Source organism: Rattus norvegicus, chromosome 5 (assembly GCF_021556685.1).
Source record: "Rattus norvegicus strain SHRSP/BbbUtx chromosome 5, alternate assembly SHRSP_T2T, whole genome shotgun sequence".
Taxonomy (NCBI): Eukaryota; Metazoa; Chordata; class Mammalia; order Rodentia; family Muridae; genus Rattus; species Rattus norvegicus.
In genome coordinates this window covers 50,648,540-50,792,718 of record NC_141538.1, presented here as the reverse complement: position 1 = coordinate 50,792,718, position 144,179 = coordinate 50,648,540, and the positions used below count along the sequence as shown (strand labels likewise).

Here is a 144,179-nt window from a genome sequence, read left to right as displayed (position 1 = left end):
TATTCAGCACTCTAATTGAAAGTAATGAATGTGTCTACTCAAAATATAAAAATGTTGTTGCATATGGCTATCTTGATTTGAGTGGGTATTGTTGAAATGAGATGAATTCATCTATAGGCATTATACTTTAAAATGTAGTTGATTCTCACTCAGTCTTGGACATTTATGGTCACAATTGTATAGTTCCACATTTCCACTGTACACGTTTTCTTATATGTTCAAGTCTGCTTATATATAGTTTTTTGCGCATAGAGCCATAAAGAAAAATGCAACAAATTGAAAACTTTTGAGTTCTCTTTAAATCTTGTGTGTGTGTGTGCGTGCATGTGTGTGTGTGTGCGTGTGTTTCTGTGTCTGTGTATTGTGTATATTATGTGCAAGTGTGGGTATACATGCATGTGGAATTAGCCCTTCCTTTGATCTCTCTTTACACAGGGTCTTCTTTTGCTAAAATGTACACTAGGATATCTGTACCCTGACAACTTCCAAGGATTTACCAGATCTCCTCATCTCTCCATAGGCATGCTGGGATTACAGACAACTGCTACTGCATCACATTACACAGGTTCCAGGGATGCAAGAACAGTTCTTTGTGTGTTTCTATTGCAAGTGCATTACCAACTGAGCCTTCTCCCCAGGTCAAAGCCACTTACATTTACATCCTCGTCAGATTTTGTCATTTAATATCTCAATGAAAATGAATATCACTAATAAGACATTTCAGTGTTATACAGTCAAATGGCAAATTGTAAAATTAAATATCAATATTAATTATTGCTAAGTGCTTCTTCATTAGTTGTATTCTTTTAGGCTTGGATCTGGTGGTAAAAGTAAGACTCATAGACCAATATGAAGACTAGAATTTCCTTCCCGTTTTAGTCAATATGAGAGGAAATTAATATTAGATCCTATTGTAAACATGAATCTTATTGCATATATTAATTTTCACTCAAAATCAATGTTTTTCATAGTGTGATGTATTATACAAATATTCTATATGCTAATAAAAATAAGAAGATATAAATAAAATAAAGAAATGAATTAAAGGTGACAATATATGACTTGTGGTCTTTATTTAACTTACAATCTAATTTATAATGAGACTTACATAAGTCATAAATTTAACTGGATTCCTACAGATTTTCAGAAAAGGTAATCAAAAGTTTTGAGCCCTGAAAAACTTCAATATCTACTAAATGTACTTTCTATCTTATTTATCTTGAGTGGATGATTCTCTGTCCTCCAGCCATGTATGCTCTTGTATGTATTACAAATGCAAGTATTAGGTCTAGGGTGACCTAATTTAAAAGGCCATTTTGATTCTCAACTCTTGCTCATTTTTGTGTCAATTAGGGTCACCGAAAGTGGCAGAGTTTGGATACACACCCTATAGTGTCTCATTGAAGGTCTCTATCAGCCTCCATAAGCTTTCTAGGCTCTCATTGGTATGGTGACTTCTTTAAACATGGAAAACACTTACACTGTCCTTGGATGAAAGCCTGATGCAGGGGACTTGCTGTTTGTCCAGTTAAGGTTTTACAAACTGGGGAATTTCACATTTACCTGTGGTAGTCTTATTTTTAAGGCCCTTAGCATTTTAGGTAGACTGAATGACAATGACTTTCATACTGAATCTATAATAATTGACCCAAACTAAATGCAAGCCCCTCTATTTCTTTCAGCTTCTCAGTTTCAGTGTGTTTCTATGTAAGTGATATTTCAAATGTGTATATGTGTGTGAGGCAGGCAGTCTTATTCAATTGGCCTCAGCCTTGGATTTGAACTCTAGCTCTTTCCACTACTAATTACTCAACCCCATATCTTAGCAATTCCCATTAGCAGTTCCCAAATTTTAAAAATGAGAATTTGAATTCTCATTTCTTGCTGAGCTCATCAACCAGGACAAGTGTTTACAAAGGCAATGTTCAATGCCAGTGACTTTTCTGTTGTTGCGGAACACAGAAGTAAGCAGAGAAGTAACAGATATACAGCTACAGCGGAGGTTGCAGTGATCCCCCACCCCCACCCATTGTGAATGCATTCAAATGGCCAGCAAGCCTGAGCCTTCACTGGTGGCTGTATGTGAGTCTGGTCTCCTCTGCAAGTCTGTCTCCTCTCTTTAGATGAATATTGCCTTCGAGGCAGGAGATTTTAATTTATTCCCCTCACCTGATATTTAATAATTAACTATTAATCTAAATGGATGAGATTTGTGTCTTAAATCTAGGTGGCAGTTTTATGTGGCAAGTTATCATCTTTACATTTATTTATTGTCAATTGTTTCACATACAAATGATATGTCCACGATGGATGTACTACAAGAATACTGGTGTGTCTTTGAGAATAATGGAGTTTCTCTTGGAAAGCTAGGGTCCTGGGAATCCAAGGGCTGTGTGGAAAATAATATTGGCAGCCATGATTTTGGTCGTGAATGAGCATAAGTAACAGATGAGAGAAACTACAGATGAAGAACAAAGCATCATGGGATTGATATTGGTACTACCTAACAAAGGTAAACTGAGCAAGACTTCATAAGACTTCATAAGTCTTCATATGGGATACTGATCAACAAAAAGTTTAATTAGAGGTTTCTTTGTGAAAGCTTTTTATTATTAGATATTTTTAGAGACAACTATATAACAAGGGATAAACACTAGTAATTTCTGTTGGAAATGGTTCTGTCACTGTTTTCCAGGACACAATACCTACTCTTGGGCTTCTTTGTTTTTTTTTTTTCTTGCTGGCACACTCAGGGTACCAGACTCAAGATTTTGGGAGACACATAGGAACAAACAGGATTAGGTCTTGTGAGGCCCAAATCACCCCAATTACCAGAGCCAGTATTTTTAGTGAATCAAAGAACACCCAAGAACTTACTAGTATATAATACATACACAAAAAGCATTTGTTCCTCTGTAAACCTGAAGATGATAGAAAAGGGTTACTCTTTTGAGGATCAGAGAAAAGAGAAGAGAGAGAATCTGTTGTACATTAAAGAACAGAGTTGCAGTTGAATCTAGGGATAAGATTTGGAACTAACGCACTCCCACCCTGCTTGTCATCTGCATAGATTTGGGCTGCGTAGTAGCCCCTACTAGGTTGTGCATTGGGAACAGACACTTCCAAGAGATAAATGTCATTTTTCCCTTTAGCATAAAATGATTTTGAAGAGTCATTCTCTGGACTCTAAATTTTAAGAGTTCATGGGCTAATGGCAGCTAGCACGCATGTTCAAGGAAGATCCAGCTGACAGAATGGTCTGCCACTACTAGGATCTAACAGATTTGGGTGGTCAACTGCTTGAAAACCCATAACCACAATCAGTATGTATCTGTAAGTAGATGCAGACACCTTGAAAACAGGATAATTATTATAATATATTATTATGCATAATAATATAATCATTATAATATAATGATTCATATTTTCCACTAAATGACATTTTTTTTAAACCTTTAGTCTAATGGTATAACAAACTTGAGTGAAAAAAACAATAGGCATGTTCCTTTTTAAGGTCTGGATCAACCTGGTATAGACAAGGGCTGCCATTTTACCCTTTTCTGAGCTCAACAGAGCATATGTTAGAGTATTTTCTATATCTCTGTTTTCCCTTCCCCTAACAGAATTCCATTATCTTCTTTCCTCCTCCTGTGACCATCATGAAGAAATAAGAACTCTGAGGTCTATTAGACTTTTCGTGCTTAGTGACAATGACCGAGTTCTCTATATCCACAACTTCATCTTATCTGTGAAGGAATGTAGCCTATCAGACCATTCCACTCTAATTTATGTGACATATACTCTAGGCCTTGATGAGTTTCTTGCATTTTTATTTGTTTAATTTTAATATGCTAATGTTGAACCAATATTTTCTCAAAATCATTTGGAACATATACTGAACCTTACATGTCATGGGATTCAGTCAGTAACCTAAAGATTGTGTAATTTGGCAGGGGCATGTCTTGACTGCCTTATGGCCTGAGACTTTAATATTGCCTTAAAATTTATGACCCTTTGTCGTAAATTCATAATCTGTTTCTCCATATTATGTTTCTTAGCCCAGAGAGCAGATGAGCATGATAGTACTCTGGGCAGATTGTGTTTTAAAGAGGGCCAACAGTCAGGCTGCCTGGATTAGAAGAGCCGTGTTGTGATTTACCATGTGCAACATGGATTTAAGTGCTCTTAATCTAGAGAACACAGTAGAGAAACTAGAGAATAGAATAACATCTAAAGAGCTACAGAAAAGTCAGCGTGAGGATACTCCTGTTCCTTACCCTGTCAATGTTACAGCAAAATAAAAGTAAGGACCCCAAGATACAATAGGACAGTCATCTCAAAGACAGAAAAAATATTCTATCTCATCGAAGTTACAGGGGGACAAGAACAAAGGGAGAAAGAAGAGGTGGATGGGTCATGGCTTCTTCCAATAGCTGAGAAAGGCAAGAAGGTAGAATATAAGGAGCTATTGAAGCAGACAAACTAGAATGTTCTATGTACTCATCCTCCTTCAGTTTCATGACCAAAGCACTAAAAATGATACAGGATTTTGGGGACAATCTAGGGTCCAGAAAACTTAACAGCTACCAAGGCTATACTATATCAGTGACTCTTTGAATCTCATCTTATAAATTTGTTTTTTTATTTTTCTTAGTTTTGAGATTATAATATAATCCAATGACTTTACTCTTCCTTTTCATCTACCAAACATTCCCAGATGCCCCTCCTTGAGCTCTTTCAAATTCATGATCTGTTTTTAAAAATTAATCATTGATATATTCATACATCTATATAAATCATATTTTTAAATATAACACAATCTGTCTATATAATGTTATTTGCATGTATGTTTACATGCATGTCCATTTGGTATTAGACAGCCAATTGATGTAATCTTCCATGAAGAAGACTATTTATGAGCTCTAAGCATTTCTTAGTTGTCTGTAGCTCTTTGTGTAGAGATCAAGTTTCAAGCTTATTGCTGTCATTTTTGTGGTACTCATGTTTGGGCAATCATGTTGGTGAGGCAGTATGAGTGTAGCTTCTGACATTGCTAGGAGACACAGTTTCACAACAAATTCGCTGCTTTTCTGATTTATAATCTTTCTATCCCTACTACTGCAATATTTCCTGAGCCTTAGTACAGGAGGTGTTTTGTAGGTGAGTTCATTTCAACCAGCTTCTGCACCTCTGCATTTTGATTGATCATGGGTTTCTGTAATGGTCTCTGATTACTGCAAAGAGAATTTTCTTGGATGACATGTGAGGACTACACTTACCTGTGGGTATAAGGACAACTATATAGAATGTGGTTTGGTATTATGTTGGTTTAGTAAAGTAGTGGTTGTAGGTTGCCTCCAACATTTATGTCTTCACTTCCTCTGTGGTTGACTAGGAGGACTTCAGTACTAAGCCAGTCTTCCCTCTTGTTAAATGGTATTGCATACAATAAAGAGCTGTTTCCACACAGTTGTGTGCACCACTGCTACACAATTGCACTCTTCTTGCAATGCTGACAGTTACTGTGGTTTACAGCTTACAAGGAATGTTGGTGGGTTTCTCTCCTGGAAGAAAGATATCTGAAATCATAATGACTAGTCCTCCAGCAGACAACATTGAGAAAAACGCCAAGGTAGAGGGACTCTGGGCTTTGTATATGAAGTGCACAGTGTCCTCTGCAATAGGGACTTACCTTCCACCTCCAGGGGCAACCAAGGACAGAAGAAATAGTGTCTAAGTAGTCTCATGAACAACAACTCAAAAGAAGGGTTCTTCTGCCTGGTGTTGGTGTTTTTGTGTGTTTGGTTTGACTCATAGTTGGACCATTGTCAGCTCAGAGGAGAAAATTTCATTTAAACTGTATGTATATTTATATAAAAAGTTATGTTTTGTAGAATATTTTCAGTAGATGATTTTAGTAGAATGATTGCTTATGGCCTTTTCAAATATTCTGATGGTATTATATGTTTCTCCCTTTGTCTGTATTTAACTTACCCTTCAATTAGAGGTCCACTTTTCCCCATTTCCCCTATCATATAACTTGCGCCTGGCTATACCTCTTTCTATTTTTCCCCATCCCTCACCCCAGCTATGGTTCTTTTTAATTTCCTGGCTCCTGCAGTTGGTCAAGGATATGTATTCACATCTGACTACTTGAAGCTAGGACCCTCTAATGAGCAAAAACATGGGGTAGTTGTCTTTCTGGGTCTGGTTATAACACTCAATATGATCTTTTCTCATTCTATCTATTTATTAGTAAGATGGCTGGAATAGGAATGGCTTCCATAGATTGGGTGTGTAAAGATTGTCATACAGGGAGTTGCCTAATTAGGAGGTTTTACCTTGTTGGAGGAAGTGTGTCGCAATGGACGCAGATTTTCACTTCTTATATGTGCAAGCTAAGCCTAGTCCTGCTGCCTATAGATGAAGATGTAAAACTCTCAGCTCCCTTTCCAGCACCATATTTACCTGCACACTACCATGTTTCCTGCCACTATGTTAATAGAATAAACCTCTAAATCTATAAGCCAGATCCCATACACACATTTTGATTTTTTCTTTTTGATTTTTGAATTTTTTATCTACTTTGAGTATGCAGCATTTTCAGATGTGTAGCTGGAAAAGACTCTATGTCATTCTCTTACATTCTATTGCTTCTCCTTGTTGGGTTAATTGTTCTTTGACTCTGCAGTGGCTTTTTTAGTTATATGCAATCCCACTTGCAATTTGGTTTTAATTCTTGGGCAAGGGGCACACTATTCAGAAAGATCTTTCCTAGGGTTGGGGTTAGGGTTAGGGTTAGGGTTGGGGTTGGGGTTCCGGTTGGGGTTAGGATTAGGTTTAAAGACAGGATTAAGGTTAAGATACTGTCTGTGTTTGGTTTTAGCAGTTTCTGATTTCATGTGTAGGTCTTTGATCCACTTGGAGTTAGTTTTTGTGCAAGGTGATAGTTGTGGTTTAATTTCATTCCTCTGCCTGTGGACCTCCAGTTTTCCCTGCACCACTTTTTGAAGATGCTTTCTACTTTTCAGCATACATTTTGACATCTTTAATAAATATTTAATGGGTGAAGTTTTATTACTCATATAATTTAATTTTGGGTCTTCAGTTTTGTTTCATTGGTCTAAATGCCTATATTTGTGTTTTTATTACAATAACTTTGTAATATATCTTAAGATCTCGCACAGAAATCCTTTCAGTCCTGTTAGGCTTGTTCACATTGACTGGCCCTTGTCCCACATGAATTTTAAGATACCTTTTTGTGAAGAAGGAGATGAGAATTTTGATCGGGATTGTGCTGCTTATTTAAATGGTTTTGGTAAAATGGCTATTTTCATAATATTATCCTACAATGTTTTGTGGGAAGAGGTGAGAAAGGGTTTATGTTAGTTCAAAATTCCAATTTACAGTCCATTGTCTCAGGAAATCAAGGCAGGAAGATCTTGAAGTAGCTAGGCACATTACATCACAGACCCGAGCAGAGAGCAGTGAATTAGTATATGCCTGTGCTCAGCCCACCGTCCCCATCCCCTAACTAGGAAATGGTGCTAGCAACAGTGGTTAGGGCTCATCATGCCTACTAATGTCCTACCAACTCTTTAGGATATCTTTACACTTTCTAGTGTCTTTCTCTGTATTATTTTTAAAGAGATTTTATATTTTTTCATTGTAGCGGTACTTCACTCCCTGGTTAGGTTTATTTCTAGGTATTTTATTTTGTTTTATTTTTTGAGGCAACTGCAACTGTGAATGTGTCGGTGATCATTTTCTACTGGTTTGTCCCTGGTGTTTGGAAATATCTTGATTTATGTAAGTTGATTCTATATCCTGCCATTTTTTAAATTAATCATTTCTAGAAGTTGTCTGGTAGAATTTTCGGGATCTCTAATATATAGGATCATGTCATATTCAAATTAATATAATTTGAATTCTTTTTTCCATGTTTATATCCTTTTAAATTTTCCCCCTTGCCTTGTTGCTCCAGATAATATTTTGTGCACAATATTGAAAAGGAGCGAGGATTATGGTTGCCCCCATCTCATTCCTGACTTCAGTAGAATTACTTCAAGCTTTTATCCATTTAGAATGACTTTTCTTGTAAATGTAAAGAATGAAATTCATGACTGCAAAGGATGAAATGTAGAAAATGGATTTTATTGTAGGAAACATAGAAGAAAGAAAAGGTAGAAATCTTCTGCAGCAGGCAGGTAGGCGTTGAGTGGTGGAATACCACTGAAGGTAGCTGTTCTGGAATTAATAAGATTTTACTAAGTGGGGAAATGGAATGGTGAGAATTTGAGCTTCTCAAACCAATGTTCATCCCAGGTATCCAGGTGCCTCCAGGTTTTAATCACCTCCTCAGTGTGAGTTACAGAAAAGGGGTACTTCTTTAGGGGAAAAGAGATAAGAAAAACTTAAGTCACCCTCTGGGATCCCTGGTTTCTAGCCATGTCAAAAACGGAAATATTTTGGCTTATGTACGTCTGTAAACTCTGGCCTCTGGCAAGAATCATGTTGCTGACAGTCTTAAGGGCATTCCACACTTGTAGACAAGAAGGAAACTGGTCACGTTGTGGGAGATCTTTTAACCCTAAAACTGCTACTCAACTACTATGTCCTGTTTTTCTTATTGCTTAGCTAATAACACATCAGGACTTGTATACTTTCATATAAGTCATAGGACAACATGACAAGTCTAGTCTAGACCTTACTTTAAAAGTCATTTGCTTGTTTACTGATCATTCGATTTGTTGAAGTTATATTCTTTGATTCAGATTTTTATTCTAAAATATGGAGACCAAAAGCCAATTTCCCTGATAGGAATACTCATTTTTTCTTGTAAAGTGTTTAGTGGTTGATCAAATGAGTTCAATGAAGCTCCTTCCACATAAGAAATTCTCCAGACATAGGTTCTTTCTCCCTGTCCCTCACTCCAGTCAGTTTGTCACTGCACCAATTCTCTTCCAGTTGAGAATAATCATTTTAGCATGTGATTCTTAAGACCTTTCCTTCTCTATCCCTGTTTGATCATGAACTAAGAATTAATGGTGAGTTTATCCTCAGATATGTTCAACTTCTTACTCTCTATGATAGGTAATTTTATAACTTGGCAAGAGGAAAGAAAATATTCCTTTTTCCCTTCTCTCATTATTATATCCTCTATTCAGATTCTTCACCAAGGCAATATTTAAAATAATGTTTAGATTTTCTAAAGCAATTATTACGAGTTCAACATGTCTCTTCAAAATTTATATTAGAATTTACAGTCACAGAATCAAGTGGAGGACTTCCAGGACACGTAAAACTATGAGAGCTCTCCATGATGAATGAGAGAGCACATTTATAAAAGAGCTTCCAGAGAAGTATTGTTCTTGCTTTCTGATCTATGATGCCATAGTGGCAAGGAAGTCTGGTCTCTCAAAAGCAGAGAAGACAGTAAAACAGAGCACCATTTCTATATTGGACTCACAGAATCTAGAATTGAGATAAATAAATGTTCATATTTTCAAATTACTAAGAACCCTGTGGCATTAGGTAATAGCAACTGTGATATACTAAGATAGTTTACTGTGTATTTGTGTTTCTTTGGTGCTTAAAATATGACTTTTTGTTGTTTCCAAGGCAGAAAAATATCAAATACTTTAGGAAAATTACAGACTTTATAATTTCAATCTATCGTTACATTTTTATTTCAAATCACTTTCTCCTGTTCATCTCTGCAAATCAAACCCTCAGGCTAACCACAGACTGTCATTTCTATCTTGTTCTTTAGTCTGTCTGGAAATCCTCTGCTCTAAGTCTCTAGTTTGTCACCTTTCACACTCCTGTAAAATCCCAGCTCAGTATGTTCTTAAGTTCTCCATCTGCCTGCAAGGCTCCCATCATTAACTCTCTCCTTTCCTACTTCCAATCCTCCTGGAATTAACATCTTTCCTAAGCATCTGTGCCAACTCAGCAACACTATATTCCTAATACATTCACACGTTTTTTTTCCACCGTTTTCCCACTATCCAGGCACAATGTCTCAATGTTGATTCTTTTCGTGGCATCCACACTGACTAATGCAGTACCAGACACATTTCTAATCATTTAGTTATATGAGAAATATATAGCAAGTTGCAGTGCTTACAAATTTACTATACTAAAAACAGAAAGACAGTTTTTTAAGATGATGCCAAGAAATTCTGGGAAATAGGAAATTGTTTTACACAGTCACAATATGATTAATTCGCAAGAAGCATTTGTTTTGGTCTAGCTGTGTCTATTACTTAATAATTTAATAACCAATAAGATAGACATGTCTAGCTCAACTTTGGATAAGATTTCATGCAAAACCGAGTAATCGTGTAAAATGCTATCTCCACAGCACTTGGGAGGATGTTAAACTTTTATTGATGTAGTCACCTGCTTACTAATTTTTTTAAACTAAGAGAAGATTTCAATAATCATTGGGAAAAGGCTTCTAGAAGAGCTAATGAGTAGAATGATTTAGTCAAAGAGAATGTATATACATCAGATGGATTGTTTCCAAAATTCAGAGCATTCAACTGATGACACTGTATAATATCTACATGCTCTATGCTTTGAGAAGGATGCACACCTTTGAGATATCTTGTTTCAGTGAAAATAGACAAGAATTTAGTTCTCTTGACTACCCCAAGGAGTTTATTATTAGCTCTGTGAGAGAATCCGACATTCTATGAGCTACTTATTCCATTGCGACAGGGTTCCTAGATAATCTCTTAAATATGAAATCCCTTCCGTTCCTAAAACAATTTCCCGACACTAACAGAAAGATACTGCTTGCCATTCTCAGAAACTCTCAGGAAAAAGAAATTCATGGAGCAAAAGCAATGAAGAATGACCCCCTTTAAATCATAGAGACGTCAAGTTCAGTGTATGAGCTTCTAAGCCTATTATACAATAAGGATAATTGATATACTAGAGCATAAGTTAAGTTGTAGATTTGTGGATCTTTAGAACTCTGTGTGTGATTGGTGAAAACAGACATTAGAATCTTAAGAACAAATCAGGTATTGGCCCCATTTTCTATTCTAGTAATATATTATCCATTGTATTTGATGTCTTCATGCTACGACAAAGTACCTGATTAAAAACAATTAGAAGAAGACAAAGCTTATTTGGGCTCTCATTTTGAAATATGTCCTATCATTTGGGGAAGTTGTAGTATCAGAAGCTTGAACCAGCATCACTGCATCCAAAAAGTAACTAACACATCTGTTGTGTTATGAGGACAAAAAGAAGCCTACATAGTTTTTCTTTCTTTTAATTGGTTATTTTATTTATCTGCATTTCAAATCTTATCCCCCTTCCTAGTTTCCCTTCCACAAACCCTCATTCCCTCCTCCCTCCCCACTGCCTCTGTGAGTTTGTTCCCCTACTGACCTACCCACTACATGTTAATTCTTTCTTTTCCTTGTTTGGATTTTTCTTTATTTACATTTCAAATGTTATTCCCTTTCCAGTTTTCCTGGAAACCCCCTATCGCATCCCCCCCCCATACTTCTATGAGGATGTTCTCCTACTCTTCCACTTTTTCCACCACCCCACCCTGGCATTCCCCTACACTGGGGCATCTAGACTGCATAGGACCAAGGCCTCTCTTCACCCTGGTGCCTGACAAGGTCATCTTCTGCTACATACCCAGCTGGAGCCATGGGTCGTTCCATGTGTACTCTTTGGTTGGTGGCTTAGTCCCTGGAAGCTCTGAGGGATCTGGTTGGTTGATATTGTTGTTTTTCCAATGGGGTTGCAAACCCCTTCAGTCCTTCAGTCCTTTCTCTAACTCCCCCATTGGGGACTCTTGGTTGTGAATATACACCTCTGTATTTGTCAGGCTCTGACAGAGCCTCTCAGCATTCATTATCAGGCTCCTGTCAGCAAGCACTTCTTGGCATCAGCAATAGTGTCTGGATTTGGTGACTGTATATGGGATGGATCCCCAGGTGGGGCAGTCTCTGGATGCCCTTTCCTTCAGTCTCTGCTCCACAGTTTTAGTCCCTACTTCCTCCTGTGTGTATTTCGTTCTCCCTTCTAAGAAGAACTGAAACACCCACGCTTTTGTCTTCTTTCTTGAACTTCATATGGTCTGTAAGTTATACTTTGGGTATTCCAAATTTGGGAACTAATATGAACTTATCAGTGTTACCATGTGTGTTTTTCTGTGACTGGGTTACCTCACTCAAGATATTTTCTAGTTCCATCCATTTGCTTAAGAATTTCATGAAGTCATTGTTTTAATAACTGAATAGTACACCATTGTGTAAATGAACATCTTAATTTTTTTTTCTTTTTTTCAGAGCTGGGGACCAAACCCAGGGCCTTGCGCTTGCTAGGCAAGTGCTCTACCACTGAGCTAAATCCCCAACCCCCTTAATTTTTACATAATGCATTCAACCCGACTTTTAAAATATTGAATTGCAACTTGAGTGATTCAGAGAGCCTATGATAGTTTAAAGGCATTTTTAAAAAAAGATAAACATCTCATTATTAAAGTATATACTTGGGTAAATGAAATTACTCTATAAAGCTTGTTCATTTATCTGATTATTTTTCTGTACATTTGTTTTAGTTTCTTTTAAATAACTGGCTTTTGCCTACTACATTTTACATATATGGTCAGGTCAAATCATATCACAAGGTCAACCTAGGCTTGCTCACGTATGACAAATGCATATATGACAAGCTCACACGTGATCATTAACAAAAAATATAGGCACACAATATTGTTACTATTCTTAGTAATGAAAATTTGCTTCGATGGCTGCTGCAGATTAGTAATGCATTGACACACACAAAAAAGAAGTATGCGTTGACAAAGAAATATTTGGTTGTTATTTTGTCATTGTAAGTGTTGAGTATGCTCATTTAGCAATCATTGTTAGATCGTGCAATGAGAACAGCCTTCTCTACAAGAACATGAATCTAAATCTCTTAAGGTTAACTGTGTTGACCTTTACATTAAGAACAAACGTTTAGGTGTGTGCGTACATGTAAGCACACTTACTCCCAATTCAAATTGTACTATAGGAACATTGTGTGTTTACATTAAAGTTGCAGGAAAAAATAAAACATTGAATTAATATTAAATTCAAGTATAGTACCCATGGGAATTCACATGGTCGTGGGGGTATAGCTACTAGAGTGACTGAAGTATCTTTGTTTGGATGGAAGGAGTATGGTTCTGAGGCAGGATGAACTTTCTAAAATGCCCTAAAGAGTTTCTAATTATGCATCCATAAATAATCGTAGTAACAACAAGATTTCTATTATTTTGTATAGAAATAGCAACATACTTATTCCAGTGACAGGGAGCTCTCTGGAAACTATAGTCATACCCTAGGGTTATTTTTGAACATTATTTAGATGCACCATAATTAACTGGGAAGATTGTTGAAATCTGTGGAGGACTTAGTTTAATGAAAAAAAATTTAATGGAAATCTGATCAGAAAGTGGCTTTAATGGTGTTGGGGTCCAGGAAGGTGGGGGAGAGTCATGTAGAGAATTTGTGTATCTTAGTTCTGCCATATGTGAGCAAACTTGTGTTGACTCTGTGATGTGATTTGAACTAACTATATTAAAAATAGTAGAACATTTAAATAAAACTGTTCTTTTCTTAAAAAAACTTATAATAAATTATGGGAAGTACCAATGTAGGGAATTGTAAGAGTTAATTTTGTGAAATGGTAACAACCAGTTCCAACTCAAACAGGCATCCTACAATTTCATCCCATTTGCATCAACCACTGGTAGTGGCACGAGACTCCAGATGTTGAAGTGTCCTGTTGCACAAGACTGTTCTCAGTTAAAACACTGGAGTCCTCACATTACCTGTCCTCATCTCTGACTTGGCTACAAAGCCAAGCTCCTCTTTTCTTCCCAGATTTGATAATTCTTAATCTGATGAAATATATTTTACATGTACTAGTTTATAATAAAGGGCATAAATAATCAGCTGGGGATGTATCTAGGCCAGGCAGGGGCCTGGGTACAAGAACCTCAGTCTTCTCTGACTTCTTAATACATGATATGTTAGCCTAGGTGTTCATTGGCCATGCGTGACTCATTCAGATCCTAGCCCCCAAGTTCCCCAGATGTTGTAGGTGAGGCCTGAAGGCTGCACATTTCTCACCAAGCAGTTCTTTCTGGAGAGCAACTGAATTTTTGAGCCATCTGAGAACTGCCTTGGAGCAAGAGCTTCTTCTGTTTCTTTTGTCCATGAAAATTCCCTGGAATTTAGGATCTCAGTAGCAGGAACTGAGGACAAAATTCAAATATTTCTCTGTGATGCCATGGTTCCACAATCTTAAGAAAAAAAAGTAGTCTACTAAATATCCATGCCTTATTTAATTTTAATATTCTGTATATTGAAAGATAATCTGCTTTGTGTCAACCTATGAATCAAAACAATTAGAGAAAAGTGAAAAAGAACTTCTAAATAAATTTTAGGGGAAAATTTAACAGACTTCAGTTTGAGGTATATAGAAGAAAAATCAGTTCAAGTCTAATGATTTTGGTGATCTTTCTTTTATTAAACATAAATAAAGACACTCAAAAATAGCAATATATCAGTAAAGATAAAATAATTTTATTAGTTAATGCCACTGTCATTTCTACATTACGTAGTAATTTCACTGAAGTCTATGATATGCTTTTTGTGAAAAATTATTATTTTTGGAGATAAGTTCCAATAGTAGTCACCAAAAGAAGCTCTGGTGTTGTTAGTTATGGTGTTGTATGCCTTACATACATAATTTTCACTATGCTTTTATGAAAATTAAATATTTAAAACATGAATAAACTTTCTTGGCCTTAGAAATTGCAGAGACTCCCAATAGATAGAGCCCCAAAAACATGGCACTGGGGCCCAGGATAGAATCCCCACATAGAACTCCCATGCTCAGTTCTCAAAAGCACCATCACTGCTCCTAAAAAAAGACCCTTCCCTCATTAGCTTGTTGAAAATGGTCCTAATAATGGTGAAATTAATGTAAAAGTAGTGAGAATTTGGAGATTAATTGGGAACATGAAAGGTTTATAAAATAAAAACAGGATTGAAGATTGGAATATAACCATTGCCTTACTCTTAACTGTTTCAATTCCTGGATTTGAATGTAACATCTGATGGAGTCGTAGCTATAATATACTCTCAGAGAGTTGTGCACGTTAGTATGTAATGTGCGTGCAAAACTATCACCACTCTAGATAGTAAAAAGTAGAAAGTAATTTTTAGGTATCACAACCTTAATATTGATTTCAAATGCTCCAAGCCATGTGCAAAAAAGATGAACTGCTATTTCTTTTTTTCCCAGTTAATATTAAAAGTATATAATTAAAAATATATGATAGAAGTTTGAAATTTCTTAGAAAAAAAATGGTGCACAGTTTACGAGTAACTTAGGGAAAGTTACTAGGGCTGTGTTTTTGCTCGGATGGTCCACAGAGAATGACTGACTACCTTTTATGGAGGAGGCCAGGTCTCAGAAGAAACCCAGCTGCGCAGAGACCTACATAAACACACTGGACATAAATCTCAACTGTCACGAGCCCACTCCCTTGCATTATTTCTGTTACTAATGATGACTCTCTACTAGAAATATTATGAGAAGAATGGGAATTCATTTTCCTTCTGGATCCTCGGTGAGCATGATGAGCCTTCATTTGTTTAGCAGCAGAGGAGGAATTTTCTATCATCAATGATTTTAATACCACTTCTGGCACCAGATTTCAGAAGATGTATGGCTACTTAAGAAAAGTGTCACCCTGAACCCAAGGTGTTTTATTATCTTGCTTGGGAGCACCTTCTATGAAATTTCACATTAAATAAAACAATTTCTAGACCATGTATTCAGTAGATATGGAGTGTCATCATAAGAACATTTTTGGTCCTGACAGCTACAGTTGTATTCTTCAGAAATATGAAAATGTTAGGTGCTTCTGTGATCATAAATACAAAGTTCCTTATTCCAATCATCTATAGTCTATATTTTGAGTAAGATTACACAAATAAAAAGCAAGAGCATCCTATATTCTGCCCCAAATGCTGACACATATTTTCCTTCTAATGATATGGGAAGAAAAAATGTAAAAACTCAAATATGCTAGACATCTTTTTAAAATTACCTGTAGTCCTATGACAAGACCAAAGCTCCAAAACCCTTTTGTCAAAACCTGTTGTCCTGGTTAGTTTTCACTAGAATCATCCAAGGTGAGTGCCTCCATGAAAAGCTATGTATATCAGCTTATCCAGTGGGCAGGCTTGTGGAAGATTGCCTTGATTGCTAATCGAAATAAGATGTGTTCACTTAGGGCAGCACCATTTCTTGACCTAGGGTGTGAACCTTATAATAAGGAGGAAAATGCTACAGCCTCAATCAAGGAGGGCTGGGTATATTCTTTTTCTATTCATGACTGTAAATAGTATATTTTTAGCTCTTCTTCTTTGAAATGATGGATTATGACATGAAATTATGAGCTAATACAAACCTTTCATCCCCTAAGTTGCTTTTTTGTTAGATTCTTTTCCATAGCAACAGCAAAGAGACTAGGACTTGTGGCTTTACAACTTATAGTATTATAATAGACTAATTAAGTACAAATAAATATGTATGACTACAGATAGTATATCTCAAATAAACTTCCACTTTATTCTTCCCACCCACTTCTTGAGGATAACATTCTGATACTCCAGGCAGGAAAAAGTGACTCAATGTCCTGCCTCTGTCTCCTGCTCCTTTACCTGAGGGTAGTTTCTACAGTTTTGGGGTTGTGTACCAAACATAACATACACTTTTAGAACACTAGATGTGTTTCAAAGATTAAAACGTGTGCCGTGATAAGCTGTAAACTATAGCATCTGTATTAATTTACAGGATCTCCTATTCTTCTGAGACATATTGACCTTAATGAAGGTTACTGCTCTATCAAGCTTTTAGGAATATATCCTGAGCAAGGGAGAATATATGCTTAGGAATGCCAAAGTTCAGTAAGGGGACACTTCTAGGTACTACTGAGATAATTTACAATGGCTGGCCTAAGGCTTTTATCAATTCATGTCATCTCCCCTCAAAGTCTTATGGTATTCTTTCTCCAGTTAGGTTTCAATCATACCCAGAACTTGGGTTGTAGAATTATAAAGCAGAAGAGATTGTATTTCATTAACTCTGGAATTGAAGCTCATTAGGATCGCTATTCAATTGTTCGTTAAAACCATGTGCTCATAGGCTTTCTCATGTGGAGGTAAGAGTGTGTGGTAGGCAGCATGGGTCTGCTAATGAACTCTAATACCAAGTAAAACGATTGCTCCTTCCCTGGCATCATTTTATTCTTTAGTAAAGACAATGAATATTGGTTCCTTTTAGGTTTGCTTACTTTGTTATTTTATGGATATGACCATTTTGCTTAACTGCATGTATTTATTCCTGATACCAACAGAGATCAGGAGAGAGCATAGGATTCCCTGAGACTGTTTCAGAGTTAGAGACGGTTATAACCCACCATTTGAGTTCTGGAAGCACAGTGAGAGCTTTTAACTTCTGAGCTGACTCTCTAGTCCCAAACTCTTGGTTTCTCTTAGATGTGAGCATTTTATCTAATTGCCAGAATGTTTCCTAGCGTTGATAAGTGTGCTGAAGAATGTTGTTTTCTGTGGCATCTGTGGATGTCTCCTCTTTTAATTCTGTGAGCCCACATAGGTGTCCCATGGCTCTGAATGCTGACAGCATTTTCTTCAGCCTCCCTCTGTAACATTGACTCTATAGTCAATTCACTGTTCACAGTGAGTTCTATCACTGTGTGACTTTAATTGTATTTTGCTAAATTAAAGAGGCATTATAAAGTTGTTACTCTTTGCTTTTTTCACTTTAATTTCATTTTTCTTTAATCCTTGGAACACACTACATTATCAATTAGCATAATAAAATAGTCAGGGTGGAATTTAGTAACTACATTGAATATCCTATAAAGGAGACTAATTTGCACAATGCTGGTGTGTACGAGAAGCAGTAAAACACCTTCATTTTCTTACTATACCTTACAAAGTATCCCACATGTGCTTTAAACTGATAGTATATTGGACCATTACAGAGGAAAACATTGTCAATGGTGAATGATATTAATGCCAACCACTTTAGCACTACATCTTATCCAAAGACTTTAATGTGCTCTGTGCACAACAATTAATCAAGTCTTGCCACATGACTCCAAGCAAGGTATTATTACATGCTATTATAATTTAGGCAAAGCGTTGTCACAGTTAAAGAAGATGAGAGATTCAGGGACTGTCAAAGATCACCTATTAGTTCAATACCAGAGCAATACCACTGAGATTTCTGACTGCTGCTGTTAGCATGAAGTCAGCCTCTGTATGTGTTACCAGTGAGCATTGCTCTGTTCTATGAAATTACATTTTATATGCTTGCTACTCAAGGTAGAAATTTAAGTGCACGTGAATGGAATGACTTCAGAGTCTATCTAAATTTGTAGCAAGGATATACATTCTTGTAACTTATTTGGAAATGCTACACATATAAATTAGCATCATTTTATTATGTAAAAACTACTACAATATTCTTAAAATAGTGTTGAGCTCTCCTTGTGCTCCTAGTCACTATGAATCTGAGAACAATGGCAAACAGAGACCGGTTCTTGCTTAGCACAGCACAGCTGTTACTAAAGGAAGATTCTAGAATGAAAACTTCTGACAAGACAAGCACTCAGGGTTTTGAGGTTGTCAGACTCTTTGCTCAGAAGAACATGCAATTCTCTTACGATCTTTCTCCATAGTTTGCAGCAACAGCAGTGGTTGAGACTCTCTTGCTCGCTTGCTTTTCTCCGTAGATCTACAAGAAACAGTACGAACAGTTTTATTCCATTTCCTTCTGAGTCTATCTCTTCATCCAGTGCTGCCTATCTGCCCCAATGTCCACTTAACGAGAATCATTGAGAATGATTTGTACAATTGATTGGTGACATCTCAAGTGGAATTGATGCTTCACTGTGCAGGGAGCCCTTCCTAGAGGAGACAGAATTGTCAAACAAAATGCAGAAAGTGTCTTATCTGGCTGAAATTGGGTATTACAATGGCTGGAATTCAGTTTCTGAAAATCCTGCTTATCCGCCCTGCTTCTGGACACTACACAGCACCTATCTCCCCTGAATCCCACAGTCTTTTGGATTTGTATTCATGGCGGCGGCGCAACAAAACTACTGCAGATAATTGAGGTAATTGGCAAACCACAGGGGCACTTAGACAGCTCACCTGCCTATTTTGGTTGGCTCATCATCACTCTAATTGGCAGTGGGTAGTTACTGGTCCATTTGCTGTGTATTATGACAAAAGATGCTAATGGGCCCCGGCAGTGGGTGTGTTGTACCTTTGCCCTGCTCCTGGCATGCAGAAAGCAATCCCACTGTTTTTGCATAACAAGTAGGATGGCTGGACATTTTTCCAACATCAAAAGGAGCTTTTCCTTTTGAAAAAAAATGACAACTTGTCCTGGCAAAGGCCTAATCTCAGAATTGACATGTATCCTCTCTCGCAGCCATCACACTGAACGTTGTCCCTAAAAACAAGGCTCCATCAGTCAAGGCGGTTTCCATCATTTTCACCACATTTTTATTATCAGAACTCCTCTGAAGCTTGAAATTGAAATCTGTTTCTTTCTTGACATTTTTCTCTATATTGGGCATGTAATTATGGGCCCAAACTAAGTTCAAGAGGAATGGATCAACAAAGCCCCCAGCTAAGTACACTAAACTTTGATCTTGGAGGAAAATACAAATTCCAAGGTAGGTTTAGACAGCTGTGCTGTGAATGCCACAGTGACCGAATGTGGATGAGAAGAAACACCCCATGGCTAACTGAGTATTTTAATATATGAATGTATGAAACATAAGCAGAAATTCAGCTATCCTAGCGTGGGCTGAGAGTTCTTAGTATGCTGAAGAGAATTTGTCTTAAAAATAATGAAATATGTGTTTGCTTGGTTAATAATAACTGATATTCTCCTTCCTTTTGACTTGGAGATATGAATTATTAGTATTGCTTCAATAAGTTTGAGAGAATATTTATTGTTTTAGTTACAATGGCAATATTATATATTTTTTAAAAGTCAGTGTCCGGGAGTTATATTTTGCAGCCATACGAAGTTTGGCAGATCTGAAGCAATAGTTTTGTCTAGTATGGTTAAAAATTCACTGATACAAGGCCTGTGAAGAAAATTCCCTCTCACTTTAGTGCCATGGTTAAATCAAAAGGATAACCACTAATAAAATCAGGCAAATAAAATGGTGTGATAATATCATTTACATTGTGAGGCATGTACTTGTGGTTGTGGGTATATTAATTCACTAAAAGTAATAAGTTCAACTCAGAACTAAAAATAAAAATACCTCATCAGAATTCTGTTGAAGTATCTTTCATTTCTACCTGTTTGTCAGTTTGAATTAAAGTGTAACCTGATTTGATTTGCTAAATTTGTAAATAATGGTTCAAGTCTTACCACTATGTAACTCATTCAAAGCAGAGAATGCACCATCGGTCACTGTCTGTATGCTGTGACATTGGCCATTAGGTCAGGATTTTCTACAACTTGCACAACAGATTTCGTGTGTGTGTGTGTGTGTGTGTGTGTGTGTGTGTGTGTGTGTGTGTGTGTGTAGGTGCGTCTGTGTGCTTGCACACTAAGGAGATATATAACTAAGTACAACTACTTTTTCTTAAGTCTTTGGAGCTGTAGTTCTTAATGGAGAGCATTGTCTCCCATCAATGGAGCGAGGATGGGTAGAAATACTTCTGCAACCTTTACTTTTCTGTCTCTGGAGAGGATGATTGTTGTTTTAAATAGAGACAAAGCTTTAGGAAGCTAAGGAATCTGTCACACGTATTGCTGAGGAAAAGCACTAGTTATTCCACATTGCAAGGCGTGTCTGCCATGTAGTTTCCATGTAGTCCAAGTGAATACCAATAGTATTAGGAATTGGTTCAAGGTTACTCCATCTCATTTCCACTGTAGAACCCCTGCCAGCCAATCACTTTCTCTTCATATCACAAAGTGTAGCTCAATGTCAGGAGTTCAACTCAAACTGTCTGGTGTAGGGACCAACACGATAATCTGTTGAACCAACTCACCTGCACGATTCATCACTATGTATGGCCACACCCTACACTTCTCAGTCCTAGCTTGTTCCCCTGATAATTAAGGTCAAAGCATACCATTGTCCGGATAGCCTTCTGGGCTTTGTGCAAAGTGGAGGACACCCTTTACTGCAGGGGTCCCTCATCTTTGACCTCAATCCTCATACACCTCTACCAGCCAAATGTCAAGTAACTGTGTTAAGATTTCAGTTTCAGCTTCCTTTCTTCCAGTAAGAACCTGTTTGGCTAACACCTGGGGTTCCTGAAATGCTTCCCCATGCTAATGAGGCATCTTAGTAACCTCAGCTCTCCGCCAATGACCTTTGTCCTTCCTGAACATTCCTATACTCTTAACTCAAAACTACACAAACCTTGAATCACTCCAAGTAAACTTGATCTGTCTCCTGGTCCTGATGTCCTCCTTGTCACAGGTACTCACAGGACTTCTCCCATCCATCTGTGTGTTCCTGCTTAATTCTGCCAGTATGATCCCTCAGGTAAGGGATCAAAGCAGGTCAGGAGATGTTTAGTGCCAATCTGCACAGCCACATAGAAGCAAATTTGCGTGCTCTATGGACTCAACATTGGCAGGTGATTGTAAATGTTACTACATTGATTTCTTTAGCTGAGTCTGGCATCAGTTGGTGCATAGGAGCAAACTTTAATTCTATTTTAGACTTCTGAGTAGGAGAAGGTGAAATGGCTTAGCTGAAAGAGAAAGACCACACTAACCCAAGTGTAAATGTTCTCTTTGAACCTCAGGAGGCAATTGAGATCTGAATAGATTCTGAACAGTTGTTAGTAGCATCACTTATGTTTACTCAGATTATCATCAGATACATACTTAATGGGTCTGCCCTGTGAATAAACCATAGCTGAGTGCCATTCACAATGTCTACTTCTACGTCTCTGCTGGTGCTTAGAACCAAACCATAGTCTTTCATCTGTGTACTTAGTGTCTGAGCTAGCTCTCCAGTCCCTCCATTTAATTCTTTTTTTTAATTTTGTTTTTCTTGGATCTTTTATGTGTTTACATTTCAAATGTTATTCCCTTTCCCCCTTCTCCCCCACCCCTCCCCCTTCCCCTGCTTCTGTTAGGATGCTCCCACTCCCAACCATGCACTCCAACCTCAACACCCTGGCATTACCCTACATAAAGGAAATGAGTCTTCACAGGATGAAGGGCTTTTCCTCCTATTGATGCTGTACAATGACGTCCTCTGCTATATATGTGGCTGAAGTCATAGGTACCTCCATGTGTAATCATTGGTTGGTAGTTTAGTCCCTGGGAGCTCTGGTGGGGTCTGGTTGGCTAATGTTGTTGTTCTTTCTGAGGGTTTGCAAACCCCTTCATCTACTTCAGTCTTTTCTCTAACTCCTCCATTGGGGTCTCCTTGTTCAGTCCAATGGTTATCTGCAAGCATTCTCATCTGTATCAGTAGGGCTCTGGCAGAGTCTCTCCAGAGACACCCATATCTAGCTTCTGTCAGCAAGTACTTCTTGGCATTAACAATAGACACTGAGTTTGGCAGCTGCATATGGGATGGATCCCCAGGTGAGGCAGTCTCTGGATGATCTTTACTTCAGTCCCTGCTAGACTCTTTTCCCTGTATTTTCTCCTGTGAGTATTTTGTTCTTCCTTCTAAGAAGGAATGAAGCATCCACATTTTGGTCTTTTTCTTCTTGAGCTTTATATGATATGTGAATTTTTTCTTACGTATTCCAAGCTATTGTGCTAATATCCACTTATCAGTGAGTGTATATACCATGCATGTTCTTTTGTGACTCTGTTACCTCATGTAGGATGATATTTTCTAGTTCCATCCATTTGCTTAAGAATTTCATGTCATCATTGTTTTTAATAGCTGAATATTACTCCAAATGTACCACATTTTCTATATCCATTCCTCTTCTGAAGAATATCTGGGTTCTTTCCAGCTTCTGGCTATTATAAAGTTGCTATGAACATGGTAGAGCATGTGTCCTTGTTATATGTTGGAGCATCTCTTACCTTCTTGTACAAACTCAAGTCCAAGTGAATCGAATCAAAGACCTCCACATAAAACCAGATACACTGAAACTAATAGAAGAGAAAGTGGGGAAGAACCTCGGATACATAGGCACTGGGGAAAATTTCCTGAACAGACCACCAGTGGCTTATGGTCTAAGATCAAGAATCAACAAATGGGATCTCATAAAACTGCAAAGCTTCTGTAAGGCAAAGGACACTGTGGTTAGGACAAAATGGCAACAAACAGATTGGGAAAATATCTTTACCAATTCTGCATCCGATAGAGGGCTAATATCCAAAACATACAAAGAACTCATGAAGTTAGACTCCAGAGAGCCAAATATTCCTATTAAAAATGGGGTACAGAGCTAAACAAAACATTCTTGGTTGAGGATTATCGAATGGCTGAGAAGCAAGTAAAGAAATGTTCGACATCCTTAGTCATCAGGGAAATGCAAATCAAAACAAACCTGAGATTCCACCTCACACCAGTCAGAATGGCTAAGATCAAAAACTCAGGTAACAGCAGATGCTGGCGAGGATGTGGAGAAAGAGGTACACTCCTCCATTTTTGGTCAGAGTGCAAGCTGGTACAACCACTGTTGAAATCAGTCTGGCAGTTCCTTAAAAAATTGGGCACAGTACTATCTGAGGACCCAGCTATACCACTCCATTTAATTCTTAACCCTATCTTAAAAGACTTTAGAGATAAAAGAGAAACAACATTTTTATTTCCTGATGAAAGAATAAGATTTTGTCTAGAGAAAGATTAGTAATTGGCCTTCTGTGGTGTGAATATCAGAAATGCATGTTCTCTGCTCATGGTATAATGAGACTCTTGGAAATATTGTGTATTCAAATATAATTAGTGTTTTTTATTTTAAATGACTAAGGAGAGTGCAAACTTCCTTTTAGGCTAATTGATGTACCTAGCTTAAAATTCACCTGTAATTTTCCCAGTCACTTGGAATTTATATAGTTTTGTCGATAAATAAACAGGAGTATATTTTATTAGCACCATTCTTTCACAATAAAAAAGGCTGAATGTTTTGAGTTTTATTATTGTTTGTAGCCTTCTCTGCATTGTTCTGACAGTACACAAGAGTAGAAACTCTCTCACCTCTGTTGTCTCTCCTTGCCTCTATCTAGAATGATTTCCTTTTCTTTAGACTCCTAAATATTTCCCACCTTGGGATATAAAACAACTGTATTATGGATGAGTATTTCATAAATGTTCCATAGATACAGTTGAAGTGGACATTTCTGGTTTCCTTGGAGACTTGGTTGTGTCATGTGATGCTTTTCTGGAAGCTAACTTATGAGAGGATGTTTTGCTGAGAACAGACGTGGTGGTTTTCTAGAAGTTGTCTTGTACAAGGTCACGTGGTGAAGTTTTGTTGGAGCAGATGCTTGAGCGGATACATGATGTTTAGAAAGAATATACCACAGAATAGCCCCACAGAGAGTAAGAGGACACTCTTGCATTGGCTCATGTTGCAATGCTTGGCTCGTCTTCACTGATTTTCACTTGCCATGACTTTGTAGAAAGAAAGGCAGCTCATGGTATTCAGGCTGCTTCTTGCCCCTTCTGCTGACTCCTGTACATTCAGGAAACTGGAGCTTTGCAGTTTCTTCTGGATTGAACCATTGTTACTGATTCATGTTTGGTGATTGCCAATTAGATTGGACTGCCACTGTTGATTTGTCTTTGGTGTTTTGGACTGGATTGCTGATATCTGGAAAATGAGGATTGGAATCACCTCCAAGAATTACTTCTAAACAGGGCCACAACCCCTATTTCCTTAAACTTTCTTTTCCTTTACTTCTGGTAAATGGGCTAGAAGGGATGTAAAAGTGCTTAAAAACCTTTATTGTGAAAAATTTAAGCCTACATGAAGTGTATCCTAGAATGGTTGCATTGATTTGCTGTGTGGACTTTTACGAAATTAGACCTAGTAGGGTGGCCTTATGTTCCTAAGGGAGCAACGTTTATGTGCTTCATATTTCCTCCCCTTTTATTCATTTCTTCCTCACCTCTCTTTTTATCTCCTGTTCCTAGCTTTTTACTTAAATATTTGTTCTGAGATTTTGTAGACAAGTCACTTCTTTAGAGACCAAGTCTAATATCGCCACTTCATAGACTTGAACCTTCACAACTACCAGCTAATGAATGGCCCATAACACACCTGAGTAAATGATGCTGGTATTTCATTTTACAGTAAAATGAACCTGCCAGAGCTGCCTAATATAAGAATGTACCACATATAACTGTCATGTTCTTTATATCACGGGGATTAGATAACATGTGTGTCTGGTACATACTAAAACTCAATTATTACAACTTAATTCAAAGAAAATTAGCATTTAATATAGCCATCTTGCACTTTGAATTTTAAAATTGCGTTGTGAGATTTAAAATAGTTCTGTTACAACATTATCAGCATATGAAGCCAGGTTTTTAATTAACTTGATTTAATCATCCCAAACCTAGGACATACAGCAAAACATCACATTCACCCCAGAAATAAAATGTAATTTAATTATAACTTGTCACTTAAAATAAATTTGGGGAGTAAAAGAAATTGACATTCTTTAGTAACACCCTGTTTCCTTATTAAGAAGTTATAGATTACCATGATTTTAGTTAACACTTTATTTTAAAATGATCTTTAAGAATTCTAGTGCTTTTGAAAGTGCTAGAAGTGAATCAGATCACATTTCTGATCTGTAGGAAATATATATATATATTTATATATATATATATGGAAGTCATTATTATAAGATACTTGACTTCCTAAAAAAGTATGGATCTACTTGTAATGACATCTACATATAATTCATTTCACTTATTCCAAGTTTGTTGTGGTACCAGGATTACTTTTTACTAACATAGGCAAAATCCAGGGAATGTGTGTATGTGTGTGTGTGTGTGTGTGTGTGTGTGTGTGTGTGTGTGTGTGTGCCTGTTCTTGCTTCTTGCATTAGAGGACAATCAGTAATTTGAAGAAATTGGGTTTCCTTTGCTTCTGTTGTCATATATACCACAATCCATAGCATAATTGGAAGCTGGCGTCAAATACATTCCTAGTCAGAAGTGTATCTCTTTCTCCTTGGCACATGTACACAAACACATGGGCACACACACACACACACACACACACACACACACACACACACACTCCTAAGGGACAGAAGAATAGCAGTTGAAAGGGTAGGGGAAAACAGCGGCTAAAACGATGGATGAGTGACATCATAGCTCACCAGTGTTCAACATATTCTAGTTATATTTCAACAACTTGAAAGGACCTGTGATTCGTTAAATTATTTTAGCTAATATAACTAGTGTTCAGATCGAGGGGGAACATTTTCAGGTGTTCTTGTATCAACAGTGGTTTTTGAAGCCATAACCTAGAAAAGGTCTGTGTGCTGCAAGACAGGAGGATGAAAAAAAGACACACTGGAATATCTTAGTCTGTCACATAACAATGTATGGCATGGCTTTGTTCTTCAGTTGCAGTGAGGCACCGTTTCCCCAAGAGACTCCAGGGAGCCCTTGAGAAAGTATCCTGAATGAGAGAACACCAAGGAGGCAGCACATGGTTTGGAATCAGATTGCAAAAGCCAAAGGGAAGGAGCGGTTAGAGCAGGGGTAGTAAAAGACTGAGTCGTGTGCATACTTAAGTGTTATAATCTCAATAAAAGTTAGTGCTTTTCACCAAAAAGTTCTTATTAAAAGGAGAGTGATTTAGAGAGTACATAAGACAAGTTTACTTTGTTACAGCTACCATAACAATGTATGACAGGCCAGGCAGTGTAAAAACTAGAAATTTATTTTTTCACAGTTATAAAGGCAAGATGTTCAAGATCACAGCCTGATTGGCCAAAGTCTGTCTTCTTGCAGGCAGCTGCCTTCTGGTAGTCCCTTTCTCCGTGTGAAGATATTTTTCATGTCTCTCCTACTTGTTATGTGTGCAATCATACTGAATTAGGATTCTACACTCGTGCCCCGGTTAATTCAACTTTTATTATCACTCTAAATTTCTGATTCAAAGGTGGTCACCCTGGAGATTGGAATTCAACATAGGAATTTTGGAGACAGAATATAATCTGTAACTTTCCAGTTTATTTTTGTATCTGGAGTTTATAATAAGCCAGAATTACCCAGCACTCAGAAGGTTATGGCAGGCCAATTGCTACAAATTCCAGGGCAATGTGGCCAGCAAAGTGAGTTCCAGAATATGTCAAAACAAAACCAACCAAGCCAAACATAACAGGATAAAAGTGAACCAAACATTGGATTCATTAAAAAAAATATTTCTAGATGTCATGTGATTGGCCTAGCTACATATTCTGTACCATACATGTTTATGATATATATACATATACATATAAATATATATACTATGTGTTATGTTATCTAATATGAATTATGTATGTGTAGATGCTGATGGGAATTATGAACTTAAAATCTACAAAACATAGCATTGCATTCTTAGAAATAATAACTTGTAAGGAATTGTATTATTATCAGTTTCCTTTGCTTAATCTTAGAAAATATTGTTTATAATCAGTACATGTTTGTTAATTGCTGATTAACGACACATCAAGGGTTAGACTCCTTTATTTATCTTAATGTGATTCTTATTGTTCTGGAATTAATCTTGTTTTTTAAATACCTTACTATTTTGTTCAAGCTGTACATGTTTTAAAATATGAAGATTTTGCAATAATAAATTTCAGTAGTAGATCTTATTAAAATATAATTTAACATCAGAAGATAACAATAATGCTCATCATATTCATTATATAACATCATTTCTTTAGCTGCTTTAATCAAAGACAGGATAGTGTGTGCTGAGATGAGAAACTGACGCTGAGCCATAATGAACAAGACAGACTCTTGGGTTTTCTTTCCCTGGGCTCTTGAAAGCTTAATTTTGCTTCTTAAATAGCATAATAATAATACTTATTTTCCTTTCCTTCATGGGTTCCTTTGAACCTAGTGGAGAAGTTGATGGAACAATGGGGGCAAAACAGAGACCTCCAAATTGATTATGAGTGTCTCTGATCTTTTAACCCTTGACTGCTGTGGCAGAAAATGATGTTAACGAGTAAGCCTGAAAGGTGCACAAAATAGAGACAATGCTGACTTGTCAGAGAACTTCGTGTATATGCTTAAATCGATGTAGCATGTCATTTCTTTAACTGTTAAGTTCAGAAACCAACTGTCGGAATGTTCAGCAACGGAGGAGTTAAGCATCCATATTATGATTAATCTAATTCAGATTTGTATTCCACATGACTCCATGGTGTTGAGCAGAGTGATGGGGACTCTTCTCACAGATATCATTTCATCTCTTCAGAGGAAGATACACTTTAATTCCTTTGGGAAAATCTGACAACAGTTGACATTTAAAAAAGTATGTTATGAGAAAGTTTTCATTTTAAGATTCTTATTACATGTATGTGTTTATTTATCGTTTACGCTATTTGTGTCAAATGTGTGCATGTGGCAGTCATAGAAGCCTGTTATACCATGCGGGGTCCCAGAGACTGAATTCATGGTGACAGCCTTGGTACCAAGTGCCTTTTACCCACTGAGGTGTTTTTATGGCCCATGGGACAACTTTCAAATCAATATCTTAATTAAATCAAATATCAATGAAAAAATTTAGATTAATATTTTAGTATATATTAGAAAATATTGATTCAATTGGTTGACTACCTTTTATTAACTGTTTCCTAATATTGTGGACCAATAATTACAGAAACAATTGGTACTAACTTGCATCTGCTAGCTATGCCATTGGAGATAAACTCTATGGAGGGCTCAGGTACCAGTCCATGAGGAAAGTACAATGGGTCTGTAATATTTAGTTTTGTTCACAATAATTAGTGGGAAATAACCCTAGAAACAGCAATATTAGGTTCACTTGGAGCAAAGGACATGGGTGCTTATAACAGCTTGCTATAAAATATCCAGGTTTCTCACCTATAATGAAATTGATATCTAGGTCCATTTGCTTTTACTTCTGTTTCTCTGTAGTCTGCAGATCAGAAGGATTATATTAGAAGTGCTGATGTTCTAGCCATGGCTACTGCTAAGCAAAGTAGTTGGTCCTCTGTAATGACTTGTGTCTCCTATCTTTTATTGCTCACATGTAGCGGTGGATGTTAATGTGGAAGAAAATTAAATTCTAGAATATTTATGGGTGTTTGTAGGAGGTATTATGTCCTTTGAAGAAATTACTCTCATTTACTTTTCTCAGTATTCACAGATTTTAGGGGTGCAGAAAATTCTTTGTTTCCATAATACAACTTGACTTTCCAGTCCCTCACTCTTGCTATATTCCAAGAAAGATCCATGTTCTAATTTCTAATTTATCTCAGTAATTACAGGAAAAGTACCCTCTCCTCATCATGTTCCTCCTACTGTTGCTCTTTCTTTTCTCCTTCTTCTCCCCCTACCCTATGGCATATTTTAAGTATTTAATGTGATTCTATGGCATAAAAATGTTCAGGAGGACTGAGAAGCAAGAGGTTCAGGATGTGGTCCTTACTAGTCTGCCTCTGTCTTTTGTTCTAGCACCCAGGTGACTATATTTCCATCTGTTCCTGTCTTCTGCCCATGCTTTATTCTTTGATGGCATTTCTCAATCCCACAAAATACCATGAAGTCTGTTGATACATACTCTGCCACTATCTACTTTTCTGCCAGAGGGAAAGGAATTTTTGATTGTTTCTACGAGTGTTTCTCTGTAGCAGCGTCCTGGGAAACAGACGTGTCAGACTCTCTCTGCACCCAGGATGTCAGGGGATGCCCTCATGACCACTCACATGTCCTGAGTAAGGTGATGAAGCTCCTCTGGGCCAGTGCAACCTTTATGTATTTAGTATTCTAGATGAAAGCACAAATGGGAATCAATCTCTCTGTGTTAATTCTCCACTTACCCCTGCTCTCCCTGCATCTCATTAGCTTAGGGTCACCCTTGCTCAGGACAGTGGAGGGTAGTCAGATGTCTTGCTTCTTTTATAAATATTCACTTCATCTTCAGGCCATTATAAAACATATCTCCAGTTAAAAAACAAACCAAATGAAGGAAGAAAATTGAGAGAAAAATTCTCGCTCACAAAATAAGACGTTTCCATGTTTGTGAATTTGGCTTCTGGATTATCTTGATTCATGTTCTTCCTGTTTACTTTTTCTTTTCTGAACAATTTCTTTGCCACATTCTTTCTTGGAAGTTATGAACAAGAAGAACATTATTTGCTACCATGAGACATGAAATGGTGCTTCAAAGGACACCTTAAACAGTGAAGAAAATAGAAGTAATAGATTGGAGATATTGAGACATCACCATCCAACAGTTAATGAATACATTACCAGCACTCATACCAAACAGTATGAGTATATATATATATATAGTATATATACAGTATATATATATATACTGTAAACAGTGTGAGCTTTTGTCACCATGCAAGTTTGTGTGATTTTGACCTATAGTGGCTACTTAGATATTTATGATCTCTAAAAAATATTATTATTATTATTATTATTATTATTATTATTATTATTATTATTAATCACATGTGTGCATATCCAACTTCTCCCATGGGCCATGGCACACATGTGGAGGTAGATGACATCTTTTTGGGAGTCAGTTATTTCTTCCACCTTTCCATGGGTGTCAGATACTGAACTTGATTTTACCAGGGTTTTGAAGCAAGAACCTTTTACATGCTAATGCCATCTCACCAGCCTTAAATGAACTTATGTAGCAGATGAGTTTACTCACTCCTGGTGTCTAGGTCCTTAAGCTCTGTTTCCCCATGAACAGACTAGTAGAAGCAATCATAATTCAAACAAAAAATAATTCAAATCACAGGTGCTTAGTATGCTTACTAACAGCTTGTTTTATGATCAAAGTTGACTTCATTTTTGGAAATAATATTTAAAGTTTGTAACTTACCAATTTTTCAAGTCTGGGCAGTTATTTGAAATATTTAAGGTAGGATAATTGTACATATATACACCTAGGAGAAATTGAATATGATGTCAGCAAACTTTTAATTTTTATCCTTTAGTGTGTGTGTGTGTGTGTGTGTGTGTGTGTGTGTGTGTGTGTGTGTGTGTGAATGACTGAGTACATGTATATGTACGATGTCCATATTGGAGTTCATGGGCATCAGAAAAGGGCATTGGATCTACTGGGTCTGATGTTTCTGGATTTTCACAAGTCTGCCATGTATTGGGGGGAAGCCAATTCAGGCTCTCTGCAAGAGCACCAAGTTATCTTAACTACTGAGCTATCTCTCCAGCTCTGAGAGTGGATTTTAAATTAAATCTCTCATACCTTGTTATCTTGTAGCCTGATTTAATAATGTTATAAAATAGATAAATATTTTATATAAAACACTGAACTGGGTGTATTTGAATGATTTCTCACTTGTCTTTACATAATAAACCACCCTATCTGTCTACTAGAAATGTGTGAAACAAAAAGTCGTCTTTATGGACCAGACCTAACTCCTTTTTCTTTCATTTGATCCTAAACTGCATCAGGAGAAATAGCTTTTGTATGCTTTGATTTTCTCAGGGTATTGGAGAGAAGCTACTATATTACAAATTGCCACTATTGTTCAAAGCCATCAGACCAACCATATAGAGACCTTGATAAGAGCACTTGAAAGATTCTTTTATAGTGATAACTACGGTGGAGGGGGATGTAGCTCTTGGAAGGGAATATGAGTTGTTAGAATGAAGTGTTGTGGACTATTTGAAGCCCTGTGAGAGTCATAGTTTGGAACTTAACTCTTAAATTACTTTCAGACTCATCTTAGTATGTCATGTATTGATTGACTCGGAAAAGAACGCCAACAGATTGTTGATTATAATTTAAAAAATACTAAATAACAAAATACATTTTTAAAAGCAACATTTAAAATCATAGAACGATAATAGCTGTTTTATACATTTATCATTTTAAAATATTAAGATACTTATAGACTTGGAAATAAACAATAGTTAAATATTAAGAATTCAAACAAACCTAACAAGATTTACTTTGACATAGCAAATACTTAAATGATAGTTTGAAAACAAGTATATAAGGTTGATAATATGAAAAATGTAGACAAATACAATTGTTTTGGTGGTTTTATATTCTGTTTTACCAGCTGTGAAAGGCATAGCTAAAAAGACAGGAAAATATTTTATTATTCTCCAGTTTTTATGTATGTGTACTTGTGCTGACATAGTTACTCACAGTGGTAAGTTTATAGACAATGAAGAGTGTATCCAAGCTATTCTGAGTTAGCCATGTCATCAGTCCCTCTCAGAGCTTAACTAAGAGTGATTCGATGTCTATGTATTGTGTGCAGGGCCATCATATAATCACAGTAATGTTAAAATAAGCTGGCCACATGTAAGTATAAAACTCGTTTATGATGAGAAAGTGAAAAACTTTCCACGGTTTGAAAACAAAGGAAAACCTTTACAAAGTCAATGAAATGCTAATGTTTGAAAATTGATAATGTATCCTTTGTTGAAAATTTCAGGAATAACTAAAATAGCATGAAGAGATAAATTTACAGTCTTCATTAGGTAACCAAAAAGACTATATGAGCTGAAATTTCACAAGTCTTTAGAAAAAAGCAGAAGAATAAATCTAAGGAAACACATACTAGAAAAGAGCAGAATTTCTTCATATATACTGTTTAAAATGAATTTGAAATTATGTTCATATTAATGTTCTAATCTGACAACATGGATCAGGTTTTATAAGGGAAATTAAAGTTGGCTTTATTAAAAACCCTGGAAACATTCAAATGATGGGGAGGCATAATTAACACTAATAGCTTTTTAAATTCAAAAGTACTTTTAATACTGTAGAAGTATCCTAAAATTCACACTTGTATGAAATGAATCCAAATAAAGTCAGGATATAATGGAGTAAACAATACCTCAGCTAGACATCTTCTGTTACCAAGTGAAATCCCCAGTGTTGGGAAGAGGTTAAACATTGTTTTGTTAGCCATAGACTCCATCCCTGGAAACATCGCAGATGATTAAAGGGCTATTGCTTACAACCCACCATCTAATGTTAAGGTCCTATTGCTGAAGGCAACATTTACTTACGTCATTGCAGCCAAAGCAACCAAGCAAGTGATTAATTAGAGGCTCCTCCCACACTGACTAGCATTCATAGTGCTGGACGGTTCCTTGTACATCGCTAAAGGATAAAATTGATCATCAATATCACCTAACATTAAACCCTGTGACCTATAACAGTGACCTGCATACAAGATATATGGCGGAATAGTGGCCCAATGTTGTGGGAGTAGTCCACCATCTTTTGACTAATTTAAGACCCACTTCATGAACTGGTATGCATACTTTCTTATAATTTGCACTGATAATGTGATTAAGAATCGGAGACTAAATAGATCATGTGCCCTAGAAGAAAACTTACTACTATTATTCTGCTAAATGATCATAACGAGAGAACTACTCCTAATAATATACCGCTACACTCATAATTCAGTGCATTACTCAACGCTCAGATACTTCTCCTTGCAGTACATGGTAATTAACACAAAGATCCACAACTGAATGGTGTGTCTAGAAAGGGAAACTTTGGAGCACTCTTCTCTAAATAGTATATTTTTATCAAAGCTCTAATTTCATGGCTCAGGAATCTGTGCAGAAGAGGAAGCAAAAAGATTTAAGAACCAGAGGTGATATATGACTCCAAGAAAACTGTATCTTCTAGAACAGTATTGTTAGGGCTATGGACTCACAATGGCAGGGACAGCACATATAAAACTCTCAAAGGTTCAAATCATTCAAAACCCCTGCACTGAGAAGCACAAGTGGGCACGAAGTATTACCACTATATAAGCCTGTGAGTGGTGCTTTGTGAGAAAGGGAAATCAGTTTTACCAGGTTCTCCAATAGACCCTCACTGGGTGTATCAACCACACTCTGGAGCAGACTTTATACTCAGAAATATGTAGGCAACATAAAAGAGACGCCTTGTTTTTTCTGTTTGCTTAGGTTTTAAAAGCGTGTGTTTGCATGTGTTTTGTTATTAATGTGTGGGCTTGTGTGTGTGCATTTTTGTTTGTTTTGATATATTTTGGATTTGTTGTTGTTGCTTATGTGTTGTTTTGTCTTGCTTTTTGTTTTGAGAGAGAGCGAGAGAGCGAGAGAGCGAGCGAGAGAGCGAGAGAGCGAGAGAGCGAGCGAGAGAGCGAGAGAGAGAGCGAGAGAGCGAGAGAGAGAGAGACTGCAAATGGTTAGGTAGGGGGTGGAGAGTATCTGAGAGAAGATCGAAGACGTGAAAAAACATGATCAAAATATTCTGTATGAAAGATTTAAATGAAGAGAGACACTCAAGTCAGTTACTGAACACAGAAACCAGAAATAAAAATCACAACACAACCAGTGTCTTATCTAGACACTTTGTAATTTATACAGAACTACGAAAATTTGAAGTACATTTTATAATGTTGAAAAGAAACAGATAAAAGTTATTCTGCGGCTCTCATAAAAAGTTTTAATTTTAAATTTAAAAAGATAAAACTGAGATCTTTTAAAAAATATTTTAACACTAATATAACCAAAGCCATATGAAAGAATAATTTATGGAGGCAATTAAAAGCGTATATAAGTCTAAATAAATGTCTAAATTTTGAAATTAAATATTAGCTATGTGAATTTAGAAATGTATAAAAGAAACCATGTATTGTCAAGAATAATCATCTCCAAATATTAGAAGGGTTAACCATTTTCTACATTACTATAATTTATTGAATTAATGTCTGTAATAAGACAGTTGTGTGATTATTTCAAAAGATGATCCAAATGCACTTAAAACACCGTTTCTTTATAAGAATTCTCTTAGAAGAAAATAAGAGGAAATATTCCAAGATTATGGATTTTATTAACAAAAAGCTTATAGTCACAATTAGTGGAAAACTTGACTTGCATTACCCCGTGTTATACCAAAAATATCATAAACTATGGAAATCATTTGTCATGGGTTTTCCTGTACGTGTTGCTGGTTATGCCTGGCTTGCAAGACTCTGATAGCTTTTTACTTGAACATTGTCTCAGAATTGTTTCTGCAGCTGAAAATTCTACAAGATGAAATAACACTTTGCAGAAAACCATTACATAGTCTCCCTGCAGAGTGCAGACTTCTTTAGCCATTGTTATAAAAAAGGCAGATACAGTAAGCACAAGGTTCTCTTGCCAACCATCAAAGTGCATGTGCTATCTGCACATAGCCCTCATATGACGATATGAAATTTGAAGCTTACAGAAAGAGTTTAATACAATAATACCAAGCCATTAAGAATTTTATTAAGAATAAAATCCCTTTGTCTCTGAGAGCTTTCTGTCTTTTGTAAGCATTCAAAACTGTGGGGAAATTACTTCTTTTCTTGTTTAGTTGTTTTGGAGAACATTTTGCTTGTTCTTTCTCACACCTTTGCATGGCTACATTTAAGGAGGGGTACCATGTCTTTGCATAAAAATGTTTTAAGTGAAAACATTTATTGTGAAAAATATTTGGTGAGGGATCAAAATTAAAACATTAAAAACATTAAAATCTAGTTATGTGATGCTAGAGGTATTGGCTAAATATTAGAGGGAAAAGAAATAACAACCTTGAAAGTTGAAAGTGATACCTCAAAGCAGGTATGATTTACGAATGGAAATTATGTACATGGATTGTTCATCCAGATTAATAATTCGAACCAATCAGTGAACATAGCAAAATTGTCATGTCCAAGGTGAAGATATAAAAATTAAAACCGATCATTTAGAACAAAGATAGAATGAAAATGGTAGCAAATCAAGAACATTATGAAAGTATGAGGAATATGAAATATATAAAAGGCAATCTAATAAAATCATGAAAACTTTGCAACAAAAGAAAAATTTCTTTTAAATAATAAGCTAGAGGTAAGTTTCTCGGTTATTGTTCTATTGCTATGAAGGGGCACCATAAAGTCCTATAAAGAAAACACTAAGCTGACGACTTGATTACAATTTTAGAAGTTCAGTCTATTTTCATCATTTCTGGGAGTATGGCAGAATCCATGGTGCTAAGCAAGAGCTGAAAGCTACATCCTGATTCACAGACCAGGAGAATAAAAAGGAGAAAACATCTGTCTGGGTGTGGACTTTTGAAAACATCCAAGCCCCAGTAATATACTTCCTCCAAAAAGACCACAATTCCTAATCCTTCTAATCTTAAAGTGTTCTACTGTCTGATGTCTATGCAATAAAATGTATGAGCCCATGGAGGCCATTCTTATTCAAACTACCATAGCAGTCGATGTGATGTATTATACATAATAGATCCCAAATACTTCAATAGAAGACATCTGGAAATAATATAGGATTTCAACAAAAATGGCAGGATAAAAAGTCAACTTACAAAAACCAGTATATTTTCTAAACAATGATTGCAGCAAATATTCTGAGTAAGCGTGCATAGACACATTCTCATTCACAATGGCCTCTGAGATATAGATATTTATCTAACCAAGGAAGTGAGCAACAACTACAATATAAACTTTAAATATCTAAAGAAGGAGATTGAAGAAGACACTAGAGGATAGAATGGCATTTCATAATAATGGACTGGTAGAATCTATTTTATTAGAATGACTTTATAATTAAAAGTAATTTACCAGATTCAGTACAAACCCAATGGGAAAAAAATCTCATGATATTCTTCATAGAAATTGAAAGCACCATTCTAAAATTTGTATGAGAAACATACATGGACATGCTTATACCCTACCACAACCAGCACCACTACCACTACCAGCAGCAGCAACAACAGCAACAAACTCTAACAGTAAGGCAATCCCAAGCAAAAAGAATAATATTAGAATGATTAGTATTCCAGAACTCAAGATTTACTTCACAGCCTTAATAATAATAATAAAAGCAGTATGGTACTGACACAAAACTAGACAAGTACACAAATGGAAAATGTAGAAGATATATATTGATATCGATATCAATATAGATAAGCACATAATTATAGTCATCTGATATTTGATAAAGATGCCAAAAATATACACTATCCTTATTAAATAGTTTTAGGAAAATGAATTGTACACATGCAGAAGAATGAAAATAGACCCTTATCTATCAGCAAGCATAAAAATAACTTCAAGTAGGTCAAAGACTTCAACACAAAACCTGAAATGCTAAAACATCTGGAAGAAATCATAGACAGGACCTATAAAATGCAGATATAGGAATAGTCCTATTTTAATAGAACTCCATTTGCTCAGAAATCAAGGGCCATAATTGACAAATAAGTCTTTATAATTTTAACTGGTCTGTATAGCAAACAATAAGCAGGAGAGTAAAGAGAAAGACTACACAGTGGGTGGGAATCTTTGCTATGTATATATCATTTAGAGTTTGAAATTCAAGATATAAACAGAACTCAAAAACCAGAATCAACCTTTTCCTGCTTTTGGAACTCTCTTCCTCCAACTGGGTTGCCTTATACAGCCTGGGAAGAAAAAGAAGATGAGGAAGAGGAAGAGGAGGAGGAGGAAGAGGAAGAGGAGGAGAAGAAAAAGAAGAAGGAGAAGAAGGAGGAGAAGGAGAAAAAAAGAAAGAACAAGGAAAAAGCAGAGAAGGAAGAGAAAGAATGAAGAACAAAAATAACAACAGCAGCAACAAGGAATGGAAGAGAGGAAGAAAACTGGTAACAAATGCTGGTATATATGTACAGAAAGAGGAATTACAAACTAGTACAACTACTATGGAGCAGAGAATGCTAAAACAAATCTACTATCAAATCCATCTGTACTACTCCTTGGCATGTTCCTAAAAGATCTGATACCCTACTTCACAAATATCTGCTCAGTGATATCTTTTTCCATTCTAGCCACAGTAGCCAGGAAAAGAAACATAAATGTTCTTCAGTTAATTGATGGAAAATGAAAAAAAAATGTGGTACATATGCACAATGAATATGATTCAGATGTACAAAAATGAAAATCCTGAGAACTGTAGATACCATGATAAAACTAGAAAAGAATATGCTGAGTTAACCCCACCTAAGACAAAATTGGCTTGTTCTTTCTCCTCAGAGATTCCTAGCTGTGAATCTTCAGATACATGTACATATCATAGAGGAACTGCGCAAACTATGAAAGTAAAAAGGGCTTATTGTTTGGGGAAGAAACAAAGGCACTAGAGAGGGGAATAGTATGAGGTACTTGCCATGAGTGGGAAAAAACAGATTGGGATATACTTACCAGGGAGAGGGAAGGGAGGTCAATACAAAGAGAGAAGGAATGGGATAAACAACAACAAAAACAAAAACCATTTGAAAACTTTGGAGAAAATATAATTTTATATTTACTATTTTAAATTACACACTCACCTGTATGGATATATACATATACATTGTTTTAAGTGAAGTCACACTCCTTGAAGTAGCAATGTTCCCTTTAAAAACACAGACCATCTGAAAACAAGGAAACTATGCCAGCCATTGTAAACCTTTCAGATTGTTGGCCAGGGGATTTGAAGAGTTCCTCAAAACAGTATAAGCTATTGGCGTTACCCTTGGTACCTTCCAGAAAAAGAAGCAAATCCCTACTTCTGAAGACACGAAACACTGCTGATACAGAATTCGAAGGGATGTATCTGGATCTGACTTGGGAACCTCCTCGCTGAGAGCTACAAAAGGACCCTGTTCATTGCCAACCGAGAACAGCAATCAGGAACCCTGCATGGCTGTGATACTTACAAACCACAATGACAAGGATGGCAGTAATGACACTTACACCTTGGTGGTAACCAACATTTCCCTAACTGGAGACCACTTAGTAGAGGACCTTCACTGGCACTTTGAATTTAGTTATATACATGTGGCTGCTGAGGTCAAAGGAACTAGAGAACACACTACTAGTAGTTCTCTAAACTAGCATAGGATGTAGTTGCATCTGGGTAATTATCCTTACACCACACATAAATGCGGCTCCTACTTCTCATAAGAGAAACTTCCTTTTTCAGCCAAAGGATACCTTCCATTACAGAAAGCAACAACTGTTAAACCTAGAGACCAACCATGGGCTTCTTCCCTTCCACTAATACTACTACAACAGAACTCCAAACTTTAAGGCTCTGGACATGTCAAGAAAGAGGGGCCAGAAGAACTGTAGGAGCCAGTGGATCCAGACATCAGCTGGGAGGTAGTGTCTTCAAAAAACAACAATCAAAACCAACCAACAGACAAAAAAAGATGGATGAAAGGGAGAGAGTGGATCTGAGATGAGTTCAGACATGGAGTGAGACATAAATATGATCAAGATACACACACACACACACACACACACACACGCACATGCACACAAACATACACACACACACTCTCTCACACACACTCAAACACTCACACACACTCACACACACACACTCACTCACACACACACATGCGCGCACACCATACACATACCACACACACACACACACACATATACACACACACACGCACATGCACACAAACATACACACACACACTCTCTCACACACACTCACACACACACGCGCAGACCATACACACACCACACACACACGCACGCACGCGCACACCATACACATACCACACACACACACACGCACATGCACACAAACATACACACACACACTCTCTCACACACACTCACACACACTCACACACACACGCGCGCAGACCATACACACACCACACACACACGCACGCACGCGCACACCATACACATACCACACACACACACACACATACACACACACCACACACACACACATACATGCACACATGTTTCTCAAAAGAATTAATATAACTATCATATGAAAAATTTGATGACTGCTTCTAATTTATCCCTGTTATTGTGTTAGTAGGTAACAAAACGATTATACAAATAATAAGAATATTCTCATACTATAAGAATATATCTCATATTCAAATAAAGCCAGTTATTTGTTTAAATGGAAACATATAGCCTCAGCAGGGATGTCATATTTGGCATGTAACAAAGGCTTTTCTTTCTGTTAGTAAAATTATTCCATACTAATGTATAGTATTGAAGAGCTCGGTCTTTCACAAGACCATACCAGCCCTGGCCTTTCCTTCTGAATACACTGCAGAGTGCATGTAGAGATTCTTATGGTTAGTTTACCTCTATCTTGTAACTGTTCTCCAATGAACATAACAATTTTGTATTTACAGAAAGTTTGATTATATCATAAGTTATCTCAACAATATAGTCTAAAACTAAATTATCAGTGGAGGAGTTTATTTACACTACTAGACAATTTTAATTATTAAAATAAAGCTTCATTTAAACACTATTGGGAATCTTTCTAACTCTCTGAAACCATCAATATTTACAAGCATGTAGATTTATATAGGGCTGATGACACAGCTCAGTGTTCATGTGCACTGTTAGTTCTAGAGTACCTAGGTTTGATTCCCACACCCCCAAGGCAGCACAGAACTGTCTGTACCTACAGTCTCAGGTAATCAAATGTCCTTGTCCAACTTCTGTGGGTATCAGACACATGTGGTACGCAAGTATACATGCAGGCCAAACAGCAAACACATTAAATAAATAAATAAATGAACAAACAAATAAATAAATACTGCAAAAAAGAATTGGATGTAAAACGTATGTAGTTTTTCCTAAGAGATAAGATATAAGTATTAAGTTCAAATAACGGTGGAGACAGTGCTTTCTCCCTGCTGCGTGTGAACAGCATGGCACGATGTGTCACTTGTCCTGGGTTCAGCATTGCAGCCTCATGTCTTCTGTCTTGTGGTTTCATCGGCTGCAAGAGTATACCACAGTTTCAATTCTGGCAGCTATCAGAGTCCGAGATTCAGTGTTGAAAAGAGTATGTTTCTCCAAACATAATGAAAGTATCTTCTTCAAATAAAGTAGTTTTTGACGTATTTGTCGACTGTCGTATTGTGGAGCTGTTATACAAGCAGCCGCGTTGGAGGAAGCGGTGCAGTTACCTCCTCTTCCGGTACATTTGCCCTGGCTTCACTCCTGTAAGTAAAGAACTCACATAGATAGCAAATGATGCAAGAGCATACCCCATCAAGTCTCTACTCAAAAAACAGAGCCTTTGGATAGAGATTAGGAGACTGACTGCTCCTCTCTGGTGTAGGAAGAAACTCCTGAGCCATTAGGTCACAGTAGGGCAATATTGATTGTGCCGATAAAGCTGTGTTGTCAGCTTGACTGGATCTGGGGCCTATTAAAACACACTCTTTGGTGGCCCCGTGGAGGCCTTTGCAAGGATTTACTAAGGAGGAAGACTCTTTCTCAGAGTAAACAGCACCTGCCTGCAGTGAGGAGCCCACATATGAAGTCTACGGAAAGTACAGTATCGTTTTCCCTGCTAGACTTTGTTTAAGCACATCTTTGTTGCTGCTGCTGTAGACGGAACTCTGTGCTGACCTCATTACAGACCAAAGATCTGCAGCCCTGCAAGACTCCAGCAGGCTTTAGGGTCTGGTTGGGACAGGTGAAGCCTCCAGCCTCCTAGACTGAGTGGCTACTGTTTTCAGCTTTTCCAGTATGAAAGCAGCAATTATGGGATAATTGTTTAATCTACAATATTCTTTTTGTTAATATAGTCTCTCCATGGCTTCTGTTCCTGTACAGAATACTGAGTAACACACTGCCTTCTAGGAAATACACTCCAGTGATGGGTCTCTTCATGCAAATGAGGACAGCCATGGACCAATTAAGCTGATGCCAAACTACTTGGAAAGATAAGAAAGGTCAAGATTTGCCCATTCTGGAGATAAAGAAGAAATTAAGGAAATTGGAAATATGCTGAAAAGCCTATCTTTTTCATGTATAATAAATGTATATTTTTATCTCTCTCTAAACTCCATAATTTTGAGGTGATTTATGGAATAAATAAAGGGAATCGTAGAGTCTTTACTGATGTGAAATATTGTTCAAATATTTTCATGAGTTGTGGGATATCCTTAAAGTTTTCCTGAATTGCTAACATTCCATTGCTTTCTTTTCTTGCTTTTAAATAATTGTGTCTTAGGGTTTTACTGCTGTGAACAGACACCATGACCAAGGCAAGTCTTATAAATGACATTTAATTGGGGCTGGCTTACAGGTTCAGAAGTTCAGTCCACTGTCATCAAGATAAAAGGATGACAGCATCCAGGCAGGCATGGTGCAGGAGGAGCTAAGAGTTCTACATCTTCATCTGAAGAAAGCCAGGAACAGACTGAACATCCTCAGGCAGCTAGCAGGAAGATCAACAAGCCCACAGCCCCACAGTGACACACTTCCTCCAACAAGGTCACACCTTCTAATAGTGCCACTCCCTGGGATGAGCATATGCAAACCATCACAAATTGTATATATGCTTACATCACTTTTTTCATCCCTTAGGTCTCTACTCCCCCCATTCCTTTCAGATTTATGGCTTTTTTGTTCTTTAATTATAATTGCTACACACACATATACATACACACACATATACATACACACACATATACATACACACACATATACATACACACACATGTCACATACACACAAACTTGTGTGTGTGTGAGTGTGTGTGTGTGTGTGTGTATAAATACACTTATAAACTGTAATGGACAGAGACCATCAGAGAAAGATACAACTGGTCAAATGCAAAGAAGCATTGTTTACTTTTCAATATAATAGAGAATCATGAAAAAGTTTCAAAGCTTCCATGTTCTATTATCATGGGAGTGGGAATATTCCTATAACAATAAACAGAATTGTCCTTTTCACTGTACACTAAGTAATCCAGCTCACTTTTCCTACTGCTTTAGTACCTTGGTGGTGATAGCCTGGTAACACGAGTGATGACATAGTACCTCAATGGGAAATTAGTTCTCCACTATCCAAAAATGAGCTTTACATCCAGTGAAAGTGAATCCCCTCAAAGAACACTATGGGTAACCTCACTATGCCTATATGTCTGTCGAAACCATAGGACATTCTTGAAATATGACAACTACCTCAAGATGGTCGTGAGAAAACTGTTTGCCTGTAAGAAGCATCCTATTTGACTGGTGTAATGCCTGCATAGTAACTGTGCTCCAATTTCCAGCGTCATTATCAAGACTATGTCTACAGTGGGTTCCTGGCCAGGTCAGATGGCTGCAGAATTCATTCCTGCTTGACTAGCAGGTGTCGAAACAGTTTTCCTCTGTGTCTTCCAGAATGCATTGCTCATTGCAACTCAATACCAGCAAAAAAATCAAAATGGATTTCTGCGAGGGTCCCAGCTTTGCTTTTTAGTTTCATTTTCCATCTCACAAAGGTGGCTATCTTAATTTGACAAGTGATAAAAATCTCTCCCGAACAACTCAATATTAGATTCTTCTACTTCACCTTCTCAGGAGGATCCAGTAAGAAATAAAATGATTATCTATTGTGAAGGTATCATGCCAGAGACAGAGCCTCTCCTCTCACATCCCCTGATGGTGTAGTATTACATGACAAACCATGTACCCATTTAGACATGTTTAGCTAGCAGTGGGTTGAATTTAAATATTCTCCACTTGTTGATGTCTGCAAATTAGCACCCTGTATTCCTTCCCTAGCATTCTGAGGACTATTATCCTGAACGATGAAATGGTCACACCAAAGTATTTATTTGCTTTCAACGGTTTTCAACAGACTTTGGATTAAAGGAGGACTACCTGCAGTGTACAAATGTGACTTGTGTTGAATGAAGATGACTTTGTATGTGGTTGAACTTTGCCTCTTTTAATTATGAAAATGTGCTTCTTGGAGAGGTGAAGATGACCTTTTCTGCACACTTCTAATTTATTCTCTGCCTCGAGTAGAGAAAAAATACTTCAGATAAACCATCTGGAAAACTTCTAATTTGTTCTGTGAAAAAAAATAAACATTCTGCTCAGCAGAAATAATCCAACTGGCAGTGGTTCTCTTTCCATTTGGATTATCTCTTATCTTGCTTCCATTATTGTTGTAAGTTAAGCCTCTACATCTGAGCTCAGTGCTACAAGCAGAGGACAGTATTCAGCTTGACCTTGTGTGAAGTGTTTTAGACCAGTGGTGAATATTATTGATTTAATTTTCTTTTTGACTATTTTGTACTTGTACACAATGTATTGAATTTACACTCACAGTCCAACTCCATTCCCATTGTCTTCCACTCCCATAGATTCCACCAATTCTTCCAATATTGCCATTGTTTTACTCCTTTGTTCAACTTTCCCTCTCTACCTTCTTTTTCTCCCTCTGTCTGTTTTCATTCCTTCCTTCCTTCCTTCTTTCTTGCTTTTTCATGCAAACAGACATAACTTCTTTGTTTTTATGACTGCGGGGAACAGGTAGTATACAGAAGACAGTTCTAGAAACACTATTCTCCTTCCTCTAGCATTCACTTTTCATTGATGTCCCCCTGGCTCTCAGAGGGGTGACATAGATGTCCCACTTAGAGCTCAGCACTCAACTGCTTGATATTCTCAATTGCTTTTAAACTTTGATCTGTTATTCTAAATAACACCAAACATTGCTTTTCTGACCAAAGCTGAGGACATCAACAGTCAGTGATTAAAAACACCAATATTTATACAGGAATTTAACTGCATTTTTATTTAGGACATCAATAGTAGATTTACTCATTGGGTCTCTGATATCCATAGCCATAGACATTTGACTGTTTCTACAGTCCCAGGCATGCATCCCCTCCTGTGGAGCTGGCCTCTGACCCAGTCAGGAAGGAGTTGTTTACTCGTACAGCAATCGTACTACTATTTTACCAGATGGTCTATTGTGCCTGGTTATTCAGTGTTATAGTACTTAGAATAAAGCTGGGTAAGGTCACTGATCATTTTTCTCTCCAAACATTCTGCATAGTAGCTTCTGGTGTTGTTCAAACTAGCTAGGACAAAGGAAGCTTCAGGTTTACTTGTCAGTATTTTTTATATCAAACTGTGCCTTAAACAATAGGGTCTGGTCAGCAGTAAGGAGCATTGGCAATAGCTTTTGTTATTTTAGAAGCCTCTCAGGGCTGTCTGGCCAACAACTGATAAGGAAGTATTCTGTGCTTGGTTCTGAGATATTGGTACAAGAGCCTAGGATTTGTGGCAGCTCATTGTGCGTTCATGCGGACCATCTCTGTCCAAGCTCTCTGATTTCTTGGTCATATCCTTTGGTTAGCGTATAAATGGCAGGTTTGTATACAGCTTTAAACAAATCCTTAGTTTTTGAATGACTCTCTCCCAACTCCCACTCCTCTCCCTTCTCCCAATGCCCACCTAAATCTTTCCTTCAGTGGAATTCTCAACTCCTCCCATCATTTATTACCTCTTAGCTTCAGAGCTTTTCTCTTCCCTCTCTCAAGCCTTTTCTTCTAGTCCTTCACATTTAGACCTGTTCTCCATTCCTCCCGGGTATTTGTTTCTCTTCCTTCACCTTCAGGGTTGTTCTCTTATAGGTATTTTCTTTCTTCTTAGTCTCTACAGATATTCCAAGTTAAATACAAATATGTAAAATCAAAAAATGACTCTAATACCTGTCTGCAGAAGAGAATACAGTTTGTCTCTCTAGGATTGACTTATTTCTGTTCTGTGTATTTTGCAGTTCCTAAAGCTTTCCTGTAAATTTTATTGTTGATACCTAATAGAAATCATCTCATTAACCATTTGTCAGTTGATGGACAGACAGAGCAATTCTATTCATAGCTGATATGAATAGTGCTCTTTGGGCATATGCCTAAAGATAGCATGCCTAGGTAGTGTGCTAGTTCTACATTTAGCTCTTAGGAGAAATCCATACTGAAGTCCAGAATGTACATCCCCACCACCAGTGTAAAAGAGATCCCCTTTCCCGGCATGCATAGATTTTAATAGAAACTTCATTTTATTAAAATATGCAAGCATAGGACAAATTGTGCTAACAAATTCCTCAGTACCAAATGAGACTTGAAAAGTTAAACTTGTTTATGAAATGTCAAGATTCACAAAGTCAATTCTGAACACCTATTTGTTTTTGCTATTTTGGATCCCTTCTTATGTGCCCTATGTGACCGATGAAGAAGCTATAAGTAATGGCATTGTAAAGGTGATAATAAGAGATATGCTGATTTAGTGTAGATCATGAGGCTGAAAAGGTCTACAGCTAGAATTTGAATTATGAAGTTTGGTTCTCTTAGACTGAATTTTCTATATTCTGCCCTAAGGTTGGTGTTTCATTTAGCTGTGGTGGTTTGAATATCCTTGGCCTAGGGAGTGGCACTGTTAGGAGGTGGGTCCTTGTTGGAGTAGGTGTGGCTTTGTTGGAGGAAGTGAATCACTGTTGGAGTTGGCTTTGAGAGAGTTTTCTCCTTTGAGGAAGCTAGTTTTCTCCTGTCTGCCTTCAAAACTAGAGGTAGAACTCTCAGTTCTTCTATTGCCATGCCTGTCTGGACATTGCCATGCTTCCTGCCATGATGATAATGGACTGTGTTGGGGTTGAAATCTCAGCCCACGTCTGGACAAAGCACAATAAACCAACATAGTTCCACATGGAAAGGTTTAATGAGAGAAGAAGAGTAGAAAAGGGGAGGAACAAAGGCTGGCCATGGAGGGAGGGGGTGAGGATGGGGAGAGAAGGGAAAAAGGGAAGAGGGCAAGAGAGCAGAGAAGAGAAGAGAAAAGAGCAAGAGAGAGAAAGAGGAAGAGGAGGGATCAAGTAACTTCTTTATAGTCAGGCATAACTGACTGTTGCCAGGAAACTGTAGGATAGAGCATACCTCGCTGTTGCCAGGTAGCTGTGGGGGTGGAGCTTAGACAGAATACCAACAGACTGAGCTTCAGAACCTGTAAGTCAACCCCAACTAAATGTGGTCCATTATAAGAGTTGCCTTGGTCATTGTGTCTCTTTACAGCACATAAACCCTGGAAGTTGTTACTAGGGACTTGGACATTGCTGTGATATATATTTGTTTAGAGCAAATGAGGATTTGGGGACCTTGGAAAGCAGTAGAATGATTTAAGTGGGGTTTATTGGCTCATCTTAGGAAGACTATGGAAGACTTTGATGCTGTGAGTGATTTGAACTGTCTAGCACTGGCCTAAGAGGTTTCAATGGAAATGATCTTTAGAATGTGGCCTAGAGACTGTTTTTGTGGTATTCTGGTGAAAACTGTGGCTGCCATTTCTCTTGTCTGAAGATTCTGAGGCTAAGGAAAAATATGAATATTAATTGCATTGACAAAGGAAGTCTCAAAAAAGTGCAGCAGAGACTGTTCTCTGATTTAGTCTCTTGAAGAACATTTTGATCAAATGTAGCAAGCTTCAAGAGGAAAAATACAAAATCCATGGTTCAGAAAATAAATGGACACAAGAAGTAGAATAGAGCTGAATCCTGTATTCAAGGATATTAAATGGAATTACGAGTGGTAACCTTGGGACAAGATTCTACCCAGCTAAAGTTATTATTGTATTTATGTTTGCAGTTGGAGAAGAAATAGTTATATCATGTTAGACATTACTATTGTTTTTATTTGGACTTTTATGCTGGGCTGAATTACAATCCAGAAATGGAGAGCACATTTGAGATCTGGATCCTGAGACTGGCAGACATAGGCTTTTGATATGCATCTTGAAGAATAGTGGGCATGAAAAGTATTGGCCCTGGCCTGGAGGTACACACCTTTAATCTTAGGAGACAAAGGCAAGGAGATCTGTGAGTTCCAGGCCATTCTGGGACAGAGCAAGCTCTAGATAAAGAAAAGTTTAAATCCAGGTTTGGTGGTACAAGTCTTTGATCTCAGCATTGAGGAGATCTCTGAGTTCAAGGTCAATCTACAAAGCAAGGACAGCTAAGCTTAGGCAGCTAAGACAGAAAGCTGGTGATAATTTAATAGGAAAAGAAGGCCATGATTCAGTTCTAGCAAGAAGAAGAAGAACTAGGCAGTTCCATGGCTCTATCTTTAGAGCCAAAAATAGTAAGGACTACTTAGACAATTGATGCTGGTTTCCTGGAGCGAAGAAGTGTTGATTAAGAAGAGACCAATATTCCTGAGGTCAAATCTTCCTGGACGTGTTTTCTTAGGGCACAAAGAAACTGTGTCCAGTGATAGGCAAGGTTGTACCTCATGGTTCAGCTGGACTTGGCAATGCTTAAGAATCACCCAGATGGTACTGGTTTTGAAGGCACGAAACAATCAATGAGGGCAGTTGAAGCTTGTCACCATGTGAGGCCAGGGAAGGCCACTGGTGAAGGTACAGCCTGAGTTGCAGTTGACAGCCTAGGACTGAAGGAATCATGTAAAGACATTGAGGCTTGTCACCATGAAGAGAACCTAAGAGAGGCTATTGGTGAAGCCTAGTTGCAGTGGAAGACTCCAGCATATTGGAGATGACAATGCTAGTGTGGTGTTATGACCACCTAGAAAAGAAGAAGGATGGAGTAGAGTTAATCAGGTCCTAGAGTGCTATAGAGAATAGAGCTGGAGAAGTGAGCCAAGCCCTTTGGAGGAGACCAGAATATCATGTATATATTCTAGACATTGGAAAAAGAAGCTGTGAAGTTGAAGTTGACTTGGAAACCCCTAGATGTTAAAGATACCATAGCCATAGAATACCTTCTGAGAAAAGGTATTCTGCTAACAGGAAGTAGAACAAAGCAAAGAGAATTGAGCTGCAGTTAACAAACCAGAAAGGAATTGGACATCAGACATTGAGACGCAGATTTTAGAGTTTGCCAGGGAGTTTTTGGTCTTGCATTAGTCTAGTATTTCCTCACCATGAATTTTAGAATGGCAATGTATATCCTGTGGTATTGGAGGTATTTGATGTTCTTCTTGTTTTTAAAGGAGATTACAGTTAAAAGATTGTATGGACTGCAGAAGAGATTTTGAAATTTGGACTTCTAACATTTTTGAGGGTGTTTTAGATTATGGGACTTTTAAAGATGGACTAAGTGTATTTTGCATTATGGTGTGGCTAGTTATGTCTCCCATATATTTAATTGTTTGAACAAGCCTATGGAGGTCAAGGAGTGGAATGTGGTGGTTTGAATATTCTTTACCTAGGCAGTGACATTATTACAAGGTATGGCCCTGTTTAAATAGGTGTGGCCTTATTGGAATAAGTATAGCTTTTTGGATGAGGTGTATCACTCTGTCTTATTAGGATGTTATGTTTTCCATTGCTGTGAAGAGATATCATGATCATGGCAGCTCTTATAAAGGAAAATATTTAATTGGAACTAGCCTATAGTTTCAGTGGTTTAGTCCATTATCATCATCATAGGACATGGTGACATGCAGGGATACATGGAACTGGAGAAGGAGCTGAGAGTTCCTTATCTTGATCTACAGGCAACAGAAAGGAAGTGTGTTTGTACTGGGCATACCTTGATCATATGAGAAACCTCAAAGCCTGCTCCCATAGTGACACATTTGTTTTTCAACGAGCCATACCTAATTCAATAAGGTTTCACCTCCTAATAGCTTCACTCCCTATGGTCAAGCATTCAAACACATGAGTCTACAGAGGTCATTCCTATGAAAAGCATCACAGTTATATACAAGTAGCAAGAAGCTTCAGAGATAGAAACAAACATCGAGTCAATACATTTAAACAGCTTTTAAAGTAATACTTTGATTAATTATTTTGAGTACTTTATACATTGTAATTTGAATATATTTACCAGCTCCTCTCCAAATCACCCTCCCATATTCTTATTACTTACCCAATTTTCTTTATTCCTTTTCCAATTGAGTCCAGAATGTGTTGGCCAACTGTTCTTGGGAGTGAGGCCTGCTTGGTATGTGGTTGATCCACCATCTTGGTTATTATTCTATTACTGTGTGGAGACACTATCTTCAAGTTATCTCTTTTGAAAGAAAGCTTTTAATTGGGTAATTCATTATAGTTTTAGAGGGTTTATCTGTGATCATAATAGTTGGAAGTAGACAGTCATGTAGTTTGAGCAGTAACTGAATATTAACTTCCTGATCCACAGGCAGGAAGAAAGATAGAATTAGAAATAGACATAGGTAAAGATAGAGAGAAATAAAGAGATAGAGATACCTGATGAACCATCTCCTTGCCTTCCCCATCCCCCCAGCATTTAATTTCAAATTGTATACTTTTGATTTGGAAATGCCTTTGTGTAGAGGTAGCAACTAAGCATCTTCTAAATGCAGTGAAGAAAGGTGTGCTAGCAGGTAAGGAGGAGCAGGAGCTTGAAGGCCAGTGTAGGAACACCACACTGATTTATCTGGAGTGACAGTGGTAGAATTGAGGTCAGAATCTTGTACCAGTGACTGAGATTGAACAGAGAGCCCAAAACCTGTCCTGTGCAGACTTCCAAGTGAATGCTTTTCTGTCTTTCCCTTTTGTCACAGATAAGGCCTGTTCTGTACCATTTATTTCTGTCAGTAGGTCAAGATTCTCATTGCCATGCTACCTTCCCTGGATTTGCCACATCTCCATTCCTTAATTCATCAATCCATTCTCCACGCTGCGGCTGGAATGGATCCCGCAACACTCAAATCTTCTTCTCTCGGGTTTTCTATTTGAAGTTCTTCAATTTCCCCTCTTTGCCTTCAGGATAAACTCGAACTCTCCAGCCTGATTGGCATACAATGTCTTTCATGTGCGGCAGCTACAGTAATCAACCTACAAGCTCCGATGTACAAAAATGTAACTTGCTTTATTTCAGTAAGTCAATTTGGTTTTTCCAATTTATGGAACTCAGTCTACATGACAGACAACTTAATTTTCTAGGTTTCTCTTTCTAGTTCATCTACATTTTTTCAATCCTCTCAGGTTTATATTCATGGGTTGTCTCTTGTGCATGTGTGCCTTTTCCCCCATATTCCTTAGAGAAGAGCAGCGGGTATGTTACAGTGGTTTGAATAAGAATGGTCCCCCTAGGCTCATAGATTTTAATGCTTAGTCACTGAGGATTGGCAGTATTTAAAGGGTTAGAAGGATTAGATGTGTCTTCCTTGGAGGAAGTATGTCATTGAAAGTGGGATTTGAGTTGTTTTTTTTTTAAATTAGATATATTTCTTTACTTACATTTCAAACATTATTCCCCTTCCCGGTTTCTCGTCCATAAGTCCCCATTCCCTCCTCTCCCCCTCCCCTATACGGGTATTACCCCATCCATCCCCCTTATTGCCTCACCCCCATATTTCCAATCTCTTCATCTGACTACAGTCCGGATGGAGTTCCCAGCTAGTGCTCTAGCATCTGTCTGCTTGCCACAAGGCTTCCTGTCACGATGATAATGGAACAAAACTCTGAAACTGTAAGCAAGCCTCAATCAAACAATTTCTCTTATAATAGTTGCATTGGTCATGGTGTCTCCTCACAGCAGTAGAACAGTAGTTAATGCACCATGTATCAGCTGTGATCAGAATGGCTTCCAGGCTAGCTTCCCCAGGCACTATCCACTCCCATCTTTGGTCTCTTCTATGATTAGCCAAACTTAATAGGAAAACATACATTTCATGGCCTGTTGCCAAGTGACTTTAGTTTGTCTGTGGTGACATTTAGATGGTGGTGTCAGATGACTTCCTTTCTCCTAACATCTTTATTGTACTTATTAGAAAAATTGATTCATCTGGAAAAGCAAAATGTTTTCAAGCTCTCCTTGGTCATCTTCCTAGAGCACTTAGCTTTTTTTTCTCACACTTTCCTATTTTACCTCCTCATTAAGCCCAGGCCAACATGTCCATGGATGAAGCAAAGCTTGAGAAATATGGATTCGAACCCTTATGCTCAGATTACACTGTACCTCAAATGATTTACTTTGTACCTCCACAAAGCTAAATTATATCCGAGTGGAACAGAGTAGGATATGGATCCTATGCCACCCTCCATTTTGAGATATATATATATATATATATATATATATATATATATATATATATATATATATATATATCTCCCTTCCAGCTTGGGCTGAAAAATTTTCTCCTCCTGATAAGCAGGTCATAAAAGAATTCTTTTATTTTGATGGCAGTTTTTCTCAATCACATTATTTTATAACCCAATCACCATTGTCTGGCATAGGCAACTTAGAGTTTGTTGTTTATTCTTCCGACTGAGTTTCCACCATTCTTGGGTGACCTGGTCTTCATGTTTTGTGTAGACAATGCTGCCCAGGCATGACTCAGAGGAGAAGTAGAGAGGAGCTGTGAATGAATGTTTTAAAATAATATTTTTATCACATCCATTTTCTTCCTCCTGTTTGTATGGATGTAATTCTATTACTCACCATGTCTCTCACTCAGGCATGCTCCATTGTCCACAGTACCTGACTAATATTAGCTAATATTCATATGGAATCCAGGCCGCTCTTTGACTGCTCACCTCTGTGTACCCTAAATTATTTCCACACAGTTGCATTTTACTCTCAACACACTAACAAACCCATCTTATAGTTTTACTAGACTAAATTCTTTGGTATTAGGAAATCTGACTTCTTATTTGTATGGTCAAATAATGGGAAAAACTAAAACCTAAACCCTTCAGGTTAATAAATTTCAAATAATATTGTTTATATACTCAGCAACAGAAAACTGAAAGTAACTAGAAGCAGGCTAGGGGTGTTAGGGGGATGACGAGTTTCTGGAGGAGGGGAGGGGAAACCAGGACATGGGATAACATTTGAAATGTAAATAAAAATGCAATTAAAAAAAGAAGAAATGTTTGGCATTTAAAAAATTCATTAGAATTGAGATACTTTTAATGAGTACAATGATCAGAATGTACCAATATGGAAATAATATGTTGATCTCTTCTATGTGTCAATGGAATGCAATACAAGAAATAAAAATATTTTTCTACCAATACAATAACTACTACTGCTGCTGCTGCTGCTGCTGCTGCTACTACTACTACTACTACTACTACTATTACTACTGCTGCTGCTGCTACTACTACTACTACTACTACTACTACTACTACTACTACTACTACTTCTACTGTACAAGCTGAATCCTGAAAATGTTGGCAAAGAGAATTTGTTAGCTGACATTTTTTCAAACAGATTGAATTTTTTAAAGGACACATAAAATTTGAGAATTTAAAGTGATATGAATGATTATCTATAAGAAAGTCTATATAGAGATATGTATCTGATTTGTACTCCCAATCTTATTATGGAAGAAACTATGTCTGTTGTTTCATAAATAAGGTTCACAGAAGAAGGAAGCTCCAAGAGTGAAAATATGGGGGTGAAGTTGGTAAATTATATTGAAGAAAATTAGAATTTTCCTTCTTGTAGATATTTTGAGTTAGTGAATTGAAAAGGATTCTATTTCTACCAACACATGGATTACAACACATGGCAGTGGGCACTCAACCTTCTATTAAAGAACACTGCACTAGTCTCGACAGGGAGGGCATTGCCAGGTCACTTCTAATTATTTTGGCTTGCCAATTTAATTTGTAGAGATCATACAAAGAAGGATAATTCTTCTTTTCAGTACTAGGTGTTGAACCAAGGGCCCCCTACATGCTAGGCAATTAACTTACCACTGAGCTAAATCCTGAACCCAGAGTCTGAGAATTTTTATTTAGAATTAGTACAATTTAGTAAATATGATATATGCATAATTTTTGGAGTTAGACATAACATGTTGTGTGAAATGGTCTGATCTATTTCAAATTAACAAAGTATTTTCACTCTCTTTTGCAAAGGTTTATTCACCCTGAAAACCGTGATTTGATACCTGTGCCTATTACTTTTCCTATTATTTTCCATAAATATACAAACATAATGCAGATGAATTACAAGACTATCAAATACATGAATAAGAAAATTGAGACACCCCTAACAACTGGAGAGGAGGCTGTCCCTAAATCTATTTCCTGCCTGTGGTTCTTGTTCCCTTAATTGGGCGGCCGAGTCTGGCCTCAGTGGAAGAAAATGCACATAACTCTGCAGGGACTTGACACAGCAAGGGTAGGGTGATACACAGGAGGAGCCTACCCCTTCTCAGAGAATGGTGGGCTGAGATTAGGATGCAAAGTGAATAAATTAATTAATCAAAATACTCAGATCCCCTAATACACTTTCATGGACATGTTTTATTTATAAAACCTTATGTTTCTCTAACTGTTACATTTAAGATTAGAGTTTTTAACTCATATAGGCATACATATTATTTTTACTTCCTTTGTCTTGCCTTTCCACCTTTAAGTTAAGTCGCTAGGTTTTGTATTTGTTGTTTTAGGTTTTCTTATTTTAAAATGTAGTGTGCACTATTTTACGAAACAGAAATTCTTACAAGTAATTTGTGGACTTTGAATGTGGAGTCTCCTCTACCGTCTCGTCTGTTTGAATACACGGCTCCAGATGTTGCTGCTGTCTGGGAAGGTTGTTGGACCTTTAGAAAATAAACGCTTGCTCGAGGATTTGAGTCACTGGGAGGAATCTTGGCATTTTCTGGAATGGCCCCACTTCCACTCCTCTCTCTTCTTCCTAAATACAAATGGTATCTGACCACCCACCTCTCTTCCTTCTGCTACATATTGCCTGCTGTGAGGCACTGTATCTCTTTTGACTGCACGCCAAAAACAAATCTTTGCTTCTTCAAGGCGCTTGTCAATATTTGTCACAGTAACTACAAAAGTAAATAATACATCAATTGAAAGTGATTTGGGCCACAGTTCCCTTCTAAACATTGATACTACTGTTTTCTACTCCCTTCCCCTTGGGTATTCTAAATCAAACACACACATCATAAGATTCAAAACGGCCCCCCAGAAATGAAAGAAAATCTGAGGTTTGTCTTTCTGTGTTGAATGACGCTCTTCACAATAGTCCCAAATAATATAAAATACTTTCAGGGGACTCTAACAGAGCAAGTGAAATATCTGTATGGCAAGAGCTTCAAGTTTCTGAAAAAAGAAATTGAAGAAGATCTCAGAAGTTGGAAATATCTCCCAGGCTTATGGCTTGGCAGGACTAATGTAGTAAAAATGGCCATCTTCCCATAAGCAATCTACAGATTCAATGCAATCACCATCAAAAATCTGAAGTCAGTTCTTCATAGAGTTAGAAAGAGTAATTTGCACATTCATTAGGAGAAAAAAACCGGGATAAGGAAAACTATCTTCAACAGTGAAACAAACCAACCAGCCACCAAACGAACAAAAATTTTTGTGGGAATCACCAACCCCTAACCTGAAGGTGTATTACAGAGCAATAGTAATAAAAAACCGTATGGTACTTGTATAGAGACAGTCAGGTATATCAATGTAATAGAATTTGAGACCCAGGAATGAACATACATATCTGTGGACACTTGATCTCTTATAAAGGAGCTAAATCCTTCAGTGGAAAAATGACAGCATTTTCAACCAAAGGTGTTGGTTCAACTGGAGGTCACCATGTAGAAGATTGCAAACTGATCCACTTTTATCTCATTGTTCAAAGATAAGGTCCAAGTGGATCTTGGATCTCCACATAAACCAGATACACTGAAACTAATAGAAGAAAAAGTGGGGAAGAGCCTCAAACACATAGGAACTGGAGAAAATTCCTGAACAGAACATCAGTAGCTTATGCTCTAAGATCACAAATTGGCATATGGAGCCTCATAACATTACAAAGCTTCTGCAAGGCAAAGGACACTGTCAATAGGACAAAACTGCAACCAACAGATTGGGAAAGATCTTTACCAACTTTCCATCTGATAGAGGGCTAATATCTAAATGTATACAAAGAACTCAAGAAGTTAAACTCCAGAGAATAAAATACCCTTTTAAAAATGTACTACAAAATTAAACAAAGAATTCTCAACTGAGGAACATTGAATGGCCAAGAAGGACCTAAAGAAATGTTCAACATCTTTAGTCATCCGGGAAATGCAAATCAAAACAACTCCAAGATTCTACCTCACACTAGTCAGAACGGCTAAGGTCAAAAAACTCAGGTGACAGCAGATGCTGATGAGAATGTGGACAAAGAGGAACACTCCTCCATAGTTGGTGAGATTGCAAGCTGCTATAACCACTCTGGAAATCCGTCTGGTGTTTCCTCATAAAATTGGACAGAGTACTTCCTGAGGACCTAGCTATACCACTCCTGGGCTTATACCCAAAAGATGCTCCAACATACAACAAAGGCATATGTTCCACTATGTTCATAGCAGCTTAATTTATAATAACTAGAAGCTGGAACAAATCCAGTTGCCCTTCAACAGAGGAATGGATATAAAAATTGTGGTACATCTTCACAATGAAGTACTATTCAGCTATTAAAAACAATGACTTCATGAAATTCTTAGGCAAATGAATTGAACTTGAAAATATTATCCAGAGTATGGTAACCCAACCACAAAAGAACACACATGGTATGCTCTCACTGATAAGCAGATATTAGCCCAAAGGTTCAGAATACCCAAGACACAATCCACAAACCACATGAAGCTCAAGAAGAAGGAAGACCAAAATGTGGATGCTTCTGACCTTCTTAGAAGGGGGAACAAAAATACAGGAGAAAATATGGAGACAAAGTATGGAGCAGAGGCTGAGAGGCCATCCAGAGATTGCTGCTCCACATGGGGATGCATCCCATGTACAGCCACAAAACCAGACAATATCGCAGATAACAAGCAGTTTATGCTAACATGGGCCTGATATAGCTGTCTGCTGAGAGCCTTCTGCCGAGCATGAAAAATACTGAGGCAGATGCTTGCAGCCAACCATTGAACTGTGAACAGGGTCCCCAATGAAGGAGTTGGAGAAATGACTGACTGAAGTAGCTGAAGTGGTTTGCAAACCCATAAGAAGAATACAATATAAATCATCCAGAGCTCCCAGGTACAAAACCACCATCCCCAGAGAACATAGGAATGGACCTATGGTTCCACCCATATATGTAGCAGAGGATAGCCTTGTCAGGCATCAATGGGAGTAGAGGCTCTTGGTCCTCTCAAGGCTTGATGTCCAAGTGTAGGAGAATGTCAGGGTGGTGAAGTGGGAGGGAAAAGGTGTGAGGGCAAGGTAGCACCCTCATAGAAGCAGGGATAGCAGGTTTCTGGAAGGGAAACCAGATAATGGGATAACATTTACAATGTAAATAAAAATTCAATTAAAAAAGTCTTGGAAAGATAAGGAATTCAAGTCCCATACCTAAACATAGCAATATACAGCAAACTAGTCGCCAGCATCAAACTAAATAGAAACTTGAAGCAATCCCTCTAAAATCTGGAACTAGCCAAGGCTGAACACTCTCTCCCTACCTATTCAATATAGTACTCAAAATCCTAGCCAGAGCAATTAGACAACCAAAGGAGGTCAATGGGATACAAATTGGGAAAGAAGTCAAAATATCACTATTTGCAGATGATATGAGAGTATACTTAAATGATCCCAAAAATCCCACCAGAGAAGTCCTACAGCTGATAAACCACTTCAGCAAAGTGGCTGGATATAAAATTAACTCAAACAAATCAGTAGCCTTCCTCTATTCAAAATATAAACAGGCTGAGAAAGAAATTAGGGGAAAGACACCCTTCACAATAGTCACAAATAATTTAAAATACCTTGGTTTGACTCTAACCAAGCAAGTGAAAGATCTACATGAAAGGCTTCAAGTCTCTGAAGAAAGAAATCAAAGAAGATTTCAAAAGATGGAAAGATCTCCTATGGTCATGAATTGGCAGGATTAATATAGTAAAAATGGCCATTTTACCAAAAACGATCTACAGATTCAATACAATCCTCCTCGAAATTCCAACCCAAATCTTCATAGAGTTAAACAGAACAATTTGCAAATTTATTTAAAAGAACTAAATGAACTTCTTGAGCAATCACCCTCCCTGACCTCAAGATGTATTTCAGAGCTATAGTGATAAAATCTGCATGGTATTAGTACAGAGACAAGCAGGTAGATCATTGGAATAGACTTCAAGCCCCAGAAATGAACCCACACACCTACGATTACTTCATCTTTGACAAAGGAACTAAAACTATATAGTGGAAAAAACACAGCATTTTTAACAAATTGTGCTGTTTCAACTGGTGGTCAGCATTTACAAGAATGCAAATTGAACCCTTCTTTTCTCCTTAAGGAGATAGGATAGGGAGTCTCTGGAGGGGAAACTGGGAAAGGAGATAACATTTGAAATGTAAATAAACAAAATATCCAATTAAACAAAAAGACTGCATGTGCTTACTCAGAGTTGGATATTATTGATATCTCACCTCAGGGCTCATGAATCTTAGTGCAAGAGGGACCATAAAGATTGCAAGATCCAGAAGTAATGAATAACTTTAAGGAAACAGCATTTTCAGATATAGCAAAATATAGTAACATTTGTACTCTTAGTGATTATGAATGTATATACAAGACATGTATAAGTTCCAATAAGGTTAAATTCTGCCATAGAGGGAAGAAGGGTGGAAATGTAATTCTACCATTATCCATGGAGCTATTAGTTTTTTAAAGCTGTTGGGTGAGGAAGCAGTTATTTTAATGATGTGACCCTTGGTAGGCTGACCGCACACCAATTAAGTCCAAGGACTAGCTGGGCAGAAGAAAGCAAACTCAACGAGGAAAGAAAAAACGAAGCCATTTCAAAATTTGGTGGGAAATGTGAGGAAGTTGTATGGTGAGTAGTTGTCAGGTTAAGTTCAAAATACTTTTATAACATCCTCAAATAATTAAAACCACTTGAAATCATCTGGACTATAATTTAATACAGATTAAAAATTAAAATACTCTGGATGGTCATCCAGAGACTGCCCTACCTGGGGATCCACCCCATATGCAGCTACCAAACCCAGTCCCTATTTCTGATGCCAAGGCATTCTTGCTGACAGGAGCCTGATATGGATATCTCCTGAGAGACTATACAGATAAGGATGCTTGCAGCCAACCATCGGATTGAGCACGAGACCTCAATGGAGGAGTTAGGGGATGGACTGAAGGAGCTAAAGGGGTTTGCAACCCCATAGGAAGAACAACAAGATTAACCAACCAGACCCTCCCCCAGAGGTCAGGGACTAAACCACCAACCAAAGAGTACACACAGAGCAACCCATGGCTCCAGCTGCATATGTAGCAGAGGATGGACTTATCTGGCATCAATGGGAGGGAAGGCCCTTGGTCCTATAAAGGCTTGATGCCCCAGAAGAGAGGAATGCTAGGACGGTGCGATGGGAGTAGTCGAGTGGCTGGGGGAGCACTCTATCAGAAGGAGGGGGTATAGGGTGTGGAATATGGCATTTTCAGAGGGGAAATCGGGAAGGGGGGTAACATTTGAAGTGTAAATAAATAAAATAATCAATATAAATTAAAAAATTATAATACTCAAAGAAAGAAAATGTGATGCCTGCAAATTTGATAGCTCCTTTCCCTTCCATAGCTTTATGTAGACTAGATGTGGTTGGACTTTTAAATGCTCATATGCTGCATTTATTCATACCTTACCAGTTGGTGGTTGAAGAGGGAGTAAATGAATTGATGAATGATCATATTCTACTCTGTAAAGCATGATTGTGCATATTTCTCTGCATATCATATAGGTATGTGCATGTGTATACATACGCACATGCAGAATGCTTTTTACTAATTGTTATCTAAATTTTGCATTATTTTAACTAAAATTAGATATTTTTATCATCTTTTGAGAGATACAAGAATAAAGCCTTAGCAGTTTATGTTTTGTTTCCCCAGTTCCACTTCTAAATAGTTCTATAGCTATATAAATTAATTGGGGTATAAAATTACATAACTATCCCTTCTGTTCTTGCCAGTTTGGGGTCCTCCTTTCATATGCTGTGTTTAGATCCAGCTTTGAAGTTTTCTGTTATTTTTTTTCTTGCATGGAACTACTTTGAATGTGTCCCTTTGCCTTTTAGTTCTGATTAAGCAAGAATCTATTGTTTTGCAATTGTTTCTTCTTCTTCTTCTTCTCCTTCTCATTTCTTCCTTCTATTCTCTCTAATTTTTCTTGGTTATAACAACATTTAAGAAGCTTCTGTTCCTTTTCAAAAAAAACATTTGATCATAAGGGAATTGGAATGTTACATTTCAAAGAACAGAACACCTCATCCTGAGGAATGAAAGGCTTTGAAATAGAGGTATTCAGTGTCCTTGTATTTAGACCAGAGCTCTAAGTCTGGGCTGACTTAAAAGCAGAGACATCAAAAGTATACAGTTTAGCTGAATTTTCTCAAACTAATCTTCAAGACACCTAAAATGCAAGCTTTTCTTGTCTGTCCCTTTTTAGTTTCAAGACCTTGTTCAATTTTGGAAACCTAAGCACAAAGGTTGTATGGAAAGTTGTTAGTTAATCAAACTATCTATTGCACAAATATGAAAACATACAAAAAATAATACTCGGACAATTTTACACATTTTCAACTCAGCCATCATTTATTAAATAAATAATCTATATTCAATAGACATGATATTTTAAAATTGTTCCATAAGTGATACTATTGAATTTTTTATTGAACCTTTCCTCATGATTACAAATAATAGTTCTTATGTAACAATTTTCCTGCCTAATGTTTTTATTATTTTAATTGACTATAAAATATTTATAAAGGTTTTAAAATTTTTATTTTCCTCTCATATATGACATCACAAGCACAATTTCACTTTCCTCAATTTCTCCCAACCCCTTTGAACCCCTCCCTTTCCTGACCACAGCAAAAAAAATCCTTTTCTGTTTCCCTTCAAAACGAAAAAGGAGAAAAGAAATACATACAGATAGACAGGGAGAGAGAGAGAGAGAGAGAGAGAGAGAGAGAGAGAGAGAGAGAGATCTCATAGGATAGCCACTGAAAATGGCCTAAAATGCTTCAGTAATACAATAAGATAAAACTGGACACAATCCTCATATCACAGCTTGAAGTGGCAACCCAGTAGGAGGAAAATTGTCCTAAGTGCAGGCAACAGTCAGAATCTCTTACTCCACTTACCTTGGTGGACATTCCACAAGGAGAGCAAACTCAAGATCCTAAGGTATAAACAGAAGACCTAGCTCGGACCAATATAGAGTCTGTGTTTATTACTTCAGTTCCTGTTAGCCTCATGAGCCCTGTTTAGTTGATTCTATGGGCAATGTTCTTATGGGATCCTTGATGCCTCTGGATTTACAATCACCTTTTCCTCTGCTTCTGTTGGATTCCACTGTCTCTGCTTGTGTTTGGCTATGGGTCTCTGTATCTGCTCCCATCTCTTGCTGGATGACACAATTCTGATGATAATTAGACTAGACACCAATCTGTGAATATAACAGAATAGCATTAGGAATCATTTCATGTGTTTTTTTACAGTAATATTTGGCTCTATCCTGGGTCTCATAGCTGTCCTGTCTCTGGTTCCTGATCATTCAGGAAGTGTCAGCCCTAGGCTTTCTCTAATGTTGTAGACCCAAAGTTAGACCAGTGATGGGTTGTCCTCTCTCCCAAGCTCTGTTCCAATTATCATAGCATGTCCAGATAGAAGACAGATTGTAAGTCAAAGGTTTCGTGGCTGGGTTGATGTCCCAGTCTTATTGCTAGGAACATTTCCTGGTTATAGAAAATCACAATTCACTCTTTGTACCCCTATTACTAGGAGATTTGCTAGAATCGCTCCTGGGGAATCTAGAGGTTGCTACTATGCTAGGTTTTTAAATGTCCCCCAAATGTCTCCCAATCCCATTAATTTCTTCCATTACTCTCCCCCTTGTTCTCTCCTACACCTACATGATCCCTCCCATTCCCATCCCCACCCGCTAAGTCAACCCACAAAATCTATCTGATTTTCTCTGATTAGATGTCTCCATGTGTCCCCCTGAGTCTTCCATGTTACTTGGCCTTTCTAGATCTATAAATTATAGCATGACTGTCACTTGCTTAACAGCTAACATCCACTTGTAAGTGAGTATATAACATGTTTGTCTTTCTGGTCTGGGATACCTCATTCAAGGTGATTTTTTTTCTAGTTTCATTCATTTTCTGCCAATTTCATGATGTCATTATTTTAAAGAGCTTAGTAATAGTCTGTTGCATAGATGAACAGCTTTTTCTTTATCATTCTTTAGCTGAGGGAGATCTAGATTTTTTCTAGTTTCTAGTTATAATGAATAAAGTTGTAGTAAAACATGGCTAAACAATTGTCCTTGTGGTAGAATGGAGCATCTTTGTCCTTTGTATATATTCCCTGGAGTGGTACAGTTAGGCTGAGGTAGCCTGATTCCCAGCATTTTTAGAAACTACCATATTGATTTCCATAGTGACTGTTTGAGTTTGTACTCACACAAGTAGTGGAGGAATGTTCTCCTTGCTCCACATCCTTGCTATCTTGATATGCCACTTGTATTTTTGATTTCAGTCATTCTGAGAGGAGTAAAGTTAAATCCCAAAATAGTTTTGATTTGCGTTTCCCTGATGGCCAAGGATGTCAAATATTTATTTTAGGTTTTCTCAGCCATTTGAAATACCTCTACTGAGAATTTTGTTTATCACTCTACTCTGTTTTTAATTTTGTAATTTGGTTTGTTGATATGTAGTTTCTTTAATTCTTTATATATTTTGGGTATTAGCCCTGTTGGATGTGGACATAGTGAAAATATTTTTTTCAATTCTGTAGACTGCCATTTTGTCCATTGATGCTGTCTTTTCCCTACATAAACTTCTCAGCTTCCTAAGATTCTATTTATTGATTATTGTTTCTAATGCCTGTGCTATTGGTATTCCATTCAGGAAGTTTTCTTCTGTGCCAATAAGTTCACAGCTATTTCCTATTTTCTCTTCTACTAAGTTCAGTGTATATAGTTTCTGTTAAGATTTTTGATCCACTATAAATGTAACTTTTATTTGCTAGATGTAATTGCTATCTTGGAGGCTTACTGTTGAGTAAGCTTATTTTTCCAGTTCTTTCTGAACTCTGGATGACTGATTCAACTCAGCTATTCTGGCTCAAACACCTCTCTAAGCTAACTGACTCAAACTGACTTCTTCAGGCTTCTCACTGAATTGTTCTGCTTGACCTCCAGCTAATTGTGGCAAGATGTTGTAATCTACTGGCTCCTTTTTATTCTCTGGCTTTAACTACCTCTGCTGACCTGTACTGCATGAACTGCACAAAAAGAACTTACTAATGAACTCAACTGTATTGTATGAATTGTACAGATTTAACATTGTCTGAACTCAACTGAACTGCACTCACCAAACTTCTCTCCACTTTTGACTCACTCTGAACTGGTCATAAGTAGTGTCTCTTTTGTGTCTGTTCTAAAGAGAGTTAAGAGTATCCTATCTCTGACTCATTCTGTCAAATCTTTCTCTGATTTTTCACTTTGTTTGTTCTTCAATTAGACATCACTTTCAAACTTGGCTGCTTTTTCTACGAACTAACTTTGCCTTCCTTGTTGGCATCAAAGGTGTGTACTAAGGGTTTTAATGTATTCCAGCCAGAGAGATTAAAGATATGTCACTCCAGCCAGATTACGTAGACCTAGAAGGTCTTTGGATGGGATCCCTTGCCAGAGCAGCCATGTTGCTGGATTAACATTTTTCTACAATCCCCTTAGACTTGATTTTTATGCAGGGTAATAAACATGTATCCATGATTCTACATCCTGATATCCAGTTAGACCAGCACCATTTGTTTGAGATGCTTTCTTTTTCCCACTGAGTATTTGTGCATTACTTAACAAAAGTCAGGTTTCCATCGGTATGTGGATTTATATATATGGATTTTTCACTCAAGTCCATTGATCTACCTGTTTTCATAACAATACCATGTGTTTTATCATTATAGCTTTGTAGTACAGCTTGAAATCATATTGGCAACAGTCTGCATGTTCTTTAATTGTCCAGGATTGTTTTAGCTATCCTAAGTTTTCTGTTTTTGCATATAAAGTTGAGTATTGTACTTTCCAGCTTTATAAAGAATTTTGTTTGAGTGTTGATGGGGATGGTGTTGAAGTTCTAGATTGCTTTTGGTAGAATGCCTATTACCACATTAATCCTGTCAATCCACGGTCATGGGATATCTTTCCATTTTTTGATATATTCTTCAGTTTTTGGCCAGTGGGGGGTGGTCAGAAGGTAGATGGAGAAATTACATAAGCTGAGGGGTGTAGGGCGATATGGAAACAAAGTCCAGTCCACATCAGTACTCTATTGTTCTGTACCCCATTCTGACCACATTATTGGAGAGAACATGCTCAGCACTTTCCCTGCAGTCCTCAGAGAGGATTTCCCAAAATTAAAGGCTCTTTCATCAAGTTATCTTAGTGTGGACACTATTGCTCTGCTCCACAAAAGCTCATTTACCCCAAGCTGCTCCGCCAACTGTTTGGGTCTAAGTTTGCTTCAGGTCCACACAGACTTCACTACAAAAGCCTCCCAGGGTCTCTGTTCATGCTGTTAGTCAGAAGTCAAGCAACTGAAATGTTGCATTATCTTTTATTAGAAATTGAGCCTAAAGTCCTTGCTCATTGAAGCATAAAACCTATTCTATATAGGTAATTTTACTAAAAGATTGGGTCTGTTTGGACATTTGAAAGTTTCATTTGTACATTATGAATTATCCCAAATAAATATTGTGCTGTTTAGAGTAGATGCATGTAGATAATATTAAAAAAAAGGAACCATGTGGATTTTTTAAATAAAACATTTTGGTTGTAAGTCCATTTGCCACCTTGTCTACTTTTGTTCCCCTTATACAAGAGCAAGATGTGGGCACAGCAAGGAAGAGGAAATCAAAACAGAGCAGGTAGTCTGTGAGGCATAAGCAGCCGTTCCAGATAAACTCAGGGAAATCCTCCTTTTGTCTTTGATGATGGCGTGGATCCCATTTGTGTGGAACACTAGAGTGCATTTAGATTAAGTGTTCTCTTCAGCTTGGTTCATAAGCTCTTGAAGATCCTGAGAGCAGGGAACTGAATGATGCCAGGCAGCTTATCCTGAGCTTTGGAGAGATTATCCCCCAAGTTCGCTGGCAGGCCTGCAGAAGGTGACCTGCCTGTTATCTCAGAACGCTCCACACTGGGGAGATCATCAGCACCATTATGGCCCTTGCGCCTGTAAATGCCTTTAAGCAGCTTTAGATTCAAGATATACAGCATGGGCCTTGAGCAGGAAATTGCATCCGCATGGTTTCTTGGCTAGGCCTTGTTTAGAAACATTGCTCACATCTTTGAGTTTGACAGGGAAATAGCAGCTGTTTTGGGATCATTGGGCCATCTGTTCTTTATTGCTTATATTATTGACATTTACCAGGGCTAATTGGTATTTTGAAGTATCTAAGATAATTGATCAAGAAATATCCAACTATGTTTATCATGATGCTTGTTTTTAAAATGCCAGAGACAGCACTAGTTAGTTAGTGTTTTCTCAACACTAACCCCGAGTCCACCTGCCCAAAGTCTCACTGCTAGAAGAAGAGAAAACAGAGAATAGATGCTTTGTTTCTTCAAATTTCAGGATGAATTCAATTTAACCAAATTCCTCCACAGTCCCAGGCAATGAGAATCTCCATCACTCAAAAGATATTTCTGAGTCCTCCTAAAGTTGTCAAACTATTATTTATTTCATGATTTTATGCTTACCGTTATATTATTTTGGTAGTTTGGAGGTTTCTGAGAGGCTAAAATTATATTTAATAATTTTCAATGTGGTGAATATTCATTGTCTATAGATGAATAAAGATATTTACGGATTTCAGAAAGATATTTTGTACAAGTATATCATGCATTTTGACTATATATACCCCACACTCTCTTTTGTCCTTGTCTTTCCTCCTTCTATTATAATTCATTTCACTAGACAGTCCCTTCCATATATATGTATGTGTGTGTGTGACACACACACACACACACACACACACACACACACACATACATAAAATCTAGAATCCACAATTGGTAGAATCATGACATTTGTCTTTCTCATTCTAAATTAGTATAATATGATTTCCAGCTGCATCTATTTTCCTGCAAATGAGATAGAATGGTACTGGGAACGTGGTAGATGTATTTAATGGAGTTTGACTTAGCCGTAAAAGGAGCAGAATTGTGTGGTAGTTTATAATTTTTCCCACTCACATCATCTGTAAAATGATGAATAATGGCTGAAGCTCAATAAATGCACCCTGAGTTGTGGATACACAACTATGTTATGGACCAATTTGAAGTAATAAAATAATGACAGAGCTTCTCCCTTGGACTTGAGTGGTGAAAATTGTAAGAATTGCTGGCTCATACAACTAACATTTATTGAAAGCTTCCTAAATATGGCCATTTTACTTGAATTGCTGTAATATCTCTCATCCTTTTCTGTGTATGTAGTCATTCTAACATTTTCATTCTGCACACTATTATAGTCCTATCATCTATACATATATCATCGTTCCATAATGTAAATTCCTTTGTGTTATACTCCTTCAAACATTTTACTAATTTTCTGTACATCTCTGAAGTGTAGATATAGGGGCAAAGGTTCATTATATTTGTGTGTGTCTGTATGTTATAATCAAAGTTTCTTATGCCTCATGCTTCTGCAGGGATTCTTGCTATGTTTAGAATTGAGTTGCCCTTTCTTTATCTGAAAATAATCCTATGTGGCTATAAAAAGTTGGCAAAAGGTTTTACTCCAATCTCCTATCTTTGCCTGGTTTGTTCTAATCATCCTGTGTTCTCAGTGTATTAGTTCCCTCTCTTGGGGCTGTGATACTTGATCCTGGATGTCAAAATTCCATCTTCTCTTTTCTTCTGGAGTATTCACTGGTTCAGACATTTAGTGGCTTTCCAATAAAATTTTGATAAATAGATGTATCTGCATCATTGTTAATTGATAATCCTTTTAAGCTATTATAAGGCCAAAGTGCTCATAAACTGCACTCCATCATTCAGCTCTTGCACTAACACTTGTATGCATTCACTTCCTTTCTTATGGTATATCTTACCTAATGCTTGGGAAAAAAACCCTTCGATCTGAGTTACAGCTCAGTGGTGAGGCACAAACATGGTACTACACACCCAGAAAATGCACTGAAATTGTGAATGAATCTATACAGATCCCTAAGATGTAGGTGCTCCGGACATGTTCATTTCACTAGGAGTACATCAAAAGTATAAAGAAATGATGTACTTCTTCAATGTTTGACTCCACTGAATAGTAGTAGATTCATGATTTAAACCCATTTTATCTGATTTTCTAGCCAATATTCAGCTTGTCTTAATGCACCTCACACACAGTAATCTATCTGGACATAGGAGTAGACTTATATTAAGACAAAGTAAACATGATTCACAGTGTCTTAGTCTACATGGTAAGAGGTGATACCGTTGATACTCAGGTTAATATTATGTAAGTAAATAGGCAGAGAATTCAGTACAAATCTTTTCTCGGAGACATCAGAGATATAACATAGGAAAGGGCTTTGAAGAGGATTGACATAATTTTAACTAATGGGATCATATAAAAATGCCTTAGATCCACAGATTTTATGGCAGGATCATGACAAGAAAAATGTGACTAAAATAGACATGATGAGAGATTTCAAAGGGCTGTGAAAATGATCAAATTCTATACAAAAATTTAGACTCCATTTTACAAATTTTTATTAAGATACTTTGAAAAATAGTAAAATATATTTAACCTGTTAGTTATATTCAGGCCATTTCAGAGCACAAAGAGATTAGGACCACAGAGTCCACTAAGAGACAGTTTTAACATACAAGGACAAAACAAACAATGAGATAAATAACCATGTGGATAAATATCTAGGCGTCGCTGTAAGGGGAATATTGGTTTTCATCATCACAGTGTATGGTGCCTAGGGTATTGTAGAAACAGAGGAAGGAGCATCCTGTGAAGAGTTACACAGCTCTTGGGGTCAGAGAGCCTTTAGCTACTTTATTAGGACTGATTGAAGACATTTCCTGTCATCAGAGAGACTTATTGTAACCATAGTAACCCCATTATTTTTACTGAAATGTATTTATATTGATGCTGATTCCAAAGGTTTTGTGACAATCCACAGTAACAATGATAGGTTTTCTGTTTTTAAAAAGTGTTATTTTCTTGTCAGAAATGGTAGGCTCAAATTATTTATCATTTTCTTCTTATGGAAATTTCACTTTTTTTTTTTTTGCAATTTCTTTATCACACTGGTGGCCTGTAAATTAAACCTAGCATTTATCAATCTGGAAACCACAAAAATTCATTGGATTGAACTACAGAATTGAAGAAGCTACAAAAAAAGACTAAAGTACGGTGTTTAAAATAATAAGAAAACAGAATCAATTAAGACCTAAGTTCATCATCATGATTATAAAACTCTGGATTATAAAGACTATAAATTTAGTTTATTCATATGACCTCTCTTGTTAGCTCACAAATACATGAGGACTCAGTAAAAAGTAACCCTTTCATGAAGTATAATGTGACTCTAAATTCCTTTATTTAGATGTCTTAATTATAATTTAAATGTATATGGAACAGTTGATAATTATTAAATCATATGAGTAAAGACTGATAGAATAGAAAAGAAAAGATTTTAAGATAATTTTTCTGATTCCAATATACTGCATAAAAACATAATATATATACATATTTGCATTATAATTGTGATTTTATTATTGCCTTATATGATTTACTATTTATTTCACATACTTATATGTGCATACATAGAGGTAATATGTCTCTGCTCTCATTGCACACACATGTTGAAATATTTAAAATATTATTTAAATATTGAAACAAATTGGGACTATTATATATAAACCCTGTATTTAAAACCATTTCTACCTTCTCCCTTTATCATTTCTATCCCTCTCAAATTCATGATCTTTTCTTTAATACCTATAGTTATCAATCATTGTCACATGCATGCATATATATTAATGCAATCCTCTTACATTTAGTATTGTTTATATTTATTTTTGACAAGAGCTTAGATTTTTTTAACAAACAGATAGGCTTGTCTTAGAAAAACAAAACAAGGGCTGGAGAGATGGCTCAGCAGTTAAGAGCACTGGCTGCTCTTCCAGAGGACCTGAGTTCAATTTTCAGCAACCACATGGTAGCTCACAACCATCTATAATGGGATCTGAGGCCCTCTTCTGGTATCGGAAGAAAGCAACAGAATACTCACATACATAAAATAAATAAAATCTTTTTAAAAATACAAAAACAAAAACAAAACCAAAAACAAACAAGAACACTAGTCTCCCTTTCAGCAACTATTAGTTGCTTGTAGCTTTTTATCTATGGGTAGGGTTTTGTGAGATTTTTTTCCATTTATGTTGACATGTCAATGTATGCTGTCATTATTTAAGTCTTGTTTAATCAATTATATTTCTGAGATTTGCAGGTACAGCTCTGATTTCATATATAAAAGACACAGTCTTATAGCAGACATCCTGATTTTTGGCTACAAAAATCATTTAGATCTTCTGTTGACATTTGTGAACCTTAGAAATGGAAGATGTATGTACATTAGGATTGAGTATTCCAGCCAGTTGTTTTCTACATTTTGATCAGTTGTAGATTTTTGCAATGGACTCTATTGTGTAAGAAGATTTTTAGATTAGTGGGTCAGAACTACAATATTCTTTGGGAGAAGAACAAGTATTTAGAATGCCTTCAGAATGTGTACTGGTTTCTTTGTCAAAGATCAAGTTTACATAGGTGTGTGGGGTCATTTCTGGGTCATAGATTCTATTTCATCGATCAACCACTCTGTATCTGTACCAATACCATACAGTTTTTATCTCTATTATTCTGAAATACAGCCTGAGATCAGGGATGATGATTACCCCAGAAATTCTTTTGTTGATGAGAATTGTTTTTGCTATCCTGTGATTTTGTTTTCCCATATGAAGTTGAGAACCTATTTTTCCATGTCTGTGAAGAATTGAGTTGGAATTCTGATGGGGATTGCATTGAATCTGTAGGTTGCTTTTGGCAAGATGGCCATTTTTATGATATTAATCCTACCAATCTATGAGCATGGGAGATCTTCCCATCAATTTCTTGATCTTCATTGTCATATAGATCTTTCACTTGCCTAGTTAGATTTACTCCAAGATATTTTTTACTATTTGTGGCTATTGTGAAGGGTGTGGTTTCCTTAATTTCTTTCTCTGCTTGCTTGTTATTTCTATAAAGGAAGGCTCCTAATTTTGCTTGAATTAAGTTTGTATTCCATCCCTTTGCTGACATTTTTCAGCTGTAGAAGTTCTTCCATAAAATTTTTGAAGTTGCTCATATATACTATTATATCATCTGCATATAAAGAAAGCTTGACTTCTTCCTTTCCAATGTGTATCCTACTGATCAACTTTTATTGTCTAATTGCCCTAGCTAGAATTTCATATAATGGAATAAAGAAAGCATTTTTAACAAATGGTGCTTTTCCAAAGGCAGTCTGCCTATAGAAGAATGCAAATTGATCCATATTTGTCACCTTGTACAAAGTTCAAGTCCAAGTAAATAAAATCAGATAACCTGAATCTAATAGAAAAGGAATTGGGCAATAGCCTTGAACACATTGACACAGGGGACAATATTCTGAATAGAACACCAATGGCTCAGACTCTAAGATCAACAATGGACAAATGGGACTTCATGAAACTGAAAAGCTTCTGTAAGGCAAAGGACACTGTCAGTAGTAGAAAACATCAAACTATAGATTGAGAAAAAATCTTCATTAACCCTTCATCCAATGGAAGGATAATATTCAAAATATATAAAGAAATCCAGACTCTAAAAAACCAAATAGCCTAATCAGAAAATGGGGCACAGAGCTAAACAGAGATTTCTCAATAGAGGAATATTTAATGACTGAGAAGCACTTAAAGAAATGTTCAAAATCCTCAGCCATCAGGTAAATGAAAATCAAAATGATCCTGAAATTCCACCTTATAGCAACAAGAGGGCTAAGATCAAAACCGCAAGTGGTCATAGATATTGACAGGGATGTGGAGAAAGAGGAACACTCCTCTATTGCTGGTGGGGTTGCAAGCTGGTTGACTCTGGAAACCAGTCTGGTAGTCCCTCAGCAAATTGGAAAGAGTTCTATCTAAAGAGCCAGGAATACCACTCCTGGGCATACATCCGAAAAATCTTCTACCATACCACTAGGACACATGCTCCACTATGGTCATTACAGCTTTCTGTGTAACAGTCAGAAGTGGAAACAACCCAGTTGCCCCTCAACTGAAGAATGCGTACAGAAAATGTAGTTCATTTACACAATGGAACACTCTGGAGCTATTAAAAATGAGGACTTCATGATTTTGCAGGCAAACGGATGGAACTAGAAAATATCATTCTGACCAGGCATATGTGCATGCATGGTTTGTACTCACTGATGAGTGGATATTAGTCTGAAGTACAGACTACTCATGATACAGTTCACAGACCGTATAGAGCTTAACAAGAAGAAAGGTCCAAGGGAGGATGCTTCAATCTTACTTAGAAGAGGGAACAAAATAATCACTAGAGGCAGAGGGACAAAATGACCTGGGTGAGAGAGAAGAGGGAGAGGGAAAAGAGGGGGTAGGATAAGGTTTGGGTACTGACAGGAGAGAGAGTCAGGAGAATGAATGGAAATATAGAGTTGCAGTGGGGAGGGAACCTCTAGAAAGTCCCAGAGACCTGCAATGTGAGAAGCTCCTTGGACTCAATGGGGATGATCTTAGCCAAGATGCTCAGTAGTAGGAAATGGAACCTGAAGAGACATCTCCAATAGATAGACAGGGCTCCCAGTCGGAGGAATGGGGCTACCCACCTACTTTCAACATTTGATTCAGAATTGTTCCTGTCTAAAGCAAATGCAGGAACAAAAATATAGGAGAGACTGAAGGAAAGGGCATCCAGTGACTGGCCCAACTTGGGATCCATCTCATACTCAAGCACCAAACCCTGACACTATTATTGATGCTATGTTGTGCTTGCAGACAGCAGCCTAGCATGGCTGCCCTCTGAGAGGCTCTGATAGCAGCCGAGTGAGACAGATGCATATTTACTGCCAACCATTGAACTGAGGTCAGGGACCCCCTGTGGAAGAGTTAGGAGAAGGAGCTGAAGAAGATGACAACCCCATAGGAAGAAAAACAGTTTTAACTAACCTGGTACCCCCAAGCTCCTGTTGACTAAGACACCAACCAAAAAGCATACATAGGGTGGCCTCTGGCCCCTGACACATATGTAGCAGTGGACTGTCGCATCTGGCCTCTGTGGAAGAAGACACACCTAACCTGTGGAGACTTGATGCCCCAGTGATGGGGGATACTTGGGTGGTAAGGTCAGGTAGACAAGGAGAGAGCACCCTCTCAGAGGCAAAGAGTAGGGGACCCTGTGAGAAGGGGTACTGGAATGGGGGACAATATTTGGAACGTAAATAAATAAAAGAATTTTAAAAATAAAAAATAAAAGCAACACCATTAACAACAAAAAGAGTTATGACAACTTCAAAAAATAAAAAAGTGTATTGGTTTAGGAAAATTGCAGGAGTCACTTCCCCTCTAGAGTCCACTGACCTCTTCATTTGCTGGATTTGCAGTGTAAGTATGATTTTCCTCCGTGAGTGGGCTGTAAGGTAAGTCAGTTGTTCGTTGTACCAGAGATATAAGCATGCCCTTGAGCCAATTTTGCCTTGATGATCATTGTTGCAGTTTATAGGTTTTACAGCTAGAAATATTGATTGTGTGTCTCCCTACCCTCACCACTTGACAGTTTAAACAACACCTTCCAAAGGCAAGAGATCGTCTTCAGGAAGTCTTCCAGTTTGAGTTGAGTCAGTTTCAATTTGATTCCTACAAGTCCTATTTCTAAACTGTAGTGTGTTCAGCACACTACCTTCAAGTTCTGGGATGGAATCATTAGAAAGAGCAATAGCCTATTTTATGTTAGGAGGTTCTTTGACTTCTCTAACCAGGAACTTGAAGGAAGGTTTTCCATGCTTGTCCCAAGTGTTTTTGTTAGGTAACGCATGGCATTATAATCCAAACTAGCACGACTTCTTTTATTCATGCTTTTTTTTTTAACTTGAGTATTTCTTATTTACATTTCAAGTGTTATTCCCTTTCCCAGTTTCCAGGCAAACATCCCCCTAATCCCTTCCCCTCCCCTTCTTTATGGGTGTTCCCCTCCCCATCCTCCCACCATTGCCGCCCTCCCCCCATTGCCGCCCTCCCCCCAACAATCACATTCACTGGGGGTTCAGTCTTAGCAGGACCAAGGGCTTCCCCTTCCACTGGTGCTCTTACTAGGATATTCATTGCTACCTATGAGGTCAGAGTCCAGGGTCAATCCATGTATAGTCTTTAGGTAGTGGCTTAGTCCCTGGAAACTCTGGTTGCTTGGCATTGTTGTTCATAAGGGGTCTCGAGCTCCTTCAAGCTCTTCCAGTTCTTTCTCTGATTCATTCAATGGGGGTCCCGTTCTCAGTTCAGTGGTTTGCTGCTGGCATTCGCCTCTGTATTTGCTGTATTCTGGCTGTGTCTCTCAGGAGCGATCTACATCCGGCTCCTGTCGGCCTGTACTTCTTTGCTTCATCCATCTTGTCTAATTGGATGGCTGTATATGTATGGGCCACATGTGGGGCAGGCTCTGAATGGGTGTTCCTTCTGTGTCTGTTTTAATCTTTGCCTCCCTATTCCCTGCCAAGGGTATTCTTGTTTCCCTTTTAAAGGAGTGAAGCATTCACATTTTGATCATCCGTCTTGAGTTTCATGTGTTCTAGGCATCTAGGGTAATTCAAGCATTTGGGCTAATAGCCACTTATCAATGAGTTCATACCATGTGTGTTTTTCTGTGATTGGGTTACCTCACTCAGGATGGTATTTTCCGGTTCCAATCATTTGCCTACGAATTTCATAAAGTCATTGTTTTTGATAGCTGAGTAATATTCCATTGTGTAGATGTACCACATTTTCTGTATCCATTCCTCTGTTGAAGGGCATCTGGGTTCTTTCCAGCTTCTGGCTATTATAAATAAGGCTGCTATTTTCTAAGTAAGCATAACACAATAACTTTCCCTACCAGTTTTCCAAACATTGTTAGTGTTATTTATTCCTCTTCCTTCCCTCTCCCTTTGTATTATCCTCCATTTCTCCTCATTGTTATAACTCTATTTTTAGAGAACATCTCCTTTAGCAGTTTATGTTCTTAATTATGTTTTTGTAATTTAACTCATATAGTTCTCTTGATAATTTTTCCAGTCATAACACAACCAACAAAGTCTTTAATTTCTAAAACACATTTGAGATGTACATTAAGGCATAAGTTTGTAGAACACATGAAAGCAATTAGAGTGACCCCAGCATTTATCCAATCATCTCCCCTTAGACACTCTAACAGGATCACAAGTGAGAAAGACTGGATGGACTTATGTACTGCAGGAAAAAGAAGGTTCTAAAAAGAGCTTCATTTTTCCTACTTGAACTCGTCTATTCTTTTTTTTTTTTATTAACTTGAGTATTTCTTATATACATTTCGAGTGTTATTCCCTTTCCCGGTTTCCGGGCAAACATCCCCCTCCCCCCTCCCCTTCCTTATGGGTGTTCCCCTCCCAACCCTCCCCCCATTGCCACCCTCCCCCCATAGACTAGTTCACTGGGGGTTCAGTCTTAGCAGGACCCAGGGCTTCCCCTTCCACTGGTGCTCTTACTAGGATATTCATTGCTACCTATGGGGTCAGAGTCCAGGGTCAGTCCATGTATAGTCTTTAGGTAGTGGCTTAGTCCCTGGAAGCTCTGGTTGCTTGGCATTGTTGTACTTTTGGGGTCTCGAGCCCCTTAAGCTCTTCCAGTTCTTTCTCTGATTCCTTCAATAGGGGACCTATTCTCAGTTCAGTGGTTTGCTGCTGGCATTCGCCTCTGTATTTGCTGTATTCTGGCTGTGTCTCTCAGGAGCGATCTACATCCGGCTCCTGTCAGTCTGCACTTCTTTGCTTGATCCATCTTGTCTAATAGGGTGGCTGTATATGTATGGGCCAAATGTGGGGCAGGCTCTGAATGGGTATTCCTTCAGTCTCTGTTTTAATCTTTGCCTCTCCCTTCCCTGCCAAGGGTATTCTTTTTCCTCATTTAAAGAAGGAGTAAAGCATTCACATTTTGATCATCTGTCTTGAGTTTCGTTTGTTCTAGGGATCTAGGGCAATTCAAGAATTTGGGCTAATAGCCACTTATCAATGAGTGCATACCATGTATGTCTTTCTGTGATTGGGTTAGCTCACTCAGGATGATATTTTCCAGTTCCAACCATTTGCCTACGAATTTCATAAACTCGTTGTTTTTGATAGCTGAGTAATATTCCATTGTGTAGATGTACCACATTTTCTGTATCCATTCCTCTGTTGAAGGGCATCTGGGTTCTTTCCATTTTCTGGCTATTATAAATAAGGCTGCGATGAACATAGTGGAGCACGTGTCTCTTTTATATGTTGAGGCATCTTTTGGGTATATGCCCAAGAGAGGTATAGCTGGATCCTCAGGCAGTTCAATGTCCAATTTTCTGAGGAACCTCCAGACTGATTTCCAGAATGGTTGTACCAGTCTGCAACCCCACCAACAATGGAGGAGTGTTCCTCTTTCTCCGCATCCTCGCCAGCATTTGCTGTCACCCGAGTTTTTGATCTTAGCTATTCTCACTGGCGTGAGATGAAATCTCAGGGTTGTTTTGATTTGCATTTCCCTTATGACTAAAGATGTTGAACATTTCTTTAGGTGTTTCTCAGCCATTCGGCATTCCTCAGCTGTGAATTCTTTGTTTAGCTCTGAACCCCATTTTTTAATAGGGTTATTTGTTTCCCTGCGGTCTAACTTCTTGAGTTCTTTGTATATTTTGGATATAAGGCCTCTATCTGTTGTAGTATTGGTAAAGATCTTTTCCCAATCTGTTGGTTGCCGTTTTGTCCTAACCACAGTGTCCTTTGCCTTACAGAAGCTTTGCAGTTTTATGAGATTCCATTTGTCGATTCTTGATCTTAGAGCATAAGCCATTGGTGTTTTGTTCAGGAAATTTTTTCCAGTGCCCATGTGTTCCAGATGCTTCCCTAGTTTTTCTTCTATTAGTTTGAGTGTGTCTGGTTTGATGTGGAGGTCCTTGATCCACTTGGACTTAAGCTTTGTACAGGGTGATAAGCATGGATCGATCTGCATTCTTCTACATGTTGCCCTCCAGTTGAACCAGCACCATTTGCTGAAAATGCTATCTTTTTTCCATTGGATGGTTTTGGCTCCTTTGTCAAAAATCAAGTGACCATAGGTGTGTGGGTTCATTTCTGGGTCTTCAATTCTATTCCATTGGTCTATCTGTCTGTCTCTGTACCAATACCATGCAGTTTTTATCACTATTGCTCTGTAATACTGCTTGAGTTCAGGGATAGTGATTCCCCCTGAAGTCCTTTTATTGTTGAGGATAGCTTTAGCTATCCTGGGTTTTTTGTTATTCCAGATGAATTTGCAAATTGTTCTGTCTAACTCTTTGAAGAATTGGATTGGTATTTTGATGGGGATTGCATTGAATCTGTAGATTGCTTTTGGTAAAATGGCCATTTTTACTATATTAATCCTGCCAATCCATGAGCATGGGAGATCTTTCCATCTTCTGAGGTCTTCTTCAATTTCTTTCCTCAGTGTCTTGAAGTTCTTATTGTACAGATCTTTTACTTGCTTGGTTAAAGTCAATTCTTTATGTACTGTAAGGTTCCAGTTTGCTACAAGTGTGTTTCTAATAATTGTTGTGGATGCCCCAACTCCTTTCAGGGTCCAAGCAGTCATTCCCTCATGCTAAGGTATGAGGCTATTGACTCCAAGTTAATACTACAGGTATGTTCCTTGGCCAGGAAGAACTACCTTACCAAAGTGTGAAATGACCTCTGTGGAATAATGCAATCTGAAGATGAGTTGTAACTTGGGACTTGGTTGTCTCAGTCAACACAAACCTGGCAGGGTTATGCCAGGTTTAGATTGAGTAAGGCGTGTTCTGAACCTTCTTAAGAAACTGAATTGCATTGACTCCTTCCTCTAGCCAACACATTAATTTCATGGCCTTGCTGGGGTTGAATTTGAGAACTCCACAGTGAAACTTCCACTTAAAAATCCCTAACTGAGATTTGTCGGTGACAATATTTTTTTTTAAAAAACATTTTGTGTGTGTGTGTATGTGTGTGTGTACATGTGTGTATATGTGTGTGTATGTGTGTAAGTGTGTGTATGTGTGTGTATGTGTTTGTGTATGTGTATATGTGTGTATGTGTGTGTATGTGTGTGTATATGTGTGTATATGTGTGTGTTTGTGTGTATGTATGTGTGTGTAAGTGTGTGTATGTGTGTGTATGTGTGTGTATATGTGTGCATGTATGTGTATGTGTGTTTGTGTTTGTGTATGTGTGTATGTATGTGTATGTGTGTTTGTGTATGTGTGTTTGTGTGTGTGTGTGTGTGTGTGTGTGTGTTAGGTGGTCTGCTCTTCTAGGTGTAGTTGGGGAAAAAATGAAGAGGAAGCTCCCCCATGAAGACAGTGGGAATTGCAGAAGTTATTTTGATAGCAGGTATTTTGACTGTGCCTGAGATCTGTATGTGACTAGGAGAGTTATTTACAAATTATATGTACCTAGCAATAAGAGAAAACTCAGTGGAATCATTATTTTTATATTTTATATTGTGTTCTAGAATTTTTGACCTATTGGTTAATTAATGACAATTTCTCTCTAGATTTCTTCATCAATTTGGTAACTTGAAGGAAGAGTGATGCAAACAAAGTTCATGCTTATTTTAATTTTATCAGAGTACAGTCCATACTCCAAATCTGCAATTTCTTTATTTAAAAATGCATTATCATTTTTGTTGTTGTTGCAACAGTGGGAACTGGACATAGGCATATGAATCTATGCAAATGCATTGCCAGTGTGTTATACTCCTAACTCCCAGATGACTATGGCTTTTCATTTGTGTATATTAAAATTATTATGCTTATGTTAAATGTATGTATGGAGGAGTGTCTAACTAAATTTTAAAATAGATAATAACTCTAATCTTTTTATATTTTATTAAATTGGGTATTTCTTATTTACATTTCAAATGTTATTCCCTTTCCCGGTTTCCTGACCAGCAGCCTCCTAACCCCTCCCTCTCCTTTTCTATATGGGTGTTCCTCTCCCCACATTACACCCTTCATCAATCCCCTACATTGGTTGTCCAACCTTGGCAGGACCAAGGACTTCCCCTTCCACTGGTGCCCCAACAAGGCTATTCACTGCTACCTATGCAGTTGGAGCCCAGGGTCAGTCCATGTATAGTCTTTAGGTAGTGGCTTAGTCCCTGGAACCTCTGGTTGGTTGGCATTGTTGTTCTTATGGGGTCGCAAGCCCCTTCAAGCTCCTCCAGACCTTTCTCTGATTCCTCCAATGGGAGTCCCATTCTCAGAACAGTGGTTTGTTGCTGGCATTCGCCTCTGTATTTGACATGTTCTGGTTGCATCTCTTAGGAGAGATCTACATCCAGTTCCTGTCAGCATGAACTTCTTAGCTTCATCCATCTTGTCTAATTTTGGTGGCTGTATGGGCCAAATGTGGGGCAGGCTCTGAATGGCTGTTCCTTCAGTCTCTGCTCCAAACTTTGCCTCCCTATCCCTTCCTATGGATATTTTTTGTTCCCCTTTTAAAGAAGGAGTGAAGCATCTGAATTTTGGTCATCCTTCTTGAGTTTCATGTGGTCTGTGCATCTTGGGTAATTCGAGCATTTGGGTTAATATCAACTTGTCAATGAGTGCATATTATGTGTATTTTTCTGTGATTGGGTTACCTAACTCAGGATGATATTTTCTAGGTCCATCCATTTGCCTATGAATTTCATGAAGGCATTGTTTTTGATAGCTGAGTAGTATTCCATTGTGTAGATGTACCACATTTTTTAATCCATTCCTCTTTTGAAGGACATCTGGGTTCTTTCCAACTTCTGGCTATTATAAATAAGGGTGTTATGAACATAGTGGAGCACATGTCTTTGTTGTATGTTGGAGCATCTCTTGGTTATACGCCCAGGAGTGGTATAGCTGGGTCCTCAGATAGTACAATGTTCAATTTTCTGTGGAACCTCCAGACTGATTTCAGCAAAGTGGCTTGTACCAGTTTGCAATCCCACCAACAGTGGCGGAGTGTTCCTCTTTTCACATCCTTGCCAGCATCTGCTGTCATCTGAGATTTTGATCTTAGCCATTCTGACTTGTGTGAGGTGGAGTCTCAGGGTTATTTTGATTTGTATTTCCCTGATGACTAAGGATGTTGAACGTTTCTTTAGGTTCTTCTATATTCTCAGTCATTCGATATTACTCAGCCAGGAATACTTTGTTTAGCTCTGTATCCCACTTTTAATAGGATTATTTGGCTCTCTGGAGTCTAACTTCATGGGTTCTTTGTATATTTTGGATATTAGCCCTCTATCAGATATAGGATTGGAAAAGATCTTTTCCCAATCTGTTGGTTACCATTTTGTCCTAACAACAGTGTCCTTTGCCTTACAGAATCTTTGCAGCTTTATGAGATCCCATTTGTCGATTGTTGATCTTAGAGCATAAGCCATTGGTGTTCTCTTCAGGAAATTTTTTCCAGTGCCCATGTATTTGAGACTCTTCCCCACTTTCTTTTCTATTAGATTGAGTGTTTCTGATTTGATGTGGAGGTCCTTGATCTACTTGGACTTAAGCTTTGTACAGGGTGATAAGAATGGATCGATTTGCATTCTTCTCCATGCTGACCTCCAGTTGAACCAGCACCATTTGCTGAAAATGCTATCTTTTTTCCATTGGATGCTTTTGACTACTTTGTCAGAAATCAAGTTACCATAGGTGTGTGGGTTCATTTCTGGGTCTTCAATTCTGTTCCATTGGTCTATCTGCCTGTCTCTGTACCAATACCATGCAGTTTTTATCACTATTGCTCTGTAATACTGCTTGAGGTCAGGGAAGGTGATTAGCCCAGAAGTCCTTTTATTGTCGAGGATACCGTTAGCTATCCTGAATTTTTTATTATTCCAAATGAATTTGCAAATTTTTGTTTCTATCTCTATGAAGAATTGGATTGAAATTTTGATGGGGATTGCATTGAATCTGTAGATTCCTTTTGTCATTTTTACTATATTAATCCTGCTGATCCATGAGCATGGGAGTTCTCTTTATTTTCTGAGATCTTCTTCAATTTCTTTCTTCAGAGACTTGAAATTCTTACCATACCAGTGTTTCACTTGCTTGATTAAAGTCACACTGAGGTATTTTATATTATTTGGGATTATTATGAACGGTGTCCTTTCCCTAATTTCTTTCTCAGCCTGTTTATCTTTTGTGTAGAGGAAAGCTACGGATTTGTTTGAGTTAATTTTTAGCACTTTGCTGAAGTTGTTTATCAGGTTTAGTAGTTCTCTGGTGGAACTTTTGGGGTCACTTAATTAGACTATCATATCATCTGCAAACAGTGATATTTTGACTTCTTCCTTTCCAATCTGTATCCCTTTGACCTCTTTTTGTTGTCTGATTGCTCTGGCTAAGACTTTGAGAAAAATATTGAATAAGTAGGGAGAGAGTGGGCAGCCTCGTCTAGTCCCTGATTTTAGTGAGATTGCTTCAAGTTTCTCTCTACTAATATTTCTCTTGTTTTGCAAAATTGTTTTTATTCATGCCACAGTGTAATTAAACTGATTAGATTATGTGTAGTCCATAGATCTCTAGATTAGCATGTGAGACAGATTACATAGGAAGTAGAGAACTTTGATTCAGGCCCACCATCAGTTTTAGGTCACTGTAATTGAGTACACGATGTAGGCTATGTGGGAAGGATAGAGATATTTACTTTGGCTGGCAGTCCTTGAGGCTGTAGTCCATTGCAACAGCAGCATCATTGGATTGGCCTCTGAAAAGGAAGCACATCATAGTAGGAGCACATGTTGGACTAAGATCTCATATTTCTAGCCAGAATGATCATAAGTAGGAGGAACTTAAGAGAGGATAGGGCTTCTGTTTTCTCACTGAAGAATACATCTCAAATAGATTAAGGACCTGCCATAGGCCTTATTTCCTGAAGATCCATTATGTAACAATACAGTAACTCTGACTGAAAGACACTTGCAGGTTTTTCATGTTAAACTTGATGCATCTCACATGTGAGAGTAAAAGAATTATGTCCATTGCATGGGGCAAAGTACATTCATTCCATTCTTAAGCATCTCAAAGTCTATGCTTTCAGCAATGCTGAATGTCCAAGTCCAAGGTTTTCCACAGGGCAGAGTCAATTGTGAGCTTTTATAACTGGATAAAATGAGAAGAAAAAATTTTAGAGAATTTATGAATTTCCCAAATACAACGCTGTCACAGGCAAGAAACAAGGGTTCCTATTCCAAAAGGCAGCAGGACAATATAAGGCTTAGAATCAGACTGGAACCCAGCAGGGGAAACATAAAATGTGCATTTCCATGTCTGGATGGATTTTAAGTCACACTGTTGTAGAAAGCATGCTTTCTATGTTTCTGGGGGCTCAAGTATTATCCCCAGGTGGAAACTCACAATGCCCATCTTGGGCTGACTCTATACACTGCATGAAGTTTCTTCTACAGACATTTCATACTCTAACATTTCTGTTGTCCTGGTCTCTTTTGAAACTTTCCTCCTACCACTTTATTATATTTTGCTCCATTAGGAGCACTATTCATGTCTCCCGCCTTTCACTATGCTGCCTGTACTGATTGTCTTGCCAGCTTGTCTTTGAAATTTCTGTAGCAACTTCCAGGTTCCAATAACTCTTGGTTCCTGCACACATGCAAAATCAACCCCAAGTTGAAAATGCCATAATGCTTTATTGAGTGAACACAGAAAAAATCAATCTTCATACAGCCCAGGGCATGGAGGACATCTCAGAACGTTTTCCTGAAAGAAATCTGTTCTTGAATGTTTTGCAACAAATTTCTATGTTTCTGAGCCCGGGACAAGTGTAGTGTCTAGATTACTTAGATTCCCTGGAGGCATTTATCATTTTGTCCTGATTCAGGATAGAGAGCTTCACATCTAGGACCAACCTCTTTAATAATTGACCCCTTTCTGACTGCTATTTTCTAGTGGGAAATGGGGGAGGAATAGATCTTGGGGGAGATGGGGAAGAAACTGGGAAGACTAGACAGAGGGGAAACTGTGGTCAGGATATATGAGAGAAGAATGAAAAAAAATAATTGCACCCTCTCTAGTCATACATTTAAATGGCCTTTCTGTCTCTCTTCTAGGTAACCTTAAATTTTGTAAGTCATTCTGCTCTATTTTGCTGATAATTCCAACCATGGGTTTGTCTAAAATCTAGCAGGAATGCCCAAGTTGTAGCCTGAAGGCTTTGCTGTCTTCATATCTATGTCCAATAAACTAATGCATTGCCCTTTCCCTCCAAGGACATCTCAGGGCATGGATGAAAAGCATACAAATTTTGCCATGGGTAACAAGAATAGTCTTTACCCCGGTTCCCATGAAAACTCTTATTTCTATCCAATGACATCCCAGTTTCCTTGTCCTCATCAGAATTATCGGTTTAACATGCCTCTCTGTACATTACTGATCTGAATCCCACTACAGTCCTCTTGTGTCACTGCAAACTTCTTGGATGCAAGTTCCTGACTTGAGTTCCTGCTCTTATTTTCTTTCATGGCAGACTACAAATAAACCCCTTCTTCCTCAAGCTGATTTTAATCATAGTGTTTGATCGCAATAGAAACCCTTACCAAGACATATATTGCTAACAGGAGCCAGGTATTATACTAAGAGTGCTTGCTCTATGAACTTTAAGAACTCTGTGTTAATCCTCAAGACTCAGGTAAAAAAACGTGGGCATAGTAGCATATGTTTGTAATCCCGAGTGCTATTGCATAGATAGGGAATAGGACTGAGGCAGGAGAATCACTGTTGCTGGGTGTTCTTTAGCCTAATGCAGGTTCAGCTGAAGACCTTATCTCAAGGTAAAGGTGAGGAGTGATACAGAAGGACGACTGATGTCCTCCTCTGACGTCTGCATTTGTGCACAGGCATATACACTGCATGCACATATAAGGACACATGTATACAGACATCAGATACACATACTACACATTCAATCATGCACACACAAAAAAGAAACTGGGGAAAATGCCTATACACTTTTACTTTATCATTTTTCCAGATAAATGTCACTTCAAAATTGTCTGGCTTAATGTATTTTCAGTTTTCCAAATGAAGTGGTGTTTAAAATAATAACAGCAGGTCTGTCAAGAGGGTGGAGCAGGTAATGGTACTTGTCATATTGAACTAGTCCCCTTAGTTCAAGCCCCAAAGCTCATCTAAAGGTGGAAAGAGAGAACTAACTCCAGAAAGTTGTCTTATAGCCTCCACATGAGCATTGTGGCACACACATGTGTGTGCATGAACACATGAGCATGCACACACACACGCACACACACATGCACACATGCACACACGCACACACAGAGAGACAGAGAGACAGAGAGACAGAGACAGACAGAGACAGAGACAGACAGAGACAAAGAGAAACAGAAAGGGGGAGAGAGAGAGAAAAACAGAAAGGGAGAGAGAGAGAGAGAGAGAGAGAGAGAGAGAGAGAGAGAGAGAGAGAGAGAGAGAGATTGTTTTTCTTTAGAGCATCATTGGAGTTTGCAATGGTCTTTGCTATTTTGCTTCAGGACCTTGACAATTGTTCTGTGAATGATGGATCTTCAGGTTTCTCATTTATAAAGTTAGCGAAAGCAAAATAAAAATGATAGAAAATATGACTTGATCCAAGTCATATTTTTTTATCCACCAGAGAGCTAGCGTGCTTATGGATATAACTAGGATGTCATAGTTGCCTCAGGAAAAAGGAAGAGCAATGTGGTCGTCCACATCTCTCTGGCAATGCTCAGTCGCAGCAGACGTGCTGGAAGCCTTGCAGTTCTCACGCTGTGTGTAAATAGCGTGTGTGCACTCTCATGTTAGTTATTTTCCCGCTCCTTCTCTTTCCTTCTCTCTTGCTCCTGTTTCTCTAGCTCTCATTTTCTGTCATGGTATTGTATTGTGGACTGAACCTGTCTTCTTACACATTCAAAGTTACACTACCACTGAGTTACTCTCTAAACTCCTTTAAGAGATTCCTGAGTTAAATATCTTGCATTTTCTTGTTTTCTAATAAAAAAACAAACTAATAGAAAAATGTATTTAAAATCTCCTTTGGATTATAAACACTTGGTAATCTAGGAGCTAAATACTATACTAACTGGAGACATATCCTGAGTTAACCAACATTGTATCCGTTAACATCGTATCCCCCAAAGAAAAACACGTAAGTTGTGTGGTGTTCTTCATCATTTATAGTTGTTTTATTTTAATTGTGATATAAAGTATAAGTTAAATAATTAACGCTGATAGTAGACTTTTGTTTAGGATTATTTTATATTTCAGATCCATAAATGAAGTGGCCTGCGATGTTCCGAACAGAGAGCTGGTGATTGCTCACTTCAACAAAGAGAATACGGAACAGATACTTATGGCAAAAAGGTAAGGAAGAGCTAATCTGCTTGGTGTGGCAGTATCTGAAGAAGTCAACTGTTTACAAAATGATCAGGACATGACACGTTTCTATATTAAAATATTTTAATATTCAAAATAGAATTTGTTGTAGTTTCATTCTCTCTACACAGTGACTTCTAGAGGTGGCCCTTAAAGTGTATGGCTGTGCTTTAATACTCCGGAATCCACTCAAAGGTCATACATCTTATCTTGAGGTCAGAGGTACTTAGCATTAATTTTACATTAGAATCACCCGAGGAGCTTTTAAAAACTCTGTAGCTCAAAACTCACCTGCACATATTAAATGAGAGGCTTGGGATGAAGCCTACTCTGATAGTTTAATGCATTCCGAGGTAAGTCTCATGACCAGCTAGGTTGGATTACCTTGAATTTAAGATGTCTGAAATTTCATTTTTAATTTTCTATTTCTAAAATTAGATTTTATACCTTGTTAATAAATAGATATTTTAACTTTTAAAGAGAGTTTTAGCACTGCAGCTAGTTTGTACTCAATGTGTTTAAAGCATTTTAATATACATTGTTCTCACAATGATATAAAATAATATAAAAATGACATTTACTAAGTTCACTTCTTTTTTCTTTCTAGTCAGTTATCTGAATTAAAAGTTTTATATATATATTTTTATAAATATGTAAGATATATATATATATATACATACATATATATGTATATAGACATGGCCAGGGGACAGATGAATATCTAAGTGTAGGTTACCATAGCAACCAAAGATGTTGGATCTCTTTGGAACTCTATTTACAGGTGGTACAATCTGTCTGATATGGGTGTTGGGACCTGAGCTCACGCAGGATCAGTACACATTCTCAACCTCTGAGCCATCCCTCTAGCCTCTGAATTATCTGATATTCCTTCATACCAATTAATAGCAGCACATGTTTTGAAAAGTCACCTATTCTAAATTCTATGCCACAATCTTCAGAGTATTAGTTTTTCTAAGAAAGAAATGATAACTTAACTTTGTCAGTTAATTGATTGATCCTTAAACCCTTTGTTTGGATTTTGTGGTCCTCACTAAATCATATTTTAGAAATGAAATCTGTGGACTTCACAATACTTTTCTTTCTTTCCTCATGGAACATAAAAGACTATGGAATAATCATGTTTGATCTCCCTGCTATTTTAGGGATAGTGACTCATATTTGGGGCAGAAATGCTATTAGACATATCTGTAAAGCTGCTGTTGTCATGTTTTCTACTCCTTTCTGGAACTTAATTTTATTCCTGTATTCTATGTATCTCTTTAGTTACACATGGTTAAAAGATACCTGAAATTCACATTGTTCTATGCTATGTGGTTTGTACATTTATTTTTATATGTTTTTTTAATTTAATTTCCATGACAACTCTATGAATTAGGCATTACATGTGTCATTTTTTTCAAATAGGAAGAGAAATTTAGGTTAAAAAATTAACATCTCTTGGCTGGCAAGTGGGCTTCAATATAGTATCATGTATTAAGTAAGACTATTAATTTCATATATATAATATAGTATTTATATATTATATAATACTTGATTTGTTATATACGTGTGTTTACATATATATATATAGATGTATGGGTGTGTGTGCATGTGCGTATGTGCTTGTGGAGGCTCAAGGTCGAGGTCAGAATGTTGTGTTTTATTTTGCAAATGGCTTTTCACTTCCCTCTTGAGGTAGAGTCTCTCAACTGAATCCAGAGCTCACTGATAAGGTCAGCTTGCTCTGGGAACCCAATTTTACTTTCTTGAGTGCTAGAGCTATGTGTATCCTACCATGCTTACCCAGCATGCCAGGGATCAGAACTTTGGTATTTATATTCACAGAGCAAGCATTTTCAGCACAGAGTCATTTCTCAAACCCTAGCTGAGATTTTCTGTTGTATTACATAGTGATTTTTATATAGTACCTTTTATAAGGTATTTTATTACTTTCCGATTGGTGCACATCCAATGTATATTTAATTACCTAATGACACAGTTTTTCTTCTCATGAATTCCATATATCTGAATAAGCATTGTATTGTATCTTAATGTATTTATGCTACAGACATTTTGGTAACTACTGTGCTGAACACTCATAGATATAAGGCACTGTACAAGCAGTGCATTAGGATTTGAATTTGGAATCTAAGCACCCATGAAATTCACTTTGGAGATTAAATGAATTAAAGCCTATTTGCTAGACTCATTATTGTTAACTTCGAGAGACTATCAACTGACTGGGCAGATTTTCTGATTCACTGACAGAATTTTCCTTGAAGCTTTAGATGGGAGAGATTTTCTCATCGTACAGTAACATGACTGGATGATGGAACTTTCTGATTCATGCTTAAAAGAACTTGCAGATGGATGATGAGACGAGATTATTAGCTATTCTAATAATCCATATGCCTTGTGTATTCCTCATCAACAATTCTGAGTCACGAAACTGCTGCATGCAGATGTGTATTTCTGAAAGTACACACACAAAAAACTGTCAGAAGCACAAAACCACAAAATCAATATACCTCACACCAAATTAGGCTTCTTTCTCTATTCTTACTAACCCTCCACCAAAATAAGAAATTATACATTTCCCTATTTTGGTCAATCACATCAGCTTTTACAAGTGAATGTCCAAATAATGACTGAATGATTCAAAATCATCTTTATTCCCCCAACACTTTTGCTTTCTCTTAAATGTTTCTCTTTAAGGCTTAAGGTGTCTGCCATTCACAGTTTACTTGGGAGATCACTCTTTTATTTCATTTCCTACATTTTTGCCTCTCCATCATCTCTCAATTGCATCTTCCTCACTGTTGCTAGGTCTGCAAGTTCTCATTGATTGCATGCTATACAGTCAGTGCAGCTCTCTTGATCTCACTCCTATCATGTGTTCATAAAACACTGCCTACCTTCTCAGTATTAAATTCAGAATGGCTTCTTTTTTTCATCTAACTCAGCTGTTTTGTACCTCCTATCATATGAACTCCAATAATTTACATATAAAATTTTTCTTGTTTCTTTCCTTGGTGCATAGTGATGTTTACTCCCAGTGATGCTCTTCTTAATGGTGCTGTTCCAGATCCGACAAGTTCAAGTCATACTCTAGGCCATAAACACCTTATTCTTTTGATTGTATTTGCAACAAGACAGGTTAGAAGCTTTCATTCAATATTTTTCCCTTGATGGAATCAAAATTCTAGATATTGTGTAGCTTGCTTATTGCCCCTAGAACTGAGATCCTTGGCTGAAATAGTGCATCCCAGTGTTTGTAGGATCGGATTTGTTTCTGCTGGGAGTTGTGTTTTATTCCTTCTCTTCAGAAGACTCTTCCTGATCTTCTGAGGACTATTCCAAAACTTCCTTTTTCTTGAGCACCTTTCTGGAAAGTATTAACAGAGCTTCCCTTTTGTTCTTTCATCTTTCCAACCCCATCTTTAAAACGACTTATCAGCTTCTATTATATCAACTCTCCTCCCCTTTGTTCTGTGAGTGTCTATTATGTTAAATTCTTATCAGTGATATTAATATAGTTGGACAATATTATATCTCAATGAAATGATATGTATCATTTATAGTAACTTTATTTTCCTAGTATATTACCTTACCATCCATGATATTTTCATTACATTGGAAAATGTAATAGATATGAAGATAAAGTCTATTATTCTTTTGGAGGAGTTTAAAAAGAACACAAACCAGCCCCTAACATAAGATCAACCATCTCCAAAAAGAACATTTAAGCAAATCAATGAACTTTTCTTATTTTTTATTCCAGTTGAATAACTGTTTGGCTTGAGCATTGCTCATAAATGCATGGGAATAATAGACAACGGCAAGTGAAACCACAGAAACTTGATAAGAAACTTCAGATACTTTATATTTATTAGGTACTGGAAGACCAGAGTTCTTCGAAGGCCAGAGAAGAGAAAATAGTGTTAAAAAATGAAGCAGGAAACTGAGAAATAAATACAATGTTCTATATCATTTGCCCTATGATGATTATTAGATCCTGATGAACCATTGAGTAAAGAAACAAGTCCTTATCATGAAAATCTGCTGAGTTACCTGATACAGTTTCAGAAGGATGCTTTTTTAAAAGACTATATCAAAACTGTTCACTATCACAGGGAAAGTTTTGATTTTGCTTTATCATTTATTTTAAATTATTTTAATATTTCTACATAAGTGCTTATTGAATTCACATCATTTCCTCCCCTCTCTTTCCCCCTATAACTCCTCCTGTATTGCTCCAAATATTCTCAAACTCATGACCTGACCTCTCTTTCTCTCTTTCTTTACACATTATTGTTACACAACACACACACACACACACACACACACACACACACACACACACACACACACACCCTTATGGGTCATAAGTATATATGTTTATGTTGATCACTTGTAGTTAAACAACCAAGCAGGGCTCATTCTCCTGGAGAAGACTGACTCTTGTGTCTTAGCAGACATCAAGTGCCTGTACCTCTTCATCTATTAGTGGTGTGCTGTAAGATTCCCTTATTCACACTGGTATGTCAATTTATATAATTTTCATAACTTGTTTAGTCAACAATATTGTTGAGATTTTATGAGTAGAGCTTCCTTGTCATGTATGGAGGACAGTAACATGTTTACTGACTCTTACAATCTTTTGGTCCCCTATCCTGTCATGCTCCCTAAGCCTTAGGTGTATTGTTTGCATTGTAAATGCATCAATTGAGGTTGGGTATTATACAATCAGTTGTTCTCTGCAGTTTGACCAGTTGTGGATCTCTGAAAAGGTCTTTATTTTCTATAGGAAGAAGTTTCTTAGATGAGGATGAGAACTACCCTTAAATGATGGGTACAGAGATGATATTTTTGGAGTGGAGCTAGAAGTTATACTGTTTTAGAGAAGTGAGAGCAGAAGGTTGTCATCCAGGGCCATGACTCACATCATGCATTATATTTGTTTTCTGTAATATAATGTGGCACCTCTGTTTTTTTATGAACAGAGATCAGTTTTCTCCTACTCCCAACATTGCAAAGGCAATCAGTCACAGAATCTCCTGTATGTGTGGATAGTTATGATCTTTCAGAATGAACATAGCATGTGCCTGATACAATTGATACAACTTTCTGTAGCTTGTCCTAAAGCTGTAATTATTCTAGGTCATTGGACTCTTAGGAAGCATGGTTTTGGATATCTCTCAGTGTACATTTTCATTTAAAAATACTTCCTTATGACGGATCCAGAATTTCATCCTTGAAATTCTGAGTCTTCATTCTCTTCTTTTTTTTTTTTTTTTTTTTTTGCCAAAGGGTTGCATTTGTGGCAAAGGCTCACTGAATGTCACTGCTATGCAAAAACAGTCCATGGGCTCCAAACATCTTTTGTCATTTGCTTCTGTACAGTAGTAGCCATGGGTACTCAATGTCATTGGTCTTAAGTTAATTCAGCAGAGCAGTAGGAGTGTAAGTAGCTTTTATCTTGGCCTGTTGTCCAGATATAGAAGAAAATTGTGGATGCATCTTCAAGAAGTGTAAAACCCATACTATACTCCAAGGGCATTGTTCCATCATGAATATGAATTATAAGAAAGGCCAGTGTCAGAAAATGCTTCATTTTAAAATGCTAATCCTTAGCTGTGGATGTCTAAAATGAGGAAAAATTTGTTCATTAATCGCTCAAATATTATAGTTTTTGGTTCTTTTTTGTATTTATTTATGTATTTATTTATGTATTTATTTATGTATTTATTTATGTATTTATTTATTTATTGTGGAGAGCAGTGATTTAAGGTTCACATAAGATAGTGAGTGGTTAAAAGCACTTTGTTCACATAAACATAGATAGAAATCTCAATTGGAAAGAAAGCATTGTTAGAAATCATGTTTTGTCTCTGTGGCAAAATACCTGCTGTATAGCCTAAAGAAGAAACTATTTTTTGATGCCCATGGCTGCAGAAGCTTCAGCTCATAGTCATCTGGATCCATTTCCTTTCAAATTGTGGTGATACAGAAACATCATGGTAGAAGGGCATGAAGGAGAAAGGCTGCTCATAGTAGCCAGGGACCAGAAAGCCAGAGAAAAAGAATCATGAACAAGGCGTAACTGTGATCTGCTTTATCTAGCGAAGCTCGATCTGTTAGATTCCATCATTTTCACAGTGCCATAAGATTAAGTGTCTCTTAGTGGATTAACATATTGATTATGTTCCTTGATCCCATCATATTACCATGTTAAAACTTCAAAAATTTAGGAACTGAACACTAAGTACATGAGGGTTTGGAGGACATTATATATCTTGATAACAATGCCATTCAAAAATAGCAAATATATGTCAATTTATTATGTACCACAAAGGAAACAGTGGTAAGGTCACTGAAAGCTACATTAAAATCATATTTATAGTCAGAGACACTTGAGTTCAGAATATGACAGTAAACTAATACTAAAGGGCCAAAGGATCAAGGATGCTTCTATGAAAGAAGTAGAACACCATAGACATGATGCTGACATGGTACCACTGACAGAATATAATGCTACAGAAACATTGTAATCAAATAGGGCACAAAGAAAAGTTAGAAATCACCTCTCTGAAAGGTGGATGGTGGTAAGATTCTTCAACAGAATCAAGATTAGAGTGTAGGAGAGCAAGAGGCTGATGTTTGTTAAGTGTTAGATACGATGAGTTCTTGTTGAAGATAGGAAGTGCACAGCAGAATGAGGGCATAGGAAATGCCTCAGGAGAGAAGTTTTATTGGTCATGGGGGACAGAGTGTGTTCTACTTGTCGTTACAGCTGCATGAGCGAGAGTGGATATAGTTTGATGGTAAAATGTAAAGTTTGGAAAGAGACTGTGGTATAATCTTGCTGCAGAGTAAGAAGGCAGGCTCACAAGGGAGAGTCTTTGGGTTTGGTAGGCTATGATAACTCTCTATCAACAATTTCTGAAAAAAACTTTTAAATATAACTCACTAATATTGCTTGGCCTTTGTAATAGCGTTGTGCTCTCCGAGTAAGTAAAGACAGAGCTAAGTTTGTCCAAATATATGTAAAATAGGAGAAAGTATTTAATGAAAATTAATGTTTTTGATAGTTTTGATATGTAAAGATGAACTGCAGAATCCAAACTGGGCAGAGAAGGAGAAATTTAAGAAACAGATATAAGTTATAGATTGAGCAGATTAAATACTAGAGGCCTCGAAAAGTTGATATTTTGTTTTAATAGATGTATCTGTGATCCTAAAAGATTGGGTATTAAAGAAAATACATAGATAATAGATAAATACAGAGAGACACCGACAGATAGGTGAAACATACAAATAGATAGGTAGATAACCCAGGATAGATAACTCAGAATAACTTAGTATAGATATCTCAGATATCAGTGTTCACTGGTATTTACCAGGCTTCTGGTAAATGACAAAAATGATGGTTTGCTATGATGATGTGTATCTGTAGTGGCATGGAAAGAAAATTTTATTAGTGATGATATTGGAAGGGACTGGATTAAATATTTTCTGGTTGTTCTCTGTAGGCACTAAAGTCACCGAGCACTGAATATCTACTCCACCTTTCTGTTCCTTAGTTAGCACAGAGTGGATTTCAGAAGATGTCTGTATGCCAGCTGTAGTCTTGGAGAATCACCATGACTGCTTCAAGGAGGTAAGAACAAATTTATATTGTGAAGATGATCTATAAATCACAATTTCCACTCCTTTATAATAGGGTAAGTCTTACACTCTAACTTGCTGTGAGTTAAATATGCAATGATTTCCATGATACTGGTTTTCAGTTAGTCACACAGAGAGATAGTCTATGCATATTCGTTAATCTGTTACCTTGTAGAATGCAAGACATATAGGTTCATACACACAAGTATAGCACATGTGTGTTAACAGAGTGATTTATTGTAGATGAGATGCATGTAGAGAGATGGGAAAGTAGTTAGCTTTACCTGGCCACCATTACCATTTCGGAGTAATGCTTCAAGAGGCTGGACACTGAGGTATGGAGCTCACTACTTAGGCACTGACATAGTTTAGCATCTATGAAATGAGCTCCGTCTATAGTTCTATGTGAGAATCTCCAGGGCCATAATTGGCTCCATAATTAAAACATAAGGAACATTTGGGGAAAGGGCTTTTTTTGCCACAATTCCTCCAAATTCACATAGTTACGTACAATTTTGACAAAATTTGCTTAGCAGAATTCCTTTATTGGATTTAAAATGTCCTCCTCAGGAGATAGCTTCCTCAGAGATTTGTGGGGAAATCATAATGGCCTGATTTTTACCCATGACATTGACATAGCTTTGAATTTTTGCCACAATTGGGCTTTATCTTGCTGTTTCACATGTGTTTTATGGTATCTGTGTACAGAACAGTGATCACACATGCCTATGTCATGACTTCCCATGGTCATCGTCTCACAATATTGCTGTAAGAGGTGGAAAAGTTTGCCAGATTTCACTCATGCTGTCAGTGAATGGCTTCAATCTTCTACAAATATCTTGCAACATCAAGAAAGACATACTGGCCTTCAGTATCCTGTACTTTCCTCTTTATGTGGTAAAAGCTATCTACAGTTTTCTGTGACTACTGTACCATCTGAGAGGTCCCATATATTGTGAAAACACATTTATCTTCTTGACACTGAACAAAGTGGGTTAAAATTTTGTCAAAATTGTATGTAACAATGTGAATTTGGAAGAATTGTAGCAAAAACCCCCTTTCTCCAAATATTCTTTACTATTTTTTGAAACACTCCTACAAATTGTTGTTGGATCATTTCCATAGTAAATTTTCTTTTAAATTTCATTTATTATTTATTCAAAATGAGACAACTAATTTCTCCAAATTTGAATCATGACTTTCAGCTATATTTCATTTGCTCTATAATAGAAAATACCTGTAATTATTTTCTCTAATGTACTGGAACAAATCAATACTCCATTTTATTTTTCCTGAATTAAGTATCTACCTTACCCTTCTTCTCTATAGCCTCCTGTACTCTGTGGCTTTCTGAAGATGTCCACATGTTAGCTGTAGCCTTTTTAAAACACCATGGCTTTGAGGAAATTGGAACAAAATTTGGGTTTTCTCTAGAAACTTACGTTACTGTGATCTCTTGTCTTTCTTCTGAGCTCATGAATGGAGATTCAAATTCATTGTACTATGTGTTATAATTCACTAGAGGATATGAGAGATATTAAGCCTTAGTTCATTTACAGATGACATTATTTACAGAAAGGGGGATATTATTTATCTATGTTTCAAATACACATCCTTATCCAGGCTTCTAAAATTGCATATTGTTTGAAATCTACACTATATTTACAAAGCTCCAAGTCTTTCAGTAAGCATAACATCTTTGACGTAATGTTCTTATCTACTGGTCTAAATTCTTTTGAAACACTAAGAGAACTAAAAGACAATGTGTATTCCTACCACCTCATGATAGTTAAAAACATGCAATTTCTCTAACCACAGCACTGAAAAGTTGCATAATCACATTGTAGGCTTTAGTTTTCTCTCCAACTTTTGAAATACACTATTTTATCTCATAACACTTGAGAATAGGAAGGTAGTGATAGGAAGGATGCAAGAGATAATAAGATGGTGAAAGCATAGTATTTTAATAGATTATGAAAAGTAAAAGGCCTGGTCAAGTTAATTAGGTAAGTAGGAAGCTCTGGTGGCTATTCCACAGTAGCATGGCTTAAGATGGCCCTAATATATACTGCTACTTAAAAAGCTGTGAGAAAGGAACTTGAAAGTTTTCAATATAAATAAAAAATAAATAGTATAGGAGAGATAAATTTAATCTGACTTAAACTTTACATTAACTACATATATATTAAAACATCATGACACCACGAATATGCCCATTTTATGATTTTATTTATCAATTAATTTTAATTTTAAACAAAAAAATGAAATGTAATTTGAATTAGAAAGAAAAATTCTTTCTTGGCAAGTTTATTTCCTCATATCACAAATATCTGCTGGGCTTTGGCTCCAGCATCTTTATTTCATGTCTGATATGCCCCACACAGAGATCACAGTGTTCTTGTCTGAAACCCAATCATTATCTAGGACATCATGTATATTTATGACTCTTCTGCTATCAACCCCTTCATGCTTCTGATTTTTATTTTTCCACATTCTGCTTCTGCCCAGCAAGAAAGTGAAAATAACATATTATCAATAGGCATTTCTCTATTGTAGCCCCCAAACCGATCACAACAAGTAATAAGTACCTCTTCATTGTCAAAATAACAGCTAAGGAAATTTCACACACCCACCTCAGACAAGGATAAAAGAAAGGTTTTTTTTCCCTTTTACACTCACTGACTGGTTCTTTTACATGATATGAATTAGTATAGTGTTATATGTAGTGATAGTCTCTGAAGCTCTTTAAGACTCAGGAAATTCTCAAGGAAAGCTCATAAATTCTCAGGAAGTAACTAATTCAGAAGTCTCAGGAAGTTCACGAAATTTGCCAGATGCACAAAGCCCCTCCATCACCAAGCGTGTATGTGCATAAGGACTACCATCTTGGCAGTGAGGGTAGTAAAGAACATCTCCCATCACATCAGCTAAGAGTTACTAAGGAAATAGGCAGGAAGAGAGTATTTCCTCTATCTAGATGTTCATTCATCTTCCACCCACATACTACCACCTGACTAGAAGGAGTTTAAAAGCACTAGTTTGACTGGGACAAGGATGAGAAAAACTAATGAATGTTCTTCTCAATTCGAATTTCTACAATGAGCCCTGACTGTGACCCCATGACTGCAGTTGAGATGTTTGAGCTCCAGGTCCCAGGCATACGTGAAAGGACACACTGTGAGGAAATAGGAGTTAATATTGACCCCTGCAGCCAGATTCTATAACTCTCTGGTAGAGAGATGCATCTCTGGAAGACCAGCCTGAGACAATGTAGATGAAACCCATGGAAAAACGTTCGTTTGTTAAGTCTGACATCAACAGGCACATGTGAGAAAAGAGCTAATAGCGAGCATTTCTTAAAGGAACTTTTGCTTATTTCTGTTCATTGTCCTAATATTTGAGTTCCTAAGTGGATAAAGGGAGAAGGGGGGAAACTGAGTATGATCACCAACCATTCTCTTTCCAAGTCTGTGGATGTGCCTTCTGTGGGTGGAAGGCTATGGACATGGTCCTTAATCTATGCAAAGTAAAAGAAAAGATGATTGACAGTTGAATTATGATAGAAAAACTGGAGTTGTTCCTTGTTTGTGGTGCAGTTGACTTCAGTCTGTCACATAAAGAAATAATGCTCTCAGGTAAAGGCATGTATCTCAAAGGATATATTTATGTGGATGCTAGTATCCATAATCATCTTTCTTTCTTCCTGCCTATCATCTATCATCTAAGTAACATTTCCCTGGCTTCTGGAGAAAATGACCATTCCATTATTTCCAATTTATCTTTTATCATTAATGCTTCTGGAGAAAATGACCATTCCATTATTTCCAATTTATCTTTTATCATTAATGCTGCTGGAGCACATCACTTGTTCCTCAGTTTCCTATTCAGTTATCTGCATTTTACATGCATTTCGTGTTGCATTTATCATGCATTTAACAACAGATAATGATGTTGACCACACATAATCTGAAGATCATAGCAATCAGACTGATTTCTTAGACTCATACACAAGAAATGGTATCACTAATTTTGTAGCCAAAACTTTTCTGTTCCCAAATTCTCTGTGCCTAAGCACTGGTGTAAACAATGTGCATACAGTCAAATGTGTTTCTCTACATGATCCAAAAGAAATGTGACAATCTATCGTTCTCTGATGATTATGGGATTATGCATGGTATCACTCATAGAATTGCAAACTATGTATTGTTCTTCCTAGTTCAAATTTGACTCTCTTGACTGGAAAAAGTGTGACTGTCTTGTGCAAAGCAATCCTCTGTGGAGACAGTGCAACAACGCTGTGACACTCAGTAGGTAGAACAGGAATGGGGCAGTGGCTCAGGTCCTATTCTAGGTCCACCATGAAAGCTGTTGGAACGAGAAAGGATCATAAAAGCCTCCCGGTGCTGACAGTGAGTTCAACATTGCTACCATGGTAGTCAGAGTTTTGTTTTTATTTTTAACTTTATCACTAAAAAATGGTATTTCTGTGAAAAAAATAGACAAACTTTTAAAATATTGAAGTAGGGAAAGCTACGATTAAATGTTTCCAACGAACGAAAATTGATTTCTGGAAAACAACAGCAGAGGAACTGTATCTTTATTAAGTAATGGTTTTACCATGAAGTGGTCCACCTTTTGTAAAGAATGCAAATAAATAAAATTAGGAAGAACAAAAAAGTATACAAGTGACAGAAGCATAAAAACAATGAGTCAGCGTTGAGTGCACAGTCCTTTTGGAGAACTGAGTTCAGTTCCCAGCACCCACACTGTGAGGCTCACAATTAGCTGCCACACCAGCTTAGGCCAACATGAAGCCTCTGCTGCCTTCTGAGGGCATTTTCCCTCATGTGCGCCCGAAAGACAGTTTAAAAAGTATAAATGCTTCAGGAGATAATGAAGCACAAGAGAGCCCCACCCTACACACAGAGTAGGAAGGAGCCCTGACAGTCCTGCTGAGCCTGCTCCTGTGTGTCCCTGTATGTCAGGTGTCACTCCCAGTTACTAGTCCCCCACTTCCATTATCACTTAATGGGAAGTGACCTTTATCACACTTTTATTTGTAGTTTTTCTGATTATGAAGAGTTCTCAAAAAAAATAACAGATTTCATTTTGCCTGCTACTGTTATTAAATTATTAAATTATTCCTGTAATGTTTTTCTGTAACAAGTTTTTTTAAGGCCTGCTTTGTTTTTGAAATTCATTCAGGTTGATGCTTGTTTTCGACTTTGATAAGTCCGCCCTCGTTTTTATGATTGGCACCGTCACTAATGCCACATTTGCCAGTTGTTTAAGCTATTTGATTGCTCTTCTGCTTTTGATAAGACCAAGGGAAAAGTGACTTAGTAAGCCCACAACAATGGTAAGCCCTCACTCCGCATTTTCCCCAACCGGTGCCTGCCTTTGCTGTTTTGCTAATAGCTGTTCTAATAGCTGTGTTCGGGTTAGCTTTTTTGTACTGACTACTGATGGCCAGTGACTCCTCATGTATGTGTCAGTAAGCCATTTACATACTACCATAGTTTGTATTTTATCTTAAACGCTCTCCAGAGACCCATGTGCTAAATGGGTGGTGACAGTAGGAGGCTGGAGGTCTTTTAAGATCGTGGATTCCTGGTTTGTCCTCATTCCCTGTCCATGATATGAATTGTTTTATTTATTTTTTTCTTTAACACACTATCCAACTGGGTCATACTGCCTTGCCGCAGCCTCTAATCAAACCAATGCCTTCAAACCTCAAGCCAAGATAAACGTCTCTCTGAAGTCGTTACCGAGGATATTTTGTTACAGTGATAAAAAGCTGATTAGCTAACAGTTATTATTTAAAAAAAACAGCTTTTTGGGTAATTTCTTCTTTTGCAATTGGATTGTTCAGTTTTGAGCTCTTGAGTTTCAGGAGGTCCAGCGATGTGGATATTAAACACCTCTGTAACACATGGCTTGCATGTGATTCCAAGCTCTGCGGACTTCTCCATTCTGTTGATGGATTTATTTGCTAGATGATTTAGATTGATGGTGCTTACATTTTTTGCTTCTGCTTTTGTTGGCTGTGTGCTTAGAGTCAAATCAAAGAAACCTTCATGAGAATCAGTGTCAGGAAGATTTCCTCTGGTTTTCCAGCCTCAGAAACTTTGTGGCTTCACATCTTGACATTCACATATTTTGTTCATTTTGGGTTGATTTTTATATCTAAGATAAGATTCCAGTTTTTTTACGCACCACATGTCCAAATTCTTCAACATTACTCACTGAAGAGACTACATTTCCTCTCATGGATTATTCAGGATCTTCTGTCATTCAGGATGAATTTGGGAACTTTTGTTTTAATTTACTAATATTTTATAAGTTCATTATGTAAGCCTTTTCTCTCTTATAGCAAGTTTATTCACAATTATTTTACACTTTTGGTACCATGAATGCAATTTTAAAATATTTCCCTTTGTGTAGGATTTTTTTGTTTGTTTTTTGTCTTTCTCAAATCCAGTCAATTGCTTTCGAAGTTAACTTTTGGTTGATTCTTCTTTATCTACTTTTTGTTTCTTTCTCTGACTGAGAATTTAGTAGTTCCAATGGATATATGTATGTATATATGTATATACATATATATATATGTATATATTCCCCCTTGAGACATTATTTTCTATACATAGCATCATTTCACTGTCATATATGGATATTTTATGTTCTCTTTTATTTTTCTTTTTTGTTTTTTTTATTTCTTTTTCTTGTCCCTATTTTTCAAGCTATACTCTCTATAAATGTGTCAAAACCATGATGGTTGCTCTCATGAAAGGTTATAAAATCTTCCTCTCTGTAGGTTACTGGACTTCTTTAGAGCTGAAACACTTTCCTCCTACATGTGACCCTAACATTACGACTCATCCCCAGTTTGTGTGTTCAGAGGGCATTCACCAGAACATGACAGAGAAGGTCTACTTCATTGGACTTCAATTGGGATCTTAGCAAACCTTATTAATATAGGAATATATTAATGTGCCTTGGCATTTCAGGGCCATGTAATATTTAAGCTGTACGGTTTTATAGGACCCTTTATTACATTCGATGGATTCCTCCAGTATGAATTTTGTTGACAGTTAAAATAACCAAACAGTAGAATCTTTTGTCAAGTGATTTGTATTGTCTGGAGACAATTATCTTTCTTTTTTAATTTAAAATCATAGTCTATCACACAGACTCACTCAAATATATGGATACTGGGAATAAATCTGACTTGTTTCTGCTATGTGAACCCCTTCACATGCTGCTATTGCATGAGGATTTATTGGACATCCTTACTTCTATGTTTATTAGCAAAGCTAGCCTGATGTTTGCTTTCATTGTCAGCATGATTCCTGTCTTATAGAGTTTATGTGAAGTGCTCCATATCCTTCAGAAGACTTACTAATTCTTCTTATAGCGAAACTAATTAGCCTTTTTATTTTCATAAAAAACTTGTTTAGTAATTTATTTTTTTAGTTGTCATATTTGGTTTTGGCTTTTTGGTTTTTTCTTGGTTGAACTTTTTACTAGTTATATTTTTCTAGCAATTATGTATTTTCTCAATTTTAGCCAGGGATTTGAAGTCTAATCTTGTCTTATGGTGTGTTCCTTCTGAAACATCCAAGGCAACACCCACAGTTGTGATCTCACATAGCCCTTTTTGTTATTCCTTGGTGCAGCTGTTTGTTGATTTCTTTTGATTCCTTAAAAATCCTCTTATTGAATTTTTATTACAAATACTAGGTATTTCTGCTTGCCTCCTCTTATTCCCCACCTTCTGCTAGTTTTGGGCTGATTTTGTTTTTGGTTTAAGTCTCTTATGGTGTAGTACTGTGCTAGTTATTGGAAAACTTTGTCCTTTATTAAGACTAATTTTAATCCCCCCTCATTCATGTGTGTGTGTGTTTGTGTGTGTGTGTTTGTGTGTGTGTGTGTGTGTGTGTGTGTGTGTGTGTGTGTGTATGTGCGCGTGTGCATTGAGGCCAAAAGATTACAGAGGATCCAGCTGGAGCTGCAGTGATGGTTGTTTGTGTGCTGCTCACATTGGTGCTGGGCAAAGAAACTCAGTTCCACTAGAAGAACATGAACTGAATCATTCCAACCCTACTTGTCTTTTTTATGTAAGTGTTCATAGCTACAAACTTCCCCTTTAGCACGGTTTTTTCATATGACTTTATTTTGATATGCTCTATTTTAGTCTCCCTGTGTCTTAAGATACTTGTATTTTCCCTTTGATTTTCTATGTAACCAGATTTTCCAAGAGTGTGTTATTCAGTTTCTAGGTATTCATAGTGGGTCTTTTTTTATCTCGTGTTGGTCAGGAAAAATGTAGTAGTTGAAATATTTTCAGTCTTCTTGAATTTCTTAAATGTTGCTTTATGACTTTTATCGTGATCTATCTCAGGGATGTCCCATGGATGTGAGAAAAGATAGTACATTACTCTGCTGCTTGGGAGCACCACATTTCCATTAGCTCCATTTGTTCTACAACACTGTCAACTATTTATCATTTATTTTTCTCTACAAATAAAGCTTATAAGTAGGAATTTAAAATCCCAGATATTGTTGTATGGCTGTTCATTTCTATATTTTTAATTTATTAATTTAATTATTTTTAATCATTCCATATGTTCACATCTGAAATGATATACCACTTCCTGGTTACCCCTCCAAAAACCTCCATCCTGCATTAGCGCTCTCCTCCTTCCCTTTTGCTTCTATAAGGGTGCTCCCCATTCACCCATCCTCTTCTCTACCATTGCTCCAGCATCCCCCTGTGCTGAGGCATCAAACCTCCACAGGACTATAGGCCTCCCTCCCGCCATTGTTGTTAGGCATGGTCATCCTTTGCTACCTATGTTTCTAGAGCCATGGATCCCTCCCTGTGCACTCTTTGGTTGGTGGTCTAATCTCTAGGAGCACTGGGTAGTCTGGCCAACCTATGTAGCTCTTCCTATGGTGTTGCAATCTCCCCCCATTCGTCCTTCCACCAGCTTTTTCACCGGGATCCTTGAGCTCAGTGTAATTGTTGACTACAAGCATCCACATCTGCATTAGTCAGTGGCTGGCCAAACCTCACAAGGAGCTACCATACCAGGTTCCTGTCAGCAAGTGCCTTTTGACCACAACAACAGTGTTGGGTTTGGTGTCTGCAGACAGGATAGATCCCCAAGTGGAGCAGTCCTCAGATGGCCCTTCCTTCAGTCCATGTTTTGCTTTTGTTGTTGTTGTTGTTATTGTTTTGTTTGTGTCTTTTTTATCCCTGTCTTTCCTTTGGACAGCAACATTTCTGGATTAAAAAATTTGAGACGAGCATGCGGTTTTATCCCTTGACTGGAATGCTTGACTATCTACTGACGGTGATCTTTACAGGTTCTATCTCCCCTTCTCTGAACATTTCGGCTAAAGTCATCCCTGTTGGGTCTTGGAAGCCTTGTGTTTCCTTGGTGTCTGCGATCCTCCAGTGGCTACCACCAGTTTCTCATCCTCTATTACTACATTTTGGTTTGCTTTCCTGACCATCTCTCTCTGTACCTCTTTCCTATCCTCCCCAGTACCTGATACTGTCCCCTTATTGCCTCCCCCTACTCTCTCCCTTTCAGCAAAGCCCTACTTCTGCCTCCCTCTATCATCCTGTTCCTCTCTCAATGTAGGACTGAAGCATCTACACCATGGTCTTCTTTCCTCCTAAGCTTCATATGGTCTGTGGGTTGTATAACGGTTATTGTAGACTTTTGGGCTAATAGCCACTTATCAGTGAGTATATACAATGTGTGCATAAGCGACACCAAAAATTCTACCAGAGGGTTCCTACAGCTGATAAACAACTTCAGCAAAGTGGCTGGATATAAAATTAACTCTTAACAAATTAGTAGCCTTCCTCTATTCAAAGGTTAAATTGACTGAGAAAAAATTAAGGAAACAACACCTTTCACAATAGTCGTAAATAATTTAAAATATCTTGGTGTGACTCTAACTAAGCAAGTGAAAGTTCTGTGTGACAGAAACTTAAAGTCCCTGAAGAAAGAAATTGAGGAAGACATGAGAAGATTGAAAGGTCTCCCATGCTCATGGATTGGCAGAATTAATATAGTAGAAATGTCCACCTTACCAAAAGCAATCTACAGATTCAATGCAATCCCCATCAGAATTCTAACTCAATTCTTCACAGAGGAAGAAAGAGCAATTCTCAAATGTATTCAGAATGATCAAAAACCCAGGATAGAGAAAACTATTCTCAACAATAAAAGAAATTTATGGGTAATCACCATTCCCAACCTCAAGCTCCACTTCAGAGCAATAATGATAAATATTATAAGGTATTGGTACAGAGACAGTCTAGTAGATCAATGTAATAGAATTGAAGACCCAGAAGTGACCCTACTATGGTGACTTGATCTTTGACAAAGAAGCTAAAACCATCCAGTTGAAAAAAAGCAGCATTTTCAACAAATGTTGGTTCAACTGGTAGTCAGAATGTAGAAGAATGCAAATTGATCCACTCTTATCTTCTTATATAAAGCTAAAGTCCAAGTAAATCAAGGACCTCCACATAAAAGCAGATACACTGAAACTAATAGATGAGAAAGTGGGGAAGAGGCTCAAACACATAGGCACAGGGGTAAATTTCCTGAACAGAATACCAATGTCTTCTGTTCTAAGGTTAACAATTGACAAATGGGACCTCATAAAATTGAAAATCTTCTCTAAGGAAAAGGACACTGTCAATAGGACAAAACAGCAACCTACAAATTGGAAAGAGATCTTTACCAACCCTACATCTGATAGATGGCTAATGTCTGGAATATAGAAAGAACTCAAGAAGTTAGACTCCGGAGTGCCAAATAACCCTATTAAAAAATGGGATACAGAACTAAACATAGAATTCTCAACTCTAATGCTCATGGATTGGCAGAACTAAGCCATGGGAATCAAAAATGGCTGAGAGGCACTTAAAAATGTTCAGCATCGACTTCTATATTCTTATAAATCAAATCTTTCATTTTCTGATGTTCTGGTGTGGGATGCTTATATAGAAAAAGAGTTTAAAAGATTAGCTGACCTGGCCTTCATGCCATTTCACTGTGATATGCATATTTTGGGATGAGTAGGCCATTCTGAGGGTTTATTTTGTCTAAGTATAGCCATTCTTCATTAGCTATTACTGCTGTTACTGTCAAATGTTTTCATCTTTGTCTTAAAACCACTTAATTTGTCATCCTGAAGGTATAACCTGATATTTTTACAGAAAACAATCATGCATTATGTTATAATTCTGTTTCAAAACCACTCTGTCACTCTGGTTTTTAGTTGATTAATTAAACCAAATTTTCATTAAGATGATTATTGAAGAATGGAAGCATATTGTTGCCATTAAGACGTGTCTCATCTAATTTGTGGCTGTTTCATCCCTCTTATGTTTTCCTAGTTTCATTTTGTCTTCAGTTGTTTGATGACATTTTGTATTGATAGGCACTGACTTATTTTTTCTATATTTTGAATCTTTCTATATTTCTATATATTTGGTTCAATGCCTAAGTTTTCATTGAGGATTAGCTTGAAGCTTATATCAAATATATTATTTGATATATTATTCCTTTAATTTTATATTTTTGGTTATGAGCCTAGCCTTTAACAGCTTAACCATCTCTCCAGCCCTCCTTTTATTTTAAGTTTACAACAAGATGTATAAACCTATATATATCTTCATGTGTACTGAACTTTGTGTTCTTTCTTTTGTCTCTTTTTATGTAAGATTATTAATACATTTTAATGTGTTGACATTTGTATTAACCTTGAAAGTAAATTCTTACTACCCAAAATGTTAATTTATAGAAATTTATATTTAAAAATACCAGATAAATCAATGCTTTGGGTGTATTTTTTATAATTGTTGAAAATTGTTTCACTTCCATTAAGAGAACTGCTTTAACTATTTCTTATAGGGGCTACTCTCAAGTCTTGTGGTGGTCAACATAATAGTTGTTTATCTTGAGAAGACAAATATTTTTATTTTAAAGAAAAAATTATCTAGCTATAGTAGTCCTAGATAGTGGCTATTTTCTTTCAGTACTTGCTATATTTCAACTCTTTTAAAAATTTGAAATTGGTTCAGAAATCTGATAACATTATGCAGATTCCTTTATATATGCCAAATTTATTTTATTGTTTTGCTAAATTTTTCTTTTCTTTGACTTTCACAATTCATTATTTTGTACTACAATGCCAGTGTCTTGTTGTTCAACTAACTTGTTGTTTTTTGGTTATTGTTAGTAAGTATCCTTTGTAGACAGACTACTGAAGCTTCGGTCCTCTTTTGACTAACTAGTGGTTCCATAATTTAAACAAACATATGTTCACATAACCAAAATGACTAAACTAGCTAGCATAACATGATCAAAGATGTTCAGGAAATGTGTGGGAAATAATGTGTTTGACTTCTTGCTAACCACTGCTGCCTACAAATCCTAATTATAAATCTGTCAATAGTGAAACATTTAAAATTTGTAACTGCTTTAGTTTCAAATTTGTATTATTGAAAAAAGTAAATCATTTTGATAATTCCTTCTTCATAATTATAATTCTGTTTCTATTCATTTAAGCATTTTGTATGCATGGATTTATTTTGCTGTTTCTAGAAATACAGTGGCAGGCAAACCATAAAATATTAGCAATATTTAAAAATATTCTGCAATGAAAGTATAAGTTTTGAGGCATATTTAACATAGTCATCACCAGCTCTAAGTCAGACTCTACACCATTTAGACAATTTTACTGTGCTGAAATCCTGTATGTGTGGTGTATGTGTTGGTGTGTATGATTATGTACGCATTTCTATGTATGTGTGTGCATCCTTTATGTTTGCTTATTTAAAAAAATCTTTGTATTTTTTGTTGTGCACTACTTTTTTCTTATGAGTTTATTTTCTTACCTGTCAACACTGGAGTAAGAGAGTATCACCCCTCTCCCCCAACTATTGACACTTGTCCATAGAAGTATGTGTAACTTTTGATAATTATTTTGGGGATTTGAGGCCCTTAGACAGAGTTTCACTGTGTATTCCTGGGTGTCCTGGAACTCCCTCTGGCTAGCCTCCAGCTCATAATGTCCATCTGCCTCTCTGTCTCCAGTGCTGGGATTAAAAATATGTGTTATCACCTCTTGCCTGACAATTCTTTATGGGTAGCCTTCAAGTTCCAATCAAAGAATACAGACTCATAATTATGAATTTTAATTTTTTTTCTGAGTGTCACCTTGTTGGCCACAAGGGTTTTGCAAATATGATTGTGACTTTAAAATGGAGAGGGTATTATGGCTTACGGAGCTATAAATGAAATTTCATATATCAAAGAAGATGAAGGATGAAGGAATTTTACAGCCAGCCAGTAAGAGGAGCATCAACTTTTACTGACTTATGCAGATCTGTCTGTGAGATTTGAGGACATGAAAGAATGGGACAGACTATAGTCTAATGCTGTAGGCAACCTGACTTCAGTTTTAGTGTACTTTTATTTGTGAATGTGACAAAGGAAACAATGGTCCAACAAGGTTGTTTGAGATCAGAAAAACTGGATCAGAAAAACGTGTAAACCGACATTCATAAGCACATACTAAGTATTAACAGAGAAGCCTTCTCCCCGGACTTTCTCAGGACAGACGAATTTAAACACAATTGCCTGGCACGAACTGAAGTCTATATTTGGGAAAGCATGAAAGCAAGGCATAAGGCCACATCCAGATTCAGGGTAACTGGGGATGTACTCAGTACAGCCTTTCAGTGAGTGGTTTCTGTAGCTATGCTCTGACATCCCATAAGTATCAAACATGACTTATGAATTGAATGTAATTTTGTCTGAAAGAAATGCAGGGATGGAAATGGAGAAGAGCCTGAGGAAAAGAAGGTTCAGCAAGAGACCCAAAGTGGGATCCAGCTCAAGAGGAGGCCCCAAGACTTGACACCATTACTGAAGCTGTGGGGCATTCACAAAAAGGGACCTATCACGACTGCCCTCTGAAAGACCGAACAAGCAGCTGAAGGACTCAGATGCAGATATGTGCACCCAACCAATGAACAGAAGATGCTGACCCCTCTGGTTGAATTAGGGAAAAGCTGGAGGAAACTGAGGAGGGCAATGCTGTAGGAGGACCAGTAGTCTCAACCTGGCCCCCTGAGATCTCTCAGACACTGCCACACAAACCAGGCAGCATACACCAGCTGATATGAGGCTTCCAACACATATATAGCAGAGGAATCCTGGGGCTGGGTTCAGTCAGAGAATATGCACCTAACCCTCAAGAGACTGGAGGCTCCAGGAAGTTTAGAAGTCTATTGGGGTGGGTGGGGTAGGGACATCGTTTTGGAGACAGAAAGGGTATGGAGGGGAGTGCTGGGGGGAGGGATGCGGGGTGGATGGAACCCTCTGGGGGTAGACAGGGAGGGGAATAAAATCTGAAGTAAATAAATAAATAAATAAATAAATAAATAAATAAATAAATGTATGTTTGTCATAGGAAGAATGAAATCACTTCCAAGAACAATCCAGGGAACAAAATGCACCTGAGGTAAAAGACCCTTTCTCTGCCATTTTTTTTTCTGTATTCTTTCTCACAGTTTTCCAAGGCATTGTTCACCATGACCTTGTCACAACACAGAAGAAGGCAAGGTGGTCATAGAAGTAGAGAGTGTATGGGGCTCTAAGGGTGTAAGCAGAAACCAAGGGATTGAAAACCCCAAGAGAAAGTGTAGGCAATAGAAAACAGTTTCCCTGCCAGGGCCTCCAATGCAGGTGAAGTCTTACCAGCACCTTGATCTTAGCACAGCCACGGAAACTCAGACCTGTAGCATCTGAGGATAGCAGAAGCTAAATTCATGTTGCTTTAAACATCCAGATTGCAGTAACTTGTAGGTCAACCACGAAAGGCTAAAGCTAAGTCACTGATGTACAAAGACAAAGGTAGAGCGTGTATCTCTGCCACTCTTATTGGTGGAACGATAACAAGTAAACCTTTATTGATTACTAGTTTTACAACATGATCAAGGTAGTTAAGAAAGATTGCTCTATCTCCTGAATCACTGTTTATGCTTGCCTTCTAAGGGTTTTTCCTTTCTGGGCAAACTTACCTCCCAGGCTGTTCATTTTTGACTAAGGGATTAACACATTTCCAAACGTGTGTCTTCAAGATGCCATTTTAATGCTGGAACATCTAAGTGCTGACCTTGGATCTGACCACAACACTCCCATGCACCACACCTCTAGGTTTAGAAAGCTATTTAGAATTCATATTATTTATGCTCTGAGACGTCGCTTTTATCATGGAAGAAGTTTAGCTCCAAGCAACATTCAATTACTTGACTAGAGAAAAGTTTCAACAATTATGCCAGTAGTGGGCTCTGCTTCCTTTGATTTGAAAAGATCTTCTCGGGAAACCATTGTGAGAAAACATAGTTTCCACTTCATACATCAGGCTTCTAAAGGCCTTTGATCTTCGGAAAGGTATCCGTGGTCTAAATAACTGCTGCATTCTTAGAGAAATAAGTGAAATCTGGATTTAAAATAATTGACACCTAAGGGAAAACTTATTAAATGCAATCTTTATTCACATATAAAAGATTTTTTTAGATCAAACATTAAAGATGAATAAATCCTTTATTCTGTATTCAAAATTAGTTATATCTACTGACCATTAAATAAGGAAGGAACTCGATAAAAACAATATGAGAGGAGGCAGTCTGTCAAGCTTAGCTGCATTTAAAACATCCGCTTTCCAATTTAGTTCAAAGTAGAAAATAAAGGGAACGGAGCCAGATGGTGCACACACAGCCGCGGCGTAGAGTGACAAAGTTAGCTAGCATGTTTTTATACCTTTTAACATAGCGCCATTTTTCACCATTGTTCTAGATGGGCCAATCTCTGAAAATCCATCATTTGTATTCTGGGCTCACAGATTCTTAGATGAGTTTATCTTACAGGATATTTCTCACTTCTTAGAACATTTTGTTTCTCACAAATGCATTTACTTTGGTCCGATTTTATTATCTCATTGTAACTTAAGTTGAAGAAGGAAACTGGTCTTGAGTCCAACAAATTTTTCTCCTGGATCTCATTTCAGTTAGTAAAAGTCAGACGACTAAAGATTGACCCGTTCCATGACTTCTTAGTGCAGTGGCTTGTGCTTTGAGAGACACCTAAGAGAAGCACAAGTTCTTTTAAGGAGTTGGAATTAAAATGGCATACATGTAACAATGAATTTGAGAAATGGACTTTGGAACGGAGAGGAGAGATTTGTCGTGCCTCTCTGTTCTGGAAGACAAGGGTACCCACTCAGTGGTTTCACACTGTCCCTTCTAAGGATTATGCTTCCCTGTGAATATGCAACAATTTTATATGGTCCTAGCTACTTTTAAATAAAGTTTTATTGTTTCTAGTATTTATAAAGCACTTGTCCAGTGGTTGTGAATCGTCAGTAAAAGGATGAGTAAAATTTTATCTTGTGTATTGGCCTTCTTCCAAACAACGATCACAAAGTTTATATTTTTATGTATAAATATCTATGGTTTCCATAACAGAGCATATTAATTTCATATGCATTCCTTAATGAAGACACAGCATTCAAATTTTTAACACAAAACTATGCACTCATAAGACAGAAGATCTGCTTCTTATCACCTTGAATTTTATGTGATAGTGGTTTCTTAGAGGAGAACCAAATGAAGTGGTAAAGGGGTGAACTGATAGAATTAAAGAACACGATTTAAATATCAGTGCTCACAAGAGAAGACTACAATTCAGTTCTTCCAGCAAAACATTTAAAATCTTTTTAAAATTAAAGATAGATTATATTCTCATACAATCCCCTCCTTCTAATCACCCCAGTTCTTTTCCAACCCCACTCCCTTCTGTATCCACTCCCTTTCTGTCTCTCATTCAAGAAGAACAGCCTTCTAAGGGATAGCAACCAAACCTGACAACATAAAATATAATATGTTGAAGCAAACACTATCAACTCAAAGTTGAACAAGGAAACTCAGCAGGAGTAAAAGAATCATTAAGAGCAGGTAAAATATTCAGAGACCCACCCATTCGCGTAGTCAGGAGTCCTGTAAAATATGAAGCTAATAGCTATAATAAATACACTAAAGACCTTGTGCAAACCAATGTAGGTTCTGCGCTTGCTGCTTCAGTCTCTGTGAGCTTGCGTGTGCCTTGCTTACCTGACTCATAGGTGTCCTCCACCACTTCTGTCTCTTACAATCTCTCTGATTCCTTTTCATGGGAGTCCCTGAGCTCTGAGGGCAGGGATTTGATGCAAATTTTCAGTTTTAGACTCGCTCCACATAATATCTGTTTCCGTGTCTCCACGTTTGTTTCCACCTACTGCAGGAGGAAGGCTCTGTGATACGATTGGATTAGCCCCCTATCTATGAATATAGCAGAATATCATTAGAAGTTATTTTATTGATATTTTTTCTATGAGTGGATGGGGTTTGATTTGACTCCATAACTCTGGGCTATCTAATCTCTGATTCTTGCTCACATAAGCAGTGTCAGGTATGAGTTCTGTCTTGTTGGAGTGGGCCTGAAGTCAAGTAAAACATTGGTTGGCTGTTACCAATTCTGTGCTGTCATTGCCCTGGCATACTTTACAGGCAGGAGTACAGATTATAAGCCGAAAGTTTTGTGGCTGGGTTGGTGGCCTTTTTCCCCTCTGGGGAGCCAGTACAGTACCTATCTACACAAAAGGAATAAGGACATAGGGGTAAGGGTTCTATGTAGGCACCAGCTTAACTTCTTCAAGTTCAATGAGTTGTTGGGATGTTTTCTTTGGCAATAGGGACATGTTTTCAATTTATAAAGTCTTCCTTTGTCTTAGCAACAGCCTGGGTTGTTTGAAGATTTCAGCGAAACTCACTGGCCAACAACTTAATTGAATGTAACCCAGTTCTGCCACAGGAAGCCTTGCTTACAAGAGAAGGTCAGCTGAGACTTCATATCACCCATTATTGGGAAACCTCATTATGATTACATTCATAGACTACAGGAATTTTCCACTATACTATGTTTCCACCCCACCACATCCCTCTCTCAATTCCAGCCAACACCCTGCACCTGATCCTTCCAGCCCCTATCCCTACACTCCGTAGTCTATTAATACAATCTATTCTATTTCGCCTTCCCAAGCAGATCCATGTATCCCCCCAAGATCCTTTCTTTTTATTTAACCTCTTTGGGTTTAAGGATTGTAGCTTAGCCACCATTTAGTCAATTGCTAAAATAAGAGTATACCTACTGTATTTATCTTTCTGGGTCTGAGTTACCTAACTCGGTGATTTTTTTCTCTAGTTATATCCATTTCTTCTTATGCAAAACTTTTAAAACTATCCTTTGTTTAACTATGTTTTAAACAAAAGGATTTCAGTGCTTCTGTTTCTTTAAATCATAGCCTAAGAATTTTAAATGTTGCTGTTGTCTTTAGAGGAGAGTGAGAATATAGGAAATGCTTCCATAGTAGCTGATAAGCCTATAGATACTCACTTTAAGAAACTGATGAGTGTCAAAATGGGGAAATGTAAAAATAATGAAAATGGGTTATAAATTCTAACAAACTCTAAGTTCAAATGGGTGAAATAATAAGCTAGTTTTCCAAAGGACAGCTCTAAAATATTTAGTAGAGGTCAGGAAGAAAACATGCCTTGTAATCATCATCTCCATCACCTGCATCCTGTGTGTGATATGCTCTGGATCCTAAGGGCTTCTGGAACCTGGATGTCTAAGGGCTTCTCTCTTAAACTGTAGAAAGAAAAGGGTGTGAGTTTATTGGAAATGGTCCCCTTCCCTAATCTCAAAACTGAAGCATCTTTGGAAATTAGACTGTCCAAGTAAATTTTTTGCTGTGACTAAACCCATATTTTGATCGTTGGAATGTGCAGCATTTATTTTTGGTACCATGAGGTTATATGTTTTCATCTTTTTCTCCCAAAGTTACACAGTTCCTGACCCTTTACTAAGCCCTTGGTAGTATGATTTAAGAGATCAAACACAAAGCCTGTGAAAGACGTGTGTTGCAACTATTGTTTTTCAGGTTCAGATTGCCCAAAGTGTGGCTGTAAAGCTCAGTAGTCTTGTTCCCTGCAATGGTAACTAAGTGACTTTTTTTTTTTTTGGTTCTTTTTTTCGGAGCTGGGGACCGAACCCAGGGCCTTGCGCTTCCTAGGTAAGCGCTCTAACCGCTGAGCTAAATCCCCAGCCCCACTAAGTGACTTTTTAACTTTTGTTTACCTGTTCCTATAGAATCTGAGGAATGAATGTAGAAAGCAGAGAACGATTCTGAATTTCCCCCAGGCTGGGCATGACTTTCTACTGAATTAATGTAATTGTAAAGGAGGAAAATTCAATGGCCTACATAGAAAAAGGAAAGTTTTCTTACACTCACTTTAGAGAATTTTTCAAGCCAATGTCATTTTAAGAGTAAAGAATAATTGAGCTATTTAATGCTACCATTCCCACACCACTAATGATAGATACTTCAAAAATACATGTTCAGACACAGGAAATTACTGTGTCATCTGGTCAAGGAACAGTGTGTCCAGTTATTGTGATATGGAAGAGTACCGTGTTGTCAACATCACAGGGTGCATACAAGGTAAAAGCTCACTTCAAATTGAGAGTTATAGAAGATTTGAGCATGAGTAGGGTCTTGATACATGTTTCATTCAGTTCCCCAATGACCTCAGAATTCTTACAAAGTGTAAATAATTTGTGATGTTACTTGAGTTTCTTCTACTGGACACAGTCCTTACTAGAATGCAGAATTCCAATTTCTCTTGGCTTCACAAATTATTCTTTATATTAGTCACCATTCTGTTGCTGTGATAAAATACTATTATGGAACTTATAGGAAAAAATTGGTGTTGTTGTTGTTGTTGTTGTTGTGGTGGTGGTGGTGGTGGTGGTGGTGGTGGTGGTGGTGGTGGTGGTGGTTGTGTTCTTGCAGAGAGATGAGTCCACCATAGCAGGGAAGTAGCATAGCAAGCAATAAGCTGGACATCCTGTGTGGGAAGATGAGTTCTAATTCCCTCAGTGGCAAATACAAAGCTCAATGAGCAAAATGCAAGTAGGGTGACGTTAAGTTCTCAATGCAGTCCTCCAGCCTCAAGCTTCCCCAAGCAAGGCTGAATATCCTATACCGCTTATACTGTGCTGCCTTTTTGGGGGCCAGGTGATCAAATACCAGAAAATAGATGAATTTTCCTCATTGAAACCACCACAGTCTTTTTTAGTTTGTGAGCAGTATTTGGTCTTCACTGACTATGGTGAGTTTTAGTAGTGCTGATTACATTTTGTGAGACTGTTGACATTGTGTTTTCTTAATCATTTTTTAATGTGATTGCAGGTATGCTTTGGGAATAATTCTCCTTCCCAGACAACTTGCACTTAACTGTGTTCAAGCATATTCCACAATGTTAATGTCGATTTAAGCTTGAGTTAAGATCTGCTATGTTTTCAAACTTCAGTTACTATTCTCCTCCTTTTTAATTAATAAATATTTCCATGGAGATATTGTCCTAAGGATCTTATCTATGTTACTGGTTATTCTAGTCTTCTGATGACAACTTTTTCTACCCTTACTACATAACAAAACCATTTTGATTTCCAGTATTTGAAAATTATGATTTCTCTCTAATAGCCAAAGACTTGTTTCTAGTGAACATTCTTATGTTCACTAGAACTAGCAGGTTCTAAGTTTCTAGCACTAGCAGGTACTAAGTTTATTGCCAGAATTGCTCCTCTATTCCTCCTAGAGGAACTTCTAGTAAATATGACAAAAAGATTTCCACACAGAGATGTCATGTTTGCCTAAAAGAAACCAGTGACAGTATATTCTCAAAGTAAAACAGATTAGACATTTTTTCTGTTCTATTACCTTCATCCTTCATTTAAAATTTTTATTCATTTGTGATGTTGATAGGCTTAGGGTCCATTGGGCTTTCCTTCCTAATTCTTAGTTGATATTTCCCACCCTCAAATAAGAAAATATGTATAAACTCAGGACTTACCTTGAAATTACATTGACTTTCTTTATAGTGGTTTCAGTAGGAAGGGCTCCCAGTTAAGGTTGCTTGCTTAGCCATAGGGAATGCTCCGTTTGGAAGGTGTGGCCTCGTTGGAATAGGAATGGTAGGAATGGTCTTGTTGGAGAAAGTATGGGGGGAGTCTTTGAGTTCTTCTAGTCTAAAGATACGTCTAGTACTGCTCACAGTTGCTTTTGCTGCCTACTGACTAAGAGGTAGAACTCTCAGCTCCCCCTCCAGCACCATATCTCCCTGTGTGCTGCCATGCTTCTTGCCATGATGATGAGTAAGCCTCTGAAACTATAAGCCAGCCCCAATTAGAGATCTTACTTAATAAGAATTGCCATGGCCATGCTGCCTTTTCACAACAATAGAAACTCTGAGATACTCTTTTGAGTCTTCCATTTTATGTTGATATGCTGGGCGTCACTACTGATCAGTTACTCTGAGTTCATTGGGATAGTTTTCTGCTTCCATAATTAAAAGGCTCTAACTACGTATTTTCTTTTTTTTTTCTTATAAGGGCAACATTTAATTGGTGCTGAATAACAGGTTCAGAGGTTCAGACCATTATAATCAAGGTGGGAACATGGCAGCATCCAGGCAGGCATGGTGTAGGCAGAGCTGAGAGTCCTACATCTTCATGTGAAAGGTGCTAGGAGAACACTGGCTTCCAGGTAGATAGGATAAGGGTTTTATTTTTTTTTTTTTATTAACTTGAGTATTTCTTATATACATTTCGAGTGTTATTCCCTTTCCCGGTTTCCGGGAAAACATCCCCCTCCCCCCTCCCCTTCCTTATGGGTGTTCCCCTCCCAACCCTCCCCCCATTGCCGCCCTCCCCCCATAGACTAGTTCACTGGGGGTTCAGTCGCAGGACCCAGGGCTTCCCCTTCCACTGGTGCTCTTACTAGGATATTCATTGCTACCTATGGGGTCAGAGTCCAGGGTCAGTCCATGTATAGTCTTTAGGTAGTGGCTTAGTCTCTGGAAGCTCTGGTTGCTTGGCATTGTTGTACATATGGTGTCTCGAGCCCCTTCAAGCTCTTCCAGTTCTTTCTCTGATTCCTTCAATAGGGGACCTATTCTCAGTTCAGTGGTTTGCTGCTGGCATTCGCCTCTGTATTTGCTGTATTCTGGCTGTGTCTCTCAGGAGCGATCTACATCCGGCTCCTGTCGGTCTGCACTTCTTTGCTTCATCCATCTTGTCTAGTTGGGTGGCTGTATATGTATGGGCCACATGTGGGGCAGGCTCTGAATGGGTGTTCCTTCAGTCTCTGTTTTAATCTTTGCCTCTCCCTTCCCTGCCAAGGGTATTCTTTTTCCTCATTTAAAGAAGGAGTGAAGCATTCACATTTTGATCATCCGTCTTGAGTTTCCTTTGTTCTAGGGATCTAGGGTAATTCAAGCATTTGGGCTAATAGCCACTTATCAATGAGTGCATACCATGTATGTCTTTCTGTGATTGGGTTAGCTCACTCAGGATGATATTTTCCAGTTCCAACCATTTGCCTACGAATTTCATAAACTCGTTGTTTTTGATAGCTGAGTAATATTCCATTGTGTAGATGTACCACATTTTCTGTATCCATTCCTCTGTTGAAGGGCATCTGGGTTCTTTCCATTTTCTGGCTATTATAAATAAGGCTGCGATGAACATAGTGGAGCACGTGTCTCTTTTATATGTTGAGGCATCTTTTGGGTATATGCCCAAGAGAGGTATAGCTGGATCCTCAGGCAGTTCAATGTCCAATTTTCTGAGGAACCTCCAGACTGATTTCCAGAATGGTTTTACCAGTCTGCAACCCCACCAACAATGGAGGAGTGTTCCTCTTTCTCCACATCCTCGCCAGCATCTGCTGTCACCTGAGTTTTTGATCTTAGCCAATCGCACAGGTGTGAGGTGAAATCTCAGGGTTGTTTTGATTTGCATTTCCCGTATGACTAAAGATGTTGAACATTTCTTAAGGTGTTTCTCAGCCATTCGGCATTCCTCAGCTGTGAATTCTTTGTTTAGCTCTGAACCCCATTTTTTAATAGGGTTATTTGTTTCCCTGCGGTCTAACTTCTTGAGTTCTTTGTATATTTTTGATATAAGGCCTCTATCTGTTGTAGGATTGGTAAAGATCTTTTCCCAATCTGTTGGTTGCCGTTTTGTCCTAACCACAGTGTCCTTTGCCTTACAGAAGCTTTGCAGTTTTATGAGATCCCATTTGTCGATTCTTGATCTTAGAGCATAAGCCATTGGTGTTTTGTTCAGGAAATTTTTTCCAGTGCCCATGTGTTCCAGATGCTTCCCTAGTTTTTCTTCTATTAGTTTGAGTGTGTCTGGTTTGATGTGGAGGTCCTTGATCCACTTGGACTTAAGCTTTGTACAGGGTGATAAGCATGGATCGATCTGCATTCTTCTACATGTTGCCCTCCAGTTGAACCAGCACTATTTGCTGAAAATGTTATCTTTTTTCCATTGGATGGTTTTGGCTCCTTTGTCAAAAATCAAGTGACCATAGGTGTGTGGGTTCATTTCTGGGTCTTCAATTCTATTCCATTGGTCTATCTGTCTGTCTCTGTACCAATACCATGCAGTTTTTATCACTATTGCTCTGTAATACTGCTTGAGTTCAGGGATAGTGATTCCCCCTGAAGTCCTTTTATTGTTGAAGATAGCTTTAGCTATCCTGGGTTTTTTGTTATTCCAGATGAATTTGCAAATTGTTCTGTCTAACTCTTTGAAGAATTGGATTGGTATTTTGATGGGGATTGCATTGAATCTGTAGATTGCTTTTGGTAAAATGGCCATTTTTACTATATTAATCCTGCCAATCCATGAGCATGGGAGATCTTTCCATCTTCTGAGGTCTTCTTCAATTTCTTTCCTCAGTGTCTTGAAGTTCTTATTGTACAGATCTTTTACTTGCTTGGTTAAAGTCACACCGAGGTACTTTATATTATTTGGGTCTATTATGAAGGGTGTCGTTTCCCTAATTTCTTTCTCGGCTTGTTTCTCTTTTGTATAGAGGAAGGCAACTGATTTATTTGAGTTAATTTTATACCCAGCCACTTTGCTGAAGTTGTTTATCAGCTTTAGTAGTTCTCTGGTGGAACTTTTGGGATCACTTAAATATACTATCATGTCATCTGCAAATAGTGATATTTTGACCTCTTCTTTTCCAATCTGTATCCCTTTGATCTCCTTTTGTTGTCTGATTGCTCTGGCTAGAACTTCAAGAACTATATTGAATAAGTAGGGAGAGAGTGGGCAGCCTTGTCTAGTCCCTGATTTTAGTGGGATTGGTTCAAGTTTCTCTCTATTTAGTTTAATGTTAGCAACTGGTTTGCTGTATATGGCTTTTACTATGTTTAGGTATGGGCCTTGAATTCCTATTCTTTCCAGGACTTTTATCATGAAGGGGTGTTGAATTTTGTCAAATGTTTTCTCAGCATCTAATGAAATGATCATGTGGCTCTGTTCTTTCAGTTTGTTTATATACTGGATCACGTTGATGGTTTTCCGTATATTAAACCATCCCTGCATGCCTGGGATGAAGCCTACTTGATCATGGTGGATGATTGTTTTGATGTGCTCTTGAATTCGGTTTGCCAGAATTTTATTGAGTATTTTTGCGTCGATATTCATAAGGGAAATTGGTCTGAAGTTCTCCTTCTTTGTTGTGTCTTTGTGTGGTTTAGGTATAAGAGTAATTGTGGCTTCGTAGAAGGAATTCGGTAGGGCTCCATCTGTTTCAATTTTGTGGAATAGTTTGGATAATATTGGTATGAGGTCTTCTATGAAGGTTTGATAGAATTCTGCACTAAACCCGTCTGGACCTGGGCTCTTTTTGGTTGGGAGACCTTTAATGACTGCTTCTATTTCCTTAGGAGTTATGGGGTTGTTTAACTGGTTTATCTGTTCCTGATTTAACTTCGATACCTGGTATCTGTCTAGGAAATTGTCCATTTCCTGAAGATTTTCAAATTTTGTTGAATATATGTTTTTATAGTAAGATCTGATGATTTTTTGAATTTCCTCCGAATCTGTAGTTATGTCTCCCTTTTCATTTCTGATTTTGTTAATTTGGACGCACTCTCTGTGTCCTGTCGTTAGTCTGGCTAAGGGTTTATCTATCTTGTTGATTTTCTCAAAGAACCAACTTTTGGTTCTGTTGATTCTTTCTATTGTCCTTTTTGTTTCTACTTGGCTGATTACAGCTCTGAGTTTGATTATTTCCTGCCTTCTACTCCTCCTGGGTGTATTTGCTTCCTTTTGTTCTAGAGCTTTTAGGTGTGCTGTCAAGCTGCTGACATAAGCTCTTTCCTGTTTTTTCTGCAGGCACTCAGCGCTATGAGTTTTCCTCTTAGCACAGCTTTCATTGTGTCCCATAAGTTTGAGTATGTTGTATCTTCATTTTCATTAAATTCTAAAAAGTTTTTAATTTCTTTCTTTATTTCTTCCTTGACCAGGTTATCATTGAGTAGAGCATTGTTCAATTTCCACGTACATGTGGGCATTCTTCGCTTATTGTTATTGAAGACCAGTTTTAGGCTGTGGTGGTCCGATAGCACGCATGGGATTATTTCTATCTTTCTGTACCTGTTGAGGCCCGTTTTTTGACCAATTATATGGTCAATTTTGGAGAAAGTACCATGAGGAGCTGAGAAGAAAGTATATCCTTTTGCTTTAGGATAGAATGTTCTATAAATATCCGTTAAGTCCATTTGGCTCATGACTTCTCTTAGTCTGTCGACATCACTGTTTAATTTCTGTTTCCATTATCTGTCCATTGATGAGAGTGGGGTGTTGAAATCTCCCACTATTATTGTGTGAGGTGCAATGTGTGTTTTGAGCTTTAGTAAGGTTTCTTTTACGTATGTAGGTGCCCTTGTATTTGGGGCATAGATATTTAGGATTGAGAGTTCATCTTGGTGGATTTTTCCTTTGATGAATATGAAGTGTCCTTCCTTATCTTTTTTGATGACTTTTAATTGAAAATTGATTTTATTTGATATTAGAATGGCTACTCCAGCTTGCTTCTTCTGACCATTTGCTTGGAAAGTTGTTTTGCAGCCTTTCACTCTGAGGTAGTGTCTGTCTTTGTCTCTGAGGTGTGTTTCCTGTAGGCAGCAGAATGCAGGGTCCTCGTTGCGTATCCAGTTTGTTAATCTATGTCTTTTTATTGGGGAGTTGAGGCCATTGATATTGAGAGATATTAAGGAATAGTGATTATTGCTTCCCGTTATATTCATATTTGGATGTGATGTTATGTTTGTGTGCTTTCATTCTCTTTGTTTTGTTGCCAAGACGATTAGTTTCTTGCTTCTTCTAGGGTATAGCTTGCCTCCTTATGTTGGGCTTTACCATTTATTATCCTTTTTAGTGCTGGATTTGTAGAAACATATTGTGTAAATTTGGTTTTGTCATGGAATATCTTGGTCTCTCCATCAATGTTAATTGAGAGTTTTGCAGGATACAGTAACCTGGGCTGGCATTTGTGTTCTCTTAGGGTCTGTATGACATCAGTCCAGGATCTTCTGGCCTTCATTGTTTCTGGCGAGAAGTCTGGTATGATTCTGATAGGTCTCCCTTTATATGTTACTTGACCTTTTTCCCTTACTGCTTTTAATATTCTTTCTTTATTTTGTGTGTTTGGTGTTTTGACAATTATGTGACGGGAGGTGTTTCTTTTCTGGTCCAATCTATTTGGAGTTCTGTAGGCTTCTTGTATGTCTATGGGTATCTCTTTTTTTAGGTTAGGGAAGTTTTCTTCTATGATTTTGTTGAAGATATTTACTGGTCCTTTGAGCTGGGAGTCTTCACTCTCTTCTATACCTATTATCCTTAGGTTTGATCTTCTCATTGAGTCCTGGATTTCCTGTATGTTTTGGACCAGTAGCTTTTTCCGCTTTACATTATCTTTGACAGTTGAGTCAATGATTTCTATGGAATCTTCTGCTCCTGAGATTCTCTCTTCCATCTCTTGTATTCTGTTGATGAAGCTTGTATCTACAGCTCCTTGTCTCTTCTTTTGGTTTTCTATATCCAGGGTTGTTTCCATGTGTTCTTTCTTGATTGCTTCTATTTCCATTTTTAATTCCTTCAACTGTTTGATTGTGTTTTCCTCGAATTCTTTCAGGGATTTTTGCGATTCCTCTCTGTAGGCTTCTACTTGTTTATTAATGTTTTCCTGTGTTTCCCTAAGTGTATTCATGTCTTTCTTGAAGTCCTCCAGCATCATGATCAAATATGATTTTGAAACTAGATCTTGCTTTTCTGGTGTGTTTGGATATTCCATGTTTGTTTTGGTGGGAGAATTGGGCTCCGATGATGGCATGTAGTCTTGGTTTCTGTTGCTTGGGTTCCTGCGCTTGCCTCTCGCCATCAGATTATCTCTAGTGTTACTTTGTTCTGCTATTTCTGACAGTGGCTAGACTGTCCTATAAGCCTGTGTGTCAGGAGTGCTGTAGACCTGTTTTCCTGTCTTTCAGTCAGTTCTGGGGACAGAGTGTTCTTCTTTCGGGCGTGTAGTTTTTCCTCTCTACAGGTCTTCAGCTGTTCCTGTGGGCATGTGTCTTGAGTTCACCAGGCAGCTTTCTTGCAGCAGAAAATTTGGTCTTACCTGTGGTCCCGAGGCTCAGGTTCGCTCGTGGGGTGCTGCCCAGGGGCTCTCTGCAGCGGCAGCAACCAGGAAGACCTGTGCCGCCCCTTCCGGGAGCTTCAGTGCACCAGGGTTCCAGATGGTCTTTGGCTTTTTCCTCTGGCGTCCGAGATGTGTGTGCAGGGAGCAGTCTCTTCTGGTTTCCCAGGCTTGTCTGCCTCTCTGAAGGTTTAGCTCTCCCTCCCACGGGATTTGGGTGCAGAGAACTGTTTATCTGGTCTGTTTCCTTCAGGGTCCGGAGGTGTCTCTGGCAGGGGTCCTGCCGCTCCTGGGCCCTCCCCCACGGGAGCCCAGAGGCCTTATACAGTTTCCTCTTGGGCCAGGGATGTGGGCAGGGGTGAGCAGTGTTGGTGGTCTCTTCCGCTCTGCAGCCTCAGGAGTGCCCACCTGACCAGGCGGTTGGGTCTCTCTCTCACCGGGTCTGGGAGCAGAGAGCTGCTGCGGGCCAGGGAGTATTTTCTTTTTAAAAATCAGTAGCTTGTAGCTTTGCGATCATGTTTCTGAATTCTGTTCACATTTACCATACTATCTATCTTCATTATGAATGTTTTATATGCTCTAGAGTTGAATGGTTTTAGTTTTTTGCTTTTTATTTGTTTATTTTCAAGGAATTAAGGTGGACTAAAAATAATGAGCTAGTTAATTTGTGTAGGAAACTTCAACAGAACATAATATTCAGGCCAAAGTATTTCTTGCCTATTTTAGTCAGATTTTCATCAAGAATCAGGAGCAAAAAGCAGAGTATAAAGACAAAATATGGAAGGTGATGAAGAAGGGAGCATGAATTGAGTTAGAATTGTAAAAAGGCAAGCAAGAACAAGGCAATATAATATTGAGAGATGTAAGCCATTAGAGGGGACCATGCATGTTTCCTGAAGAGACAAACAACACTCAATTGATATTGGACATAAAATTTCAATGCAATTTAAAAATAAGAAAGAAAGTCTCTTACAAAGAGAGTTGAAAGCATACCTCCATAGGAAAGGGACACTGATGTTGACCTTTCAGCATACCTATATAGATCTGTGTCTGATAGACCTAGGACCGGAGGACCTGAGGACCTGAGGACCTGAGGATCAGAGGACCTGAGGACCTGAGGACCTGAGGATCAGAGGACCTGAGGACCTGAGGACCTGAGGATCAGAGGACTTGAGGACCTGAGGACCTGAGGATCAGAGGACCTGAGGACCTGAGGACCTGAGGGTTTGAAAAAATGCTGCAGACTACAGTCTAAAGCTGTAGACAAACTGACTTCAGTTTCGATATACTTTTTTACATGAATGTAACAAAGAAATCAATGATCCAAGGAAGGTTGTTTAGGTTCAGGAAAACACATAAACAAACCATATACTAAATATTAACAGAGTAGCCCTTTTCCTGATCTTCCTCAAGACGGACCAATTTAAACAAAATTACCTGGCACATATTATATTATATCTGAGAAAGCATGAAAGCAATGTAGAAGGCTATATTCATCTTCAGGATATATTGACCAGATTGGGTTCAGTGTCAGATAGTTATAATCTGACATCTAACAAGAATAAACATGTCTTATAAATTAAATGTAAATGCTTGTCACAGGATGCATGAAATCATGTCCAACAACATGAAAATAAATGTACGTGAGGAAAAATGCCCTTTACCTTTTTACCTGGAGCCTCTCTCACAGTTCTCTGATGCATTGTTCACTCTGCATAATTTTGTTGATCAGGTTCTGACACATTGAGAAAATGTTTTTGTTAAGAATGTAGGCACTTTATAGGCTTCTGTCATTAGGCTAATGGCATCCAGCTACATATTCAGTAGTTGGCAGTGCTTAATATCATTTACAGTTATCATTGCAGATGTTTAATATCATTATAGTTTTGAATTTGCAGACATGCTGAATTTAAAAGTTATGGGGTCATAAAATTTGGCAGCAAAGATCCAAGACAAACCTAAGGTTAGATAAATTTGTAGGGAGGTTCCTGAATATACTAGACCTGAATTTTTAATAATGAAGCCCAAGTTTTAATATAGACTCTGGATGTTGGGAATGCAAAGTGCATGGTCTTTCTGCTACAGAAAGTTGCAGGTACTTAGTGGAACTCATGGTATATCCAGAGTGATTTCCTACGTGGTCAAAGCATGGAAACACAGCTATGGAAGCCTGTAGGGGTTCACATTATGCCATGAAATGCCTGGATGGTGATTGTGGATCTATGGGGTTTAATATTTGTATTGGGATCCAGAGTTGTTTGGCCTTAATCTTTCCTTGCTTTACTTCTATCTTTCTTTCGTAGGAGGATGCTTACTTACCCATGGCACTGTGTGTTGGAAGTATATAATTTTCTTTTTATTTTAGAAAGGCTCACAACTAAACTTTGGCCTTCAGAAGAGACTTGGGAACTTTTGAACAATATTCTATTTTCTGTAATTATGAATTTCACATTACATATAGACTATCATCTATTTCGTGTCAGGAGAATTATGGCTTAAATTTGAAGTGTCTTCTACACAGTCCTGTTTTTTATGTTCAGTCTCTGGCTTGTAGCATTGTTTTGAAGATCTAGAAGCCTCTAGAAGGATTGGCATGGCTGAAATAGGTCCCTAGGCTTAGGCCATTTGAAACAAAACCTGCCTCTTGGTCTGGCTCTGAGCAATCTGTTTCCAGTCCACTGACAAGTAAACATGCATTTGCTATGCTATCAGTAATAGAGTCATTCCTCCCCTTCTGTGATAAACTGAAACAGTGAACCAAAATAAATCCCCTTTCCTTTTCTCAGGTAAAAGTTTGTCACAGAGACAAGGAAAATAGCTAACATGCTAGCATCAGGTGCACATTTTTGTATCTACATTCATGATGTATATCAACCTATACCCACTAATGCCTTTCCCTGTTTCTGTTATCCCCTTGTGTCATGAATAGAATTAGAAAATATTCCATCTTCATATTTCTGAAAAGTTCATACAAAATTACAAGTACTATTTGTGTATAAGATTTTGCAAACTACACAGTAATGATGTGGCACTCAGTATCTTAGGGCAGTGTTCAAGAATGTATGCTATGTACTCTTGCTCTTGCTTTCTCTTTCTTCTTTGTTCTTTCTCTCCTCATTTCCCTTGTCTCCCCTTCTCTCCATGTACTCATGGAGAGCTTCTACTCTACACCTCTACTCCTCTCCTTTACTCTTCTCTACTTTCTCTTTCTCTATCCTACTACCCTCCGAACTCCTCTCCCCATTCCCTGAATAAACTCTATTCTATACTATAAACAAAAAAAGAATGCATGGTATTTAAAATCTTTTCCATCTCTGCATGGAAATGTAGTATGGGGAAAAGTCCCTATTAATTTAAAATAAAAGTAAATACAAAGATTATCTTGAGGCATTAATGATGCATTTAAAACACCTCATAGATTGATTTTAAATATTTACGATGATTATTTGGGTGGGTTTGATATGATCACCTTAGAGGTCAGGGAAAGAAGAATGTGCCATGATATTGAAGGGCATACATATGCTCTCATATGTGATTGTGTGTGTGTGTGTGTGTGTGTGTGTGTGTGTGTGTGTGTGATACATGGGTTGTGTGAGAGCCAAATAAGGCATGTGTGGAGACCAGAACACCATGTCAGGATATTTTCCTCTGTTGATCCCCATCTGATGTTTGGAAAGACTCTCACTAAATCTAGAGTTAGATTCTTTTCCAATATTGACTGGTCATTGAATGCCTGTGATCTGTTTGCCTCTATCCTCCAGCCCTGGACTTACTGATGCGTACTCCATGTCTGGATTTTTATGTGGGTGCTCAAGTTATACATGAGAAACAGACACTTTATATACTTATTTATTTTCTCAGCGTCCTTAACAGAACTAGAGGTATCATGAATTCCTTGACTAACCAGGGAGGGGCTCTAAAGAATTTTGAGAAAATGAATATTGAGTTGGATTTAGAATGAACTACTTCATAATTACATTTTCTAAAATATCCTAGAATTTATATACTTCAAGACACTGAGAGAGTTTTTACATATTATGAGAACATCAGCATTTTGTTCAAGATCAAAAAGTCTATAATTATGCATGTTAGAAAGTATTGCTAGAGTTGAAAGGACAACCCATACTTCTATATCTTTATTAATTCCTTAAAAGGCAGATTCAAACACCAGAACTTATCTCAAGCGACAGGTCGAGCATGTTTCCTGAATGCCAAGAATATTATCATGGTAATTAGAATGGCCTGATCCTTAATATACTTTATATATCCAGAAGAGATGAGCATGGAGAAGGATCACCATGGTGGCCATTTTTACTTGTCTAACACCCAGCCTAACTCAGTTGACAGTTCCTAAGTTGGGTCAGACAGTTGGTTAGGTGTTAGAGTTGAAAAGAATTGGATCATATTATTAAACTTATATATTTTATTTAAGCTAAAATATGTGAAATATTATGGTCATATCCTTCTTAGAAATGTGGCTTCATGATATTTTTTGGTATGTTTGTTTTTTAGGGAGTGGGACTGGTGTTGGCAAAATACATTGGGTATATGTTTTCTTGGCCTTCTTCCTACACTTCAAAAGTAAAGTGGTTGTTATAAAAAACTAAAAACAATAACCTTAAGATTAGATAAGTTCATATATATCATAATTTAACATGAAGTATATATTAAACAATAATAAAAAATCACAAATTGTACCAAGAGCTGCAGTTTAGTGACAGCCTAGAGTAGAAAAGACAGGGAAGAGATGACAACATAAATTGGCACACATGTTAAAATTACCCAACTAGAATGTTAAGGCTTTTATAACAAAAATGCTTCCTAAAATCATCATGTATTCTCTTGAAACAAATAAAACATTAGAAAACCTCAGCCAAGAAATAGTTATAAAAGAGAATTTCTCCAATTTGATTCTTAAATGTCCCCCCAAGACCCATGTAGTAAAAGAATTTGTCTTCACAGTGGCACTAATGGGAGGTGGTTCGGACCTTTAAAAAGAACAGCCTACTTGGATGTCTTTAGATCACTGGAAGTGTTCCTTGCAGGGAATTGTAGGATTATAGTCATTTCTCTCTGTTTTCCCTTCCTGGCCATGTCAGGAGAGACTTTACTGTCCATGTCTTCTTGCTATAGTGTGCTCCCTCACAATGGCCTTTAAGCAGTATGGACAGGTTATTATGTAGCAGAGTCAACAAATATGTGAGTTGAAACTATCTTTTTACTTTATTATAAATTGATCATCTTATCCATTCATTTTGAAGATGGAAAGCCAGTTACTAAAAAAAGTGGATATTGTGGTATAAACAAGATGATGCTGAATAGAACTGCCTGGTCTGACCTCAGTTGGAGAAGATTTGTCTAATACCCAAGAGACTTGAGGACCCAGGGAGAGGGTAGGCCTGGGGATGGGAGAGCATCCTCTCAAAGACAGGGGGAGGAAGAATGGAATGAGGAACTGTGGGAGGGGGAGAGGGAGATGGGTAAATGCTGGATAGTAAATAATTATCATCATCATCATCATCATCATCATCATCATCATAGAATGATGAATATGAATATAGATCAAGATAATTTATGCTATCTGAGCATTCAGAAAGTAAATTAACTCAAGTTGAAACATCCAAGAGAATTGCAGCAAAACTTGGCAAATGTGTCAAAAGACATGACCAACCCTAAAATCTGTGGAAGCCATGTGAGTCTTCAAGAAGATAAATCTGAGAATTCACACTGACACATATTGTTAAGCAAATGACAAAGAAGTTAAGCAAAAAGGAGCTGAAAGCAGACTAAGAAGAGATGTAGGTTTTGGGTTTTTTTTTTTTTTTTGTTTGGTTGGTTGGGTTTTTTTTATTTTTTTTATTTTTTGGAAAACACCAGTTCATAGTAAGAGTTTTCTCACCCGACACGAGCAAGAACAGCAGAAAGCACTGAAAATATTTCAAGTATTAAAAAGAAAAAAAGAAGAAATTTGAAGTGCAAATTCTAAAATCAGCCATCCAGATGTCTTTTGAAAATGAAAGGAACAGGGAATAAGTCACCTTAGGTCTGACTTATTTCTGAGATATTTGAGGTGACAGGAAATGTGTGATTTGTTACCAGCATCCCAATCCTCATATAAAGGTTCACTGGTGTTCCATCAACAAAGTGAAATTTATAATGTAGGAAGGGAAGAATTTCCGAAAGAAGAGGAGTTTGGCACAGACTAAAAAGAACATCCTAATTGTGACTGCCCCACATTCGATTTGACACTTCACACACAAACATACTTAATATTTTAAATTACTATCATGATCATACTGTTTCTGTTCTCCAAGTCTGCTCAGATCCTTCAAAGATAGATAGATAGATAGATAGATAGATAGATAGATAGATAGATAGATAGATAGATAGAGATAGAGATAGAGATAGATAGAGAGGGAGGGAGAGAGGGAGACATCAATATCAGACTCCTGTCAACAAGCACTTCCCGGCATAAGCAACAGTGAATGGGTTTGGGGGCTACATGTGGGATGAATCCCTATGTGGGGCAGTCTCTGGATGGCCTCTCAGTCTTTGCTCCACACTTTGTCTCCATATTTCCTCCTGTGATTATTTTTGTTCCCCTTTCAAAGAAGGACTGAAGTATCTACATTTTGGTATTCCTTTTTGTTGATCTTCATATCGTCTGTGACTTGTTGCTTGGGTATTCCAAGTTTTTGGGTTAATAGCCATCTATCAGTGAGTGCATACCATGTATGTTCTTTTGTGACTGGGTTACCTCACTCAGATGATAGTTTCTAGTTTCATCCATTTGCTTAAGAATGTCATGAAGTCATTGCTTTTAATAGCTGAGTAGTACTCCATAGTGTAAATGTACCACATTTCCTGTATCCATTCTTCTGTTGAAGGACATCTGGATTGTTTCCAGCTTCTGGCTATTATAAATAAGGCTGCTATGACAACAGTGGAGCATGTGTCCTTGATATAGGTTGGAGCATTTTTTTGGGTGTATGTCCAGGAGTGGTAGAGTGGTATAGTAGGGATGGGACCTCAGGTAGTACTATGTCTAATTTTCTGAGGAACCACTAGACTTATTTCCAGAGTGGTTATACCAGCTTCTAATTCCACCAACAATGGAGGAGAGTTCCTCTTTTTTACACATCCTTGCCTGCATCTGCTGTCAGCAGAGTTTTTGATCTTAACCATTCTGACTTACCAGTCAGAATGAGGCAGAATCTTAGGGTTGATTTGCATTTTCCTAATGACTAAGGATGTGGAACATTTCTTTAGATGATTCTTGACCACTTGATATTTCTCAGTTGAGAATTCCTTGTTCTTGATTAAAGGTGTTCATTTCCCCTTCTCTGGGATTTTGTCAAATTTGAACTGATGCATGGTGTCAGGTATGTATTGGTCTGGTTGTGTCTGGAAGATGCCCTCTCCTTAGTGTAATACACCTTCAAGGGAGAGAGTAGATGAAAATAACACGTTTGAAGCTGAGTGATCCAAAGTCTCTAATTCTCTGCACATTGTCCAGTTGTACACATAAACTTTTAAAACAAACTGCTTTGGTACTCAATGTATCTGCATATATTTGAGATAATAATATTCAACTCCAAATGATCAAAGACCTCTATGAGAAGCATGAAATTCTAAAACAGCTAGAAGACAGTGCGGACAATAAATACCCTACAAGATATAGGCACAGGAAACTCTAACTAGAACTTCACTTGCTCAGAAATTAAAACCAGCAACTCAAAAGTGGGATGCCATAACTAAAAAACTTCTGTATAGTAAAAGAAACGATTAACCGTGTGAAGAAGTCCACAGAGTGGAAAAGAATCTTTGTCAGATATTTATCTGTCATTATCTATCTATCTATCTATCTATCTATCTATCTATCTATCTATCTATCATTTTATTTCTTCAAATATTAATACACTTAAATATATATTCTCAGATAGAGGGAAGAGAAATCAACTTCTTGTACATTTAGATATTAACTTCATATATATTTATGATTTTATACTCTAAGTATATGTGAAACAAAGAAAGAGGGCTCTGTGGTCTTCTGCTTTGAAAAGAGACAAGATGGCTGCTCTGAGTCAGAGAGCAGAAGAATGGAAGCCGCCTACTTCTTGGGGCAGATATTGATTGAACTGTGAATTGGAATACTTTGCTTTTAGGATAGATTTCTATGCACATTTTGTCTAAATCAAGTGGGGAATTTCACTCTTGGTTCGGAACTAGGATAGGGAAAATTGGTCACTGACTTCAAGTAGAGAACAATGATAATTGCCTGCTATGAACAGGTTTAATTAATAAAAGTCTATGACTCTGGTTTATGGGGATACCCCTGTTAGCTGTGTGAATATGGATGTGTAGGGCTGGCATGGCAGCGACTAGCCATGGGAACTTAACAGGTAGAGAGATTTCAGAGCTCCAGGTCAGAGAGACTGTGGAGATGAGAACAGGTCAGGCCTGCCAACGCACTGCCTGCCTAGTGTGGGTTGGTGCATTCTTTTTTACTATTATTATTTCATGCTACAGGATGGGATTTTAGCTGCTCTAAAAATCAGAAGAGATTCCTCATGGGCATACACTCAACCTACTCTACATCCTCCTACGTCCATGTTAGTTGTTGCTCTATTCACAATAGCTAGAAAATGCAATTAGCCTGGATGTCTATCAAATGATGAATGGATGGTGAAAATGCGGTGTATATACACAATGGAATTCTACTCAGCTCCAAATAAAAACAAAATAATGGAATTTGCAGGCAAATGGATGGACCTAAAATAAAATTACACTGAATGATGTAGCCTCAACCCAGAAAATAATTCTCTCTTCTATTTGGATCCTAGCTCTAAATATGTAGGTTTAAGTGAATAAGGTGTAGTAAATGTATAATCTAAGAAAGTAGAAAGGGACCATTAGGGTACTATAGGGAAGAGAACTGGGGAGGAGGATGAGGGATATATAGGAGTTAGAAAAGGAGGAATAGATATGTAGTGAAGAGATAGGGCAGGCCCTTGGAGTTGGTACAGAATTTACCTACCCACAACTTCTCAGCACAAGGGTATTTATTACCTTGACTGGATAAGCAAGAAGAAATTTGGGGTGGCTGTCTCTGGGTAGGGCAAAGGTAGAGAGCAACATCAGCTTTTAGTGGTGCAGCAGGTTTTTAAGATGAAAAGGAGTCTGTACTAGGGTGACTCAGTAAGTCCTGTTTAGACAGGTTAGGCCACATAGCCAATCAGTGAATTTTGATTGTTGGACCTTGGTGTTGAGTCTTTGGAATGAATCAGTTGTGTAATAAGGAAATGGACCTTGAAGGCTAGCTTTAAGAGTGAAATCTAATGGGTTTGAGCAAGGGAGAGAGAAGGATAAGGGGCAAACCTGGTGGTACCATGTTTGCCATGGCCAGGCCTGTTAGCTCTTCATATACCACAAAGGGTGTTTCAGACAGCCATTGAGAAATGCATTATTTTATAAACTTCAAATAAAATATTAGTAAACTATATCTGCATATAACTATATAGTTTAATATAATCTATGATTATTTATAGTATATTAATACATGGTTTAATATGTACATATAACTTACACCAAATAGGTGTATAATACTCCCCCAGAAAGCATAGATTATCAAACAAAAAAGCCTATCACCAAGCAAGAGATACCTCTCTTGTAGTTGTGTTTTTGTTTTTTTTTGCTGTTGTTGTTTTGTTTTGTTTTTGCAGTCTAAACAATATTGGCTATTATCATTGCTCTTGGTTGCTTGCCAGAACTTGAGGGTAAGTTGCTATTGCTGAAGACCTCATGCACTTCAGTGATGGGGACTTGTACTGACCTGGAAGACTCCTTCCTGAAGGCCCTCATATTATTGGAAGATGCTATGTAAGCTACTATGGAAGAAAATTTATCATTAGTCTTAACTGCTTGCAAAGCTTGTATACGCCAGTAATGACCAGCCCATAAAGATATGCCCAACATTGGGGCTGAAGAGATTCTGTATCAGCTTAGCACATTTGGTGCTCTTACAGAGAGACTGAGATTGGTTCATAGACCTCATTCTGGGTGGCTTACAACCTCCTGTAACTCTGTCTTTAGGGTACCTATCCCATTATTCTACCTACTGTGTGGGGTCTTGCATGGTTTTGTGTATAATGACACATACATACATACATACATACATACATACATACATACATACACATTTTTAAAGATATGCAGAGTGACACAACTACCCTGAGGATAATTGTTGGTGCCCCATGCCCGCACCTGCATGGTACTGAGAATCAGGGGGAAAGCCTGCAGGATTAAAGAAACACACACACACACACAGAGACTCCTGTAGCTTTATTCACCACTTATATACCCAAGTTCCCCAGGTAGAAAATATCTGGCAAGCACAGTGGGAAACCCTGGCTCATGACTTTGGTAACAAAAGACCGACTACGTGACCTGAATTAATTAGGGAGAAATCCGAGAAGACCAGCCTAAATCTCAAGGACAAAGGCTGAGAAAGCAAAAGGCAGGAGCGAATTGACCACTGCTCAGGTGTGGCCCAGGTGTGTCTGTTCCACATGAATCAGCTGGGCTCAAAGCATTCCGTGATTATTTTCTTCCTGTGCCGTAAATTCATGGGAGAGGCTTTTGACCAACAATCTCAAGACTTTATGGCCATACAGCCCAGAGTCATGTAGCCACCTTGAGCTATGCAGTCACAAAGCGGCCAGGTCCAAATCCAATACAGATCCCTATGGATAATCATTCTCGCTATGTTTGGATGTAAGGTTCATTCAGTTAGAAGGAACTGTTCTTGGTGCTATAAATCTACCAAGAATCTATTGTTGGAGAGGTCATAGACTCTTAAGGAGAACTTACCTTTTTTAAATAAATGGATACAGCATACAACTGCCTTCTAGACACTTATCCTTATACCCACAACATAGTGATACTTGCCAGAGGTGGTAGCTCATTACTTTATCCCTGCCCTTGGGAGGGAGAGGTAGGTGAATCTAAGGTGAGGGCATCCTTATCTACACAGTGAATTCAGGATAGCCAGGACTATATGGTAAAACCTTGTTTTCAAGGTAAAAACAAAAAAGCACCATACTCATTCTCCATCTAAGAAACCTCCTTTTTGCAGCAGATAGAGGCTATTTTCACAGCAGGTCAGAGATGAGTATACTTTGCAATGCCCATACATAAAGAGAACATCGATAGCACAACTCCTACATGCAAGACGGAAAGATCATTTTGGCAGAAAGATAGGAAAAGCCAGAGGAATAGGAAGGCTTCTGGGAGTCAGTATGTTCTGGATGTGATCAGGATGTTGCATTAGCCACATTTCTAGATGGAAAGGACATGGGCTCACAAGGTGTCACCCTTAACTAAAGAGCTACAGGCAGAGATAGCTACTAAGGTAGGGAGAGTCAATTTTCTTTAGGAACAAGGTGTTCGACAGAAAAAGATATTTAAAAAAAAGAATGTAGGCAAAGACAAGTGGAGTTAGAAGTTCATGATGAAAAAGGTGATATTCATGTATGAAACTAAACAAACAATACCTATTCAAAAGACGATTATATTTATAAAGAAGAGACTAAAGCAAATGAAATGTACGCAAGTCATAAAATTAAAATGTAACTCACTAGATATGGGATGATGTATTGATTTCAATTATATATATATTACAATATTTGAAGATATCATTAAAATATTCCAAGAACATTATTCCTATAAATAAATTAAAAAGAAATCCTGAGAAAATATTAAACTGATCTCTGAAAAGAAAAGAAGACAGAAGTTTGAGAAATTGAGACAATAAATAGGAGAAAAAGAATGCTGGGATTAAGCCATAACATATTTGTGAATTCATTAAATATGAATTGTATTAATGTATAAATTAAGAGTGTGGTAGAATGAAAAAAAAGTCTACATATCATTTACAAGAGATTCAAATCTAATGCCTACCTATATGTTCTATGTAAACTTGAAGAATGTGTTTGGGTCTTGGACTACACAAGTTTTAGACTTGACAAGAAGAGACGATTTATACTAAAAGTCGCAAGTTGAAGAAAAAGTTTTAAAGCTTTTTCTTTGGGAAATATTCTGAATAAAGGGTGGAATGATAAACTGCACACTCAAGTAGAACTTTTTTCAACGTATGTATTAGACAAGGCATTGTATTTGGAATGCTTGACAAGTCAGAAGGCTCAGGACTAACCAGACAATCCATTTAGTAGGTGGGGAAATTATAAGCAGACATGTAAGTGAAGAGGAATGGAAATTATATACAAAGATACCAGCATCTATATTATATAATTACAATATATTTATCAGAGAAAAATAATTAAAGTTATAATGAAATACTATATCCATATCAGAATGTGAACATAAAATTAAAGTTGCGTAATTGTAAAAGTCATGAATCACCAAAAATTAATGTCAAGTATTATAAGCACACATATAGATGCTACTAATTACCATGCAGCTCCATCCTAGCAGGGTTTAAACAAGTGAAGAAATGCAGCTTTAAAAAGATCCAAGAGACACAATCTTCTTGGTGCACGCAGGGCTGTGAGAGCATCTAGCATTTCACTCCCAGCACCAACAATGCCTTCCTCTCTGCTCTTGAGGCTGTTGAAGTGTGTGTGTTAATACATTTTATACTCCCTGCTGAAGATGTTGCTGCTGTTTGTCCTCTTCTCACCAAAGCAATCGCTTAAGTGTTTGTCCTCGGCCTTCCTTTGGTGGACAGGTTCTTAGACACTGAGAGTCAGCTGCAGCCCTCAGCACTGGCCGCATTTGAGGACTGTCAACAGTTCAGAACACTCTCAGAAGATCGCACCAACAGGTGAGCTGACCAGCGCTAGCTTCCGCTTCTGCACTGCAGTGTGTAGCATGTTGCTGAGATCACGTTTGCAGAGGATGTACTTACATCTTTAGAAAGTTTAGTAGCCTGTGACCCACACCGTTTAGCATTCTTTTTTTCCCACTAATGATGTCTTCTTTAACCCTTCACCTACTCTGACATTCTATTCTAGAGTCAGACTAGTATTAATAAGAGAGACTGTCTCTTTAATGTGTTACTTGCGTGAGTGGACTCTGTCAAGATCTTCCCACCTCTTCAACTGTTTCATTGACAGGAACACAAGTGTGCTCATTTTAATTAACAGTATATTTGTGAATATGAAGGGGAAATGAGCCCCTTGTGAAAACTTGAGAATGATTTCCCCCTTTGCCTAATGAGACCGGATTATTGAATTCTCCTAACCACTATGGAAGAAATATGACTGTAGAGTCATGTCTGCTAGAAATTAATTCTCTTCCTTATCTTCTTAGTTAGACTACAGTGGGGTGCCCCACAGATGATTTCTCCTCTTAGAGAACTCCAGTGTTTCCAACTTTGCTTAATATTCAGACATCTCATCTAGGAACAACTTTTTTCTGCCTTAATAAGATATTTTCATCTTGTTTAATAAATTATCATAGTTTTAGCAGGGCTTGTGTTGTTCTTGGAGGTAGAAGCCTTTTACTATAGTGATGGAACTGTCAGAGAGTAAGGGAACTCCCATTAATATATGCTTTGGATTTCTCTCCCCTTCTCACCAAAGGACTCACTCAGGTTTTGCCCTCAGCTTTCCTTCAAAATGAGTTAACCCCATACATACTTTTTGGAGGACTTTTTTTTTTTACAGAGGGATTTGATACAACTATCTCTGAGCACACAGACTGTCTATCAACTATAAGGGACAAAGAGAAAACTAGCACTCATTTTATAAATTCTCTCTACTTATCTAGAATCTGGACCATATACTAATTCCATAATCTTACTGAAAAACAAAACAAGCAAACAAAAACCCACTGTTGAAGTGGCTACTGTTATTTCATAATTTGCAGCAAATCACTCTAAAACCTTGTCCTTCTATTTTGTACAAATAAGAAATTTAATGTACTAAAAAAAGTAGCCAAATCACTTTCATTGAAGTGGCATTGTCTGTAACTATATATAGACCAAGGAAAAGAAGTATTGATAAAGTTTAGTGTGATGGTTTGAATATGCTTGGCCCAGGGAGCGGCACTATTTGGACAAGTGGTCTTGTTGTAGTAGGCGTGGCCTTGTTGGATGACATTATCACTGTGGAGGTGAGCTTTAAGACCCTAGCTTTTGCTACCTGGAAGTCAATCTTCTCCTGTCTGCCTTTGAAGGAAGATGTAGAGCTCTCAGCCACAAAGTCTTCCATATTCCTACTAGGATGGCCTATTCAGTTCCACTTAATTATTCTACCCCTTTCCAAATCTAAAGTCCCCAAACCCACACACCTCCAAATAAAACATGGTCAGGCCTACTACAGCAAAACCCCAGTCTGGCACCATCTTCTGTCTTATTTAGGGTTTTACTGCTGTGAGCAGACACTATGACCAAGGCAACTCTTATAAAGGACAACATTTAACTGGGGCTGGCTTACAGATTGAGAGGTTCAGTCCAGTATCATCAAGGTGGGAGCGTGGCAGCATCCAGGCAAATGTAGGGCTGGAAGAGCTGAGAGTCCTATATCTTCATCCAAAGGCAGACAGGAGAAAACTGACTTTCAGGCAGCAAGGGTTAGGATCTTAAAGCCCATGCCCACAGTGACACACTTCCTCCAACAAGGCCACATCTTCAAATAATGACTCTTCCTGGACCAAACTACCACACTTAGTATCCAGAAAAAGTGAAGAAATGTGGCATTTCTAGGGGTCCATTCTATCAACATATGTTCAGCCTGTATAAGTATGTGTGGTCTACTAATATTCTGTAAATAAATGCTTCCATTTGTCTTCTTTTTGTTACTACAACATAACACTTGATTCCAGAACCTTGTAAGACTGAAAAAAGAGGCTCCCTGAGATCAGTTTTAGAATCTCAGCACTGGTGCTATGCTGAGTGTTTGTGAAAGCAAGAGAGACAACCTTTTGAGAGAAGGGTTCAGAGATTCTGGAGAGGTTGTGCTCTTTCTTTGTAACAACCTTCTCTTGAGAACGACTTCGGAACCTATGACAATCTCATTTGTCCTTTCTACAAGCAGTGCCCTCAATGACCTAATTACCTCTCAATAAGTTCCTACCCCTTGAATGTGCTACCCCCTCTTAACCTTACCTCACTGGCAGGCAAGCTCCAGACATGTGAGTCTTTGGGAGACACATATAAACCATGTCCAACCTACAGCACTCTTTACAGTATGCTATGGACAGGCTACTGCTCATATAGACAGCTGGCCTGGTTTGTTCCTTTATTTTCATGTGGGTCCAAGATAGATTACAGTTATTTTTAAATTAATATTAATGAGATCAGAGCCACCTAGGATGATAGTCCACTACCTGAATTTCCTTTCACAAAGAGCTTTTTTAACTAGGGAGATATATGTATATATAGGTTGGTATCACATAAGCATGTTACGTAACACTTAAACATGGCCCTAGTTTTAGCTCTATCTGTCCTAGTCATTCCCTAGCGTGTCTCCTTTAATTCTTTTGCTTAGCTAAAGTAATATAAGCTGGTTTATGTATGTTTGCAGTTCTCTTTCCCTTTTGTAAAATTCCTTGTCTTTCCCACTCTCTCATTAGATTATAAGTGCTTTTGTAATCCCCCACAGTTCTATGTATAGTCAACTCTTGATTATCTGGGCTAATGGAGGGGAGCATTAGCATGGATGATATCAGAGGACAAATAAATTTCCCAGGGGTGTGCATCAATTCTATGAAAGCATCTGAGTCCCGGAGGCAGCAAAGTGAAATAAGCGCAGAGCAGGAAGCCTTTTGAATGAAAGAGTGAGATGTCACATTCTCACAGGGCCGTGAACTGCTGCTGCAGCTGCTAGTGAAATTTCATTCCACCCTGGCCAGGCTGTCAGGAAATTCTCAGTAGAGGGGCTCTGGGGCTCTTTGGGCATGAATTCTTTTCCACTGGACCTCTTGCTTTTGGCATCAGTGTTTGGCATGGCACAACATGGGGCTAGGACAATGAAAATGCAATGAAATAGAAGTAATGGGGAATTCTTGGCAGAGCCGTCAACAAAATAGAGGCATTTTGAAACAGGGGAATGGAAGGTCTGTAAGTGAGGGTCTTGCTTTCAGGGGAGAGAATGGCAACTGGAGAAAATGTTCCTGTTCCTTCATCTCCCGCTGCCAGCTCATGCATTCAACATAAGTACTTTGTCCGTGTAGGAGGAAGGTGAACAAGCACACAGGAAGGAAGAGAGACGGGTGATTAAAAGGGGATAAAAACTTCCTAAATTGTCTGGAAGCCATTAGTCATGAAATGTACTTTCTGTGCTCATCAAAAGATACTTTGGAAATAATTATGGGTTGATTTTCTGAGTTATTTGGATGTGAATTTTTCTTGTTTTCTTTTTTTTTAATGTCCCCGACTCCTTCTGTTCTTTTTATGTTTTCCCACACTCTCAAATTAATGATTTCTTCTTCTATAATCATTAGTGATGTGTATATGTATATATACACATATATCACATATATGACCTATTTATGTGATATGCAGATATATAACCTAATATACATGCATAACCATATATACATATGTATATGTGTGTATGTATGTATTATGTATATATATATTCATAATATATGTATTATGACCCAGACGTTCTACTGGGTCTCGTTAGTTTTACATATAATGTATTTAAGGCTGACAATTTTGGATTAAATCTCATTCCTGAAAAAATAAAACCATATCCTACTTTCCTTAGAAACCATTGACTTTAAATAGATCTTCATCTAGAATTGGGTCATTGTGAAATTTTCCTCTGTCCATGCTGGCATGTTGATTGATGTTGTCTTTCAATCATGAATTTAATTGCCTAATGAAGGCAATTATATTTTTGAGAGTTTATGGGAGCAACATACTTGCCTGTGGGGGTTCTAATGGACCTCAGGTTCTTACAACAGCTCTATTCACATTTTAGATGTTACTTGAGACCCGGGTGTAAGCACTGTGTTTTAGTTGTCCTATTTAGGAAGGGTACCCTATAATCACTTGTTCTATGCATTATGACTAGTGTGGATCTCTCCATCATCCTTATGCTGCAAAAGAAGCTCTTTGATGAGTTGTAGAAGCTTTACTTATCTTTGAGCATAAGGCTAAATATTCAGAAGTCAGTGGGAGAAAATAATAATTTAACAACATAGTGTTAGTTGGTTCTCCTCTAAAGCTTATGACCTGTTTAGCCATAATTAGGTTTATAGGACCAGACATGAGAGACCCCAGTTGAACATGATTTAGGTTCAATTAGATAAATGTCTTTATTTTCAAAATATGAGTCCCATTATTCCACCATTGAGGATGTCTTTGGTTTGGTCATTGCTGTGTTTATCAAGTTTTAGAGCTACATAAAGAAGTTAGACTATTGATAATTTTTCTCACCTGGCAGCTTACATAGAATCTTCTAACACTATGAGAGCTAGTCCTCAGGATGGAGGTGCTTAGGTCAGTAGCAACTTGATTTTTCCTAGATTCGTGAGCAAAGTATGTGGTGTCTTTCACAATGGGGACTTAATTCATATTATGACAGACAGCCACGGGCAATAGAATCAGCCTTTATTGATGAGGTGGTCTCTTGATCCTCAACAACTTGAAGAGAATTATCCTTTGCCTGCCAGTAGGGCTTTTGTAGATAGTCTCTGATTCCTTGGAACTATTATCCCATCGTGGGGATAACTCCATTAGTATATAATGATTGTTGAGAGGGAAATTAGCCTTTCCCAGGAATAAGCCCTTTGCGGTTATCCAATACAGAGGGTTCTACTGAAAAGCATTCACACGGAACAAAAAACCTGAACTTAGCAGGTTGTACATATGTCTTTGTTTATAAACACACATGTATGTCTTTGTAATAATAATTAAAATAAAAGAGGCTATCAACTTGAAAATAGAGGGCATGGAGTGATTGAAGCAATGGTATCTGGGAGGTGTTAGAGGGAGGAAAGGAAGGAATAAGTGAAATATTATTTCATTAAAGCATACTTTTAAGAAGATTTGTATATATTACATATATATATATGTCTTTATATATGCTTCTAAAATAAAGCATTTATCTATGACTTTTATAGACATGCTTGATTTTTAGTGTTGGGGAATTCCTTCAAAATCAACCTAACTTGGTCAGAGACATCAATGGCATTACCAATTTGGAACATGGACTGTATTCCATGAGGCACTTATCATATTTAATATTAGCAAGCCTATTCAATCATAGCACTAACAACAACTTTATTAAATTAGTACTGTTACATTTATGTAATATCTATAGCAACAGTAGGTCACAGCTTTTAAGTATTGTCACTGGCCTCTAGTTTCACTATGCTGCTAAATATCAAATTGGAGTTGAAACCTTCTCTTTTTCCTTAAGGGTGTTTAGTTTTCCTTCCCCATTATACTACATACTTCCTGATAATTTTAAGTATAAATGGATCATTTCCTTCCTGAGGACACTATAGTAACATTGTTCCTTATGCTCTTTTTAGCTTAGCTAGATATTGCCATCTTCATTTCACAGATGATTATGGAGAAGAGGAGCCAAGATCCCTGGCCTGTTAGATTCAAATCATGTGTTTTAACCTGTGCCCCTTGTCCTGTTCTGTGGTGTGCTTCATTCTCCATGGAGTCACATTATTTCACTTAGGCTGCATATGCTATTCTACAATTAATCCTAAAGTTGTGTTTTTGATGGTCACTAAAACCAAATAAGTTCTTTATTCTTGAACAATGGTGCATTTCAATTGCAAAAGAATGGGCTATATATTTATATTCACATGAAGATGCACATATGTTACAGATTCGAACTCTTAAAGAGTTCAGTTCTAGACTCTGTTAAGACACATTGTTAAGGAAGGTAAAAGAAATTGTTAGCATAGTATCACTTTATATAAGAGAGGATTAAATAGGATTCTCTTTCAGCAAATTGCTTCTGGTTCTACATTGTGGAACCAAGCAGAAACTTGAGGAGAAATAGCATATGCCTTGCTATTAGTCACTGTCTGTGAAAGTAATGAGGCACTTTTGAGGCACGGAATTGTTGGTTCACAGAACAGGGAAAGAGGCTAATGTCCTGAGGACATCAAGAGTCTGCTTTACATCTACTTGTGAATATGAATGCATTTCCTTCTTACAGATATACACACCTTCAGGAAAAGGGCACATACCATGCTTTGTGAGAAAGTCCAGGAGACTAGCCGTCTCATCCCATATGGAAATACCTGGACAGTGTCTTTTTGGGTATCTGAAAGAAGCTTCTACTTTATTAAGAAGGTAGAAGGAGCACAGGGTTGCAAGTAGGATTTGGTGTTCAATCTCTTCTTTTCCTAGAGTGCACCTACTCTTTTTATCTTAACCCTCTGCCTTCCTGACACAGACAACAAGTATGGTGTCCAGGGTGGTTAAAAGGAGGGGCTAGATGAAAATTTTCTAACGATAATAAATTTAGGGGCTAAAGAAAAGACATGAGTTTCCTCTGTTTTGCAAGGTCTAGGTTTTAACCCTCAAAGCTGTCCAAGTTAACACCTGTCCCTTATTACTCTGTAACACTTCAAAGATGGGAAGTCCATGTAACACACTTATGCCTCCTGCGTAAAACTCTAGCCAGAATCCTGTGATCTGTGTACTGGGTTCATTGTCCATTATTTTATAGACCTTTCTTTCCATGAATGAAAAGGTCCGATTAGAAAGGAAGAAAGAAAAAGAAGGAAGGAAGGAAGGAAGGAAGGAAGGGAGAGAGAGAGAGAGAGAGAGAGAGAGAGAGAGAGAGAGAGAGAGAGAGAGAGAGAGAGAAAGCAGAAACAGATCAGATTCCAGTGTAACTACTGCTTACCAACTCCATAATTCATGGGTGTTTGACCCTTACCCCCTTCAAGGTGCCTAAGCAACCTGTCTGACAGAAAGATGTATGGGTCTCAGACCTGTACTGGACAAGCCTATAAGGAGCCCCAAGCTTCAGTATTGGATCTTCTTGATGGTCCCTGAACACCGAGGCTGGTTCCCTGACTTTCCTTCAAGGTCATTGGCTTTTCTATGTCCTTATATATCCCTACAGAATTTTCTGCTTTCTTTTTGATTTTACTGCTTTTCAATTTATTTATGTGTGACAGCCTCAATCATCCAGTGGTTATCAATTCAGTAAAATCTGTCTTGCAGAATGTCCATTTTATCATTCAAGCCTGAAATCTGTTCTGCAATCCTTTTATTTCCCTCCTGAATTGCTTTCAAAGCCCTCTAGGGAGCTGGCCTGCAAAAATAGAGAAATCTCACATTGTTTCCATGAAAGGTGCTATATAAGCACACAGCAGGGTCATTGTTCCCTTTTCCCTTTCATTTTGGTCACCCTGACTGATCTTCTCTGCATTGCCAGCACAGTGGCCTTTTTCCATTTTAATTTTATTCACCACTGTGGTTACTTTCTTTTGGAGGCATCAGATAGGTGTTAAGTAAAAGACAGGCATGGGTGTTGCAAGGAATGTCTAGGCAACCCCCCTTCCCTCATTACTGATTTCTAACACTGACCATTTAACGGAGACAGGCCTTCATTGCCCTGATTCCTTCCCGGATGAGATTCAATTTCCCATGCACTTTCCTGCTTTGTGCACAGAACTATCCTCACCCCATCAAGGCAAACTACAAAAATTAAATTAATTTAACTCGTTCATCTAGGTTTTTAATGTAATATTTTGACAGAGCTGCATAAACTGAACTTCCTAAATGTTGCATAAGGGAATAAAATTGATGGATTCAAATTCATTTCTGTTGGTGAAACGTGGAGATTTGTGATCCATCAGCTGTTCTCCCTGGAGTACCATCAAGACAGCTCACGCTGCCTTCAGTTGGCATTACGTGCAAACACCATTGCTTAAGTAATCGTGGCTGCAGAACAGAAACTAGCAAAGGACACTTGTAAATGAAGACATTAAATGAAGTCAATGTTTAAAAACCAAGCAGAAGCAAGAAAAGGAGGGAGATAATAGAAATAATGTTATAATTTTAAGCCAAGATGTGGGATTGATGTACACAATGGAAAAACATTAACTCTTAAAGATCGAACAATAAAAATCTCATTGAAGAAAATCTCTGTGGCATGGGGGTGTTGGTGTTGATCCAACCAGATGTTGGCTTTGTGTATACTATTTAGGTCTGGGTTGAATATATTCATGCAGATTCTTCTTCCTTTTCTTTTTTTCTTCCTAGAGGATTTTCTGGCAATATTAATTGAAATAGACTGTGCATAGAATGCTGAACCACAAAATAATGAATAGGAAATGACAGAGCCCTTCTAAGGGAGGGGCAATCTCAATAAATACAACATTTATCAAGATACAGCAAGTTATTCAAACACACGATGTCTGATTCATAAGAATAAAAACTGTATCATGGTGTGAGAGGATATGAGAAGTGGCAAAGCATTTATTTCTAGCCTTTTATAATGTGTATTCTGTCATGCTGAGCAGGGAAATGAAGCTTCTTATTTGAAGAATTTAGGTTGAAGACTGTTTTCTCAGCCAGAAAAGAGTGTCTTCAGGTGAATATGCATTGGTTTAGTGGCATTTGAGTTAAGTTTGAAAGATACTAAAATGTGTGTGTGTGTGTGTGTGTGTGTGTGTGTGTTTGTATGCACATTCAGACACACACACGCCCACACACATATCCAAACCTATACATATATCTAAATGTCCATGCTATTTTGACCTACAAAATACTTCATAGGAATCAGGTCAGTAATACATACACAGTACCACCATTTTCTAAATGTTCATCATTCTATATGTAATGATTTCAATATTAGAGAATGAGTGATAAAAGAAATAGTTCAAAATAATAAAGGTATGTGGCTACTACATGAAATTTGATATGTGTGATTATTAAGGCATGTTGACCTTTCTGGGAAATAGGAAGAGAAAGCTTCTTTTGAGGAGGAGGGGGTTGTCAGTCACAGCTATGTTTGTTTGACAAGAATGTGAAAGCAGTGACTATTAAGAAGCATTTTCCTTTCAGGGAGGTTAAAAATGCAACAAAAACAATGCATTTTACAATTTATAAAATGAGGTCGCCTGGAGCCCTTATCTGACCAAGTCATTTTATTAAAAGTGAATATAAGGCACAGAGTGCTGCTTGACAATGCAGCCTGCCACACACCTTGACCATCTGCTCAGGTTTCTCAGGATGCCCTAATACTCTGCCCTGTGGCACTCATCCCTTTACTTTAGTTACAATAATTTAGTAAACTTTTCTGATGCAAACAGGCAGTTGGGCATGGGTCCTTGTGTGTGTGAGTGTGTGTGTAGAAGAGAGAGATAGAGACAGAGACAGAGGCAGAGAGGTAGAGACAAACAAACAGATAGAGAGACCTAAAAAGACAGACAGAAAGAAGGAAGGTATAGATAGAACTCTGTTATCAATACTGGGACTACCATATTAAATGTAAACTTTAAATATGACTTAACATCAATATGCTTTTGATCTAAACTTAAATTCCATTTATGAAACAACCGTGTTTCATGTTTTACACTTGGTACTAAATATTTTTGAGAATTTGATTGGTATTACTCACCATGATCTGTTCAGGGAACTCAGCATGATACTATAACTTCTAGGATAATTATTTAAATGTATGATCATAATTTACAATCCTGATAATTATACTAAAGAAAGGCACAACTTATATAAGTGTACAACAGAGTCTAGACTACTGTGAAGAAGAGTGTTATTAATCGGACATGTAAAAGAGGAAGCTGTATGACATGAGGGTGGGGTTGGAGTGAGGTATATCTTTAGGCAAAGAACCATAAGCAAGTATGATTTTACCTGTAAGCAGAGAATAGCCTTGGATATAAACAGAGATCCTTGCAACAGTGTTGACCCTAGAATCTGACTGAGAATGAACAAAGAAACAGACTGGAGACTGGTTATTTTTTTTTATCAAAACAACCAACTCTGTGTAAATACATTTCTTGTTAGAAAAGAGAAACAAGAATTATGATAGACTTGGGATAATTTGCATGAGTTTCTGCTTGTCTACAAGTCATGTCTCAGTGGTCCAAGATGGTCTACTTAAATGAGTTAAAGCAATGAAGAAGAAAACTAATAGAATAGCAAAACTTAAAGGAATGTTGATATAAATTTGGAGAAGCATACACTAAAATCTTAAGGGACAATGGGAAGAAGAAAAGGCAAAGGTCACAAGACTTGTCTGAGGCTGAAAGAAGAAGCAAGACAAATGCATGGGGCTTCCTTCAGTTTCTCTTGGCCTACTTATAGGTAGAGTGAGTGGTATACAGTAATAAAGATGAAGACTTATGGAGTACGGTGGCTAGGGTTGTGTTGCTCAAAAGGTAGCCACTTACTACATGTAATTATTGAAATCTGATCAAATCAAGATGAAGTAAATATACACTGCATATTTTAAAGGCAATTGGCACAAGAAATGAGATATGGGATGTGCTTTTCATGCTGAGATTGGTTGAAGGTTGAGATGATAATATTTTGAATTTACTGAGTTGAATAATAATGTTAATGATATTTATTTTACATCATTCTTTTTAGTTTTTTAAAATGCATAATTAGAACATTTGAAAAATGCACGTGTCTTGTGTTATAGCTATATTGGAATGTTTTGGAAATTAGCTTGCTACATGGAGTTCTATATTCAAAATTCAACTGTGAATCAAGACTATTTTAAAATACAGTGTCATTCCTAAATATACTCAGGCTTTCTTCTTTTCATTGTTCTCTAAACAGTGTGGTATATAGGTTATTGCTTTCAATTTGTATTTGACATGAAGCCCATGGCACTTTATGCTGTATTTCATGAGATACACATGATGGGAAAAGGTACAATGACCAGCATCCTGTATCCAGTAACTGGAGAGCACCAGAGGTGTTGCTAAGATCCGGAAATAAGGAATCTGGTTTTATATGTGTCAAATCTCAGGTGTTTATGGATCATCTAAATGAATTGTTCAAGTGACAACTGAATACTAATTCAAGAATGAAAGCTGACCACATTACTTAAAAAGAAAAAGACATAACATTACAGGAGGTTTATAAAGAATGAA

General features: G+C 37.6%; 1 long non-coding RNA gene across 1 annotated transcript; it reads left to right on the top strand.

The window, feature by feature from the left end:
- Window positions 1-47,016: 47,016 nt before the first annotated feature.
- On the top strand, window positions 47,017-121,747 carry LOC134478954 (uncharacterized). Its single transcript, XR_015621411.1, has 4 exons — window positions 47,017-47,050; window positions 84,624-84,719; window positions 92,315-92,391; window positions 121,156-121,747. It is a non-coding gene; the product is annotated as an uncharacterized LOC134478954 (long non-coding RNA).
- The last annotated feature ends 22,432 nt before the right edge of the window (window positions 121,748-144,179 follow it).